At 40.2% G+C, this 123,568-nt stretch overlaps 10 protein-coding genes and 3 pseudogenes across 10 annotated transcripts; 6 read left to right on the top strand and 7 right to left on the bottom strand.

The window, feature by feature from the left end:
- Positions 1-8,006: 8,006 nt before the first annotated feature.
- Positions 8,007-8,939, bottom strand: LOC144368033 (olfactory receptor 7A17-like). The gene has a single exon (XM_078026182.1). The coding sequence runs from the start codon at positions 8,937-8,939 to the stop codon at positions 8,007-8,009; it is 933 nt and encodes a 310-aa protein (XP_077882308.1).
- Positions 8,940-15,557: 6,618 nt separating this feature from the next.
- Positions 15,558-16,487, top strand: LOC144368032 (olfactory receptor 7C1-like; annotated as a pseudogene).
- Positions 16,488-22,916: 6,429 nt separating this feature from the next.
- On the top strand, positions 22,917-23,864 carry LOC144368031 (olfactory receptor 7A17-like). Its single transcript, XM_078026173.1, has one exon. It carries the CDS (start codon positions 22,917-22,919, stop codon positions 23,862-23,864), a length of 948 nt encoding a protein of 315 aa, XP_077882299.1.
- A 9,829-nt stretch (positions 23,865-33,693) lies between these two features.
- LOC101965520 (putative olfactory receptor 7A2) lies at positions 33,694-34,626 on the bottom strand. Its single transcript, XM_078026170.1, has one exon. It carries the CDS (start codon positions 34,624-34,626, stop codon positions 33,694-33,696), a length of 933 nt encoding a protein of 310 aa, XP_077882296.1.
- Positions 34,627-41,206: 6,580 nt separating this feature from the next.
- On the top strand, positions 41,207-42,135 carry LOC144369648 (olfactory receptor 7C1-like; annotated as a pseudogene).
- A 6,433-nt stretch (positions 42,136-48,568) lies between these two features.
- Positions 48,569-49,516, top strand: LOC144368028 (olfactory receptor 7A17-like). The gene has a single exon (XM_078026161.1). The coding sequence runs from the start codon at positions 48,569-48,571 to the stop codon at positions 49,514-49,516; it is 948 nt and encodes a 315-aa protein (XP_077882287.1).
- A 6,352-nt stretch (positions 49,517-55,868) lies between these two features.
- Positions 55,869-56,795, top strand: LOC101977036 (olfactory receptor 7A17). Its single transcript, XM_005336332.2, has one exon. It carries the CDS (start codon positions 55,869-55,871, stop codon positions 56,793-56,795), a length of 927 nt encoding a protein of 308 aa, XP_005336389.2.
- Positions 56,796-67,592: 10,797 nt separating this feature from the next.
- LOC101976482 (olfactory receptor 7A17) lies at positions 67,593-68,549 on the top strand. The gene has a single exon (XM_005336330.2). The coding sequence runs from the start codon at positions 67,593-67,595 to the stop codon at positions 68,547-68,549; it is 957 nt and encodes a 318-aa protein (XP_005336387.2).
- A 12,403-nt stretch (positions 68,550-80,952) lies between these two features.
- LOC101976199 (olfactory receptor 7A17) lies at positions 80,953-81,882 on the bottom strand. The gene has a single exon (XM_005336329.2). It carries the CDS (start codon positions 81,880-81,882, stop codon positions 80,953-80,955), a length of 930 nt encoding a protein of 309 aa, XP_005336386.1.
- Positions 81,883-92,677: 10,795 nt separating this feature from the next.
- On the bottom strand, positions 92,678-93,616 carry LOC106144625 (olfactory receptor 7A17-like). Its single transcript, XM_078026151.1, has one exon. It carries the CDS (start codon positions 93,614-93,616, stop codon positions 92,678-92,680), a length of 939 nt encoding a protein of 312 aa, XP_077882277.1.
- Positions 93,617-101,449: 7,833 nt separating this feature from the next.
- LOC101975912 (olfactory receptor 7A10) lies at positions 101,450-102,367 on the bottom strand. Its single transcript, XM_013363269.2, has one exon. It carries the CDS (start codon positions 102,365-102,367, stop codon positions 101,450-101,452), a length of 918 nt encoding a protein of 305 aa, XP_013218723.2.
- Positions 102,368-112,620: 10,253 nt separating this feature from the next.
- Positions 112,621-113,556, bottom strand: LOC101975631 (olfactory receptor 7A5-like). Its single transcript, XM_078026138.1, has one exon. It carries the CDS (start codon positions 113,554-113,556, stop codon positions 112,621-112,623), a length of 936 nt encoding a protein of 311 aa, XP_077882264.1.
- A 7,520-nt stretch (positions 113,557-121,076) lies between these two features.
- LOC101975353 (olfactory receptor 7A10-like) lies at positions 121,077-121,903 on the bottom strand (annotated as a pseudogene).
- Positions 121,904-123,568: the final 1,665 nt, after the last annotated feature.

Genomic DNA, 123,568 nt, shown 5'->3' with positions numbered 1-123,568 from the left:
ACATAGGATTTTTTTAAATGATATCAATGTGGACTCCTAATTAAAATGGTAAGTATTTAGAAATAAAATAAAATAGTGTTACTAGAATGTTCTAGAACATACAAATGTTATTATTTGTTGAGTGAGTCAGAAATTATGGCTCAGAATATTTGAAAAGATTGTATTTCACTTGACTGGAAAAAGGTTCAGTAGTCCCATTAAAGCTGACATAAATGACCACCTTCACAGAGGAGAATGAGGGTGGTCCCAATGTCATGCCTTCTTTTTAAAAAATCAGAGAAAGATTGAGTAAGAAAATAAATAACATGTTTTCTTGGAACAACAAGAAACCATCATGAAAAGCTTATAGATGGGCAAAATCAATTTGAATAGGCACGAAACTCAGACATGAAAAAACATATTGAAATACAATTTAGAACTTTTTATGGACAAAAAATATTCTTCAAAAATGAATTGAATGAAATAACCTATAAAAACACCTGAAAATGCTGATAAATGTAGAAAAGCAGGCACAGATTAATAACAGGGAAATTGAAATGGTGATTGGGCTTAAGAATATTTGTTCAAACTTACTAGTAATTGAAGGAAGTAGTAGTAGTAAACCTTTTTCAAACCTATCTATGTGGGGAAATTTTAACCTGTCAAATTATGAGGTCCAAGCTTTAAACAGGAGCAGAAATAGAAGTGTTATATTAATTTGGGACAATATCTACAGATGACTATAAGTATGAAAAATTCAGATAATTTTCAACTCAAATTTTCTAAGTTGAGGGAATATGGACATTCTAAGTGAGATCATCAACGGTGGTCATGTCTGTCCTGTGCCCTGTAGGATGTTTAACAGAATATTCTGGTCCACTCATCCTTCCCAGTGTCAGTCAAAATCATCTCCAGCTAGTTCTCAATGTCCCCTGGGGGGGTGAAGTATATCTTATTGAGAGTTTTAAATAAACAATCTCCAAATATCTTTGTATAAATCATTATAGATCGTCTCAATTTAATGAGGAAAAACACCAAAGGTCATCGAAAGAATAAATGTTGCAGTATACCATGACATTGTACACAGTCTATTAAATAAATTGCATTGCACTTGATGGGAGAAACTTCCTTAAGGTACCACTGAACAAGGCAGCAAGACAGATGCACAGTAGAGAAACAGGCTGCCCTAAACACAAGCAGGGTGCATGATGTGTGTAGAGGGCTGATTATTCATTGGTAGGAAAAGTGCAGGAGTTGAGCGAGTGTGTGACAACAAAGAATCTGTAAACTTTCACACATTCCCTCCAAGTACAATTTTACTACATTGTGGAACAAAGTGGCAAACCCTAAGTTGGTGAAAACTCCTATCCTTAAGTTTGAATGAGTGCAATTAAAATAAACAAACAGGAATGAAACCTTTTTGTACATTCCACACCAAACAAAATGTTCCCACAGAAATTTTCAAATACAGAAAAAAAAACTAACAAACTCAAGACATATTTAACATCATGCTTTGGGAAATACTTGCAATCAAAACTAGTGAGTGTGGTCCCTTTCTCCTACAAAATAACTTTAAATGTGAACATGAAAGAAGATACTGCAATATGATTGATACATGACTGTTGTTGCCAGGTAAGGTTCGCAAGTCATCCATTGGTCTAATCTTATCAGTATACTCATATATGAAGTATACTCATATATGCTCCATCTTAGAAATAAAATTGAAATGCCCTCATTTAAATGTTTCTATGCGTAGCAAAGGCCCCATTTCTCTATTCCCCTTAATTGCAAAGATCCTCCGGGGGAAAAAAGTATCTACTTTTACTGAAATGACAGTACCCCTCCCATGCCCTCTTCAAATTGTGCTTTGATTACCTTCATTGCCAGTGATGACCCTGCAATACTGAGTTCAACTGACACTTCCCTCTTAGCATCATAAATATATACATTAATTAACTCAATAAATCAAATGGGCAAACAGCCCTGATGACTGCCCTGTCTCAGTTCAGGGTGAGCCAGGTTTGGCTCAGAGGACCTCAGATGAGCACCCTTGGCATCCATTCTCTGAACCTCTCCTGCCAGACTGGCTGCATCTCTTACTGACCCAGATGAACACTCTGAGCACAAGGGCTCTGTGTGGAAATCCGGATTCCTCTCTGAACACTTGCAGATGAAGATTGGAGACCCAGACAAGACAGGAGGAATGAATCAAGCATTGGTCTCGGAGCCAGACTTTAGACCTCAGAAAGAACAATCACATCCTGCCCTGCCCAAGGTCAAGTATTCTGAGAGAGAACAAGAGAGGAGATATATACAGCTCCTGAGACTTCTCATTAGACCTTTCTATTGCAACTCCAAACCAGGGGCACTCATTCCTCTGTGGGACTTGATTCTACGCAAAAAAAGATTTCTCTCCCCTGCAGATTCTCTGTTCCCTAGAGACCAGGTGAAAATCCAGGGGAATCCATTAGTTTTTACTTCTTCTCCATTAGCTTTTCTGTCTTCCAGATCTCTAACCTCCTAACACCTAATCCCAGCCCTGATTTAAAGTTTTCTTCCAAGCCTGACGCTGAGGAACCTGCTTTAATGAGGCCTCTTGGATCCCCAGAGCCCTGTATGTGTTGGGGACACAGTCCTGATAATGCCAGGAAATTGCTATTTGCTCTTCAAAAAAAGAGTTAACTATGACTCTTTGATTTTAAGCCTACCCCTACACATTCATGACCCTTCCCCCCAAACATTTAGAAAATGCATACTTACAATGTAAAGAACCATTATTTACTCCTTAATTTAGAAAATATTTAGCAATTTTAAGTAATACATTCAGATCTTTTTATGCATGTTGCCCTGAGATTAGTACCTTACATATATTCTCATTTGTTTTTCACATTTTGTGAAAACCTCCACACACATGCACCTGTTGTCTGAGCTACTTAAGAAGCTGAAGCTGGAGGATCCACTTGAGCCCAGGATTCAGGACCAGCCTGGGCAAAATGGCAAGTGCCATCTCTTAAAACAAAAATGGAAATCAAAGGATTAAAGCCCATTCTGAGTGGTCAATATTGTGATGACCTCATTCTTCATTTTGCAGATGTGGATCTCAGAAGGATAATTAATCAAAGTTATACACCAGATAAACTTCAATGGCTTTCCTTGGAGCCCCATCAAGATGTTGCTTATTCTATGCAGGTGACCTCACCCAGAGACAATTTTGTCTCTAATGGACACTAGGCAATAACTGGAGAATTCTGTTTATCCCAAGTGGGTGGTGCTTCTAATGGATTAAGGCCAGAGATTTTGCTGCACCAGCCCTCAGCACAGAGTTATCTACAGAAACATCAGCAGTGTGACATTGTGAAACCCTGCTCTAAACCAGAACATCTTCACCTCAATGGAGTCTATGGATCCCTTGGGAACATTGCACAGATACAGATTATGATTCCATAGGTTCAGAGTTGCCAGAGATTCTGCATTTGTAACTAGCTCCTACTTAATACTGATGTTGTGGGTCATTGTAAATGGTCTCATTTTGGAGTATTACAGCTGTGGTCCAGTGTAAAAATCCAGTGTAGGTGTATTGAGGTTTTCTGAACCCTCCATCCACCTCAGTTCTGACCTTCGGTATCAAATGTTGGATTTGGTACCTGAGTATCTGCATATAGTAGCTTACAAGTACCTGAAGATCCCACCTACTGTATGAAGCGGATATGAGAAGCAAGCTATGTTTTAGAGCTCACAGGAAGTACCTGGTACAATAAGATCATCTCCATATCAAATCCATATCAATTACACATCAGCTATTGAGAATATGTTCCACATTTTATAAGCTCCTTATGATACCAGGGCAGGGGTAAGTCTCTTGGAGCATTAAGTGAGTCCAGAAATGCCCTGCTCCTGGGAGTCAGCAAATTGTGATCATACAGGTTGACACACTTGGGGTGCAGCACTGGGGGCCCCCACCTGCAGGAAACTTTGTACTACAGATTCAAAATTTTCACTCATTGGTGGTCTGTTCAGGTTTTCTATTAATGATGGTTCAATATCTGTAGGTGGCATTTATCTCCAGGTTGTACATGTCCAGGAATTTATCCATTTCTTCCTGGCTTTACAATTTGTGAAGGTTTAGTTATTTTTATAGCCTCTGATGATCCTTTGGGTTTTTGTGGACATAATTGGCAGAGACCACATGGTTGGAAATAGCAGGTGCTCAATTGACATTCAGGTTCCACACATAAAGAAACAACACCTGTTTCAGGAGATGGGAATGCCAATAACCCTGATTTGATTATTGATATATTCCTTTAAAATTACTGTATCCCATAAACATATGCAATTATGGGTCCAACAAAAATGAACTTTAAAACCCTATGTCATCTGCTGATGGGTGATTTGACTTCTTGCTTTTCAACTTAGATACTATTTCTCTTGTGTAAATTGCTCTTGATAGAACTTCCTGCCCCCAAACAAAACATACATTGGGTTTTCTATCTCAACAAAGGGAAGGTAGCAAAATACTGTTCTTTTAATGCTGATTTATGTCAGTTGTTAATAAAGGGAAAGAATCATACACACACAGCAGCCCTTATAATTGAAGTGTTTGACAGAATGTATTGACAGCTCTAACAAAATCCATGTTCTGGTATTGAGGAAAAGGCCAAGATTAGACAGAAATTGGAAAGGCAACTTAGCTCTATTTTCACCGAGAAAAACTGGGCAAGATTATTTTATGTTAGAAGAGGTAAAAGGGCAAATTTTGGCTTGCTTTTTATTATGGACCATGAAACATTATTTTCAAAACATGGTAAAATTAGCCTAAATTTGAATAGACATCTTAACAAAGCAGAATTACTACAAAATCTTTAATCAAATTAAAAAGTATTATATTATGAACATCAAAAATTCATGAAGAAGAGAAGGATTTTGAAATGAATGCTGCTTGGATGGTGATTTGTTGAAATAAAGTTTGATTTGTTAACATGAATAACCATAATCAATTGAATTTGGATTTTTTCGCATTTTATTTATTTTTATTAAAGCATTGTAGTTATACATTGTCATTGGTTCATTTTGACAAAATCAAACATGCATGGGATTTGGTTTCAGTCCCTACCCTCTTTTTCCTCCCCTCCTTTCTTTCCCTAGTCTTCTTATCTACTGATTTTCCTTTGCTCATTTATTTTTTTATTGGTTGTTCAAAACATTATAAAGCTCTTGACATATCATATTTCATACATTAGATTCAAGTGGGTTATGAACTCCCATTTTTACCCCAAATACAGATTGCAGAATCACATCGGTTACACATCCACATTTCTACATAATGCCATATTAGTAACTGTTGTATTCTGCTACTTTTCCTATCCTCTACTATCCCCCCTCCCCTCATTGAATTTGAAATACAGAGCCCAAGAGGATGCACATTTTGTAAGAAGTGGAGGAAATATAGGAGTAGAACTGAGAACATGTTCAATGGTCTCAAATGCACTGAAGTCATGCACATTCCCAGGACATTAATTTCATGAAATAAGGTGCATGCAGACAGACAAATTCCACATCTTGCCTCTCATTTGCAGTTTTTAAAAGGTAATTAGAATATGTACGAGTGATTGCCAGAAGCTGTGAAATGTTTCACTGGGAGGATAGAGAGCCAGCACGCAGACATGTAGAGACAAAGGAATAAGTTCTATTTTTCTACAATCTGAAAGGGTGACTAGAGAATAACCCAATGTAGATGTGAACAATGAGAAAAGAGGAGCTCAAATTTTCCAAACAAGCAGAAGAATGGAAATGGGATCATTTGATTCACATTTATTATTTACATGTATTGAAACATATACTACTTCCCATACTATGTAGAATTATTAAATTAATCAAACAAATTTTTAAACTTGTGTAAATAAATATGAATGTTAACTATCCTGGTTTGATCAATATACAGTATATATTATCAAATCATAATACCATATCCCATACTTTTGTGTGATTAAGATGTTTTTTAAAATATTTTTTAAAAAATGTTCATATTGTGGGGGCTGGGGATGTGGCTCAAGCGGTAATGTGCTCGCCTGGCATGTGCGGGGTGCTGGGTTCGATCCTCCGTATAACATAAAATAAAAAGATGTTGTGTCTACCGAAAACTGAAAAATAAACATTAAAAAATTCTTTCTCTCTCTCTCTCTCTCTCTCTCTCTCTCTCTCTCTCTTTACAAAATGTTCATGTTGAAAATATTGTTAAGATACAAAGCATTAGGGTACAATATGTAATATATTGTATATTAAGGAAAACTGACTTGCTTTGGTAACATTTTATTATCTATGTAAATCCCATAATACCATGTTGTAAACCTCAAATATACACAATGCTACTTAATTCAAATATAATAATATTAAAATAAATTCAAAATAGCAAACAGGTATATGCAAATTGTTTCAATTAGAATTTTAAAAACACAAAATTATCTAATAAGTTTGTGAATCAGTGATTTAAAGAAATAATTCAAGTGGCTCAAAAATGTGAAAGGGGATCAATTTCATGAATGTACAAAAAAATCACCTTAAGCTACCAAGGGGAACTTCAGAAACCTTACTTTGGTGTTTGCTTTATTCCTAAGACTGCAACATCCTGAGACAGAGCACTTCTTTCTTGGGGAGAAATCCAGAAGCAGGAGTTTGTATCCGAAGGCCTCTGTTCATTTGAGCTTTAATGATTATCATCATGAAGTTTGCCTTCAGGCAGCTTCCTATCAGGCTAAGAGAGCAGCCTGGTTGCCACAGCCTTGGGTTTTAGAATCTTCATCTCATCTGTGACCTGGAGCTGGTTGCCTAGTTACCATGAGCTCCTGATTCCTCATAAAGGTGTTAATGGAATCATCCAATGAGATAATACCAAGCTAGTGGTTCAACAGCACTGGAAGGTACAGAGTGTCATTTTATTAATGTGTTAGCATTGTATGTTTTAATGAGCTCCAGCATGATATTTCAAACATGCATTTAGTGTGCACCGACCAGGTCAGGGTAAGTAACATTTTTCTGCCCATATCATTTCTTCATGTCTGTTGTCTTTGAACTCCACCCTCCTAATCTTCATAAAGTATATAACAAGATATTGCACTCTGTGCTCCCCATGCTGGGCATCAGAACTTAATCCTTCTGTGTTTGAGTACCATTGGCTCACATAACTTCATCCCTCCCTCCCTTCCATCCTTCCCAGATTTCAGGAATCACTATTATATATTCACCATAACTTTTCTTTAGCTTCCACGTAGGATAGAGAATGTATAGCATTTGTCTTCTGGTTTATTTCATGTAACAATGTCCAATCCCATCCATGTTCCTGCTAATGACGAGATCTCATTCATCTTTATTTCTGAATAATATTCTATTGTGTATAAATACCTTATTTTCTTTTTTCAATCATCCATTAATGGGAAGCTAGGTTAATCCATATATTGGCTATTGTGAATAATGCCACAGTAAATGTGGGACTTCAGGAATATTTCTGCAGGCTGACTTCATTTCCTTAGTGGTGATACGAATATCAAAATCAAAGTCAATGAGTTTGAAATATTTTCCCACCTCAAAGACCCTTGTTATACTAACCCATTTATACTTTCTGGTTCAGACTCTATACAACAATCCCCTGTCCAAATTTTAACAAACATTCAGTATATAAACACCTTAAAAAGAACTGTACTACAGATCACAGATGCAAACATTCATGCAATCTAGTCTTGAAAATCAAGGAATCCATATTGTGTGTGAGGAGAAAAACGGAAACAAAAATGAATCAAACAAAAAAAAGAATCAGAAAATCATTGAGGACTGGATCTCACTGAGGGAAGAAAGTGCAACAAGTGAAACACATAATTGATTATGTGGAGAAAGAAATCAAAGAAAGTAAAACTCCAGCAGTAAAGTAGAAGGAGCAAGTTCTGCTTCCTCCTTCTGATAGGACCCCGGTTTCTGGCTCGGAGGCTCTGAGTCCTGAGATCATGGGCACTTCTTCAATCTCAGCACAAAAGATGCTTTCACAATTTCTCTTTGTCACAGAGTCTTCTCAGAGCACTCTTGATGTCCTTATTCCTCAGACTGTAGATGAAGGGGTTCAGCATGGGGGTGACCACACTGTACATCACAGAAGCTGTTGCAATAGAGCGTGAGTTTTGGGTCACAGCGGAACTGAGGTACACACCTAGCCCTGTGCCATAAAACAAGGAGACCACAGAGAGGTGGGATGCACAGGTGGAGAAGGCTTTGTACTTGCCCTGAGCTGATGAGATTGCACGGATGGAGGACACTATCTTAGAATAAGAGTAAAGGATACCAGCCAGGGGACAACCAGCCAGTAGCACAGTTGCAAAGTATATCACCACATCATTAAGAAAAGTGTCAGAGCAGGCTCGGTGGACCACCTGGTTAAGTTCACAGAAAAAATGGGGGATTTCCTCATCTGTGCAGAAGGACAGTCGCAACATCATTAAGCTTTGCAACAATGCATGTGACATACTCACAACCCAGGACACCAGAACCAGCCACACACAGAACCAGGGCTTCATAATAACTGTGTAGTGCAGAGGGTGACAGATGGCCACAAAGCGGTCATAAGCCATTATGGTCAGCAGAAAAATGTCTACCACTGAAAAGAGCAGGAAGAAATGCATTTGGGCGATGCAGCTTTTAAACCCGATGACCTTGCTCTGTGTCTGGATGTTCACCAGCATCTTGGGGACGGTGGTGGAAGTGAAGCACATGTCCACAAAGGACAGGTTGGAGAGGAAGAAGTACATGGGCGTGTGCAGGTGGGAGTCTGAGATGGTGGCCAGGATGATGAGCAGGTTCCCCAGCACAGTGACCAGGTACATGGGGAGGAAAAGTCCAAATATCAGGGGCTGCTGTTCTGGGTCCTCTGAAAACCCCAGCAGAATAAATTCTGAAATTCTTGTGTCATTTTCTGTTTCCATTTATTTAATGTAACTGGAGAGAGAGAGAGAGAGAGAGAGAGAGAGAGAGAGAGAGAGAGAGAGAGAGAGAGAAAAGAGACATGACACAACTATGCAAAGCTAACCTGATGGGAATGCAGTCATTTCTATTATGCAGTTAGGACACCAATGTCTCAGTTCTGGTGTGACTCTCCTTCAGGGATCCCTCTGTCAGCTCTGATCTGGAATACCTGTCTTACTCTTAGCCTTTCCCCCAAGTATTGGGGATGTGAATTTTTCCCATGCATTTGAGGCATATCATTTAGTGACCATCATGTTCCAGGCATGGTCTAGGCAGTGACTGGTCAATGCTAAAAGACAAATGTTCCTTTATCTAATGATGGAGGAAGAGTACACACAAATGTCAAGAAATGATCCTGTGGCGTGCCAGAAGTTATCCGTTTCTCTGAAGAACAAAGGGCAGATATGAAGGAGATTGTGGAGAGAAAGTCTTCTTCTCTGCTGCGTGTTCATCAAAGACAGGCAGAGGCTGACACTGGAAAAGAGACCCAGGAAGAGTCAGGAGGATCCACGGAGTCATCTTTAGAAGTGTGTACCTGGAAAGGAGAAAACTAGTGCAAAGGCCCTGAGGGAGGTGCCTGTTTCAGATATCCAGGGTCAGCAAGGACCGTGTGACCAGTGGAATAAGAAAGGGGGAGAGGGATGTGAGCTGATGTTGGAGAATAATGAAAGTCACAGTGACCTCATTGCTGCTGAGTGCTCAGCCCCAAGGAAACTGTAGGCACATATTGCATTTGCATTTTAAGTTGGTTGCCAGGATGCCTTCTGAATGGAAATTCATCCCTTCGTTATTTCCATCTGTTGTTTTATCTTCTGGTATTTGGGTTATGGGTTACGTTTTGCAATATATTGAGCCTAGAAACTAAAGACACACACACACACACACACACACACACACACACACACGCACACACACACACACACACGATATGGTCTTCTAGGGCAATGTTAAGAGTGGCTTCCTGTCATGCCCAGGGCACTCTTAGGAAGGAGTAAACACCAGGAAATCTGTTGATATTAACTTATGTTTATCAGGTTGGACAAATAGTACCCATAAATTCCTGTTACTAAATATTCCATACACATGTCATTCCGGCGTTCTTTTTGGCTTTGGCCATTTTCTGCCCTGAGTACAAGGAAACATCAGACAGGTTGGGCATGTAGCTCTGTGATAGCCCACCTGGCTATCATAGGCAAGGCCCTGGGTTCCAGCCCCAGCACAGGAAAAAGAAAGAAAAAGAAAGAGGAAGAAAAGGAGGATTGACCCTGGGTTTCATCCCCAGCACAGCAGAACAAGAAGAGCAAAACCCAGGAAATATAAAAACTCTTCAAAATAAGCAGAGAGCCAATGAAATGGCTTAAATGGGGGAAAAGCTCTAATAAGCTTGGGTGGACTTGGTGAGAAGTTAAGAAAAAAAGAATATTCCTCATCTATGGCTGCATCCCAAGTCATTGTATCTGCTAAGGATCTGGGGGTAGCGAGGGGGAGCATGGTAGGAATAGATGAATTCTAGATAGGGCAGAGGGGTGGGAGGGAAAGAGAGTGGGCAGGGGGTTAGCAAGGATGGTGGATATGATGCACATCATTATCCAAATTACATGTATGAAGACACAAACTGGTGTCAACATCTTTATATACAACCAGATATATGAAAAAGTGTGCTATATATGTGTAATAAGAATTGTAATACATTCTGCTGTCATTAATTTTTGTAAATAAATTTTAAAAACACAAAATTCTCAAAAACAAATGTAATAATAATATTTTTGGTGCCAATATAGTTGAAGATTGATATACGTGGGGAAAAAGCAAATATTAACTTATTTTTATCAGAGGAAAGAAAAAAGAAAAATTCAAAACAGGAAAACAAATTTGTACATTTTATATAAAATATAAAGAGATGTTTTCCTGTGCCATTTGAAACTGATTTGTCTAATTGGGATTTATGTTTCAATTCATTTTAATTGACACATATAATGATACATATTTAAGGGTGTAATGTGGATTTCAGGACATGTATACATTGTGCAATGATCAAATCAGGGTAATTAACATATCCATTACCCCAAATATTAATCATTGCATTGTGCTGAGGATATTCAAAACTCCTGCTCTTGGTGATTCTGAAATATATGATTCCTATTTGTTAACCACAGACACACTGCTGTGTAAAAGATTACCAAAGTTGATGCAGCTGCCTAACTGGGAATTTGTGCTCATTTATCAACTCTTCTCCATTTCTGTTCCCCTTCCTCTCCCCACTCTCTGGTAGCCACTGTTCTCTCCACTTCTGTGAGATTAACGTTCTTTGGATTCCACAATGAAAACCAATTGGTATTTGTCATTGTATGAAATGAGCCAGATGCTAAAAGACAAATACCAACTGGTGACTGTGGATGGTAGTGGTGAAGATGGCCCCCCTCTCCACAGACTCCTATGGTGTCTTTCTGTGTTATTCCTGGGCTTTCTGTTTGGAACACTGGGGACAAACCCAGTGGGCACCCTCTAGTTCACTGGTTGTAGTCCTCAGTCAACAGGAAAAGGACTCCTAACAGCATATTCTATAAACTCCTGCACACACCATGACAGGACTGTCCTTTCACAATGAATAAAATCCTGCATGTGGCCTATCCCCGAGGCCATCACAGCACACACTTAACACAAGGTACAACTGTCTTTGGCCTCATGAGGCAAGATCCAAAGAGCTGACTTCACCTGTGTGGTTCGCCTTCCTGTTTTCACAATGGCATGTGCACACATTATCCAGAGTCAAATTAAAGTAAAGGAAGGTTGTCTAACCAAAAGAATGGCAGGGAAATAAAACTGGGCTAAACTGAAGGGTTTTAAAACAACTGTTAAATAAAATGGAATGGAGCATCAAGCAGTATGTGCAAGAAGATATATAATAACAATAGTTTGATATGATCAAATGGATTTGTAATTAAATCAGCAGAGACTTAGACATAAAAGATTATTATCAAAGATTTTCCTCAGATTGTGCGGCGGGTTAGTTACTATTTGTTAGATGAATTGGGAATTCAGCCTCGGTATATACAGACACTGAAAATAAGACAGGGTTGTATTTCTGTTTAGTAGAAGGAACGTTGAAAGGTTCTTAAAAGACTGACTTCAAGAAATATTGAAGGAGGCTCCCTTGCTCGATTCTCACAACAAATCTGAAGAACTTAAAGACTCAGTATGAAAATAAACAATACATTCTAGAGGAACATTGGGGAAATGACATATAAAGCTATTGAGTGGGCAGAATCATCTGAAATAAGGCAAGAAACTCAGAAGTAATGAGATACACATATTTTACTAACTAGAATCTAAAATTTTTGGTGGCCAAAATAATAATTCCCAAAGTTAATAAAGAAACAATAAACTGGAAAATTCCACCCATCGTAATATTGATAAGTGTCGAAAATGTGCACGTGATAATAACAAGAAAATTGAGAGTGGAAGCAAGACAAAAATAAGGAAAAAGGGGAGGCATTGTGTGAAAATAGAAGAGCAATCAGGGAGCAGAAGAAGGGATTGAGGGGGAGGGAGGAGGGATGGGGAAATGGAGGAATGGTGGTTGAATCTGACCTCACTTTCCTGTGTACGTATGTGAATGTACCAGGGAGTTTCACCATCATGGAGATCCAGAAAACTCTAATTAAAAATAAATAGCAGAGGAAAGGGAACAGGTGGAGGAAGGAAGGAGCGAAAAGGGAATTCCTGGGGACTGAATTGGAGCTAATTGTATTTCATGCTTGTAACATTACATCCAAATTAATGCTAATGCTATATAGAACTGAAACAACCTCATAAAAATTAAAAATGAGCAGATAAAAATGCTGCTCCATCTCAGAAATAAAAAATGCCTCCTTTCCTTTGTGTCCCTCTACAGATAATGCACATTTCTCTTTTCCATACAATTGTTTGACACAAGCTCTGCTTACACTGAAACCACTCCCTCTTCTGATGGGGCTGCTTTTTCCCTCACCCCATGGTCATCGAGGACCTGCCTGGCATTGCTGAGCTCACTGTTCACTCCTGTTTTTAGCATAGTAAATACATGCATCACTGTATAATCAAATAATTGAGCAAACAACCACAGCCATCTATGGCTCTGGGCGAGGCTGGATTGGCTCCCAAGTGACCTTAGGGCCATGTCCTTGGCTTCCAGCCTGCTCTCTGATGCCTCCCTGCAGCACCTGCTGGGCTCTCAGACTCACCTGGGCAGGTTCTGAATGAAGGGTCTCATGGAACCAAATTCTTCCCTGGATGTGCGATGATGAAGGCTGAAGCAATGTTGTCCAACTAGCCAGCAGGAAGGGGTCACACATGAGTCCCTGAGCCAGATGCCAGGCTCCTAAGTAAAAAAAGCTGTGTCTCATGCAATTCAAGTTTGAGGCAGCAACGGAGAAGGGCAGGGAGCTACCTCCAGCTCTGTGTGTCTGCTCATTAGGCATCATGTTCCTCTGGGACTTTGCTTTGCACTAGAAGCAATTTTTTTTCTTGCTAATTTCTGCTCCCAAGACACCAGATTAAATTCCAGGGGAATCACTCTGTTTCTTCTTCTCCGAGGAATCTTCTGACCTCCAGAGAGCTGAATTCCTAACACCTGACCCAACCCTGACTGAAAGTCTTCTCCAACATCTTGGATGGATGAACCTGTCTTGGCCAGGTCCTCTGGATCCACACAACCTTAGCTTGTGTTAGGGACACAGCCCCTGATATTTTGAGAAAATGGATTATTTTCTATGATCCTTGCATGTGTAACACTTTTCAATACTTAAAAAATACCATGTTTGTAACCCATGTGGAGAGTGGTCATCAAGTCCTGTTTCTATAAATATTTTGATCATTCAAAGAGGTAGTTAGCTATTTTTATGGATGTAGTCCTGAGGTTAGCAACTTATATGAACTCTCTTTGTTAGTTTTTACAAGAAGTTCATTCTTTGTGTTTTGTACCACCATGAACCTCATTCTACATTCATACAAATCACGCTCAGGATGGTTATGGGACCTACATAGTTGTGCCCAGTAGGAGTTAGACTCTCAACATGGAACAGAATGGAAACACCCTGAGGACAGGGTCTGTCTACTCTTTGCCACAGTGCTCAATAGACATTTGGGCTCCACACACAAAGAAAGAAATAATAAATGTTTAAGGAGATGAACATGCTAATAATCCACATTTGATCATTGCATAGGGAATGCACATTTCAAATAAGGCCTGTGCCCCATAATTATTTATGCTTATGTATCAATGAGAAACATATTTAAAAATCATGTCTTTTGCAAATGATTAATTTGATTTCCTCTTTCCCAAATTTAGGTGGCCTCTTTATTTCTCTTACCTACTTGCTGTGGCTGGAACTTCCAGTCCTATAATGAGTACTATTGATGGTGGGCATGCTGCTCTTGTTCTAGGTCCTAGAGGAAAAGTTGAAAGCTTTTCAGTATGATGTAAGCTGTGGGTGTGTCACTGGTAGCCTTTATTGTGCTGAGGACCATTCCTTCTACACCTAATTTGTTGAGAGCTTTCCTGTGAAGTGATGTTGAATTTTACCAAGTAGCTCTTTCTATAACTATTGAGATGATCAGACAGTTTTTGTCCTTCATTCTGTTGCTGTGATGCACCAAGATTGGCCTGTGTCCTTTTATTCTTCAGATAGATGCTACTCGATAAGGGTGTCATCATTTTAATGTGCTGTTGGGTTTGGTTTGTCGGTATTTTGCTGAGGGTTTTTGCATTGATCTTCACCAGGGACACTTCCCTATAATTTTCTGTGTCTTTACTTGGAATTGGTATTAGGGTAGTGTTCTCCTTATAGGAGGAGCTTGGAAGAGTTCCCATCTGTTTAATTATGGAGGGAAGTTTAAGAAGCTTGCTGTTAGATCTTCACATGTCAGGTAGAACTCAGCAGCGATGCCATCAGGTCCCGAGTTTCTTGGTGGAAGACTTCTTACTGCTGATTCATTCTCTCCACTCCTATCAGCATGTTCAGATTTTCCATTTGTTCCTGATTCAGTCATGATATCTTTTCTGTTTCCAGAGATTATTTTTCTCTCAGTGTTCCCATATATTGGCTTATTTTTATGGTAGTTTTTTGATTCTTTGTGTTGCTATGGTGACAGCTGTCATTTTTCCACTTTCATTTGATTTCGCTTAATTTGGTCTTTTAGATTTTTTAGTTGAAAGTGATTTTGTTCAGAGAAAAAAATGAGTTAGTTTTGTTGATCTTTTTTATTGTTTTCCTAGTCTCTATTTCATTGATATCTGCTTCAACTGTACATATTTATATATATATATATATTTTTTTTCCTTTTTTCTTCTGTTAAAATTCATGTTTGGATACCAACTTAGATTTTGTGTCTGGGTTCTCTAGACAGTGGGGCTACAAAGAGGAATTTGGTTGCATTAAGAAGCCACAATTTGGCCATCACTAGAGAAGGAACCAACAAGCTGATGCCTCCTCTCCTCAGAGCACTGAATCCAAGCTGCAGGCAGCCAGATTCTGGAGATGGCTGCAGACTCCTCAGTTCCCCGACTGCCGCTTCTCCCCTGGGGAGCTTTGCTTTACATGGAACCAGAAAACCACACGGGGACTCCAGGATTTCTCCTCCGGGGACTTTCTGAGAAGCCAGGGATTCAGTCTGTTCTCTCTGGGCTGTTCCTGTCCTTGTATCTGATGACCATCTTTGGCCACCTGCTCATCATCCTGGCCATCATCTCAGACCCCCACCTGCACACGCCCATGTACTTCCTCCTCGCCAACCTGTCCTTTGTGGACATCTGCTTCACCTCCACCACTGTCCCCAAGATGCTGGTGAACATCCAGACACAGAGCAAGGCCATTACCTATGCAGGCTGCATCACCCAGATGAGCTTCTTCACTGTTTTTGGACAGCTGGACAACAAACTTCTTACTGTGATGGCCTAGGACCACTTCGTGGCCATCTGCTGGCCCCTGCACTACACGGGCCTCAGGAGCCCCAACCTCTGTGCTCAGTTCTTCTCCTGAGCTGGCTCGTCAGTATGCTGGGAGCCCTTCCTGAGAGTGTGAGTGGACTGAGGCTCTCCTTCTGCACAGACGTGGGTATCCCACACTATTTCTGTGAATTCCCTGAGGTCCTCAAGCTCGCCTGCTCATACCTTCTTCAGTAGCGTCATATTGTACATAGCGACAGGCATCATGGTTTTTCCCCTCTTGATGGGATTTTTTCCCTATTCTAAAATTGTGGCTTCTGTCCTGCGGATCTCCACAGCAGGAGGGAAGTGCAAGGCCTTTTCCACCTGTGGTTCTCACCTCTCAGTTGTCTCCCTGTTCTATGGAACCTGCCTGGGGGTCTACCTCAGCTCCACAGGGACATGTGCCTCCTGGACAGGGGTGTTGACCTCCACCTTGTACACCCTGGTCACCCCCATGGTGAACCCCTTCATATACAGCCTAAGGAACAGGGACATGAAGAGGGCCCTGGGGACATGTCTGTGCAGACTGCTGACCTCATGATGACAGTGATACTGACCCTGTGCCTGGGCAATTATCACCAAGGATGATGGAACAGGTGCTTCATAGTTTGGACACCGAATCACCCTGACTCAACTAAAATAGATGCTTTGCTTAATTGTGCTTATTGATAATTTATAAAGATTCTCTTACAAAGGGTGTCTTTAATCCATTGCCATTTTGTATTTATTTCTTTTCAATTTGTAGGAAAAATTAAATTCTTTGTTGGATGTATATCTGTGGTTCTAACCAATGTCTTCCTTTTACACTGTATTCATTGGGTCTACCAGGAATTAAATCCAGGGGTGCCACATCCACAGCCCTTTTTATTTTCTTTTGTTTTGTAACAAGATTCTGCCCATATTCTGTGTAGGGAAGGAGTAGATATCTGTCACAAGTGTGGGCCAGCTGGAAATAAAAGCTGGAAAAGTAATACCAAAAAACAAAGACAAGAATTACATATTCAAAAGTGGGGGCATTGACGGGGTTGGACAGACCTGTTGGGTTTGATCCTAACAAAGAGAAAAGCCCATGCATGCTTTATTTATAGCAATATATACCAAAGGGATTCAGTGAAAAGCTTCTTTTGGAAAACAGGATAAGAGTGGGGAAAGCAGGTAGTTTGGTGCTTGGCAGGATATGCCCGTCTTTCCGTGGCTGTGTTTGAACCTGGGGCTGTGAGCTAAGGCAGGGTGCCAGCATGATCTGGCCTTTCTCAAACTGGGGAATTTCTCCCAGGAACTCCCAGAAAAGGCCTCCCTGCCTGATTATGGCTCAAACAGACCCATGATTCACACACAGCTTCCGACAGCTAAGTTGCTAGGGCCTCACTAAGTTGCAGGGGCTGGCTTTGAACTTGAGATCACCCTGCCTCAGCCTCCCGTGCCAGCAGGATTACTGGCTCAAGCCACCGTGCCAGCAATCTTACACAGTCTTAATGAAGTTCAATGTGTCTCTTTTCAAAAGTTCCCTTTCCTTTCTGTAGATCACAATTTGGATCATGAAAATTATTAGAGCTCAAAAGTAAGCCATCCCAACCATCCCTAACTTACCAGGTTTGGATTTTAAGATGATGTGAAGGTAATAGACATTCAGTAGAAATCCTACTTTGCATTCTGGTTGTTCATCTTTTCCCAGGCTAGCGATATGTGACATAAAGCAGAGCAGGAAAGAGTAACCCACAGCTCCCAGTCATCCACACCATCAGATGAAAATGTAATGAATAACTTGATGAACCAAGAAACATCATCTTCATAGATATTCTCAAGAGCTGACCATACTAAAACAGATTAAGAGTCCAAAATCCTGATTGTGGCTACTTAAAGCCACCATGAGTGGATCAGAGATAGCATCCATTAGTCCAGCACAGCACAGGGAGGTGGACTCAGGCTCTGAGCTGCCTGTCTGGGTCCTGGCTCCACCACCCTCCCTGTCTCCCAAGAACAGCTCAATATTGGACTCACTTCCTGTGCCAGGAAACCCTTGTGATGTCACAGTGACCTGAGCCAATGAGGAGCAAGGTGGTGGTCACCATGGCAGCTGTCTGTGGAGCATCTGCTCTGAGCAGGTCATTTCCTGTGAGATTTAACCTACAACTTAGTTCACACAGAAACTGAAGAAGGAGGAATCTACCAAGTATATAAGGAGCCAAAGTGTATAAGTTTGATTTCCTGTCATAAAGGATGTAAACAAGGGCAAGTGTCAACTTGTCTAGGCAGAAGATGAGCTACTGAGTCCACATCTGACCACCTAAGATCAGAACTGAGGTGGGTGGAGGCCTTCATGATGGAGAAGGCTTCAGAATGCCTGTGCTCCACTCTGATGCTGGACCACAGCCTCGGTGCTCAATAATGGAATCACCGTAACTACATCTATATATACCCTTTATAATTATCAAGTGTTTCATTAATTGTTTCATTAATTCACATTTCTTGTTTTTTTAAAATTTTTTTCTTAGTTGTAGTTGGACACAATATCTTTATTTTATTTATTTATTCTTATGTGGCACTGAGGATCGAACCTAGCACCTTGCATGTGCTAGGTGAGTGCTCTACTGCTGAGCCACAACCCCAGCCCAGATGTTTCTTAACTTATGTTCCAAGCATGACCATCCTTACATGTTCTGTAAAAAACCTCATGAAGCAAAGGGTAACTTCCCATGGTATTATTAAAAAATGAATGTAGTCCTCTCTTTTGATGGAGGGGAAATAGCCATTTTCTGAAGATAATAATAGATGTGTTCCCTCTACAAGCCAGTGCTTTGGGTTCCCAAAGACTAACAGTCGGGTACCTCAGACTTAATACATCAAAAGTTCTAGGGAGGCTAGACTTCTAGAGGGCAGGAGACTTCATGGAGAAGGAGCATCAGAGACTGGATCCACCTGATTTCTCACCAGATGTCTTGGGACTTAAAAAGAGCAGGAAAAAGTTCCTTTCTGCTCTGACCAGTGTCCCATAGGGACATCAAGTGATCAGGGACTGAGGTAACTAGAGGAAATGTACCTAATGAGCAGACACAGCAGGGAGGTATAATAGACACTCTGATGTCAATCAGAGGATACAACCTTGGATCGAACAAGACATGGTCATTTCTTTTGAATCCTGAGTCAGGCTAGGCTCCAATGCTTCCCTCCTTCATATCATCTCACATGGGCACAGGATTTCACTCTCCGTCATCAACCAGCCAGGGAGGAATCCAGACTTTTACTGGGAGGCTGCTTTTCAGAGACAACATCCAGGTGAGTCTGAGAGCCCAGCAGGTACTGTAAAAAGGTTCAGCAAGAAGAGAAGGAGGCCGAGGCCACCTGAGAACTGAGCCAGCCCAGTCCAGAGCTGAAAGTCACTGTGTGCTTTCATCTCCGACTAACTCATCTGCAATTTACTGGAAGTGTTTTAAAGGGTGTATTTCTGAGACTTGGCAATGTGTAGATCATTGCTGACAGAAATAGAACTGCAGTTGGATGGGTCTGAATGAGGAAGTGGTGCATGGTATTATTAGGAAATATCCAAGGAGGTTCACCATTCAGGAGTAGTAAAATTGTGTACTAGGCATGGCGGGGTATTCATGAAGCTAGGGTCTTTTCCTCTGTAGTTTTATCATGAAGTCTATTTAAGCCTGTTTTTCTCTTCATTATGAAAGACCAGAATAATACTCTGCATAAAAAAACTTCTTTGTAGTAAAAGTTCATGAGACACTTCAGAATACCTTCTCTCATGCATGTTTTTCTCATGAAAAACAAATTTTGTTTGGTAGGTAAAGAGACAACTAAGGGCTACAAAGTGAAATTCTTTCTCTACTGTTGATGCTGAATATATTTTGAAATTTGTTAGTTTTTTCCTTCTCTTCGTGATTCCAAATTTTGTTCATGTAAGCTCTATGTTTTCATGGGGTCTGTTTTTATCTTTTAAATCTCAAAGGAAGTACTGGAAGCTTTTTCCCACTGAATTTTCTGCTTGCCATCTGGTTCTCTTGTACAGGTACAAGATGTGTTTTGGAAGGAAGGTATGTGGGACTTCATGAATCTTGTGTGACCAAATCTGTCAGTCACCTTGAGTCCTTGTCATCCAGTCACCTTTAAGTTCAGAGAGTTCTTTTGCATCCTGATATCTGTAAAGTACCATGTATACCTGTTGCCTTCTGATTTCATATCAGCTTTTCCTTAATATGAAAGTTTTGCCTTTTATGACTGCTTGTCTTTTATAAATAACCACCATCTCCTAACGTCTTGTGGAACATATTATTTTGCACTTAACTAAGGATTGCCTACATCTTTTTAAAATAAGCATGCCTTTATACATACAAATATCAGTGTATTGGGGGATTCCCTTTTTCCAAAAAAAAAAAAGCATAAAAATTGGTTTCTTGAGGTTCTTGTGAGAAATAAGGAAGATCATGCATGGAATGAGTCCAGCTCACCCAGAGGGTAAGAACTCATGAAGGGAGGGAGCAATGGTGATATTTCAATCACTGTGATTAATTTCTTTCCTATTGCCACTGTGTTCTGTGTCACAAGCACATTTCACATCATTTATATGTAAGATGAGATGATAACCTTAGATATTGTTTCTTCCTTGCTCCTAAAAGATCTATTTTTATTATCTTATTTCTACATCTTTATTAATTAAATCTTGACTTAGAGATCCAGGTTGATGTGGTCAAACGATGGCTATTTTAATCGTTTTGATGAGAATTTATTTTAGGTTATTGCTGAATTTTATTTCATGCAGTTGTTTTAAGTGCATTTTACTAGCCCGATCCTTCTGTTTATTGTACAAACTCTTAAATTCTTACATATTTTTCTATATAAATACCCACCTTCATGAAAACACAAAAATGTGAACAAAGCAGGTAAGATCTCTGCTCAATTACATTTTACTGCCAAATGCTGCAGACAACAATGAAATAAATGCACCTATGTTATAACACCCTTGGGGATAAATCCTATGTGGAAGAGGATAGGTTGTTGTGACAGATGCACGATTCTATAGATTGCTACAGAGTAAGCAGTCCTCAGAGCAGCTGCACTTGAACTCTTATGTTCAAAAGTAGGAATAACATTTCTTTTTTTAAAATTTCTTATTGATTCATTTCTGTTACATACAACAGTGGGATACATTTTGACATAAGCACCAAAGCAAGGAATTTAATTTGCTCTAATTCAGTTCCGAGCACTTCCCTCCTCCCTCTCCCAAACTTTCCTGTGTACATACATGAATATACCAGTGAATTCAACACAAGACACATTAAAAAACTATAAATACATCTCACAAAGTTTAGTAAAGGAAGGAAGCAGGGGGAGAGAATCATGCTTCTAACTGCTATTGAATTTGGTATTACTATGAATTTGAGGAGCATTTTGGCATCTATGTTTATCAGGAATATTGACCTGGAAGGATCTTTTCTTACAGAGCCCTTCTCTGTCCAAATTGTGACTCTCACAGTACAGACAACTGATCCTAACCCACAGAGAGAACTCAGGAGGGATTCAATTGGATTAACCAGATGCTTTTGAAATCAAAATAATGGGGGCTGAGGTTATGGCTCAGTTGGTAGAGTGCTTACCTCACATGCACAAGGCCCTGGGTTCAATCCCCAGCACCAACAAAAGAACAGTTGGCTTTGAATAAACTTTAAAAGAAAATCAAAATAATGCAAAATTGCACTTAAATAACTAAAATAGTCAGACTCTTGGATCCCAGAACACGATGGTGGTGATGGGGTAGTGGAGGAGGGACCCATGAGTTATTTTAATGGTTATAAAGTTAGACTTATATATGATGATGGGTTTCTAGATGCTTGCTCTGTGACTTACTGTCAAACACTAACTGTATGATATTGTGCAAGTATGAAATTACTGTTAGGGTAAGTCTTATGTTAAATGCTCTTAGCCCAGGAAAAACGAAATAAAAACCAGAAGCGACACAAGGACACTCTGGGAATCAGTAGTTGTGTCTAAAACATGGGATGCGTGATGAGGTCACTAGGGTTTGCATATATCTAAATACATCCAACCATGCACACTGCACACTTGCAGTTCTTCATATGTCAACTGCACCTCAACAAAGCTGCTTAAAACAAAGCAAAACAGAGAACGTTTGGTCCAAAGACCCTCTGCTTATTGAGAAACTTAATACCTCTGCAGAAGCAGCCAGGAGGCCAGCTCCTTCCTCAACATTCAGTCACAATCTCTCCACCTCCCTCTTGCTATCCTGGGTGCCTCTATGGCTCCTTTTGGAACTGGGGTGTATGCAGCGAGCCCCATCCTCAGGGCTGCGGCTCTGTTCACACCTCCAGCTTGGCTCTTGCAGGCAAGCACAGGTTTCTGCAGACAAACACATGGGTGCCCTCCTCCTTGAAGTCTCTTCAAGTGCCAACTTCTTTACCTGTATTTCATGCACCCCTGTAAAAAGTAACCCTTCCACCTACTCTCCCTATCACCTGTCATGTTTGATCCAGTGCAACTTGCACTGTATGTGTTGAACAATCACTGCTTCTTTTGTTTTTAACTCATACATGTTTATGAGATGCCATGAGCTGTTTCAATGTATGGATACATTCTATAATGTTTAAAAGTCTCTTTCTCTAAACATGTACCCTTTCATTATGGTGTAAACATTAGAAAAATCTCATTCTAGCTCTGTTATTTGAACTAATTAACCTATTAATATTTCTTCTTCAGGATTGGATTGTAAGTGATTTTATACTGAAGGTATCACTACCTAGACAGTTCCAGGAACATCATTTTAACGCAGTTTACATTCCTCAGAAGCATGAAAGAATTGCTCCTGAAAACTGTAGAATATGCAATATATTGAGGACAAGGCAGAGAGGAATAGGAACTCCTAATCAGAGATGGCACAGAAGATGTTCTAAAAAGATCTGATACAAAAAAATAGTTGTATTTTTCTCTTTCTAGTGCTCACCTATAGCACATGGAACCACAAAACGACACACAGATTTTGGAATTCCTTCTTCTGGGATTTTCAGAGGAACCAGAACTGAAGCCCCTCATCTTTGGCCTTTTCCTGTCCATGTACCTGGTCACTGTGCTGGGAAACCTGCTCATCATCCTGGCCACCATCTCAGACTCCCACCTGCACACACCCATGTACTTCTTCCTCTCCAACCTGTCCTTTGTGGACATCTGCTTCACCTCCACCACCATCCCCAAGATGCTGGTGAACATCCAGACACAGAGAAAGGCCATAACGTATGAAGGCTGCATCATACAAATTTATTTTTTCACATTACTTGTAGGGTTGGACGTCTTCCTTTTGACTGTGATGGCCTATGACTGGTATGTGGCCATCTGTCACCCCCTGCACTACATGTTCTTCATGAAGCCCCAGTTCTGTGTGTTGCTGATTCTGGCATCCTGGGTCACAAGTGCCCTGAATTCTTTACTACAGAGCTTAATGGTGTTGCGACTGTCCTTCTACACAGACGTGGAAATCCCCCACTTTTTCTGTGAACCTAATCAGTTGGTTCACCTTGCCTGTTCTGACACTTTCTTAAATAATATGATGCTCTATTTTGTAGCTGGGGTGCTGGGTGGTGGATCTCTTGCTGGTATCCTTTCCTCTTATGCTAAGATAGTGTCCTCCATCCGTGCAATCTCATCAGCTCAAGGCAGGTACAAAGCCTTCTCCACCTGTGCATCTCACCTCTCCGTGGTCTCCTTATTTTTTTGCACACTCCTAGGAGTGTACCTCAGTTCTGCTGTGACCCAGAATGCACACTCTAGTGCAACAGCCTCTGTGATGTACAGTGTGGTCACCCCCATGCTGAACCCCTTCATCTACAGTCTGAGGAATAAAGACATCAAGAGCGCTCTGAAAACACTCTTTGAGAGAGAAACTCTAAAAACTCTTGCATCTTAAAAATTCCTATTGATTGCAGGACTTGAAAGCTCAAAGCCAGAAATTAAATGATTTTGATCCAACTTTGTAGAAGTGCCCTTCTATTTATTTTCTAGAGTTCTTGTTTCCTTGATTTCAACTTCTCTACAAGTTATTTAATTCCCCTTGCTAAGCTTTGTGCTGTCTCTGTCATCTAAACCTCTCTGACATCTCCTCTATCATTTCTGTATTTCCTCAAAGTTATCTTCAAAACTGGATTGGAAATATGGTAATTCCCATTTATCTCAGGAATCAGCATGGATTTCTGGATATTAATTTCTCTTCAAATGATATAAATCACAAGTTATTTTTTTCTTGTTGACATTAGAAGCCATAATGTATCCTTGTACTCCTTCCACAAAGAAATCGCACTGGACAACCAAGGCCTCTTGTGTAATTTTTTAAAAAAAAATATTATGTAGTTCTCAATGGACCTTTATTTTTGTTATTTATATGCGGTGCTGAGAATCAAACCATGCCTCATGCATGCTAGGCCAGCGCTCTACCCCTGGGCTATGACCCCAGCCCTCTAGAAGAAATCCCAAGAAATCCCACAGTTTTGCCCTTGTGGATTGCCTGCCTGCAGACATCACCATCTCAACTGCCCTTTCTGATGATGTGGACTTTAACACTGGAGAGAGGAGAGAGAGAGAGAGAGAGAGAGAGAGAGAGAGAGAGAGAGAGAGAGAGAGAGAGAGAGAGATATTATTAGCTAATACATATCTCCAAGTGAAATCCACATGGAAAGTTTCTAACCGACTAACTCCACATAGGGACATTACCCTGGATTATCTGATGAAGCCAAAGCAAACACAAAATGGCTTAAATATGGAAGAAACTGTAGAAAAGTCATTGTGAAGCTAATGCACTGAAAGCAAGACCCCCCCTGCCCTAGCAGGCCTGCTTTGGTCATTATGAGCCCTACACACGCATCAGCTTGTCACACCACACCACATAAATATTGTTAAGACAAAAAAAATGAAAATCTAGGGGAAATGTATAATATATTGCATATTACAGAAACCAACATTTTAGTAACCATTTTTATAATTAAGTTAAATCCAAAATAGCAAATTAGACATAAACAAATTATTTGAAACAAACTAGAATTTATAGAAAAAAAAACTTTTAAAAAATGGTTGAAATATATGAACCTGTGATTTAGAATGATAAATACAGTTAACTTATAAATGCAAAAAAGGTGCTCATTTTCATGACTATACCAAGAAATTTACATTAAAACATTAAGGGACTCTTAAGAATTCTTACTTTGGAGTTTATTTCTGTGATTACAACCTCTGGTTACAGAGCTTTTCTTTTTTGGGGAGAATAACTGACGGAGTTTATATAGGAAGTTTTCTATTTTATTTGAGCTTCAGCTACTTCTATTATAACACTTCTCTAGAAACCACTTAACATCAGACCTCAGAGAGTGTCCTGATTTACACAGCCTCTTAAAGAACTGTGCTAGACGTTGCAGTGGCAAACACAGGTAAGTTATAGTACTGGATTTCAAGAAAACCCTATTAGGCATGAGAAGAAAAATTCAGGTTACAAATGAGCAGTAGATTTCACCATATTTATTCAGCATTGTATTCTCAGAGAAGTATAAGAACCAGATTGCATTGTGTAAAAATACATTTAAAGGAAAGGAAAGTATTAAAACAAAAAGAAAGGCAAGAAACAGAAACAGGTTAAATAGAACGGTTTTTAAAAAAAACTCTATTAAACAAAACATTGAATGAAGCATTGACCATGAACTGAAACAGACATATCATAGGAATTCTATAATGATATCAGTGTGGACTCCTAATTAAAATAGTTAAATATTTAGAAGTAAAATAAAATAATGTTACTAGAATGTTCTAGAACATACAAATGTTATTATTTGTTAGTGAGTCAGAAATTGTGTCTCAGTATACTTGAAAAGATTGTATTTCACTTGAGCTGGAAAAGCTTCAATAGTCCCATAAAGGCTGACATAAATGACTGCCTACACAGAGGAGAATGAGGGTGGTCCCAATGTCATGCTTTCCTTTTAAAAAATCAGAGAAAGATTGAGTAAGAAAATAAATAATATGTTTCCTTGGAACAACAAGAAACCATCATGAAAAGCTCATAGATGAGCAAAATCAATTTGAATAGGCAAGAAACTCAGACATGAAAAAACATTGAAATGCAATTTAAAACTTTTTATGGACAAAAAGTATTCTTCAAAAATGAATTGAATAAAATAACCTATAAAAATACCTGAAATGCTGAGAAATGTAGAAAAGCAGGCACAGATTGATAACAGGAAAATTGAAATGGTGATTGGCATTAAGAATATTTGTTCAAACTTACTAATAATTGAAGAAAGTAGTAGTAGTAAACCCTTCTCAAACCTATCTATGTGGGGAAATTTTAACCTGTCACATTTTGGGGTCCAAGCTTTAAACAGGAGCAGAAATAGAAGTGTTATATTAATTTGGGACAATATCTACAGACGACTATATGTATGAAAATTTCAGATAATTTTCAACTCAAATTTTCTAAGTTAAGGGAATATGGACATTCTGGGTGAGATCATCAATGGTGGTCATGTCTGTCCTGTGCCCTGTAGGATGTTTAACAGAACATTCAGGTCCACTCACCCTTCCCAGTGTCAGTCAAAATCATCTCCAGCTAGTTCTCAATGTCCCCTGGGGGGCAAAGTATATCTTATTGAGAGCCACAGTTTTAAATAAACAATCTCCAAATATCTTTGTATAAATCATTATATCGTATCAATTTAATGAGGAAAAATACCAAATGTCATCGAAAGAATAAATGTTGCAGTGTACCATGACATTGTACGCAGTCTATTAAATAAATTGCATTGCACTTGATGGGAGAAACTTCCTTAAGGTACCACTGAACAAGGCAGCAAGACAGATGCACAGTAGAGAAGCAGGCTGCCCTAAACACAAGCAGGGTGCATGATGTGTGTAGAGGGCTGATTATTCATTGGTAGGAAAAGTGCAGGAGTTGAGCGAGTGTGTGACAACAAAGAATCTGTAAAGTTTCACACATTCCCTCCAAGTACAATTTTACTACATTGTGGAACAAAGTGGAAAACCCTAAGTTGGTGAAAACTCCTATCCTTAAGTTTGAATGAGTACAATTAAAAAAAAAAACAGGAATGAAACCTTTTTGTACCTTCCACATCAAACAAAGATTTCCCACAGAAATTTTCAAATACAGAAAAAAAAAAACAACTAACAAACTCAAGACATATTTAACATCATGCTTTGGGAAATACTTGCAATCAAAACTAGTGAGTGTGGTCCTTTTCTCCTACAAAATAACTTTTTAAATGTGAACATGAAAGAAGATACTGCAATATGATTGACACATGACTGTTGTTTCCAGGTAAGATTCGCAAGTCATCCATTGGTCTAATCTTATCAGTATACTCATATATGAAGTATACTCATATATGCTCCATCTTAGAAATAAAATCAAAATGCCCTCATTTAAATGTTTCCATCCATAGCAAAGGCCCCATTTCTCTATTCCCCTTAATTGCAAAGATCCTCAGGAAAAAATGTATCTACTTTTACTGAAATGACAGTACCCCTCCCATGCCCTCTTCAGATTGTGCTTTGATTACCTTCATTGCCAGTGATGACCCTGCAATACTGAGTTCAACTGACACTTCCCTCTTAGCATCATAAATATATACATTAATTAACTCAATAAATCAAGTGGGCAAGCAGTCCTGACGACTGCTCTGTCTTGGTTCAGGATGAGGCAGGTTTGGCTCAGAGGACCTCAGATGAGCACCCTTGGCATCCATTCTCTGAACCTCTCCTGCCAGACTGGCTGCATCTCTTACTGACCCAGATGAACACTCTGAGCACAAGGGCTCTGTGTGGAAATCCGGATTCCTCTCTGAACACTTGCAGATGAAGATTGGAGACCCAGACAAGATAGGAGGAATGAATCAAGCATTGGTCTCAGAGCCAGACTTTAGACCTCAGAAAGAACAATCACATCCTGCCCTGCCCAAGGTCAAGTATTCTGAGAGAGAACAACAGAGGAGATATACACAGCTCCTGAGACTTCTCATTAGACTTTTCTATTGCAACTCCAACCCAGGGGCACCTCATTCCTCTGTGGGACTTTGTTCTATGCAAAAAAAGATTTCTCTCCCCTGCAGATTCTCTGATCCCAAGAGACCAGGTGAAAATCCAGGGGAATCTATTATTTACTTCTTCTCCATTAGCTTTTCTGACTTCCAGAGCTCTAACCTCCTAACACCTAATCCCAGCCCTGATTTAAAGTTTTCTTCCAAGCCTGACGCTGAGGAACCTGCTTTAATGAGGCCTCTTGGATCCCCAGAGCCCTGTATGTGTTGGGGACACAGTCCTGATAATGCCAGGAAATTGCTATTTGCTCTTCAAAAAAAGAGTTAACTATGACTCTTTGATTTTAAGACTACCCCTACACATTCATGACCCTTCCCCCCCAAACATTTAGAAAATGCATACTTACAATGTAAAGAACCATTATTTACTCCTTAATTTAGAAAATATTTAGCAATTTTAAGTAATACATTCGGATCTTTTTATGCATGTTGCCCTGAGATTAGTACCTTACATATATTCTCATTTGTTTTTCACATTTTGTGAAAACCTCCACACACATGCACCTGTTGTCTGAGCTACTTAAGAAGCTGAAGCTGGAGGATCCACTTGAGCCCAGGATTCAGGACCAGCCTGGGCAAAATGGCAAGTGCCATCTCTTAAAACAAAAATGGAAATCAAAGGATTAAAGCCCATTCTGAGTGGTCAATACTGTGATGACCTCATTCTTCATTTTGCAGATGTGGATCTCAGAAGGATAATTAATCAAATAAAGTTATACACCAGATAAACTGCAATGGCTTTCCTTGGAACCCCATCAAGATGTTGCTTATTCTATGCAGGTGACCTCACCCAGGGACAATTTTGTCTCTAATAGACACTAGGCAATAACTGGAGAATTCTGTTTATCCCAAGTGGGTGGTGCTTCTAATGGATTAAGGCCAGGGATTTTGCTGCACTAGCCCTCAGCACAGAGTTATCTACAGAAACATCAGCAGTGTGACATTGTGAAACCCTGCTCTAAACCAGAACATCGTCACCTCAATGGAGTCTATGGATCCCTTGGGAACATTGCACAGATACAGATTATGATTCCATAGGTTCAGAGTCTCCAGAGATTCTGCATTTGTAACTAGCTCCTACTTAATACTGATGTTGTGGGTCATTGTAAATGGTCTCATTTTGGAGTATTACAGCTGTAAAAATCCAGTGTAGGTGTATTGAGGTTTTCTGAACCCTCCATCCACCTCAGTTCTAACCTTAGGTATCAAATGTTGGATTTGGTACCTGAGTATCTGCATATAGTAGCTTACAAGTACCTGAAGATCCCACCTACTGTATGAAGCTGATATGAGAAGCAAGCTGTGTTTTAGAGCTCACAGCCAGTTACCTGGTACAACAAGATCATCTCCATATCAAATCCATATCAATTCCACATCAGCTATTGAGAATATGTTCCACATTTTCTAAGCTCCTTATGATACCAGGGCAGGGGTAAGTCTCTTGGAGCATTCAGTGAGTCCAGAAATGCCCTGCTCCTGGGAGTCAGCAAATTGTGATCATACAGGTTGACACTTGGGGTGCAACACTGAAGGCCCCCACCTGCAGGAAACTTTGTACTACAGATTCAAAAATTTCACTCATTAGTGATCTGTACAGGTTTTCTATTAATGATGGTTCAATATCTGTAGGTGGCATATATCTCTAGGTTGTACAAGTCCAGGAATTTATCCATTTCTTCCTGGTTTTACAATTTGTGAAGGTTTAATTATTTTTATAGCCTCTGATGATCATTTGGTTTTTTGTGGACACAATTGGCAGAGACCACATGCCTGGAAATAGCAGGTGCTCAATAGACATTCAGGTTCCACACGTAAAGAAACAACACCTGTTTCAGGAGATGGGAATGCCAATAACCCTGATTTGATTATTGATATATTCCTTTAAAATTACTGTATCCCATAAAGATATACAATTATGGGTCCAACAAAAATGAACTTTAAAACCCTATGTCATCTGCTGATGGGTGATTTGACTTCTTGCTTTTCAACTTAGATACTATTTCTCTTATGTAAATTGCTCTTGATAGAACTTCCTGCCCCCAAACAAAACACACATTGGGTTTTCTATCTCAACAAAGGGAAGGTAGCAAAATACTGTTCTTTTAATGCTGATTTATGTCAGTTGTTAATAAAGGGAAAGAATCATACACACACAGCAGCCCTTATAATTGAAGTGTTTGACAGAATGTATTGACAGCTCTAACAAAATCCATGTTCTGGTATTGAGGAAAAGGCCAAGATTAGACAGAAATTGGAAAGGCAACTTAGCTCTATTTTCACCGAGAAAAACTGGGCAAGATTATTTTATGTTAGAGGAAGTAAAAGGGCAAATTTTGGCTTGATTTTTATTATGGACCACGAAACATTATTTTCAAAACATGGTAAAATTAGCCTAAATTTGAATAGACATCTTAACAAAGCAGAATTACTACAAAATCTTCAATCAAATTAAAAAGTATTATATTATGAACATCAAAAATTCATGAAGAAGAGAAGGATTTTGAAATGAATGGTGCTTGGATGAGGATTTGTTGAAATAAAGTTTGATTTGTTAACATGAATAACCATAATCAATTGAATTTGGATTTTTTTCTCATTTTATTTATTTATTTTTATTAAAGCATTGTAGTTACACATTGTCATTGGTTCATTTTGACAAAATCAAACATGCATGGGATTTGGTTTCAGTCCCTACCCTCTTTTTCCTCCCCTCCTTTCTTTCCCTAGTCTTCTTATCTACTGATTTTCCTTTGGTCATTTATTTTTTATTGGTTGTTCAAAACATTACAAAGCTCTTGACATATCATATTTCATACATTAGATTCAAGTGGGTTATGAACTCCCATTTTTACCCCAAATACAGATTGCAGAATCACATCGGTTACACATCCACATTTCTACGTAATGCCATATTAGTAACTGTTGTATTTTGCTACTTTTCCTATCCTCTACTATCCCCCCTCCCCTCATTGAATTTGGAATACAGAGCCCAAGAGGATGCACATTTTGCAAGAAGTGGAAGAAATATAGGAGTAGAACTGAGAACGTGTTCAATGGTCTCAAATGCTCTGAAGTCATGCACATTCCCAGGACATTATTTTTCATGAAATAAGGTGCATGCAGACAGACAAATTCCACATCTTGCCTCTCATTTGTAGTGTTTTAAAAGGTAATTAGAATATGTACTAGTGATTGCCAGAAGCTGTGAAATGTTTCACTGGGAGGATAGAGAGCCAGCACCCAGACATGTAGAGACAAAGGAATAAGTTCTATTTTTCTACAGTCTGAAAGGGTGATTATCCTAGAGAATTACCCACTGTAGATGTGAACAATGAGAAAAGAGGAGCTCAAATTTTCCAAACAAGCAGAAGAATGGAAATGGGATCATTTGATTCACATTTATTATTTACATGTATTGAAACATATACTACTTCCCATAACTATGTAGAATTAATTTAATCAAACAAATTTTTAAACTTGTTTAAATAAATATGAATGTTAACTATCCTGGTTTGATCAATATACAGTATATATTATCGAATCATAATACCATATCCCATACTTTTGTGTGATTAAGATATTTTTTAAAATATTTTTTAAAAAATGTTCATATTGTGGGGACTGGGGATGTGGCTCAAGCGGTAATGTGCTCGCCTGGCATGTGCGGGGTGCTGGGTTCGATCCTCAGTACCACATAAAATAAAAAGATGTTGTGTCTACCGAAAACTGAAAAATAAACATTAAAGAATTCTCTCTCTCTCTCCCTCTCTCTCTCTCTCTCTCTCTCTCTCTCTCTCTCTCTCTCTCCTCTCTCTCTCTTTAAAAAATGTTCGTGTTGAAAATATTAAGATACAAAGCATTAGGGTACAATATGTAATATATTGTATATTAAGGAAAACTGACTTGCTTTGGTAACATTTTATTATCTATGTAAATCCCATAATACCATGTTGCAAACCTCAAATACACACAATGCTACTTAATTCAAATATAACAATATTAAAATAAATTCAAAATAGCAAACAGGAATATGCAAATTGTTTCAATTAGAATTTTAAAAACACAAAATTATCTAATAAGTTTGTGAATCAGTGATTTAAAGAAATAATTCAAGTGGCTCATAAATGTGAAAGGGGATCAATTTCATGAATGTACAAAAAAAATCACCTTAAGCTATCAAGGGAAACTTCAGAAACCTTACTTTGGTGTTTGCTTTATTCCTAAGACTGCAACATCCTGAGACAGAGCACTTCTTTCTTGGGGAGAAATCCAGAAGCAGGAGTTTGTATCCGAAGGCCTCTGTTTCTTTTGAGCTTTAATGATTATCATCATGAAGTTTGTCTTCAGGCAGCTTCCTATCAGGCTAAGAGAGCAGCCTGGTTGCCACAGCCTTGGGTTTTAGAATCTTCATCTCATCTGTGACCTGGAGCTGGTTGCCAAGTTACCATGAGCTCCTGATTCCTCATAAAGGTGTTAATGGAATCATCCAATGAGATAATACCAAGCTAGTGGTTCAACAGCACTGGAAGATACAGAGTGTCATTTTATTAATGTGTTAGCATTGTATGTTTTAATGAGCTCCAGCATGATATTTCAAACATGCATTTAGTGTGCACTGACCAGGTCAGGGTAAGTAACATTTCCCTGCCCATATCATTTCTTCATGTCTGTTGTCTTTGAACTCCACCCTCCTAATCTTCATAAAGTATATAACAAGATATTGCACTCTGTGCTCCCCCTGCTGGGCATCAGAACTTAATCCTTCTGTCTGTGTTTGAGTACCATTGCCTTACATAACTTCATCCCTCCTTCCCTTCCATCCTTCCCAGATTTCAGGAATCACTATTATATATTCACCATAACTTTTCTTTAGCTTCCACGTAGGATAGAGAATGTATAGCATTTGTCTTCTGGTTTATTTCATGTAACAATGTCCAATCCCATCCATGTTCCTGCTAATGATGAGATTTCATTCATCTTTATATCTGAATAATATTCTATTGTGTATAAATACCATATTTTCTTTTTTCATTCATCCATCAATGGGAAGCTAGGTTAATCCATATATTGGCTATTGTGAATAATGCCACAGTAAATGTGGGACTTCAGGAATATTTCTGCAGGCTGACTTCATTTCCTTAGTGGTGATACAACTATCAAAATCAAAGTCGATGAGTTTGAAATATTTTCCCACCTCAAAGACCCTTCTTAAACTAATCCATTTGTACTTTCTGGTTCAGACTCTATACAACAATCCCCTGTCCAAATTTTAACATTCAGAATATAAACACCTTAAAAAGAACTGTACTACAGATCACAGATGCAAACATTCATGCAATCTAGTCTTGAACATCAAGGAATCCATATTGTATGTGAGGAGAAAAACGGAAACAAAAATGAATCAAACAAAAAAAGAATCAGAAAATCATTGAGGACTGGATCTCACTGAGGGCAGAAAGTACAACTAGTGAAACACATAATTGATTATATGAAGAAACTGAAATCAAAGAAAGTAAAACTCCAGCAGTAAAGTAGAAGGAGCAAGTTCTGCTTCCTCCTTCTGGTAGGACCCCGGTTTCTGGCTCTGAGGCTCTGAGCCCTGCAATCATGGGCACTTCTTCAATCTCAGCACAAAAGATGCTTTCACAATTTCTCTTTGTCACAGAGTCTTCTCAGAGCGTTCTTGATGTCCTTATTCCTCAGACTGTAGATGAAGGGGTTCAGCATGGGGGTGACCACGCTGTACATCACTGAGGCTGTTGCAGTACAGCGTGAGTTTTGGGTCACAGCGGAACTGAGGTACACACCTAGGCTTGTGCCATAGAACAAGGAGACCACAGAGAGGTGCGATGCACAGGTGGAGAAGGCTTTGTACTTGCCCTGAGCTGATGAGATTGCACGAATGGAGGACACTATCTTAGAATAAGAGTAAAGGATACCAGCCAGGGGACAACCAGCCAGTAGCACAGTTGCAAAGTATATCACCACATCATTAAGAAAAGTGTCAGAACAGGCTCGGTGGACCACCTGGTTAAGTTCACAGAAAAAATGGGGGATTTCCGCATCTGTGCAGAAGGACAGTCGCAACATCATTAAGCTTTGCAACAATGCATGTGACATACTCACAACCCAGGACACCAGAACCAGCCACACACAGAACCAGGGCTTCATAATAACTGTGTAGTGCAGAGGGTGACAGATGGCCACAAAGCGGTCATAAGCCATTATGGTCAGCAGAAAAATGTCTACTACTGAAAAGAGCAGGAAGAAATGCATTTGGGCGATGCAGCTTTTAAACCCGATGACCTTGCTCTGTGTCTGGATGTTCACCAGCATCTTGGGGACGGTGGTGGAAGTGAAGCACATGTCCACAAAGGACAGGTTGGAGAGGAAGAAGTACATGGGCATGTGCAGGTGGGAGTCTGAGATGACAGCCACGATGATGAGCAGGTTCCCCAGCACAGTGACCAGGTACATGGACAGAAAAAGCCCAAATATCAGGGGCTGCTGTTCTGGGTCCTCTGAAAACCCCAGCAGAAGGAATTCTGAAATTCTTGTGTCATTTTCTGTCCCCATGTGTTTGATGTAACTGGGGAGAGAGAGAGAGAGAGAAGAGACATGACCCAACTATGCAATGCTAACCTGATGGGAATGCAGTCATTTCTATTATGCAGTTAGGACACCAATGTCTCAGTTCTGGTGTGACTCTCCTTCAGGGATCCCTCTGTCAGCTCTGATCTGGAATACCTGTCTTACTCTTAGCCTTTCCCCCAAGTATTGGGGATTTGAATTTTTCCCATGTATTTGAGGCATATCATTTAGTGACCATCATGTTCCAGGCATGGTCTAGGCAGTGACTGGTCAATGCTAAAAGACAAATGTTCCTTTATCTAATGATGGAAGAAGAGTACACACAAATGTCAAGAAATGATCCTGTGGCGTGCCGGAAGTTAACAGGTTCTCTGAAGAACAAAGGGCAGATATGAAGGAGATTGTGGAGAGAAAGTCTTCTTCTCTGCTGCGTGTTCAGCAAAGACAGGCAGAGGCTGGCACTGGAAAAGAGACCCAGGAAGAGTCAGGAGGATCCACGGAGTCATCTTTAGAAGTGTGTACCTGGAAAGGAGAAAGCTAGTGTAAAGGCCCCGAGGGAGGTGCCTGTTTCAGATGTCCAGGGTCAGCAAGGACCGTGTGACCAGTGGAATAAGAAAGGGGGAGAGGAATGTGAGCTGATGTTGGAGAATAATGAAGCTCACAGTGACCTCATTGCTGCTGAATGCTCAGCCCCAAGGAGACTGTGGGCACATATTGCATTTGCATTTTAAGTTGGTTGCCAGGATGCCTTCTGAATAAAAATTCATCCCTTCGTTATTTCCATCTGTTGTTTTATCTTCTGGTATTTGGGTTATGGGTTACGTTTTGCAATATATTGAGCCTAGAATCTAAACACACACACACACACACACACACACACACACACATACACACACACACATGATATGGTCTTCTAGGGCAATGTTAAGAGTGGATTCCTGTCATGCCCAGGGCACTCTTAGGAAGGAGTAAACACCAGGAAATCTGTTGATATTAACTTATGTTTATCAGGTTGGACAAATAGTACCCATAAATTCCTGTTATTAAATATTCCATACACATGTCATCCCGGAGTTCTTTTTGGCTTTGGCCATTTTCTGCCCTGAGTACAAGGAAACATCAGACAGGTTGGGCATGTAGCTCTGTGATAGCCCACCTGGATATTATATGCAAGGCCCTGGGTTCCAGCCCCAGCACAGGAAAAAGAAAGAAAAAGAAAGAGGAAGAAAAGGAGGATTGACCCTGGGTTTCATCCCCAGCACAGCAGAACAAGAAGAGCAAAACCCAGGAAATATAAAAACTCTTCAAAATAAGCAGAAAACCAAAGAAATGGCTTAAATGGGGGAAAAGCTCTAATAAGCTCGAGTGGACTTGCAGAGAAAGTAAGAAAAAAAGAATATTCCTCATCTATGGCTGCATCCCAAGTCGTTATATCTGCTAAGGATCTTGGGTAGCGAGAGGGAGCATGGGAGGAATAGATGAATTCTAGATAGGGCAGAGGGGTGGGAGGGAAAGAGAGTGGGCAGGGGGTTAGCAAGGATGGTGGATGTGATGGACATCATTATCCAAAGTACATGTATGAAGACACAAATTGGGGTCAACATGCTTTATATACAACCAGATATATGAAAAAGTGTGCCGTATATGTGTAATAAGAATTGTAATATATTCTGCTGTCATTTATTTTTAAAATCAATTTAAGAAACACAAAGTTCTCAAAAACAATGTAATAATAATATTTTTGGTGCCAATATAGTTGAAGATTGATCTACGTGGGGAAAAAGCAAATATAGAGGAAAGGAAAAAGAAAAATTCAAAGCAGGAAAACAAAGTTTGTACATTTTATATAAAATATAAAGAGATGTTTTCCTGTGCCATTTGAAACGGATTTGTCTAATTGGGATTTATATTTCATTTCATTTTAATTGACACATATAATGGTACATATTTAAGGGTATAATGTGGATTTCAGGACATGTATACATTGTGCAATGATCAAATCAGGGTAATTAACATATCCATTACCCCAAATATTAATCATTGCATTGTGCTGAGGATATTCAAAACTCCTGCTCCTGGTGATTCTGAAATATATGATTCCTATTTGTTAAGCACAGACACACTACTGTGAAAATGATTACCAAAGTTGATGCAGCTGCCTAACTGGGAATTTGTGCTCATTTATCAACTCTTCTCAATTTCTGTTCCCCTTCCTCTCCCCACTCTCTGGTTGCCACTCTTCTCTCCACTTCTGTGAGATTAACGTTCTTTGGATTCCACAGTGAAAACCAATTGGTATTTGCCATTGTATGAAATAATCCAGATGCTAAAAGACAAATACCAACTGGTGACTGTGGACGGTAGTGGTGAAGATGGCCCCCCTCTCCACAGACTCCCATGGTGTCTTTCTGTGTTATTCCTGGGCTTTCTGTTTGGAACTCTGGGGACAAACCCAGTGGGCACCCTCTAGTTCACTGGTTGTAGTCCTCAGTCAACAGGAAAAGGACTCCTGACAGCATATTCTATAAACTCCTGCACACACCATGACAGGACTGTCCTTTCACAATGAATAAAATCCTGCATGTGGCCTATCCCCGAGGCCATCACAGCACACACTTAACACAAGGTACAACTGTCTTTGGCCTCATGAGGCAAGATCCAAAGAGCTGACTTCACCTGTGTGGTTCACCTTCCTGTTTTCACAATGGCATGTGCACACATTATCTAGAGTCAAATTAAATAAAGGAAGGTTGTCTAACCAAAAGAATGACAGGGAAATAAAACTGGGCTAAACTGAAGGGTTTTAAAACACTGTTAAATAAAATGCAATGGAGCATCAAGCGGTATGTGCAAGAAGATATATAATAACAATAGTTTGATGTGATCAAATGGATTTGTAATTAAATCAGCAGAGACTTAGACCTAAAAGATTATAATCAAAGATTTTCCTCAGATTGTGCGGCGGGTTAGTACTATTTGTTAGATGAATCGGGAATTCAGCCTCGGTATATACAGACACTGAAAATAAGACAGGGTTGTATTTCTGTTTAGTAGAAGGAACATTGAAAGGTTCTTAAAAGACTGACTTCAAGAAATATTGAAGGAGGCCCCCTTGCTTGATTCTCACAACAAATCTGAAGAACTTAAAGACTCAGTATGAAAATAAACAATACATTCTAGAGGAACATTGGGGAAATGACATATAAAGCTATTGAGTGGGCAGAATCATCTGAAATAAGGCAAGAAACTCAGAAATAATGAGATACACATATTTTACTAACTAGAATCTAAACTTTTTGGTGGCCAAAATAATAATTCCCAAAGTTAATAAAGAAACAATAAACTGGAAAATTCCATCCATCGTAATAAATTGATAAGTGTCGAAAATGGGCACGTGATAATAACAAGAAAATTGAGAGTGGAAGCAAGACAAAAATAAGGAAAAAGGGGGGGCATTGTGTGAAAATAGAAGAGCAATCAGGGAGCAGAAGAAGGGATTGAGGGGGAGGGAGGAGGGATGGGGAAATGGAGGAAAGTTGGTTGAATCTGACCTCACTTTCCTGTATACGTATGTGAATGTACCAGAGGGTTTCACCATCATGGAGATCCACAAAACTCTAATTAAAAATAAATAGCAGAGGAAAGGGAACTGGTGGAGGAAGGAAGGAGGGAAAAGGGAATTCCTGGGGACTGAATTGGAGCTAATTGTATTTCAAGCTTGTAACATTACATCCAAATTAATGCTAATGCTATGTAGAACTGAAACAACCTCATAAAAAATAAAAATGAGCAGATAAAAATGCTGCTCCATCTCAGAAATAAAAAATGCCTCCTTTCTTTTGGGTCCCTCTACAGATAATGCACATTTCTCTTTTCCATACAGTTGTTTCAACACGCTATTCTTACACTGAAACCACTCCCTCTTCTGATGGGGCTGCTTTTTCCCTCACCCCATGGTCATCGAGGACCTGCCTGGCATTGCTGAGCTCACTGTTCACTCCTGTTTTTAGCATAGTAAATACATGCATCACTGTATAATCAAATAATTGAGCAAACAACCACAGCCATCTATGGCTCTGGGCGAGGCTGGATTGGCTCCCAAGTGACCTTAGGGCCATGTTCTTGGCTTCCAGCCTGCTCTCTGATGCCTTCCTGCAGCACCTGCTGGGCTCTCAGACTCACCTGGGCAGGTGCTGAATGAAGGGTCTCATGGAACCAAATTCTTCCCTGGACGTGCGATGATGAAGGCTGAAGCAATGCTGTCCAACTAGCCAGCAGGAAGGGGTCACACATCAGTCCCTGAGCCAGATGCCAGGCTCCTAAGTAAAAAAAGCTGTGTCTCATGCAATTCAAGTTTGAGGCAGCAACGGAGAAGGGCAGGGAGCTACCTCCAGCTCTGTGTGTCTGCTCATTAGGCATCATGTTCCTCTGGGACTTTGCTTTGCACTAGAAGCAATTTTTTTTCTTGCTAATTTCTGCTCCCAAGACACCAGATTAAATTCCAGGGGAATCACTCTGTTTCTTCTTCTCCGAGGAATCTTCTGACCTCCAGAGAGCTGAATTCCTAACACCTGACCCAACCCTGACTGAAAGTCTTCTCCAACATCTTGGATGGATGAACCTGTCTTGGCCAGGTCCTCTGGATCCACACAACCTTAGCTTGTGTTGGGGACACAGCCCCTGATATTTTGAGAAAATGGATTATTTTGTATGATCCTTGCATATGTAACACTTTTCAATACTTAAAAAATACCATGTTTGTAACCCATGTGGAGAGTGGTCTTTGAGTCCTGTTTCTATAAATATTTTGATCATTCAAATTGGTAGTTAGCTATTTTTATGGATGTAGTCCTGAGGTTAGCAACTTATATGAATTCTCTTTGTTAGTTTTTACAAGAAGTTCATTCTTTGTGTTTTGTACCACCATGAACCTCATTCTACATTCATACAAATCACGCTCAGGATGGTTATGGGACCTACACAGTTGTGCCCAGTAGGAGTTAGACTCTCAACATGGAACAGAATGGAAACACCCTGAGGACAGGGTCTGCCTACTCTTTGCCACAGTGCTCAATAGACATTTGGGCTCCACACACAAAGAAAGAAATAATAAATGTTTAAGGAGATGAACATGCTAATAACCCCCATTTGATCATTGCATAGGGAATGCACATTTCAAATAAGGCCTGTGCCCCATAATCATTTATGCTTATGTATCAATGAGAAATATATTTAAAAATCATGTCTTTTGCAAATGATTAATTTGATTTCCTCTTTCCCAAATTTAGGTGGCCTCTTTCTTTCTCTTACCTACTTGCTGTGGCTGGAACTTCCAGTACTGTGATGAGTACTGCTGACGGTGGGCATGCTGCTCTTGTTCTAGGTCCTAGAGGAAAAGTTGAAAGCTTTTCGGTATGATGTAAGCTGTGGGTGTGTCACTGGTAGCCTTTATTGTGCTGAGGACCATTCCTTCTACACCTAATTTGTTGAGAGCTTTCCTGTGATGTGATGTTGAATTTTACCAAGTAGCTCTTTCTATACCTATTGAGATGATCAGATAGTTTTTGTCCTACATTCTGTTGCTGTAATGCACCAAGATTGGCCTGTGACCTTTTATTCTTCAGATAGATGCTACTCGATAAGGGTGTCATCATTTTAATGTGCTGTTGGGTTTGGTTTGTCGGTATTTTGTTGAGGGTTTTGCATTGATCTTCACCAGGGACACTTCCCTATAATTTTCTGTGTCCTTGCCTGGAGTTGGTATTAGGGTAGTGTTCTCCTTATAGAAGGAGCGTGGAAGAGTTCCCATCTGTTTAATTATGGAGGGAAGTTTAAGAAGCTTGCTGTTAGATCTTCACATGTCAGGGAGAACTCAGCAGCGATGCCATCAGGTCCCGAGTTTCTTGGTGGAAGACTTCTTACTGCTGATTCATTCTCTCCACTCCTATCAGCATGTTAGGATTTTCCATTTGTTCCTGATTCAGTCATGATATGTTTTCTGTTTCCAGAGTTTATTTTTCTCTCAGTGTTCCCATATATTGGCTTATTTTTATGGTAGTTTTTTGATCTTTGTGTTGCTATGGTGACAGCTATCATTTTTCCACTTTCATTTGATTTTGCTTAATTTGGTCTTTTAGATTTTTTAGTTGAAAGTGATTTTGTTCAGAGAAAAAAATCGAGTTAGTTTTGTTGATCTTTTTTATTGTTTTCCTAGTCTCTATTTCATTGATTTCTGCTTTAACTGTACATATATATATATATATATATATATATATATATATATATACATATATATATTTTTTTCCCCTTTTTTCCTTCTGTTAACATTCATCTTTGGATACCAAATTAGATTTTGTGTCTGGTTTTCTAGACAGTGGGGCTACAAAGGGGAATTTGGTTGCATTAAGAAGCCACAATTTGGCCATCACTAGAGAAGGAACCAACAAGCCAATGCCTCCTCTCCTCAGAGCACTGAATCCAAGCTGCAGGCAGCCAGATTCTGGAGATGGCTGCAGACTCCTCACTTCCCCAACTGCTGCTTCTCCTCTGGGGAGCTTTGCTTTACATGGAACCAGAAAACCACACGGGGACTCCAGGATTTCTCCTCCAGGGACTTTCTGAGGAGCCAGAGATTTAGTCAGTTCTCTCTGGGCTGTTCCTGTCCTTGTACCTGGTGACCATCTTTGGGAACCTGCTCATCATCCTGGCCACCATCTCAGACCCCCACCTTCACACACCCATGTACTTCCTCCTCTCCAACCTGTCCTTTGTGGACATCTTCTTCACCTCCACCACCATCCCCAAGATGCTGGTGAACATCCAGACACAGAGCAAGGCCATTACCTATGCAGGCTGCATCACCCAGATGTACTTCTTCACCGTTTTTGGACTGCTGGACAACAAACTTCTTACTGTGATGGCCTATGACCGCTTCGTGGCCATCTGCTGGCCCCTGCACAACAGGGGCCTCAGGAGCCCCAAGCTCTGTGCCCAGTTCTTCTCCTGAGCTGGCTCATCAGTGTGCTGGGAGCCCTTCCTGAGAGCGTGAGTGGACTGAGGCTCTCCTTCTGCACAGACGTGGGAATCCCACACTATTTCTGTGAATTCCCTGAGGTCCTCAAGCTCGCCTGCTCATACCTTCTTCAGTAGCGTCATATTGTACATAGTGACAGGCATCATGGTTTTTCCCCTCTTGATGGGATTTTTTCCCTATTCTAAAATTGTGGCTTCTGTCCTGCGGATCTCCTCAGCAGGAGGGAAGTGCAAGGCCTTTTCCACCTGTGGTTCTCACCTCTCAGTTGTCTCCCTGTTCTATGGGACCTGCCTGGGGGTCTATCTCAGCTCCTCAGGGACATGCGCCTCCTGGACAGGGGAGTTGACCTCCACCTGTACACCCTGGTCACCCCCATGGTGAACCCCTTCATATACAGCCTGAGGAACAGGGACATGAAGAGGGCCCTGGGGACATGTCTGTGCAGACTGCTGACCTCATGATGACAGTGATACTGACCCTGTGCTTGGACAATTATCACCAAGGATGATGGAACAGGTGCTTCATAGTTTGGACACCGAATCACCCTGACTCAACTAAAATAGATGCTTTGCTTATTGTGCTTATTGATAATTTATAAAGATTCTCTTACAAAGGGTGTCTTTAATCCATTGCCATTTTGTATTTATTTCTTTTCAATTTGTAGGAAAAATTAAATTCTTTGTTGGATGTATATCTGTGGTTCTAACCAATGTCTTCCTTTTACACTGTATTCATTGGGTCTACCAGGAATTAAACCCAGGGGTGCCACATCCACAGCCCTTTTTATTTATTTTTTTGTTTTGTAACAAGATTCTGCCCATGTTCTGTGTAGGGAAGGAGTAGATATCTGTCACAAGTGTGGGCCAACTGGAAATAAAAGCTGGAAAAGTAATACCAAAAAACAGACAAGAACTATATATTCAAAAGTGGGGGCATTGACGGGGTTGGACAGACCTGTTGGATTTGATCCTAACAAAGAGAAAAGCCCATGCATGCTTTATTTATAGCAATATATACCAAAGGGACTCAGTGAAAAGCTTCTTTTGGAAAACAGGATAAGAGTGGGGAAAGCAGGTAGTTTGGTGCTTGGCAGGATATGCCCGTCTCTTCGTGGCTGTGTTTGAACCTGGGGCTGTGAGCTAAGGCAGCATGCCAGCATGATCTAGCCTTTCTCAAACTGGGGAATTTCTCCCAGGTCCTCCCAGAAAAGGCCTCCCTGCCTGATGATGGCTCAAACAGACCCATGATTCACACACAGCTTCCGACAGCTAAGTTGCTAGGGCCTCACTAAGTTGCAGGGGCTGGCTTTGAACTTGAGATCACCCTGCCTCAGCCTCCCGTGCCAGCAGGATTACTGGCTCAAGCCACCGTGCCAGCAATCTTACACAGTCTTAATGAAGTTCAATGTGTCTCTTTTCAAAAATTCCCTTTCCTTTCTGTAGATCACAATTTGGATCATGAAAATTATTAGAGCTCAAAAGTAAGCCATCCCAACCATCCCTAACTTACCAGGTTTGGATTTTAAGATGATGTGAAGGTAATAGACATTCAGTAGAAATCCTACTTTGCATTCTGGTTGTTCATCTTTTCCCAGGCTAGCGATATGTGACATAAAGCTGAGCAGGAAAGAGTAACCCACAGCTCCCAGTCATTCACACCATCAGATGAAAACGTAATGAATAACTTGATGAACCAAGAAACATCATCTTCATAGATATTCTCAAGAGCTGACCATACTAAAACAGATTAAGAGTCTAAAATCCTGATTGTGGCTACTTAAAGCCACCATGAGTGGATCAGAGATAGCATCCATTAGTCCAGCACAGCACAGGGAGGTGGACTCAGGCTCTGAGCTGCCTGTCTGGGTCCTGGCTCCACCACCCTCCCTGTCTCCCATGAACAGCTCAATTCTGGACTCACTTCCTGTGCCAGGAAACCCTTGTGATGTCACAGTGACCTGAGCCAATGAGGAGCAAGGTGGTGGTCACCATGGCAGCTGTCTGTGGAGCATCTGCTCTGAGCAGGTCATTTCCTGTGAGATTTAACCTACAACTTAGTTCACACAGAAACTGAAGAAGGAGGAATCTGCCAAGTATATAAGGAGCCAAAGTGTATAAGTTTGATTTCCTGTCATAAAGGATGTATACAAGGGCAAGTGTCAACTTGTCTAGGCAGAAGATGAGCTACTGAGTCCACATCTGACCACCTAAGATGAGAACTGAGGTGGGTGGAGGCCTTCATGATGGAGAAGGCTTCAGAATGCCTGCACTCCACTCTGATGCTGGACCACAGCCTCGGTGCTCAATAATGGAATCACCGTAACTACATCTATATATACCCTTTATAATTATCAAGTGTTTCATTAATTGTTTCATTAATTCACATTTCTTGTTTTTTTAAAATTTTTTTCTTAGTTGTAGTTGGGCACAATATCTTTATTTTATTTATTTATTCTTATGTGGCACTGAGGATCGAACCTAGCACCTTGCATGTGCTAGGTGAGTGCTCTACCGCTGAGCCACAACCCCAGCCCAGATGTTTCTTAACTTATGTTCCAAGCATGACCATCCTTACATGTTCTGTAAAAAGCCTCTTGAAGCAAAAGGGTAACTTCCCATGGTATTATTACAAAATGAATGCAGTCCTCTCTTTTGATGGAGGGGAAATAGCCATTTTCTGAAGATAATAATAGATGTGTTCCCTCTACAAGCCAGTACTTTGGGTTCCCAAAGACTAAGAGTCGGGTACCTCAGACTTAATACATCAAAAGTTCTAGGGAGGCTAGACTTCTAGAGGGCAGGAGACTTCATGGAGAAGGAGCATCAGAGACTGGATCCACCCGATTTCTAACCAGATGTCTTGGGACTTAAAAAGAGCAGGAAAAAGTTCCTTTCTGCTCTGACCAGTGTCCCATAGGGACATCGAGTGATCAGGGACTGAGGTAACTAGAGGAAATGTACCTAATGAGCAGACACAGCAGGGAGGTATAATAGCCACTCTGATGTCAATCAGAGGATACAGCCTTGGATCGAACAAGACATGGTCATTTCTTTTGAATCCTGAGTCAGGCTAGGCTCCAATGCTTCCCTCCTTCATATCATCTCACATGGGCACAGGATTTCACTCTCCGTCATCAACCAGCCAGGGAGGAATCCAGACTTTTACTGGGAGGCTGCTTTTCAGAGACAACATCCAGGTGAGTCTGAGAGCCCAGCAGGTATTGTAAAAAGGTTCAGCAAGAAGAGAAGGAGGCCAAGGCCACCTGAGAACTGAGCCAGCCCAGTCCAGAGCTGAAAGTCACTGTGTGCTTTCATCTCCGACTAACTCATCTGCAATTTATTGGAAGTGAATTAAAGGATGTATTTCTGAGACTTGGCAGTGTGTAGATCATTGCTGACAGAAATGGAACTGCAGTTGGATGGGTCTGAATGAGGAAGTGGTGCATGGTATTATTGGGAAATATCCAAGGAGGTTCACCATTCAGGAGTAATAAAATTCTGTACTAGGCATGGCGGCGTATTCATGAAGCTAGGGTCTTTTCCTCTGTAGTTTTATCATGAAGTCTATTTAAGCCTGTTTTTCTCTTCATTACGAAAGACCAGAATAATACTCTGCATAAAAAAAAAAAACTTCTTTGTAGTAAAAGTTCATGAGACACTTCAGAATACCTTCTCTCATGCATGTTTTTCTCATGAAAAACAAATTTTGTTTGGTAGGTAAAGAGACAACTAAGTGCTACAAAGTGAAATTCTTTCTCTACTGTTGATGCTGAATATATTTTGAAATTTGTTAGTTTTTTCCTTCTCTGCGTGATTCCAATTTGTTCATGTAAGCTCTATGTTTTCACGGGGTCTGTTTTCATCTTTTAAATCTCAAAGGAAGTACTGGAAGCTTTTTCCCACTGAATTTTCTGCTTGCCATCTGGTTCTCTTGTACAGGTACAAGACGTGTTTTGGAAAAAGGTTATGTGGGACTTCATGAATCTTGTGTGACCCAATCTGCCAGTCACCTTGAGTCCTTGTCATCCCGTCACCTTTAAGTTCAGAGAGTTCTTTTGCATCCTGATATCTGTAAAGTACCGTGTATACCTGTTGCCTTCTGATTTCATATCAGCTTTTCCTTAATATGAAAGTTTTGCCTTTTATGACTGCTTGTCTTTTATAAATAACCACCATCTCCTAACGTCTTGTGGAACATATTATTTTGCACTTAACTAAGGATTGCCTACATCTTTTTAAAATAAGCATGCCTTTATACATACAAATATCAGTGTATTGGGGGGATTCCCTTTTTCCAAAAAAAAGCATAAAAAAAATGGTTTCTTGAAGTTCTTGTGAGAAATAAGGAAGATCATGCATGAAATGAGTCCAGCTCACCCAGAGGGTAAGAACTCATGAAGGGAGGGAGCAATGGTGATATTTCAATCACTGTGATTAATTTCTTTCCTATTGCCACTGTGTTCTGTGTCACAAGCACATTTCACATCATTTATATGTAAGATGAAATGATAACCTTAGATATTGTTTCTTCCTTGCTCCTAAAAGATCTATTTTATTATCTTATTTCTACATCTTTGCCAATTAAATCTTGACTTAGAGATCCAGGTTGATGTGGTCAAAAGATGGCTATTTTAATCGTTTTGATGAGAATTTATTTTAGGTTATTGCTGAATTTTATTTCATGCAGTTGTTTTAAGTGCATTTTACTAGCCTGATCCTTCTGTTTATTGTACAAACTCTTAAATTCTTACATATTTTTTTATATAAATGCCCACCTTCATGAAAACACAAAAATGTGAACAAAGCAGGTAAGATCTCTGCTCGATTGGATTTTACATTTTACTGCCAAATGCTGCAGACAACAATGAAATAAATGCACCTATGTTATAACACCCTTGGGGATAAATCCTATGTGGAAGAGGATAGGTTGTTGTGACAGATGCAGGATTCTATAGATTGCTACAGAGTAAGCAGTCCTCAGAGCAGCTGCACTTGAATTCTTATGTTCAAAAGTAGGAATAATATTTCTATTTTTATTTCTTATTGATTCATTTCTGTTACATACAACAGTGGGATACATTTTGACATAAGCACCAAAGCAAGGAATTTAATTTGCTCTAATTCAGTTCCGAGCACTTCCCTCCTCCCTCTCCCAAACTTTCCTAGGTACGTACATGAATATACCAGTGAATTCAACACAAGACACATTAAAAAACTAAAAATACATCTCACAAAGTTTAGTAAAGGAAGGAAGCAGGGGGAGAGAATCATGCTTCTAACTGCTATTGAATTTGGTATTACAATGAATTTGAGGAGCATTTTGGCATCTATGTTTATCAGGAATATTGACCTGGAAGGATCTTTTCTTACAGAGCCCTTCTCTGTCCAAATTGTGACTCTCACAGTACAGACAACTGATCCTAACCCACAGAGAGAACTCAGGAGGGATTCAGTTGGATTAACCAGATGCTTTTGAAATCAAAATAATGGGGGCTGAGGTTATGGCTCAGTTGGTAGAGTGCTTACCTCACATGCACAAGGCCCTGGGTTCAATCCCCAGCACCAACAAAAGAACAGTTGGCTTTGAATAAACTTTAAAAGAAAATCAAAATATTGCAAAATTGCACTTAAATAACTAAAATAGTCAAACTCTTGGATGCCAGAATTCGATGGTGGTGATGGGGTAGTGGAGGACGGACACATGAGTTATATTAATGGTTATAAATTTAGACTTATATATGATGATGGGTTTCTAGATGCTTGCTCTGTGACTTACTGTCAAAGACTAACTGTATGATATTGTGCATGTATGAAATTACTGTTAGGGTAAGTCTTATGTTAAATGCTCTTAGCCCAGGAAAAACGAAATAAAAACCAGAATCGACACAAGGACACTCTGGGAATCAGTAGTTGTGTCTAAAACATGGGATGTGTGATGAGGTCACTAGGGTTTGCATATATCTAAACACATCCAACCATGCACACTGCACACGTGCAGTTTTTCATATATCATCTGCACCTCAACAAAGCTGCTTAAAACAAAGCAAAAGAGACAAAGTTTGGTCCAAAGACCCTCTGCTTGGTGAGAAACTTAGTGAGAAACTGCAGAAGCAGCCAGGAGGCCAGCTCCTCCCTCGACATTCAGACACAATCTCTCCACCTCCCTCTTGCTATCCTGGGTGCCTCTATGGCTCCCTTTGGAACTGGGGTGTATGCAGCGAGCCCCATCCTCAGGGCTGAGGCTCTGTTCACACCTCCAGCTGGGCTCCTGCAGGCAAGCACAGGTTTCTGCAAACAAACACATGGGTCCCCTCCTCCTTGAAGTCTCTTCAAGTGCCAACTTCTTACCTGTCTTTCCTGCACCCCTGTAAAAAGTAACCCTTCCACCTCCTCTCCCTATCACCTGTCATGTTTGATCCAAGGAAGTTGCACTGTATATGTTGAACAATCATTGCTTCTTTTGTTTTTAACTCATACATGTTTATGAGATGCCATGAGCTGTTTCAATGTATGGATACATTCTATAATGTTTAAAAGTCTCTTTCTCTAAACATGTACCCTTTCATTATGGTGTAAACATTATAAAAATCTCATTCTAGCTCTGTTATTTGAACTAATTAACCTATTAATATTTATTCTTCAGGATTGGATTGTAAGTGATTTTATATTGAAGGTATCACTGCCTAGACAGTTCCAGGAACATCATTTTAACGCAGTTTACATTCCTCAGAAGCATGAAAGAATTGCTCCTGAAAACTGTAGAATATGCAATATATTGAGGACAAGGCAGAGAGGAACAGGAACTCCTAATCAGAGATGGCACAGAAGATGTTCTAAAAAGTTCTGATACAAAAAATAGTTGTATTTTTCTCTTTCTAGTGTTCACCTATAGCACATGGAACCACAAAACGACACACAGATTTTGGAATTCCTTCTTCTGGGATTTTCAGAGGAACCAGAACTGCAGCCCCTCATCTTTGGCCTTTTCCTGTCCATGTACCTGGTCACTGTGCTGGGAAACCTGCTCATCATCCTGGCCACCATCTCAGACTCCCACCTGCACACACCCATGTACTTCTTCCTCTCCAACCTGTCCTTTGTGGACATCTGCTTCACCTCCACCACCATCCCCAAGATGCTGGTGAACATCCAGACACAGAGAAAGGCCATAACGTATGAAGGCTGCATCATACAAATTTATTTTTTCACATTACTTGTAGGGTTGGACGTCTTCCTTTTGACTGTGATGGCCTATGACCGGTATGTGGCCATCTGTCACCCCCTGCACTACATGATCATCATGAAGCCCCAGTTCTGTGTGTTGCTGATTCTGGCATCCTGGGTCACAAGTGCCCTGAATTCTTTACTACAGAGCTTAATGGTGTTGCGACTGTCCTTCTGCACAGACATGGAAATCCCCCACTTTTTCTGTGAACCTAATCAGTTGGTTCACCTTGCCTGTTCTGACACTTTCTTAAATAATATGATGCTCTATTTTGTAGCTGGGGTGCTGGGTGGTGGATCTCTTGCTGGTATCCTTTCCTCTTATGCTAAGATAGTGTCCTCCATCCGTGCAATCTCATCAGCTCAAGGCAGGTACAAAACCTTCTCCACCTGTACATCTCACCTCTCTGTGGTCTCCTTATTTTTTTGCACACTCCTAGGAGTTTACCTCAGTTCTGCTGTGACTCAGAATGCACACTCTAGTGCAACAGCCTCTGTGATGTACAGTGTGGTCACCCCCATGCTGAACCCCTTCATCTACAGTCTGAGGAATAAAGACATCAAGAGCGCTCTGAAAACACTCTTTGAGAGAGAAACTCTAAAAACTCTTGCATCTTAAAAGTTCCTGTTGATTGTAGGACTTGAAAGCTCAAAGCCAGAAATTAAATGATTTTGATCCAACTTTGTAGAAGTTGGTCTTTCTATTTATTTTCTAGAGTTCTTGTTTCCTTGATTTCAACTTCTCTACAAGTTATTTAATTCCCCTTGCTAAGCTTTGTGCTGTCTCTGGCATCTAAACCTCTCTGACATCTCCTCTATCATTTCTGTATTTCCTCAAAGTTATCTTCAAAACTGGATTGGAAATATGGTAATTCCCATTTATCTCAGGAGTCAACATGGATGTCTGGAGAATAATTTCTCCTCAATTGACATAAATCACAAGTTATTTTTTTCTTGTTGTCATTAGAAGCCATAATGTATCATTGTACTCCTTCCATAAGGAAATCGCACTTGATAACCAAGGCCTCTTGTGTAATTTAAAAAAATATTGTGTAGTTCTCAATGGACCTTTATTTTGTTATTTATACGCGGTGCTGAGAATCAAAACACTGCCTCATGCATGCTAGGCCAGCGCCCTACCCCTGGGCTATGACCCCAGCCCTCTAGAAGAAATCCCAAGACCACAGTTTTGCCCTTGTGGATTGCCTGCCTGCAGACATCACCATCTCAACTGCCCTTCCTGATGATGTGGACTTTAACACTGGAGAGAGAGAGAGAGAGAGAGAGAGAGAGAGAGAGAGAGAGAGAGAGAGAGAGAGAGAGATATTAGCTAATACATATCTCCAAGTGAAGTCCACATGGAAAGTTTCTAACCGACTAACTCCACATAGGGACATTACCCTGGATTATCTGATGAAGCCAAAGCAAACAAATGCCTTAAATACGGAAGAAACTGTAGAAAAGTCATTGTGAAGATAATGCACTGAAAGCAAGACCCCACCTGTCCTAGCTTTGGTCATTATGAGCCCTAAACACACACATCAGCTTGTCACACCACACCACATAAATATTGTTAAGACAAAAAAAATGAAAATCTAGGGGAAATGTATAATATATTGCATATTACAGAAATCAACATTTTAGTAACCATTTTTATAATTAAGTTAAATCCAAAATAGCAAATTAGACATGAACAAATTATTTGAAACAAACTAGAATTTATAGAAAAAAAAACTTTAAAAAAATGGTTGAAATATATGAACCTGTGATTTAGAATGATAAATACAGTTAACTTATAAATGCAAAAAGGTGCTCATTTTCATGACTATACCAAGAAATTTACATTAAAACATTAAGGGACTCTTAAGAATTCTTACTTTGGAGTTTATTTCTGTGATTACAACCTCTGGTTACAGAGCTTTTCACTTTTGGGGAGAATAACTGACGTAGGAGTTTATATAGGAAGTTTTCTATTTTATTTGAGCTTCAGCTACTGCTATTATAACACTTCTCTAGAAACCACTTAACATCAGACCTCAGAGAGTGTCCTGATTTACACAGCCTCTTAAAGAACTGTGCTAGACATTGCAGTGGCAAACAAAGGTAAGTTATAGTACTGGATTTCAAGAAAACCCTATTGGGCATGAGTAGAAAAATTCAGTAACTTGGGTAGGACTGAAAGGAGAGAGAATCAAATAAAATGGAAGGAGATCTTTGATTCTGAATTCATTTATATTTCCTCAGAACAAATATTTGTAAATAAACTTTCAGGGTAACATTTCCAAAGAAGCACAGATAACATTACTTCCAAAGATATAAATTTAAAGATGTAAGATTCAATGGATTAAACAATTAAGAAGAAATCATGACGGTAGATAACTGAAAAATTGGGTGGCTGCCCTAATTAAAAGTTAAAATTACTCTATTGTTTAATTTAGTTGGTGCTTGGTACAAATACATAAAGGTGGGAAATCTGCTGTGGTATGTTCATGTGTGTACATAGCATAATTTGGTCATATTCTTCAAACCTGTAAAAGAAGGGAAAGATGGACAGGGAGACCTGCCACCCTGACCTCCCTGGTCATAATCTGCATTCACACAAATCCCTGAGTGATTCAGATTTGCATTGACCCTGGAAAAAATTCTGGTGTTTCTCAAATTCCCCATGTTGTCCATGAAGGGAAATTCATGGACAAGGAGTAATAAAGACCAGATTCGCCTCATTTCTAACTGGTCACTTGGGAACAGAGAATGAGCAGGAAATGTTTTCTTTCTGCTCAGACCAATATCCCACAGGGACATCAGGTACTACTCAGGGGTTGGAATTAACAAGAGGAACGGCACTTCCTCAGAAGAGACAGGGAGCTATAAGTAGAGCCTGGGATGCTGTCCCTCAGAGAGGCGCTGGATAGAACAATGCGGCTTCTTTTGTTGTCTGAGGTCTGTTTAGGGGACCAGGGCATTAGTCCGTCTGCTGTCTTGTCTGGGGACAGAGCTTCAGTCTCCATCATCATCAACCAGGGAGGAATCCAGACTTCCACACAGAATCCTGCGAACTAGACACCCCGTCCAGGCGATCCTGAGACACAGGTACCGCAGGAAAGGGTCAGCAAGGATGGAACCTGACAATATGGACCAGAGGTCACCTGAGAACCAAGCCAGCTCAGCCCAGAGCTCAGGGACTCTGTGTTTCCTTACTGGGCTAATTTCAACTCATTCACAGTGTTAACAAGAGAAGTGTCTTTTAGACTCTGCGGTGCATAGAGCCTGTGGGCAATGACATGGGGAGCAGGGGTGAGACTCATGAATGACAGAAAGCATTCCCATAAAATCAGATTACAATCAAGGAGATTTTCTATTAGGGAGCGTGAAAAGGGAGTTAGCATTAGGGTTAGGGGATGTAGAGTGAAGAGAGGGTGTTTTTTCTTTATTTTTTTTTAAACAAGGAGTGTATTTGAGCCTATTTTCTTACCCTTTACAAATATCTGACTAGTGTTTTGCTTACAAATACTACTTTACAACAGCAGCTGGAGACTTGCATTTCCTGGATCTTCTCTTCATACTTAACATTCACATAAAAAAGCTTTACTTGATAGGTCAAAAGAACAGAAGGAACTTTACCTTGTATCTTTTTTTTTATTATTATTTTACTGCTTAAATTGAATATATGTTTGAGTTTGTTGGCCTTTCCTTCCTCTGCAATTCTGAATTGTTCATGCAAGATATTTGTTTGTAAGGAAATTAATTTCATCTGTTTTTTAAAAATTATCCTTTCAATGAAAGAATTGGAGATTTTTCTCTAAGTTTGCTGCTTGCCATTTCTTTTACATAAGAATACAAATATTTGGGGGAAAGCGTATGAATGTATATCAACTTTGGAAATCTATCAGCTAAGCATATTGCAGTCTCATTCCCTCTTTAGCTTTCTAAATACAGAAAGTTCCTCTGCATGATTAGTAGTTATTAATTGCTTCTTGTGTCTTTAGCAATTTTCTTGCCTATGTTTTTCCTGATCACTGTCTTTCTGGTTGGTGTGATTGGTTCTATTTGGACGAGCAACAATCATCTTCTGCCACCAGGTGGAACATATGTTATGCATTCAACAAAAGCTTACTTACATCTTTCTCACAGCTTACATTTCACACATAAAAGCTTCATTATATTTATAGTTTCCTTTTATGTATCGTGGGCATAAATATTATTATAGGTGAGGAATAAATGAGATAATACATGTAATGGATGTACCTCACAATAATGGCAAGACTCCTAAAAGAAGATCTGAGAGTATTTTGATCACAGAGATGACATAATTTCTTTATTTTTGCAATTGTGTCTAGTGTCACAAGCGTATCTGAATAAATTTGTGTTTATACAGGATGAGATTATAACTTTAGATTCTATTTCTTCCAATGGTCCTAAAGAAGTAACTATTATTATTATTTTATTTCCAGGTGTTTGTCAATGTAATGTTGACTCATGCTGATGGAATTACATTATTGCTACTTTAGGTCTCTTCCTTGAGAATTTATTTTAAACTTTAATTTCATTTTACTTAATGCAGTTAGTTTTGCATTAAATAAATGTTTTGCAGTCATTTATTCACCTGGCATTCTTTTTATTGTACAAACCATTACTTTTATTTTTTATGCATTCTAATTTTTTTTCCTTTGTGAAAATGCATAAGTGAGGACAGCAGGTAAGATCTATGCTCGTGTGCATCTTATAGTGGCAAAGGAAGAGTGTAGGGGAATAAGTGCATCTATGGTAGAACGTCCACAAGAGTATACCACAGGAAGAGGAGGACGGAGGGCCATGGTGGGTGTGGACTTTTATAGAGATTCATATAGAGTGAGCAGACCTCAGAGCCAGGGCTCTTGAGCTCATCTGTTCCAAACTGGGAATAATCTTTCTACATGTTGATGAGTTCATTTTGCTCGTATTTTGTTGGGGATTTTTACATCTGTGTTCATTAAGGATGTAAGCCTCTAATTTTCTTTTCTTGTACAGTTGTTGTCTGGCCAAACTGTGACTGTTATAACACAGGCATCTGATTCTTAAATAACTGAGAGATTTCAGGAGGGATCCACAGGATGCCTTTTAAATCAAAATACCACATGATTCCAAGTACATGATATATAAAGCTATTGATCTCATGGATGCATGGGCAGTGTGGTGTTAGGGAGACCAGGAAAAAATGTGTGGGCTGATCTTAGAGGGTATCTGGTCAGGCTTTTATAAGATCATTCATTTCCACCTGCTGTGCAACACAGGGCCTGGCAGTAACAAATGACTCTGTACATTTGAAGTCCTGCTATGAGGACAGATCTCAGGCTAATTGTTCTTACCACAGAAAAGAAGAAAGTGAAACTCAAAAGGACACTCTGGGTGGGTGATGGGTGTGTCTGTGGTGTAGATTGCATGAGGGGCACCAAGGTTCCATGTGTTTGAACTCATCAGATTGTGCTTACTGCATACATGCATTTATTCAGATATAACTACCCTTCAGTACAGATGCTTCAAACAGAAGATAAGGAACAATTTGCACAAAGGACCCTCTGCACCTTGAGAATCACAACCTTCAGCAATGTCAGGAGGCCACCTCCTTCCTCCCAGTTCTCAAACTTGGTCCCTCCTCCATCTCCTCTTGTTTGTTCTGATTGCCACCATGGCTTGATTTTGAAATAACAGCACCCTCAGTAGGTCTTTGCACTGCTCAATCCTCCAGCCAGGCACACATCTCTGAGGACAGTCTCATAGATCTGGCTCTCTGCCCTGAGATCTCTACTCAAATGTCTTACCTGTGCCCCTTAAAAAAATAGCACCTCCATTCACCCTTCTTTTTACCTGAACATGTTTTCTTTATAGCAATTATTACTTATTACAGAAGTAATAATTACAGAAGCATTTATATTTTTAAGGCTTTTTATTTTTAATGTTTGTGTTAGTGCCTTACAGCCATACATAACAGTGGGGTTCATTTTGACATAATCACATACTCATTGATATAATTTGTTCCACTTCAGTTTATAATCCCCCCCCCCCGTTTCACTGTGCTTGACTCCACTGGCCTTACCCCCATGTATTTATTGGTTTTTTTTTGGGGGGGTGTACCAGGGATTGAATTCAGGTACACTCAGCCACTGAGCCACACCCCAGTCCTATTTTTGTATTTTATTTAGAGAAGGGGTCTCACTGAGTTGCTTAGCACTTTGCTTTTGTTGGCTTTGAACTAGTGATCCTCCTGTCTCAGCCTCCAGAGCCACTTGGATTATAGGCATGTGTCACTGCACTCACCTTGTATTTTTATAAATTGGTACTTTATATGTATAAATAGGTGTGGAATTCACCATGTCTTTTTAATATTTTAACTGATACATTAAAACTCTATGTATTAATGGGATGCAATGTGATGTTTTAATAATTTTATACATTGTATGAAATTAAAATCTGCTCAAATATATATCATTCTTTTATAGTGAAAACTCTCAAAACCCCCCTTTAGCTCCTGGTTTTGATTCATTTCCTCACACATGATTTTTTCTGCATGAATGGATTGTAGGTACTTTTATTTTAAAGGCTCACTGCCTAGACAGTGCCTGGATCATGGATGGACCTAACTTATATCTCACAGGTTCATAAAAGAATAGTTCATTAAAACTGTAGAGTATCTGATACATTGATAAAAAAGGTGGAGAGGGACAGGAATTCCTAATCTGAGATGTGCAGGGAACGGGTGGCACTTTAAAGAAAATCAGATAGAAAAATTAATGATGCTGATGTGATTCAGCAATCTGTATACGGGGTAACAATGGAAGTTCATAACCATTCTGAATCAAATTGTGAAACATGATATATTAAGAAAGATGTAATGTTTTGAAAGACCAACAATAAAAAAAAAATAAAAAAGAAAAAAAAGAAAAAAGAAAAATTAATGATGTTATTTTTCTCTTTCCTTGTGTCAATCAAAGCACATGGGACTACAAAATGACACACGAATTTCTGAATTTTTTCTTCTGGGATTTTCAGAGGAATCAGAACTACAGCTCCTCATCTTTGGACTTTTCTTCTCCCTGTACCTGGTCACTGTGCTGGGGAATCTGCTAATCATCCTGGCTGTCATCTCAGCCTCCCACCTGCACACACCTATGTACTTCTTCCTCTCCAACCTGTCCTTTGTGGACATCAGCTTCACTTCTACTACTGTCCCAAAGATGTTGGTGAACATTCAGATGCAAAGTAAAGTCATAACCTATGTAGGCTGCATCATACAGATATATTTTTTTGCGTTGTTTGCAGGGTTGGACAACTTCCTCCTGGCCGTGATGGCCTATGACAGGTATGTGGCCATCTGTCACCCCCTGCACTACACACTCATTATGAACCCCAGGCTCTGTGGATTTCTGGTGCTGGCGTCCTGGGTCACAAGTGCCCTCAATTCTTTATTGCACAGCTTAATGGTGTTGCGATTGTCTTTCTGCACAGACTTGGAAATCCAACACTTTTTCTGTGAACCTAATCAGGTGGTCCACCTTGCCTGTTCTGACACTTCCCTTAATGACCTGGTGGTGTATATTACAGCTGTGTTTCTGGCTGGTGGCCCCCTCAGTGGTATCCTTTACTCTTACTCCAGAATAGTGTCCTCCATCCGTGCAATCTCATCAGCTCAGGGCAAGTACAAAGCCTTCTCCACCTGTGCGTCTCACCTCTCTGTGGTCTCCTTATTCTATTGCACACTCCTGGGGGTGTATCTTAGTTCTGCTGTGACCCAAAACTCACCCTCAAGTGCCACAGCCTCAGTGATGTACACTGTGGTCACCCCCATGCTGAACCCCTTCATCTACAGTCTGAGGAATAAGGACATCAAGAGCGCTCTGAAAACACTCTTTGAGAAACTATAAAAGCTCCCATTATCCTGGACCTTCAAAACTACTGCTGATTGCAAGGCTTGAAGCCTCAGAGCAAGAAATTACAATATTTTATTGAGATTGTGGAACTAGAACTGCCTCTTCTTTGTTTTATGGAGTTTCCATTTCTTTGATTTTTAACTTCTCCAAGAAAAATATGTAAGTCATCTCATGAGCTTTCTGCTCTGACATCCACAGAGCATTCCCCTTTATCCGTGACACACTTCCTCAAAATTGTTTTCAATTCATGGATTGGAAAGGGTGGAAATTCCCATTTATTTCATAGGGGACAAGATGAATTTCTGAAGAATAATTTCTTCTCAGGATACAGATTACACAAAATTATTTGTGATTAGTTTGTACTAAAAACATTGCCGTGTGTTGTGTGTACTCTTTTGATGGAAAAATGTCACACTTGACAATGAAGGTCATTTGCATAGTTTTATCCAGGAGGAGAGGCTGGGATCACAGTTTTCTCTTGCAGTTCATCATTGCTTTGTACCTACTGTCCGTGTCTTCTTTATTTAAGAATGTGAGTTTTGAATTCATTGTTTTGTGACTGAGCAGAAGCTTTTCTTCTCTTCATCAGTGTTCAGTTATAGAGCTTGGTGTCTGCAATATCTTCCACTGTCACAGGGGAAGCAAATTATTTAATCTCCATCTGCAAGAGAAGGCTGCGACAGAAAATAAACAAGAAATAATAGGTTGATTTCTTTGGTCTCAGAATCAGAGAGAGCTGTAAACACGATGAGATAGACTTGTACATTGCACATTGCATATTGTATCGCTACGCAAAATATGGCTTTTCATATTGCAAATGGAATCACTGAAGTGTGGAAGACTGCTCTCCCTGTGTAAGGGGGTTTGCTCAATGAAGATTGGTGGACAGTTCTTGTGGTTTATTACTGACTTATCTTTCCATTTCCACTTGAAAATTTCTAGTGCTGCCTAGAAAAAATGAATCTTTCTGTTGTTCCAAGTGAACTATCCACCCTTTTCTGAATTTTGCCATAACCATGAGAGGTCGTGAATGAGCAATATCATTATCATCCATTTATATATGCCATTTTGGCTCAAGTATTGCTTCTACAACTATCATGAGCTCAGTGTAACTTGCAAAAATGCCTGGATTCTTACCCAATTTTGTGATAGTAGGCCATAAGTTCTCCTGCAAAAACATGCATATTCCTTCATGAAACCAAGCTCTAAATAACTCTTTCCACGTGGTCCCATTTGTATAACAACACTACATTAAACCACTGGCATTTAGGAATGGTTGTTATGCAGCAATGCCTAACTATTACAATAAAGAAAGAAAACAAGACAGAGTAGAAGTATAATAATCTGCTACTTCATTTTTTTTGGCATTGGTATAATATTTAAAGACAATATTCACAACTGTATGATAAAGGTAACATAGTCACCGGTTGCAGGGATGAGAACTTGGATACCTGTAGGGGTATCCAAGTTTATGTGGTGCTGCTGAGGATCAAATCCAGTGCCTCTCTTTCATATCCTCTATTCACCAAGAAGCTCTTACTGAAGAAAGTTCACTCACATATACCGGCATTTACAAATAAGGTTCTCACCTTGCCTACTTGCTTGAATGGAGTGGCCAGCAAACTTCTGTGAAGGGGCAGATAGTAAATGTCTGGGGATTTAGAGGCCAGATGGTCTGTCTCTTGACAGTGACTCAGCTCTGCCATGAGGGTGGCAGCAGCCAGAGACAACACACACACACACACACACACACACACACACACACAAACGAAGATGGTGTGACCATCTCCCAGTAAAACTTCACTTACGGAGACCAAAATTTGAACTTGATGCAAATCAAAACCACACCTCTTCAAAGAACACAGAAATGCTAATCAGCACCATTCACTTATAGTTGGAATCTAAGAAAAGCTGATCTCATAGAAGATGAAATTAGAACCAAGGTCTGACCGGAAATTCAAGAGGAGCAATGGGAAGAAGTTGGTCAATGGATATAATGAGAGCTGTGGCATAATTGCAGCCATCTTGCTTCCCCCCACTCTCACTTTATGAATACTGTTCTTATTCTCAAAAAATAGAAACTAGCCTGAGATAAAACCTACCTGTCTGGCGATGGACTGGTCTCTCTCTGTTCTCTCATTGAGAGATAGAAGACAACTTACCGGCACCTGAGATGGGATGTACTGGTTTCTCTGTTCTCTCCTTGAGAACACTTTCCCTGTTCCCCCTCTGAGAGATAGGAGAACTGGGCTTCCACAAGATCATATGTCAGTTCTGACTAAACCCGTCCCTAACCTGCGACCATGATTCTAGCACATTCAAGGGGGAGTTGCTGCTGTTCTCTGTGAAGAACAGTCCGTCAGACTTCTGAAAAATAAATCCACTTCTCATCCCAGGTTTGTATGTTATTAGTCCTGCACCACTTTCAATAGTCAGATAGGAGGAATAATTCTGTTGTTCTACTGTTTACTAGGGGGGACAAAAATTAATAATATATAACATGTATTTTTTAATACTTTGAAAAATTTTTTATGTGGTGCTGCTGAGGATCAAATCCAGTGCCTCAAACATGCTACATAAGTATTTTGCCACTGAGCTACAAACCAAGCCCCTATAACATGTATTTTTAAAAAGCTAGAAAAAAGTATTTTGATCTTATCATGAGGAAATGATATGTGTTTAAGAACATGGAAATGCTAATTAACTGAATCAATCATTGCACAATGTACACCTTTATAAAAGTATCACATTGTACACCTTACATGTATGTGTGATTATGATTCGATAAAAATTAAAAAGTAACAAAATTGCTAAAAGGAAAATAGCAATAGTTAATGAAGATAAGAATTTGGAATCCTCATCCATTACTTCTGGGAATGTAAATGTCGCACCTGCTGCAGAAAACTATTTGGCAGTTCTGCAGAGAGTTGGACATAGAACCTTCATATCACTTAGCAATTCCAACTTGTGTGTATATATACAAAAGAAGGGAAAACAGAGTCTCAAAAGATGCTTGGACACCAAGGTCCATAGCAACATTAGTCACAGTAGCAAAATGGTGAGAAAAAGGTGTCCCTCAACAGACAACTGCATAAACACAACGCTGTGTACTCAGGTCAGTCAGCCAGGAGCAGAAAGGACCTTCTGACACATGCTACAGCTGGGGTGGATTTGGAGGCACCGAAGATCACCTGGCCAGTATGTTGTTGTCACCTGCAGAAAAGAAACCACACTCCAAGTCAGAGTGTTTTCCTGTGGACAACACCTGGGTCTCTTCACTGCTGACCTCAAGGTGTGTGGCTCCGACCCAGCTGTGTTTGCCCCAGGTGCGTCATCATTCTGGGAGGGTGGCTGAGGAAAAGGCCCCCGCGTGAGAGGAGCCCACCCTTCCAACACAGAGGAAGAGGAGGACGTGGCGGAATCCCCTAAGCCTCTTACAGCTTCTTCCCATAGATCAGGTCACGTCTGCCCACATACTATGACCTGATGCAGGTCACTTTGGCATTAGGCTTCTCTAGAGGAAGTGGACAGGTGACAGATGGAAACACAGGTTCAGATATGCGATGGACTCCCGTGAACACAGAGCCTGAGTGTTTCCACATTGGCTGCTGCTGCTGGAAAGTCAGAGAAGCCAATCGTGTGACTCAGTCCAAGAAGCCAGAGGTCTCAGAACCAGGGAGGACATGGTGCAGCAGCCAGACCAGGAGGAGAGACGCCAGGACCCAGAGGGCTGCTGGGGCCAGTGCCAGAGGCTCTAGGAACTGGGGTCAGATGTCCAGCAGCAGCAGCAGGAGAGAACACGCCTGCTCCAGAGGGAAGAACCAGCAGGGAGCTTCCCCTTGTTCTGTCTTCCTCTTCAGGGCAGGGCCAGACTTCTGGATGGAGTTGCTCCTGGGGAGGGAGAGTCATCACTCTGTCCAGTACCAATCTTCTCTGGAAACACTCTTCAAGAGACACAGAAAACTAAAGATTTACCAATTCCCCTGGCATCCTTCAATCTACTCAAGTAGACCCCCAAAATTAACCACTCACTTGTCCATGTCCAAAGTCACACAGGAGGGACATGCACTCATATCAGGCAAGGCCAAGACCCAAAGTCCTGGGTAGAGTTGGCCAGTTGTCCTGCAGAATATGTGGGAGTGATGACTAACTGTAAAATATAAAACAAGTTCTCTGTGGGGCAGAATCAGAGAGGTCAGCATTTCTATTTCTGGTGGCATCAAAAAACGTTTATGAATTATCTTCTATAGATTTACCAGGATGAGAAATAAGGGGCAAATAATTTGATTCACCAAGAAATATCAGGTTTTTTTTTAGATCTTCCCAAGAGGAGAACATAGTAAAACAAACTTAAAGAATCTGAAAACCTTTACTGTGGCTATTTGGACCAATCCCAAGTGAGTTAGAGATGACGCCCAACACAGCACAGGGTGGTGGACCAAGGCTCTGAGCTGCCTGCCTGGGTCCTGGGAGGATGTCTCTGCGCCACCTCTCCTTGTCTCCTAGGAGCCACTCAATGCTGGACTCACTTCCTGTGCCAGGAAACGCTTGTGATGTCACAGTGACCTGAGCCAATGAGGAGCAAGGTAATGGTCACAATGGCTGCTATCTGTGGGACATCTACTCTCCACAGGTCATTTCATGTGATCTTTATCCTACAAATTAGTTCACACAGATACTCCATGAAGAAAGGGGAGTCTACCAAGGTTGTAGATAAGGAGCCAAGGACAACAAGTTTAATTTCCTGTCACAAGGTAAGCCTTCAAGAGGCAAATGTCAACTTATTTAGGCAGAAGCTGAGCTACAGAGTCCAGCACCTGACCACCTAAATTGAGATGATGAAGGCCTTCGTGGTGGAGAAGGCCTTGGAATGCCTGCACTTGACTCTGATGCTGGACAACAGCTTTAGTGCTCAATAATGGGAAAACCAGATGGCGCAGCAATCGCATCATTGGATATGTTCATCCAAAGGAAATGAAGTTAGCCTCAGAGACTTCTGCACTTCCATATTCACTTAGCCTTATTCAGATAAGCAGATATGGAATCCACCTATGTCTGGATACATGGATGGATGAATTTAACACCTTATGTATACTCAGGGGAGTATGGTTCAACCATAAAAATGGATGAAATTCTGTCAGCTGTGACAACACAGATGAAAATGGAAGTCCCCAGAGAAGTGAAAGTGAGACAGGAAGACAAATGCTGCATGATCTCACTCACATGTGGAATCTAAAACGTTAATTTCATGGATATAAAAAAAGTGAAATGGTGGTCACCAGGGACTGATGTGGTTTGTGGGGTTGTGGGGAGAGATGTTGGTCAAAGGATCTGAGGTTCAGCTAGACAGGAGGAAGAGTTCAGGAGACCGACAATCTGGTGACCATAGTTAGCAACAGAATCTTTAACAGTGGTGAGTGGATATTGAGTGTCTCACCACAGAAATAATAACCACAGGAAGTGATGCGCAGGATGATTAGCTGGATGCAATCATTCCACAGTGAATGTGTTCTTGAAAATGTTCTGTTAGAGGCCATTATCATGATTTTTCTGTGCTTAAAAGAAGAGGAAGAGGAAGAGGAAGAAGGAGAAGGAGGAGAAGGAAGAGAAGGAGGAGAAGAAGAAGGAGGAGAAGAAGAAGGAGGAGAAGAAGGAGGAGAAGAAGAAGGAGGAGAAGAAGAAGGAGAAGAAGAAGAAGAAGAAGAAGAAGAAGAAGAAGAAGAAGAAGAAGAAGAAGAAGAAGAAGAAGAAGAAGAAGAAGAAGAAGAAGAAGAGGAGGAGGAGAAAAAGAGAAGAAGGAGGAGGAGGAGGAGGAGGAGAAAGAGAAGGAGAAGAAGGAGAAGGAGGAGGAGGAGGAGGAGAAAGAGAAGGAGAAGGAGAAGGAAGAGGAGGAGGAGGAGGAGGAGGAGGAGGAGAAAGAGAAGGAGAAGGAGGAGGAGGAGGAGGAGGAGGAGGAGAAGAAGAAGAAGAAGAAGAAGAAGAAGAAGAAGAAGAAGAAGAAGAGAAGAAGAGAAGGAGGAGGAGGAGGAGGAGGAGGAGGAGGAGGAGGAGGAGGAGGAGGAGGAGGAAGGAGAAGGAGAAGAAGAAGAGTAGTAATCCACCTACCGGGACCAGGAGCTTGTAGCCTAACTGTCAACTCTTGCAAAAGCACTATCTCTTACCACACTAACCCGTCAAATCACAACCTTTATTTCAACCAGATCCCCAAGTGATTCATATACACACTGAAGTTGGAAAAATTCTGGTCAGAAAAGTGTTTCTCAAACTCCCCACTGTTGACATTTGTGTGAAATAACACTTTGATGCATGGTGTCCTGTGCTTTCTTGGCCACTGAGCAGGATCCCAGGCTTCCACCTCATAGGTTCTGTATAAATCCCAAGTGATTAAAAATCCAAAATTTCCTCAACAATTGCCACCCGTCTCCAGGAGGCCTGATCATGCCTGGTGGACAACTGGTGCCCTGGATCAGGAGAAGAGGGAACAAGCTCATTACAACTCAGTTCATAACTGGAGGCAGATCTTTTTGTCTCTCTGGTCCCCATTTATACAAATATAAAATGAGTCATGACACTATTGACTTTATACAATACGCATCTATAAAAACTAAATGAAACAATCCTTGTAAGATTCTAACTTCAGTCCATGCTGCAGGCACATGCACACACGCATGTGCACAGTCACACACACAAATACCTAAGTATATCACTAAAAATTGCCTAATGTTTTATAAATAAAGGCATGAATGACAATTTTTTCCAAGGCAAACTGTGACACTATATTTTGTGTTTTGAAATGACAGTTTTTAACTTTAGTTCCAAGCATGAAATAACTAAGTGCTTTGTAAAAAGCATCATGATTTCAAGAGTTGTGGTAAATTTCCAAGACTTTATAACAAACACAGTTCTATTCCCTAATGAAGAGACAATAGCAATTCTCTGAAGGGATTGGGGGCTGTGTCCCTCCAAGCCAGTGCTTGGTCAGTCCATGAATCTAGCAAAGTCAAGTAGCTTGGAGGAAATTGTAGCTAAGCAAAATGGGCAAAAAATGCTAAGGAGTGTAGATTTCTGGAAGGTGGAGGATTTTATGGAGAAAGAAAAACAAAGACCAGATTCACCTAATTGCCCTGATCTCGTGGGAATATAGAATAAGCAGGAACATTTCACTTTCTGCTCTGACCAATGTCCCCTAGGAAAGTCAGGAGCTCAGGGGATGGAGTGACGAGAGGACTGTATCTAATGAGAAGAGAGGGAGCTACAAGTAGCTGCCCTGATCTTGCCCCTCAGAGTGTGCAATCACACAGGCTAAGCAGGACGTTTTAGCTTGTTCTGGAGTCCTAAGTCTGGCTCAGGGGCCAGGGATTCACTCCTCCTGCTGTCTTGTCTGGGGACAGAGCTTCAGTCTCCACCATCAACTTCCACAAGGACTTCCACAAGGAGACCTTCTCAGAGGCCCCATCCATGTGAGCCTGAGACCTGGTAGGTCCTGCAGGAAATGTTCAGCAAGAACAGAAGCTGACAACATCCACCCAGCCAGCCCGGAGCTGAGAGAGCTGAGTGCTGACTCACTCATCTGCCACTGGTTAACATGTTAAAAAGAGAAGCGACTCTCAGATCTGCAGTGCTTAGATCATTGCTGACAACATATAATGGGAACAAAGTCCAATTAGACAAGACTTGGAAAGTGTATCAAGTATTTTCCATAAAATGAGAACATATCCAGGGAGCTCCCCAGTACCAGGTTGGGCAAAATGGGTCTCAGGGGTGGCGGGCTGTGCAGTGAGGTGAGGACATTTCTTCTTTAATTTCAGCCTGGAGAGTATTCAAGCCATTTCCATATTCATTACAAAGGGGAGACTAGGGCTGCTTACAAATACTTCCTTCAGGGGACATACATCTCACAGCATCCTCTCTTGTGCTAAGTGGTCACATGAGATAAGTCTTACTTAATATGTTAGTGTAGAAAATTAAAGAGCTTTATTTTGCAATTTTTATTGCAAAGGCTGAGTCTATTTTAGCTTGTTAGCCTTTTCTTTCTCTTTGTAATTGCAAATACTTTGATTTTATGGGAACTGGGTATTTTCTTTTAACTCTGAGAAGAATTGGAAGTTGTTTTCACTAAGATTGCTGTTTTCATTTAGTTCTTTTAAATATTTATTGCCCTTTAGAGGGAGAACATGTGTTAATAAATTTCATGTGGCCAAACTTATGAGTTGGTCACATTGCTGACCCACCCCTCCATTGTTTTTTATACTAAAGTTCTTCTTCATTATCGGCAGTAATTTAGTCCCTTTTATACCATTTTGCATCTCATTTCTTATCTGTTCTTCCTTATTACTCCCTTTTTGCTTTTGAGTTGGTTCTATTTTTATGAGTAGCAATCACCCCCTGCCCTCTTGTGGAAGGTATTTCATTGCAATCAAATGAAGATCACCTGTATCTTTTTCATATGCACGTTTCATACACAGGAGTTTCGTTACATCTACAGAGATCCTCTCTCTGCACAGCTGGAATAGGCACCTGACCCCATGGGCTTCCTGCTGGGATTCGGTGGGAAGATGCAGGTAGCACTCCTGGCCCACGTGCATGGTGGGAACTCATGAAGGGAGCGGTGATGACGCTCTAACCTTGGTTGTTACTCACTCCATCGCTCCTGGCGTTATGTCCAGTGTCCTAAGCACATTTGTACACACTTATGTTTTTACAGGATGAAACTATAACCTTTGGATACCACTTCTTTCACTGCTCCTAAAAAAGTATCTTTTTATTATTTATTTCCTGGTCTTTGTCAATCTTGAATTAGAGACTCATTGTGATAGTTATTTTAGTTCTTTTGATGAAAATTTTATGTTAGATTTTCATTCATTTCATTTAATGAATTTGATTTGCAACCATTTATTCACCTGATTATTCTTTTCTTATAGAAACTCTAAATTTATTATTTTTTTTCAATTAAACTGTCCACATTTGTGAGAACACAAAATGAAGAGAAAAGGTAGAATATCTTCTCATTTGGACCTTAGATTATAACGGCAAGTGCAGACTACACAGAAACAAATGCATGTATGTTATAATTTCCTCAGGGATAAATACTCTGAGGAAATATGGCAGAATATCAGGAGAGGGGCAGGATTTTATGGAGAGTATTATAGATCAGGGGCAATTCAGTTCCTGAATTCCAAGTTGTAATAATACTCTTACCATGCCATTGAAAGTATTTGCTTTAATTTCATTGAAGTTTGTGCCTCTACGTTCATCTAGAACAATGGCCTGTAATTATTTTTAGCACTTATCTGGCTAAACTGAGCTTATTATAATACAGACTCCTGACGCTAACCAAGAGAGAGAAATGAGGAGGGACACACTTTGGTCTACAGGATACCTTTTAAAGTAACATAATGCATGATTCTACAGGCATGAGATTTCTAAAATTGTCACATTCATACACAGAATAGAACATTGGTATCAGGCCAGGGGATCAGGGGAAATGTGGGTCGTGTGTTTTGCGGTTGGAAAATTAGTTATATATGGTGATTAATTTCCAGACACCGGCTACACCACGAAGTACCAGGACTAATGATATATTATTGTGCATATGAAAATGTTCTGGTAGGATAGACCTTAGGATAAATGGTCTTGCCAAAGAAAAAAATCAAGAAAACAAGAAACAATAGGGACCCAGGGACACTCTTGGAGGAGATGCTTACATCTATGTGTTGAAGGGACAGCCAGAGTTCACAGGTGTCTAAACTCATCTCTCGTCCACATAAAGTATGTGCACCTCCTCGGGGGTCAGCCACCTCAGGAAAGCCACCTCTAGCAACTGTCAGGAGACAGCAGGGGAACAAAGGCCCCTCCTGAGAATCTCCACATCTTCACAGAAGCCAGGAGGCAGCTCCTTCCCTGTGGCTTCCTTTGAAATGAGAATGTGCACAGTAGGCACTGTCCTCAGGATTCTGCACCCTCACCTCTCCTGCCAGGCCCAGGTCTCTGCAGACCACCTGAGGGTGCCCTCCTCTCTTGCAGGCCTCTGCCCAAGTGTCACCTTTGACCCATTTACCTGGACCCCCTGAAGAACAGCCTCTCTATCTCCTTCCCTTCAGATCTGTCCTAGTTGGATTCATATTGATTATACCATGTGACATTATGAGGACAAATTATGAAGAGGTTTCTTGTTAATTTTTACCATTACATATCACTGACACATATGCATGTTGTGCCTTGTGATGTGTTTATCTAGGTACACTCTGGTATTTAAATATAGCTCCTCAAAAGGTATCATCATTTTATGGAGAAAGCTTTAGAAACCCTATTATACAGCTGCTTTTTTTTTAAAAAAAAATTATAGTTGCAGTTGGACACATACCTTTATTTATTTATTTTTATGTGGTCCTGAGGATCAAAACCAGGGCCTTATATGTGCTAGGTGAGTGCTCTACCACCGAGCCACAACCCTAGCCCCAAGAGCTGCTGTTTTTAATAATGGTCTACATACATTTGTTCTCCATAATGAAAACTTAGGGTCTTCTATTTTCAGCAGCCTGTGCCCATTGCAGAGCCAGGGCCAGGAACAGGATCGGAACTCAAGGCCCCTTCATCAAGGACATAGAAGGATTGTTCATTGGTAGAATACAAACCATGCTGAGGAAAAGGTAGAGAAGGACTGAAACTTCTAAATAGAAATAAATCAGCTTATCAGGGAACAAGTCTACTAAGTAGGAATGGCACTGGGGTCACCCTAAAAGGGATTAGTTTAAAAAACTACTCATGTTCAATTTTTTCTCTTCACAGCACATGGATTCAAAGAATTTCACACAAATTTCTGAATTTCTTCTTCTGGGACTTTCAAAGGACCCAGAAATTCAACACCTTATCTTTGGCCTTTTTCTGTCCATGTACCTGGCCAACATGCTGGGGAACCTGCTCATCATCCTGGCCACCATCTCAGCCTCCCACCTGCACACGCCCATGTACTTCTTCCTCTCCAACCTGTCCTTTGTGGACATCTGCTTCACCTCCACCACTGTGCCAAAGATGCTGGTGAACATCCAGACACAGAGCAAGGCCACAACATATGCAGGCTGCATCGTGCAGATTTACTTTTTTACATTGTTTGTAGGGTTGGAGAACTTTCTCTTGGCTGTGATGGCCTATGACCGGTATGTAGCCGTCTGTCACCCGCTGCACTACACGGTCATCATGAACCCCAGGCTCTGTGGACTGCTGGTTTGGGTTTCCTGGATCACAAGTGCTCTCAATTCCTTGTTACAAAGTTTAATGACGTTGCGACTGTCCTTCTGCACAGATGTGGAAATACCACACTTTTTTTGTGAACCTAATCAGTTGGTTTATCTTGCCTGTTCTGACACTTTCTTGAATAATATGGTGCTCTATCTTGTGGCAGGGCTGCTGGGAGGTGGCCCCCTCACTGGCATCCTGTACTCCTACTCCAAGATCATTTCCTCCATCCGTGCAATCTCATCAGCTCAGGGCAAGTACAGAGCCTTCTCCACCTGTGCATCTCACTTTTCCGTGGTCTCCTTATTCTATTGCACACTCCTGGGAGTGTACCTTAGTTCTTCTATTGCACAAAATGCACACTCCAGTGCCACAGCCTCTGTGATGTACACAGTGGTCACCCCCATGCTGAACCCCTTCATCTACAGTCTGAGGAATAAAGACATCAAGAGCGCTCTGAGAAGACTCTTTTGTGAAGAAATTATCAAAGAGCCCATGTTGGTGGGTCTTTAAAAATTGCTTTTGATCACAGGGCTCAAAGCCTCATAGTGAAAAATTAGAAATGTTTTTTGTTAGAATTTTGAAATATGACTTGTTACTTCTATCCATTTCCTGGAGTTTCTCTTTCTTCGATTTCAACTTCTCTATGAGAGTCATAAAACACAGCTGCTAAGCTTTCTGCTCCCTCTGAGATTTGAGCAGTTTTCTTATCATCTACATACATTCTCAAAGTGATTTTCAATCCTGAATTAGAGATATTGGAAATTCACACTTATCTCAAGGGACAACATGCATTTCTGAAAAACATTTTTTTTTCTCAAATGATGGGTCATACCAAATGACTTTTCTTTTGTTGATACTAAAACACACTAATCTGCTGTCCTCCGTGTATAAAAAAAATGCATTTGACAGTTAAGATGGCCTGTGTAATAATCTTATACTGGAGGGAATCCCACAGCATGGCTTTGCCCTGTGGGTCCCTCATGCCTCCGCGCGTCCCCATCTCAGCTGCTCTTCCTGATGAGGCCGATTCCAACAGACCAGTGAGCTTCATGGCTGAGCACTGGCTTTTCTTCTCACCATTGGGATTCTTTTCTCTTGCCCAGCTTGGTGTCCACAGTCTCTACTATAATCACTGGCAAAGCTTATTTTCAAATACATGTCTCCACTTGAAGTCTAGATGGAAAGAAAAAATTGAAATGAAAATATGATTACTTTGGCCTCAAAAACAGAGAGGACTTTAAATATGAGATAAACTTCTACATTACACATTGCATTACTTTGCAAATATATCTTTTCATACTGCAATTATAATCACTGAAGTGGGAAAGGTTGGTGTTCATGTGTCAGGGGATTGTTTACTGAGGACTGGTCAGCATTTTTTTTAGGTTGTGTTATTGAGTCATTGACGTGTTTCTGCTTAGAAATTTCCAGTGCTGCCTAGAAATATTAAACCTTCCATTGTTCTAAGTGAAATATCCCTCCCCTTTCTGAATTTGCCACAGCACTATAAAGGTAGCAAATGAGCAATACCCATATCCTTCATTATGTGTGTCCTTCAGGCTCAGGATGACTTCAGTCCTCAAGATCAAAGGATGGCTCACAAGGGAGATGAATTCCTGCACCTCATGTGATTCCAGGCCATGGGCCCTCCTGAAAACATCCATGTGCTTTTCCTGAGCCAGAATTAGAAAACCAGATTGTCCCATTTGTTGAAAAAAAAAATCCTTATTAGAACATTTGCATTGAGGACTGCTTGTTCTGAAGCAATAGCTAGCTATTACAAAAACTAAAGGAAATAGAACTGAGGGCAATTGAAATAATATCCCAGTATGTATTTTTTTATTTGTTCTGATTTTAAAGACAATATTCACAGTTGAATACAAAATGTGGGGTTAAAAATAGTCAGAAGTTTCAGGGATGAGGGCTTATACACCTGTGGTGTCTGTCCTTCTGTCTGTCACATCCTCTACCCACCAAGGAGCTCTGACCTAGGGAAGTGTCCCCCCCACACACACACATTCACTAACATGGTTCTCACTCTGTCTACTTGCTTGGATGGAGTGGCCACCAAATTTCTGTGAAGGGAAAAATAGTAAATGTCTTAGGCTTCACAGACCTGATGGTCCCTCACAGTGACACTGCTCTGCAACAGGAGTGGCAGCCATCACAGGTAACACACAAATGAGCAGGTGTGACTGTCTCCCAATAAAACTTGACTTGTGGAGACCAAAATTTGCATTTGATGCAAAATCACAATGAGATACTATTAACATTCCTACAAATGAACCTAAAATAGCTGATCTCTTGGAAGTGGAGAGTAGAGTAAGGGTTACCAGTGAATGGACAGTGGAATAGAAAAGGGTAATGGAGACAGGTTGGTCAACAGGCACAAAGGTACAGGCAGACAGGAGGAATGCACTCTCTTGTTCCATTGCATATGAAGGTGACTAAACAACAAAATCATGCTCTATATGTGTAATAAGGATCGTAATGCATTCCACTGTTGTCGTGTATTTAAAAAAAATAATAAAATCAACAACAAAAAAATAAATAAAAGATCGCTGGAAGAGAGGATTTTGGATGATCTCAGCACAAAAATATGATACCTGTTTAAGGTGATGGATAGACCAATAACCTTGAATTAATCACTACATAAATATATACACATATCAAAATATCATTTTATAACTCATAATTACATAAAATTATCATCAATCAAAAATAGACTAATAATTCAAAAGTAACATAAACTATTAGGAAGAAAATAATAATGTTGATGAGAAGGGGGAGGACCAGGAATCCTCACACATTACCACCAGGAATGGAGAATGGCTCCACTACTGGGGAAAACACTTGGGCAGTTCCTCAAAACAGAATTATCTTACACCCAACAACTCCACCCATCAAAGAATGGAAAACAGGGACTCAAATAGACACTTGTACATCAGTGTCCACAGGGGCAATGTTTGTAGTAACCAAAAATGGGGGAAAACAGTGTCCACCAGCAGACACCGGCATGAACATGGTGAGTGTTCATCACCGATCATTCAGCCAGGGAAAGAATCTACGTGCTGACACTTGCTGTAAGGGTGAACTCTGCAAGCATTAAACTAAATAATAAACTAAAACAGAAGGACACATCTAGTGGGATTCCAGTCATATGAAATAGCTAAAATATGCAAATTTGTAGAGATCGGGATTAGATGGGAACTGAGCAGGGGCTGGGGGAGGGAAGTGAAGAGCTCTTTCTCAATAGTTACAGAGTGTCTTTGGAGTCACGATAACTTTTGGAAACTGAGTAATTGTGAAATGTATTTCGTTCCACTACAATTAACATGGCAAATTTTATGTTACATGTTTATGTTATATGTCTTAATCACAGTAAAAACAAATAATCATTCAATATGAGTTTCATACAATTTTCAATTGTCACAATTACTGCTCGTGCTTTGATTTTTTTTCAGCAACTTGAAAACATAAAACTCACTCATGCCTCATTTCAAAACAGGGGCGAATGGGTTTGGCCTGTGGACCGTGTCTTTCCAGCTCCTATTCCGAGTTTCTCAGGACTAGAGAGTGCCATCCCAGAGCCATTTCTGATCTGGTGGGCTCCTGGGTGCATGGCCTGGGGGAAGGTGTGGGGGTGTAAGGTTGGGGAGGACGAATGGAGGCAAGGTCCAAATGGAGCTGGGATATGGGGTGACCCAGTCCTTCATGTCCCCAGCTGTGGAGGAGTGCAGCTCTGTGCAATGCCAGGGCCACAAATCCACATGCTGTGTCAATATGAAGGGCAGCCAGAGATGCCACCATTGTCATGGAGAGGTGGCTGCATACAGGCCTCTGATTGGCTAATGTCCATGATTTATGAAGGTGTATGACACTGACACACAAACACGTGTGCATTGATATACACACTCATGTGCTCACAGATACGCATACATACACTCTGCTCATGGCTATACATGGGAGCCCACTTGTTGGTGAGAAAACAGAAGTCTACATGGGCACACACATGCACAAGCAAAGAAAAGGCCAGCACATGCAAGCATGCATGCATGCATGCTCACACTCATGCGCACACACCTACCCACACACACCAGTGTGTGCTTCTGCTGCTTTTCCCCACAGAGGTCCCTACTCAAAGTGGACACCACCTTCTGGAGACAACAGCCAGTGAGTGGAAGCCACAGCAGAAGACCAGGGCAGAGAAGGACTCTCACCAACACCATCTGCTCCACTCTCTGCCCCAAGGTCCCTATCGCTGGCTCTGACCCCCTCTACCCCATGTTTCTCCCACTTCTTTGACAAAGCCCAGAGTTGTTCTGAGACTTCCTGATGCTCAGCCAGTAACTAAACATTGGGTGACAGTGCAAAGGAGGTGAGACTTCAGGAAGGCAGGAAGCTTCATGGACAAGCAGCAATAGAAGCCAGCTCCACCTGAGTTCTAACCTGGTCTCCTGGGAACAGGGAAAGAGCAGGAAATTTTTCCTCTCTGCTCAGACCAATATCCCACTGGGAAATCAATGCTCAGGGATTGAAGGATCCAGAGGAGATTCACCTAATGATCAGGAGAGGGAGCTGTCAGTAGAGCCTCTGATGCTGTCACCCAGAGGGTGCATCTTGGGCTGGATGGGGACACTGTGGTCTGTTTGGGGGTTCTAAATCAAGCTAGGGGTCAAAGGCTTCACTCCTTCTTGTTTGTCTGGGGGCAGAGTTTCAGTATACACCCTCCAGGCTAGAATACAGATTCCCACCCATAGACCTTCTTTTCAGAGACCCCATCCAGTTGAGTATGAGACCCCAGTAGATACTGCAGGAATAGTTAGCAAGAATGAAAGTTGGCAGAATTTACCTAAGGTCACCTGAACCAAGCCAGCCTAGCTGAGACATCCCTGTCATTGTGTACTTGATTACTGAGCAATTTATTTAATGTCTTAAAATTATACTGGTTTTTAGAAGCTACAATGCATGGATCATGGTTGGCAATTATATATTGGGAATAGAAGTCTAATTGAATCAGGCTCGATGAAGAAGTAGTGTAAAGTATTTTCCATAAAATTAGAACATATCCAAAGGAGTTTAACATTATAAAGATCAGACTATTATACTACTGACAAATACCACTTTGCAACACAGCTCCGAGATTCCACAGTAACTACTGTCTTGCTGGGTTTTTCACAGGAGCAAAGTAACTTATTCACTAGGACAAAGGGGAAAATACATTGATTTACATTGCAACACTGCTGAGGCTGGGTGTATTTTGGGTGTGTTAGCCAATCTCTTTCTCTGCAATTCCATATTGTTTGTGCAAGTTCTTTTTTTTCTTTTAGTTTTATTGATTTTATTTTTTAAAAATACATGACAACGGAATTCATTACAGTTCTTATTAAACAAACAAACAAACAAAAACTCTTAGCGATCCATTTCTTTCTTTCTTTTCATCCAGTAGGTGGAGTTGTCTCATCCAGTAGATGTCTCTGCCCTCAGGAGGGTGTAGGTAATCAGGGTGAGAATACTGGACCTGGTGTGGAGCATCTGGAAGTGGGTAGTGCCACCCACCAGTCCCAGCAGGGAAATAGCGCCTCACAGGTCTTTTTTGAGACCACTCCTCGGACTTGAGCCCCCAGTGTGGTCTCCATCTCTTGCCTGGAGCTTTCCCAGATCCTAGTCTCTCTGTTCAGCTCCAGACTTTAGTCCCCTCTCCTCTCTTACTTATCAGGTCCCAACTGCAAGACCTCTCACCCCCAGGCTCACACCAGGTGGGAGATGCCCTGTTTGCAATGCACTCCTGTCCAGCAGAGAGCTGTTTTTGTGGTGGGTGGCCACTGTGCTGAGTTAAGGCTGTTGGGAAGGTGTGGGGGGGATTGGAAATCAGGTACCCGCTCAGAAGGTGATCCAATATGATAGCCACACCCACCACAAGGTGGTGAGGAGGGTTTTCCAAGATGGAGTCCTGTCTGCTTCCAGAGCCAGGGTGTCAAGTGAGGTGGGGGGAGCTGGGCGGTGGCCGTATATTTTGTGTAGGTAGCAGCCGAGTAGTGACCTGCTTGGGAGCAGCGAGCAGTCTGGAGCTCTGCAGAGGTGCTGACAGGTGGTTCTGCTAAACCACTTGTGAGCCATGTGTGAGCTAGAATTTCGGGCTTTGAGTCCAGAATCAGCAGACTTACTCGGGCCCAAAGGCCTGATATCTTGGCAGCGCTGGTGATTTCTGTGAAAACCCGATGTACAGGGGTCCTCTCACACTTTCTGAGATATTGTATTCTGTCTAGGTGAGACTTGTGGAGAATTTGCCTGTCTGCTGTCTTGGTTTCACGCCACGGAGCAGCCAGAGACAGGACTCCTCTATTTGCCATCTTGGATCTCCTGTTTGTGCAAGTTCTTTTTTTCTTTTCTTTTTTTTTGGTGGGAGGGGAACCAAGTGTTCTAACTTTTGATTTTGTTCTTTCACAGGATTAACTGGTTTTCCACTGTTTGCCATTTACAATCTCATTATTTTATATATTATAGATATATTTGGGGAGGGGGCATGTGAGAGCTTATAAACTTTTTGTGGTCAGACATACCTCAGTCATATTGCAGACCCATTCTCTCCATAGCTTTTTAAATCTAGACAGCTCCTCTGCACAGCTTTTGGTAATCAATTGCCTCTTTTGCTTTTTGCTACCTTATTGCACATGCTTTTCCTTATTGCTTTCTGGAATTGACACTATTTATATAAATAGCAAACATATCCTGCCACATGATGGAACCTCTTTTTTTTTTTTTTTGCATTCAACTAAAGATTGCCCACGTCTTTCTCATAAGCATACTTTTATACATAGAAGCTTTACTGTATTTATGGAGATTCCCTGTCTATACAACAGGGGTAAATAATTGGCATCATAGGATTCCTATGAGGAACAATGAAAAGATGTATGCAACGTGTCTAGCTCTCACATGTGGTGAGAACTTGGAAAGGAATTCAAGAGTTTTCATCATGGTTGAGACTTAATTTCATCATTCTTGCCATCATGTCCAAAGTCATAAGCTCTTTTTAATCCATTTGTGTTTATATAGGATGAAATAATTGTGGGTGCTTCTTTCACTGCTCCCAAGTATCTGTTTTTATTATTATATTTCTAGGTCTTTGCCAATTCAATCTTGAATTAGATGCTCATGTTGATTGAATAAAATTATTATTTGGGGCCTTTTGTTGAGAATTTACTTGAAATGTTAATCAGTTTCATTCAATGCAGTTATTTGAGACCCCTTTAAATACTCAATCATTATTTTTTTAAAAAAATACCTTTATTTTATTTATTTTTATGTGGTGCTGAGGATTGAATCCAGCACTTCACATGTGCTAGGCAAGTGCTCTACCATTGAGCCACAACTCCAGCCCCAAATACTCAGTCATCCTTTTCAGTGTATAAACTAGCTTGCTTCAATCTCTTCTGTATTTTCTAACATTTTTTCACCTTTGTAAAAACACACAAAGAAAGCAGGTAAGATCTCCACTCATGTGGATCTTACATTGAAATGGCAAAGGTAGAATATGATGTGTGACGTGTGTCTGTGAGACAACATCCACAAGGATAAATCACATGGGGAAGTGGACAGAGTGTCTTGAGGGGGGCAGGATGCCATGGTTATAGAGAGTGGTCTTCAGAGCTGTGGTTCTTGAGTTCATGTATTCTCAGTTGGGAATGATCCTTTTGAGGTGCTGTTGAATTCTTCTTGTGTATATTTTGCTGAGGGTATTTTTATTTATGTTCATGAAGAACATCATTCTGCAATTTTTCTTTCTTCATAGGGACCTTGTCTGTCCAGATCATCACTTTTAAATACAGATGCCTGAAACAAAGGAATCCACTTGGGTCTAGGGGATGCTTTTGAAATTAAATATCTTGTGATTCCACCTACATGAGAATTCTAAAGTGACCAAGTTCATCAAGCACAGAGCAGAAAGGTGTTGAGGGAGTGTGGGAGGGAATATTTGCTTTTTCATTGGGTATAAAGTTAATTATATAAGACATTTAATTTCTAGACACCTGATTACAACATAGTAATATGTTGCCTGGAACTAGAAAATGATATTGAAAACATTCCATGAGGTCAGAACTGGTGTTAATTGCCCTTACCACAGACAAAAAAAAAGCAAAAACCAAAAAAAAAAAAAAACTCTGGAAGGGATGGATGTGTCTAGGGCATTGATTGCATGGGGGCACCAGGCTCTGTACATGACTGAACTCATCAGATTGTGCACATGACATATGTGCAGTCCTTCAACTATAGCTAGGTCTCAGGGAAGCTGCTTAAAACTAAAGTATATGGGACGACTTGTTTCCTCCATCTGTGAGATCTCATCAGCTCAGGGGAGGTATAAAGCATCCACCTGTATATCTCACCTCTCTGTGGTTCCCCTTATTTTATTGTACTATTCTAAGTGTGCACCTTAGTTCTGCTGTAACCCAAAACTCACACTCAAGTGCAAGAGCCTTGGTGACATACACTGTGGTCACCCCCATGCTGAACCCTTTCATCTACATTCTGAGGATTAAGGACATCAAGAGTGCTCTGAAAGTATTCTCAGATGAACTATATAAGCATCCTCTGTCCTGAGACTAAAAAATTGCTGTTGACTGCAGAGTTTGAAGCCTCAGAGCAAGAAATGGCCAGTTCGTTCAGAAGGTGGAAGTAGATCTTGTTCCTTCTGTTTATTTTCTTGAGTTTCCCTTTCTTTGGTTTCAACTTGTCTACAACAGTTTCATAACTCACTTTGTGAAGTTTTCTGCTCTTTGACATCTAAACAGTATTCACCTTTGTCTCTTTCATACTTTCTCAAAGTTATTTTTAATCGTGGATTGGAAATAGTGGAAATTCCCGTTTATCTCATGGGACAACTTGAATTTTTTTAAAGAATAATCTCTTCTCCAAGGCCAGGAAACACACGAGTAAGTTCTCTTTCATTTTCACTCCAAAGCCCGTACATGTGTTGGACTCCTCCTGTGAAGAAGATGCCAGCCTCTGTATATAGATGGAGGCTCCATTGGCCTCCACATAAAAGTGTTTGCTTCTGGCTGGCATCTTCCATGTAACCCAAGGACCTGTCCCCTTCATTGTGTTTTAAATGACAGGATTTCATTCTTCTTGAAGGCTGAAGAGCACTCAGTTATGGATATACCTCATTTCCCTTTTCCATGCATTTACAGATGGGAAGCTCGGCTGCTTCCATACCCTACTGTGAAGACTGCCCCAGGAAAGGTGGGGAGTGCAGCTACATCTTTGGGTGTTGAGTTCACTCCCTCTCTTGCTTTATTACCAAGATCTACCTCCATGAGTCTGGATTATTTTTCTGCCTCAAAGCCTCTTAGTTCACCTGCCCGTGTATACTTTTGTGGCTCAGACTCTCTCTTCTTTCTCTTCAACCATCTCCTAATTTTTGTTCCTTTCAACTAAAATTCACAGAGGACAAACTCCTTACCAGGAACTGTGCTGGACATCACGGTTTTCAGGCACAGATGACATAGGGTTCTGAATTTCAAGGGATCATACTGTGCATGAGTAGACACATTCAGTAAGCTGAGGATGACAGGAAGCAAAGAGAATCACACAAAAAGTTGAGAAATCTTTGAGTTGGTCTCATTTGCCTCACCTCAGAACACATTTATGCAAGTGAGTTTTCAGAGCAAAAGCACACACAGAGTGTCCATTCTGAGAATGTTTATTAAAGATTTGGTTTCTTAAAAAATAAAAAAAATAAACCACTATTGTAGATAGCTGGGGAAATGCTATGTTATATTCATACAACTTAGATTTTCTGGATGATAAGTAAAACGGGTGATCGACATAGAACTTTATGGACAGTGCCAAGATCAGAGAAGATCCCAAAGGAAGATCTAAGGGATGAGTTTCTTTAAACAGGTAGCAGCAGAAGTAGTCAGAGGGCTAGATGACAAAGGCCAGGCTTTCAGGACCTCGATGTCATGCATGCTGCTGCTCAGGAGAGTCCTGTGATGGCCTTCACCAGGGGGCATGATCCTGCTGGCCCCTTCACATTCCTGTTTCTCAGACTGTGGACAAAGGGGTTCAGCATGTGGGTGAGCTTCTCCAAAGTTACATGAAGGCCATCCTAGACAAGAGAGCTCCTGCAGTGCTGATTGACCTCAAGAGCTGTGTTTTTAATCTTATGTGTCCTCCAAAGACCCTGTGTTGAACCTCGGGCCCCCACTTGGTGTTATTGAAAGGTGGTAGAAATGCTAAGAGAAAGGTCTAGTGGGAGGTCTTAGATCACTGGGAGATTTACCATGAATGGGAAATTGGTACCCAGGTCTCTTCCTCTTTCTTTTTTCATTTCCTGGCCATGAGATGAGCAGCTTTACTCTGCAACGTGTCTGCCACCCCTCATCAAGGGGCAAGCCATGGGGCCAATCCATCACAGATTGGAACCTTAAAAACTGTGAGCCAAAATAAACCTTCTCTCCTTTTAAATCAATTATTTCAAGTGTTGTGTTATAGTAACAGAGTGCTGACTAGCACAGCCAGGGCATCAAGCAAGACATTAGACCCACAGGTGAAAAAGGCTTTGGACTAGCCCCCAGGTAACAAAATTCTCAGGATAGAGGGGAAAACATTCTGAGAAAAAGAGAAGAGGATTTCAATAAGAGAGAAAAAAACCTAGAATGATAGAAACTAAATATACTGCTACTTTATTGATATGGTTGCCTGAATGGAGGAACTCAGGGCTCTGGCAAGATCTCAGAACAGTGTGGGGTTCCCATGTGTGTGCAGAAGGGAGGCAGTAGGAGAGGTTCTTAAGTAGTAAAAGCCACAGTGTAAATCACACATCCATCTGTACCATCTCCCCTCTTCTCTACACAGCAGAGAGTGAGAGCAATGAAACGCCAGATGCCAACATTTCTTATTGTCCCTAATCTGTTTATTTCAATATCCAACACTTTTAACCCAATCAGAAAGCAAACTTCACCACAGGCTTCTGTACATTTTATGTCTGGGTTGACAGAAAGCCACAGCACATTTCAGGGTTCTCTTTCATTTACCAGGTCTCATTAGAACAAAGCACACGAGGGCAATTTCAGCATGGGATGCACCATGACAGCCATGACAGCTTGCAATTACATGGGAGAAAGTGAAAAGCAATCATGACTTCAAAAGGAAAGAGAAACACATCAAAATTTGAACTGTTAACAGATAGCATTCACTTTAATAATTTTTAATTGAAATTTTAATTGGAGAAAATTATAAATTAACATTTTAATTGGAGAAAATTATGAATGACCATTTGAGATCCAAGGACCCTTTTGTGAGCTTCCATCATGGTAACACTGAGCAAAATATCACAGCCAGGGTGTTTACACTGATAACAAAGAAATGAAATCACAGAGCAAAGAGAAGCATCCATGCCCAAGTATATTGCATCATTCAGAATAGTAGGATATGGAGTCAACTTACGTGCCCATCAACAGATGAGAGGAGATAAAAAATGTGTTATATACACAACATGGAACATCACTCAACCACATTTAAGGATGAAACCATGTCATTTGGGGCAATTTGGATGGAGCTGGAGGACATTATGCAAAATGAATAATGCAGATACAGAAAGAGAAGCTCTTCATGGTCTCTCTTGTATGAGGAAGTTAATAAAATGCCAACTAGAATGTAGAAAAGAGATTAGTAGATATAGGGAAGGTGTTGGAGAGGAGTCGATAAATGGAGGTGGATTTGAGGAATATACTCATTGCATTATAGTTAAAGAATGAGTATGTGTGTGTGTGTGTGTGTGTGTGTGTGTATATATGGCTCCAGTTTCAGTAGAATTGACATTGGCATGTGTGGAAATATCAGGCTGAACCTCACTAATGTTTATAATTAATATATGCTCAGCAAGGCAGAGGATGGTTCCCATCAGTCAAGGATCCCAACTTTTGTCCTGTTACAGCCCCATTCAACCCCCACCTCTGCCCAGTGCATAGACCTTAGAACTATTAATATATTTACCATTTACCTATTGCTATCTTTTAAAAAATGTTGTCTAATGTGTAAAAATATGTGCCTGGAAAAAATGGAGTGGATACCTGTTTTCCCCATGCCTAATGCGGTCCCTGTGAACACCATGTTGGAACAGAAATAGGATCCAAAAGATGCAAATAAAACCTAATGAACAGCTAACACCATGGTAGGTGAAAGGCTACCTTATCAAGAATGGAAGTAATATAGGAAAAATATTATGAATACACAATTGAAAAACTATTCTTAGGCAGACAGGGTGGTGCATGCTTGTAATACCAGTGACTCATTAGGCTGAGGCAGGTGTATCACAAGTTCAAGGCCTGTCTCAGCAATTTAGTCAGGCCCTAAGCAATTTAGCAAGACACTGTCTCAAACAAAAACCAGAAATGTCTGTGGATGTAGCTCAGTGGTTAAGCACTAGTGGGTTCAATCAATGCTACCAAAAGAATTTTTTTTTCTCAAATTTTCTTCCACAAGGAAATTATAAAAATAGCCTTAGTTGTCAAATAGTTTTTTCACATAAGAATATGAATTATGACTATTTTGGCAAAATAAACTATTACTTAGTATGATTTATGTCAATTGAGATTCAATTATTTCTAAAAAAGATGTATTTTATGGGATAAGTGAGAATTCTCAAATATTTCTTATCCAAAGATGGGAATAATTTTGAGAAATTTGGACAATGACAAATGGAGGGGATTTGAATTCATAGAGATCAGAAAGTGAAATAAAGTGACCAATTCAGTGGAATTGTATGCAGTAGATGAAATCAAAGAAATGATAACTGAGAAATAAATTAGAAGGAGCAAGTTCTGATAAAGAATCCTAGATTTCAGACCAAAGGCTCTGAGCCCTGAGAATCATGGGCACTGCTCCAGTTTTAGTAGAATTGATGCTTTTATCTTTCTCTCTCATAGAGTCTTCTCAGAGCACTCTTGATGTCCTTGTTCCTCAGACTGTAGATGAAGGGGTTCAGCATGGGGGTGACCACAGTGTACATCACTGAAGCAGTTGCAATGGAGTGTGAGTTTTGGGCCACAGCAGAACTGAGGTACACTCCCAGGAGTGTGCAATAAAATAAGGAGACCATGGAAAGGTGAGACGCACAAGTGGAGAAGGCTTTGTACTTGCCCTGAGCTGATGAGATTGCACGGATGGAGGACACTATCTTGCAGTAAGAGTAAAGGATACCAGCGAGGGGGCCACCTCCCAGAAAGAAAGAAGCAATATATATCACCACCTCATTGAGAAAGGTGTCAGAGCAGGCACGGTGAATTGCCTGATTAAGTTCACAGAAAAAGTGTGGGATTTCCAAGTCTGTGCAGAAGGACAGCCGCAACAACATTAAGCTTTGTAACAATGCATGTAAAAAACTCACAAACCAGGACACCAGAACTAGCAATCCACAGAGTCTGCGGTTCATAATGACCATGTAGTGCAGGGGAAGACAGATGGCCACATATCGATCATAGGCCATCACAGCCAAAAGAAAGTCATCCAACCCAACAAAGAGTACAAAAAACTGAATCTGGGTGATGCAGCCTTCATACGTTATGGCCTTGCTCTGTGTCTGGATGTTCACCAGCATCTTGGGGATGGTGGTGGAGGTGAAGCAGATGTCCACAAAGGACAGGTTGGAGAGGAAAAAGTACATGGGAGTGTGCAGGTGAGAGTCTGAGATGACAGCCAGGATGATGAGCAGGTTCCCCAGCACAGTGACAAGGTACATGGACAGGAAAAGGCCAAAGATGAGGGGCTGCAGTTCTGGGTCCTCTGCAAGTCCCAGAAGAAGAAATTCTAAATGTTGAGTATCATTCCCTGGTTCCATATGTATGTGACTACCAGAAATGAGAAAAAGAGCATAATGAATTTTCCCTAGACAGGTATTACTCACATCATTGAAGTGAAACGATACATATTTTTCTGAAAAGAATTAATTTAGGGAGTAGCTCAGTGGTAGAGTGATTGCCTACCATATGCAAGGTCCTGGGTTCCAACCTTAGCCCACAGAAAAAGAAAAACCAAGGGAAAGGAGAGAAGTTAACTTCCATAGAAGATCTGTGTATCTCGTGCCATCTCTATAATGAATTTCTACTTCACTGTGTGGTTCACTAAAAAGTCATAGATTCAGAATTGTAAAGATTTTCATGCATTTCAGAAATACAAATCAAACACCCCTGATGAACACTTTGTGTCTTGGCGACTGTGAATTATGCATAGTAAACTAGGAAGGTCAGATATCTCCACAACATACTCATTTTATTTCTTTGGCTACATAGCCAGCCGTAGGATATCTGGTTCACATGGTGACTCTGTTTTAGTTTTGTGGAACCTCCCTATCTTTTTCCACAATGACTTCATTAATTTGCATTTCTTCCAACTCTGAATAAGGATTCCCCTTTTCTCCACATTCTCACTGGCCCTCTCACTGATATCTTTGGTCATTTTAATAACAGCCCTCCTAACTGGTGTGAGGTGATATTCTACTGCAGTCTTAATAAGCATTTCCCTGATAATTGGCAATTTTAAGCATTTTTTCATATGGCTATTGGTTGTTTGTATGTGGTAGAGATACACAGTGGAATAATATTCATTATTAATGAAAGATTGAATCCTGTCACGGGGGACAACGTAATGCTGTATTACTCAGTATATAATTATAGTTAACACTAATATATTACATATTTTAAAATAGCTAAGGGAGAGGATTTTGAGTATTCCACCACAGAGAAATGATAAATGTTTCAGGTAATTAAGCTGATTACCCTTATGCAATTATTACACTATTTACACAAGTATGGAAACATATAGTTATACCTATAAAGTTGTACAATTATGTTAATTAATAATAAACAATAACTAATTATTAAGTATCAACTCTATTGCATCAGTAATATGTATAAGGACAAAAATCTCCATTACCCAGTGAGAGGGAGAGAACATAAGAAAAATATTTTAAGATCACTTAATATGTCCCATGATGATGGGTACTGTGAAGAAAAAAAAGAGCAGAGGTAGTTGCAGTTTTACAGCAATGCAGGGAAAACCAGCAGGAAGAGGGGCATCCAAAGAGAGACCACAAGGAAGGCAGGGCAGGAGCCCCAAATGATCCTCAGCAGTGTGGTCTTCACTGGGGGAATAGTAAGTGCAAAGATCCTCAGAAATGTGCTTGTTTCAGGAAACCGAGCTTAAAAGAAAGGCCTTGGAGAGGAGAAGGAATAAGAGGGGGAGAGATGAGAGATGGTGTCAGAGAATGTTGAGGAATGAACTAGCCTCATTGCTCTCTGAGGCTACAAGGTAAAGGGAGACCTTCATCCACACCCTGAATCTCTTTCCCTTCTATTTGCTGCAAAGACATTCTGTGAATTGCAAAGGATTCCCTCCTTGCTACCACCTGAGGGTTAAGTTCTGTTCTGATCTCTAGCTGGTAAGAGTTACCCTGGAATATATAAGATCAGGTACCCCTTCTCTGAGCCCTCTATGAGGCACATGAACACACACACACACACACACACACACACACACAGGAACACACAACCCACCCTGGGCTCATGGTTTTATTTCTGCATGGCCTCTCAGTCCTAATCACCCTGACAAGGCTGTGAGTGTCAACACAACTGAGATGATCTTTTCCCTACAGAATGTGGACAGGGCACCTGCACAGCCCACTCGACACACTTTCCATGAACAAATGAGCAGACCCACTTAAGAATGCTGCTCCTCTTCCCTGTGTTTACAAAGGAGCATGAAAATCTGTGCAGTCAACAGATGGAGGAAGAGAAATAGAGAAGGATGGGGAGTGAGAGAAAAGGAGACAGAAGGCAAAGGGGTGGGAGGAACATGAAGAAGTGAGAGCAGACACAGTGCGAGCTGACGTGGACCCAGGGGAACAGGACCTTGCAAGCCCAGGTGTCTCTTCTCCAGGAGGAAAAGGCTGCCTTGGTTTTAGCAGCATTGCAAACCCAGTGACCCTTACTGGGTGCCCAGGAAAAACCATAAGCAGCAAAAGTAAATTTGCCAAAAGACCAAAGTGGTAATATTTTTTTAACCTACTGTTTAATGTTTTTAGTAGTGCATTGCAGTGAAAGCTAATGTTGGGGTCCTATTGACACAATCACACAAGCCTGGAATATAATTGGGTCCACCTTGGTCCCCAGTAAATTCTCATTCCCTCCTCTCCTCCCACCCACGAACCCTAACCCTTCCTGATTCAAGGCACCTGACAGATTATACACTTCAAATAATAAAATGACCTAAGTTCAAACATCAACAATACACAACAGCAGATGCCAAAGTACGTACAGAAAGTTGTGAACTTTTAATATGAAATGGCACATCTGTCTTCCCTGCTCACCCAACCTATTGGCTTTTCCCTAGATTCATAGCAGATAAGGCAGGCCTCTTCCTTTTGTAAAATTCACACAGAATTATTGTACCTGTTTTTGAGTATACATGTGATAATTCAATATATGTATGTGTTGTGTGCTGATCAAATCAGGGTGATTAGCATTTCATTCTCCTTAGACACCATTTCTTTGATTCCATGAATTGTGGAATCAATTCATGAATGTTCTTGGGCTTGAGTGTATCTTACTTTTTATATTTGTTATTTTGTTAGACATATAATAATGTATAGGTATTTTTATCAGGTATTTTTTAATGTTTTGATACATGAATACACTATTGTCTAATGTCAGATCAGGGTACTAGCAATAAAATGTAAGAATAAATTGCTAGAGACTTGTAAATTAAAGATTAGAAAGTATAACATAAAGTTATGATGGCATCTTATCTAAAGATAAATAAACTCTAATTTATTTGTGGAGGATGGAGGTGATCTTTAGTGAAATGATGAAGGGGAATGCCTTCCAACTGCTGGCCAAGATGATGAGGCTTTTGGAAATGCACCTACATGCAACCGTGCAAAATCAAGACACAGAGACAAAACAGAGATGGGAAAATAAATTGGAAATGTTCTGAAAAGGTGACTTATTAGCACAAAAAGTGCAGAAAAACTTTCATCAGCATTTCCATTTAAACTGAGGATTCCCAAGAGAAGAAATATCACATTGTTGAGTCAGAACTTTCAGAATGAAGAGCCCTGGCAGGAACCCAGTAACAAACACTCATCTATTGGAAGACATTAAAATCTGCAGATTTGCAGACACTCTTCACACACACATCTCCCCCTATGCGCTGTGCTTATGTAAAAGAAACAAGTGGCAACATCAAAATCAGTGAAAAATACTCTGTCTGAAAGAATAAAATGGAAAAAGAAAGATGGGGAAGGAATACACTCCAACCAAAAGCTAAAGGTTTTAACAATTTGAAATAGAGAATTCAACAGCTTTCCAATTTACTTCATCTTGACAGTTTATTTAATAATTGCAAAATAAAATGCTATGGCATGCCCATTTCACTTATTATGTAAATTTATTTTTCATTTGGATAATATTCAGAATGAAACAAGATTCTGTGAAATATCTGTATCAAGAGTTTCTCCTACAGGGATTTATTTGCAAAAAAAATCTTAAATCTGGATCTTTTTTACAAATATGAAAATGTGCTAAAATATGCTCCTTTGATTTTTTTTTAAACGAGCTCCCTCCAGTGCATATCTCTTCATACTTAATTCTGGATTTACCCATTCCCCTTCCTTGCAAAGGTACGCAGACTTACATTTCACTTTAATTTGAGCCACTTCATGCCTCCCATCCCTCTTCTAATTGAGCTTCTGTAACCATAAGTTAATGGTCAACAATGACCCCATGTTGCTGATTTCTGGATCACTTTTCTTTTTAGTATCTTATAAATCCATTAATAAATTATATAAGCTAGCAAAGGACACCACCATGTCTGGGCTGCAGGCCAGGCTAGTTGGGCTCTCAGGGAACCTCAGGTGGAAGCTCCTGCCTTCATTCTCTTCAGTCCTCTCCTGCAGTGTCTGCTGGGTCCTCAGGCTCACCTGGGTGGCATCTCTGAGGGAAGGGTCTTCATGCACAGGCTTCAGTTCTTCCCTGGATGTTGAAGGTGCAGAGTGAGGATCTGACCCCAGACAAGAGAACAGGAATGGATCCAGCTTTGTTCCTCAAGTCAGATTTCAAGATCCTGAAGAATCAATGTGCCCCAGGGTGTGCACTCAGGGAGAGCAGGAGCAATCACAGCCTACAGCTGTCTCTATCTGCTCATTAGGCACATGTCCTTTTTACTCTAACCCCCAAGCACCCGATTTCCCTGCAGGACTCTCGTCTATACAGGAAAGGAAGGGTTTGCATAGATTCCCCTGAGATCAGAGTGGAATCAGGCAAATTCTCCCCTTATTACCACCAATCAATCAATGCCACCTTCCCAAAGTCCCAACCTCCCTTCACCATATCCCTCGTCTGACATATAGTTTACTTCCATGTCTGAAGCTAAGAAATTTGCTTTGGTTAGGAGTTCTATGTCTTCAAAACACTGACTCACATTGGGAAGACAGCCTCTGGTGTCTCCAGAATTTTCCTATTTCCCTCTTATCAGAAAAGCATTCACTGTATTTGTTTGTTTGTTTGTTGGCTGGTTGGTTGATTTTTTAATGTGAAGCCATAAGACAACCCATCCTATATTCATCACACTTTGCCAATCACACCTAGAATGTCATGCTTCTAATAAACTCATGTTTCTAATAAGGGACCAATTATGGCTCTTGATTTCAGATATGAGTTGAGTTTGAAGAAATGAATAAAGATCTCTTCAGGCACCACGACCTGAGCTGTCTTCCTATTTCATGCTCATTCAAAGTTGGCTCTTTTCATATCCCTTCTCTGACATTTCAAGATGAAAAAATGGACATTTGTATGTACATCTGTATCCATTTGGGTTGACAATTCAACTTTTAAGCAAAATGTCTTACAAATCCAGAGGCACACATGGTCTTATTCTCACCCTGCACCAAGACCACTTTCTGTGGTATTTTCCACACATTTCATTTACTCCTCACAACATTGGTCTGAACTTATGCTTATTTCCAAAGATTACCTTCAGAAAAAAAGGAGCATTGGGAAGATTAATTTTCTTGATATTAGAGTTTTAATGGAGCCACATAAGTGTCACATATTTTTAGGGCACCATGTGATGTTTCCATACTGGTATACATTGGGTAATGTCCAGATCAAGGTAAGCATATATACCTCCCCAAGATTTATCATTTCTTTGTGGTGAAAACACTCAAGAGTGGTTTAAAAAAAAAGGAAAGTGAAAAAGGGAAGGGGGAGAGGAGGAAAAGGGGAAGTAATGTGGACTGTTGGAGCAAATTATATTCCATGCTTTATGATCATGTCAAAATGAATCCCAAAATTATGTATAATTATAAAGCACTAATTGCAAAGGATATTGGATTCCATCATTTTTGAAATATGCAGGACCTTATCGTGACTGTACTGTGTGACAGAACAGCAGAAACAATTCCTCCTACCTTACTACAACTTAGTACCCTGGGGTCAACCTTTTTCTGTCCCTCCTGTTCCCTTACCCTTTACAGCCTCTGGGAACCCACATTCTGCTCTGTGTACCTGTGAGAGCAACTTCTGTACCGTCTACATGTGAATGAGGTCCTGCCGTACTTGTCTCTCTATGCCTGGCTTATTCCCCTTCACATGATGACCTCCAGTTCTCTCCATAGGATCAAGGATGGCAATTTTATAACAATTATATATAAAACAGTTAAACCTTATTGAACACATTCTTCAATTGAGCACAAGAGGAAAAATGTTCATAGTAACACTTTATATATTTTATGAATAACTAGGAAAAAGGAGGTCAAAGTCTCCAGAGCAGAGGTAGGTAGGAATAGAGGGAAGCATTAATTATCTTCATTTTTGTCAATACTTACTGTGCACAAGTATTAAAGTATTACACTGTACCCATACCTACATAGAATTATTACATGTTAATTACACATGTTTCTGAAATTGTTTAAGAAAATAGACTTGTTGACTATCCTAACATGATCATTACACACTGTATACATGAATTGAATTAATATGCCACTCTCTAATAATTTGTAGAATTAAGAAAATAATTTGGAATGAAATATCTTAAATTATGCATATAAATAAATTGATAAGATAATAGAATAAATCAGACAATATTACCCTATGTGCATAGCATACATGATTATAAGACCTGTATTACTCTACATGATGTATAACCCCATGAATGAAAAGTTATACTCCATTTATGTATGATGTATCAAAATGCATTCTACTGTCATGTATAACTAATTGAAATAAATAATTTTTTAAAAAAATATATTAAAAGAAACACTGATAAGAAAATAAAAAAACTAGGGAAAACATATGATATATTGTGTACTGTGGAAATTTTCCTCATTACTACTAATTATTTACCTACCTATGATGTCACCCCTATAACATCAAGTTTTAAACCTCAAATGTGGACAATAAAATGTACCCTAAAAATAAAGTAAATTAAATTCAAAGTAGCAAAATAGACATGAACAGATTATTTCAAAACAATCAGAATCTTAAAAACTCAAGAAGAAATGTTCAATGTGCCTGAGCCAGTGACCAAAAGAATAAATACAAACGGTTTAGGAACATGAACCCATGCTCAACTTCATGAGTACACAGAGAAAGTCACATTAAAATCATCAAGGGAACTTTAAATACCTTACCTTAGTGTTCACTTTAGTCCTAAAACTCAACACCCAGAGATAGAGCGCTTCTTTGTTGGGGAGAATCCCGGCAGAAGGAGTTTGTATCAGAAGCTTCTCTTTTCTTTGACCTTGAGCTTTAACATTGGAAGAGCTTCTCTAGAGCCAGCTGGACATCAGGTCTGGGAGCCGGGCCTGGTCCACACAGCTTGTGGGGGGCGGGGCTCTTCATCCACTCTGTGACCTCAAGCTGGTTGCCTGGTGACCATAAGGTCCTGCTAACTCATGAAGGAGTGACCAGGAACCTCCAGAGACAGTGTGGAGGTCCAACCAACTGGCAAATGCTGAGAGGAGTTTTAAAATCTTTAATTTAATGTTTACTGACATGTGATTGTACATATCAATAGGGGTGAGTGTGGCATTTTAGCACATACTATGGAGTGTGCTGAACGAAACAGCTTAAGGAAAATTTCCCTCCCCATATCACTACCTTATGATTCCAGGTTTCTGCTCCTCACTTCAGATCTTCATAAAACACATGTCAAGATCTGGGCACTGCATCCCCCACCCACCGGCAGTCTCTGAGAAACACCAGGACTGGGTCTTCCTATTCACTTGTGTTCCTGTACCTGTTATCCAGCCTCCCCTGCTCCTCCTCCTCCTGCCTCCTTCCCAGCCTCCAGTGTCACTATTCTGTATATAGATTGAGGCTCCTTTGACCTCCACATAGGAGCACCTGCAGTATGGCTTCTTTCATGGGATACAATGGCCTGTCCCATTCCTTGTGTTAAAATGACAGAATTTTAATCTTCTTGAAGACTGAAGAGCTCAGTTATGGATATACCTCATTTCTTTACATCCACAGATGGGAAGCTCGGCTGGTTCCATACCTTGACTACTGTGAAGAAGGTGGGGAGTGCAGATACGTCTTTGGGTGCTGAGTTCACCCCTTCTCTTGCTTTATTATCAAGATCTACCTCCATGAGTCTGGATTATTTTTCTGCCTCAAAGCCTCTTAGATCATCTGCCCATGTATTGTTTTGTGGCTCAGACTCTCTCTTCTTTCTCTTCAATCATCTCCTAATTTTCATTCTATTCAACTAAAATTCACACAGGACAAACTCCTTACCAGGAACTGTAGGAGACATCATGGTTGCAGGCACAGATGAGATAGGGTTCAGGAATTCATAGTGAGTGGAAAACTTCAATAAGAGGCTCAACATATGGGTGACACCAAGGCCACATCAAGGTCATCTCGACAACAAAGTGCCTGAAGAACTTAGGAAGACCTCAAGGCCAGTGCTATAGTTTCAATCTTAAGTGTCACCCAAAGGCCCTGTGTTAAAGCTTCATCCCCAGCTTGGTGCTATTGGAAGATGGTAGAAATAGTAACAGGAAGGTCTAGTGCGAAATCTTAGTTCATTTGGGAATTGCCCTTGAAAGGGCTTGTAGGACCCCTACCTGTTCCTCAATTTCTTCAACTTCCAGGCCATGAGGTCAGCGGCTTTCTTTTGCCACATTCTTGCCACCCCTAGTCATGTGCTCATTCCAATAGGGCCAAGCCATGGGGCCAATCCAAAACACATTGTAATCTTGAAAACTGTGAGCCAAAATAAATGTTCTCTCCTTATAAATCCATTATCTCAGGTGTTGTGTTAGAGTAACAGAATGCTGACTCGCATAGAAAGTGCATAATGCAAGGACATTACCAATAGTTTAGACCCACTTGCAGAAAAGGCTTTGAATTTGTTCCTGACTGTCAAAATTCTAGAATAGAAGCTAAGGACACTGCTATGTTATTGATGAGGTTGCGTGAATAGGGGAACTCAGGATTCTGGCAAGTCCAGAACACTGTGGGGTTCCTATATTTGTGCAGAAGGGGGGCAGTAGAAGAGGTTTACTTAAGTAAAAGCCATATTCTAAATGAAATATTCATCAGTACTGTCTTCTCTCATCTCTATGTAGTAGAGACCAAGATCAATGAATTGTCATATGCCAACATTTCTTTTTGTCCCAAATCTGTTTATTTCAATATCCATCAGTTTTACACCAACCCAAAAAGCAGAATTCACCACAGTTTTTGTACATTTTGTGTGTGGGTTGACATTGTCGTCAAGATGGTGTTGTCTTTCATTTACCAGCTCTCATTAGAAGAAAGCACATGAGGGTAATTTGAAGCCTAGGATGCACCAGGACAGCAATGACATCTTTCAATTCCATGGGAGAAAGTGAACAGCAATTATGAGTTCAGGAAGAAAGGAGAAACACATCAACATTTAAACTATTTACAAATGGCTTGATCTGCTTTCCCTTTTGATTTATAATTCTTAATGGAACTTTCCATTTGGAGAAAGTTGTGGATTAACATGCAGTAGTAAAAAAAAAAGACAGAGAGAAATCCAAAGACCCTTTAGTCAGTTTCCACCATGGTAACACTGAGCAAAATATCACAGGCAACTTATCAGTGCTGATAACAAGGAAATGAACACACAGAGCAAGGAGAAGCTCACTGCTCATGTCTTACCATATCATTCACACAGGCTCAGATAAAAAGTCAAGCTAAGGGCCCATCACCAGAGGAGTGAAGGGAAAAAACGAGGGATATATACAACATGGAACACCATTTATCCTCATGTAGGATGAAATCCTATCATTTAGGCCAATGTGGATGGTACCGGAGCACATTGTGCTAAGTGAATAAGGCAGATACCAAAAGAAAAGTAATTCATGGTGTCTATCAAACGAAGAAGATAAAAATAAAATAAAATAAATTCTAACTTGAATATAGAATACAGATTAGTATACATCAGGTTGGAGAGGGTGGATAATGGATGGCTATATTTGATGAATGTTCACCATGGGCACGTGTGGAAATATCACACTGAACCTCCTTAATATTTACAGTTATATACACTCATCAAATAACAAACAGAACAGTTCCCAGGAGTCAAGGATCCCAAGTTTTGCCCTGTTGCAGTCCCATCCACCTTTCTCCCTGCCCAGTACCTGGACCCCCAGAGCCATCAATCTGCTCACCATTTATATATTGTTAGCATTTCAAAAGTGTTGTCTATCACATAAGAATATGCACCTGGGAAAATGGTGGAGTAGATACCTCTGGGGTCATGACCTGTTTTGCCCATGACTATGTTAGGCACTGTGGACAGCACGCTGAAATAGAAGCACTATCTAAATGTGAGAATGAAACCTAATGACCAGCTAATACCTTGGGAAGTTAAAGGTTACCTTATTAAAAATGGAGGTTTTGGAAATAATATATGAAAAAAAATTAAAAATACAAAATTGAATATCTATTCTCTTCCATGCATGGTGCACACTTGCAATCCCAGTGACTCAGGAGTCTGAGGCAGGGGGATCACATATCAAAGCCATCCTCAGCAATGTAGTAAGGCCCTAAGCAACATAGCAAGACACTGTCTCAAACAAAAAACAGAAAGGAATGTGTCTATGGCTAAGTGGTTAAACAGCCTTGGGTTCAATCCATAGTACCAAATTTTATTTTCTCAGATTGACTTCCACAATAAAATTATTAAAATTAACTTTAGTTGTTATATACTTTTTTCACATGTGAATAGTAATTTTGCATATTTTAAGCAAAATGAACAATTCCTTAACATGACATAAGTCATTTGAGATTATTTCTAAAAATATACCTTTTGGGATAAATGAGAATTTTCAAGTATTTCTCATTCAAAGTGGGAATAATTTGGGGCAAGTTGGAAATGACAGGGGAAAGGGTTGAATTTCATAGTGATCACAGTGTGCAATAAAGTGAAAGGTGTAGTGGGATTGTATGTCGAAGTTGAAATCAAAGAAATGGAAACTCTGAGTTAACATAGAAGGATCCAGTCCTACTTCCACATTCCAGTGAAGAATTGCGGATTCTGCTACTGAGGCTCTGAGCCCTGCAGTCATGGGCACTTATTCAGTCTCAGCACAATTAACACTTTTATCTTCCTGTGTCACAGAGTCTTCTCAGAGCGCTCTTGATGTCCTTGTTTCTCAGACTGTAGATGAAGGGGTTCAGCATGGGGGTGACCACAGTGTACATCACTGAGGCTGTTGCAGTAGAGTGTGAGTTTTGGGTCACAGCAGAACTGAGGTACACACCTAGGCTTGTGCCATAAAATAAGGAGACCACAGAGAGGTGAGATGCACAGGTGGAGAAGGCTTTGTACTTGCCCTGAGCTGATGAGATTGCACGGATGGAGGACACTATTTTGAAGTAAGAGGAAAGGATGCCAATGAGGGGGCCAAGAGCCAGCAGGAAAGAAGCAATATATATCAACAACTCATTGAGAAAGGTGTCAGAGCAGGCACGCTGAATCACCTGGTTAAGTTCACAGAAAAAGTGTGGGATTATTTCCAAGTCTGTGCAGAAGGACAGCCGCAATATCATTGAGCTATGTAACAATCCATGTAAAACACTCACAAACCAGGACACCAGAACTAGCAATCCACAGCGCCTGTGGTTCATGATGACCATGTAGTGCAGGGGGTGACAGATGGCCACATACCGGTCATAGGCCATCACAGTCAAAAGGAAGCCATCCAACCCAGCAAAGAGTACAAAAAAGTGAATCTGGGTGATGCAGCCTGCATAGGTAATGGCCTTGCTCTGTGTCTGGATGTTCGCCAGCATCTTTGGGACAGTGTTGGACGTGAAGCAGATGTCTACAAAGGACAAGTTGGAGAGGAAGAAGTACATGGGTGTGTGCAGGTGGGAGTCTGAGATGGTTGCCAGGATGATGAGCAGGTTCCCCAGCAGAGTGACCAGGTACATGGACAGGAAAAGGCCAAAGAGGAGGGGCAGGAGTTCTGGATCCTCTGTAAGTCCCAGAAGAAGGAATTCTAAATGTTGAGTACCATTCCCTGGTTCCAAATGCATTTGACTACCAGAAATAAGAAAAAGAGCATGACTAATTTTTACAGACAGGTATTACTTACATCATTGAAATAAAACAATACATATTTTACTATAAAAATAATTTTAGTGAGGTGTGTGTAGGTCATGTTGGAGTGGTTGCCTAACCTATGCAAGGCCCTGGTTACCACCCACGTACCTCAAAAAAAAAAATAGGGCTGGGGATGTGGCTCAAGCGGTAGCGCGCTCGCCTGGCATGCGTGCGGCCTGGGTTCGATCCTCAGCACCACATACCAACAAAGATGTTGTGCCCGCCGAGAACTAAAAAATAAATATTAAAACTCTCTCTCTCTCTCTCTCTCTCTCTCTCTCTCTCTCTCTCTCTCTCTCCTCTCTCACTCTCTCTTTAAAAAAATAGAGAAATGCCAAGAGAATGGGGAAAAATAACTCCTATAGCATATGTGTGGCTCTTGTCCCCTAAGGGATCTTGTGTCACCTCTGAAGAGGAATTCCTGTTTCATTCTGAAGGTTTCACTAGGAAGTCATGCATTTCAGAATTCTAATAAGAAAGTTATTCAGGCCTTTGAGAAGTGTAAATTGAGCACCCCTCCTGAGCACTTTTGTTGTTTCTGTGATTTGGCTACAGTGAATTGTTCATCAGTCAATGTGGAAGGGTAGATCTCTTCAAAATATCCATTTCATTTTTTTTGGCCACATACCCAGTAATAGGATTGCTACATCAAGTGATAACAGTATTTTAATTTTGTGGATTCTCCATAATATTTTCCATAATGGCTTCAATAACTGTATTCCTACCAACTTCAGGTCAGGATTCCTTTTCTCCCCCCATACACATTGGCCCTTGATATCCTTGTCTTTTTGATAATAGCCCTTCCAACTGAAGTTAGTCCATAGTCTACCATAGTTTTGATTAGCATTTCCCAGATAATTAGCAATTTTGAGCACATTTCACAAGCTATTGCCCATTTGTAAGTGGTACAGATACACAGTGTAATAATAACAGCTATTAATGAAATTATGAGTCTTATCATTGGAGACAACATAGATAAACCTGGGGGACACTTATGAAGTGAAATCAGCCAGGTACAGGAACACTACAGCTGCATGATATCATTCCTGTGTGGATTCTGAGAAATCTGATCTCAAAGAATGTCACCATAGCATAATGGTCACCAGAAGCTGAGGTGCATTCTGGGCCCAAAGGGATGAAGAGAAGCGCCTCAAGGGGAAACAATTACAGTAAGAGAAGAGGAATAGCTTCTGGTGATGTATTGCACAGTAGGGTAATTATAGTTAAAAATAACATGTTCCCTATTTTAAAATAGATAGAGGGGAGGACTTTGAATGTTTGTCACAGAGAAATGATACATGATTCAGAAAATTAAGCCAATCATACCTGTTCAATTAATATACAATTTATACATGTATGTAGATATAAAGTTATTTTTGTGAACTTGTATAATTATATGTCAATTAAAAATAAAGCAATAACTAATTACTGATTACCAAGTATGTTCCACGCCTTGGATCAGTAATCTGTATGAGTTAAAACACAGAAGTCCACATTACCCAGAGAGAGGGAAAGCACATAAGCAAAAATGGGTAAAATCACTTAATATGTCTCATGGTGATGGGTACTAAGAGGAAAAAGAAAGAGCAGAGGTACTTGTAATTTTTACAGCAATGCAGGGAAAACTAGCAGAAAGAGGGGCATCCAAAGAAAGACCACAAGGAAGGCAGGGCAGGAGCCACAAGTCATCCTCAGTGGAGTGGTCTTCATTGGGGGACAGTCAGTGCACAGGTCCTAAGGAACATGCTTGTTTCAAAAAAATGACGCATGAAAGAAAGCTGTTGCCAAGGAGAAGGAAAAAGGCTGAGAGTGATGAGAAATGGTGTCAGAGAATATTAAAGAGTGAGCTGGCCTCACTGCTATCTGAGGCTACACGGTACATCCACACCCTGAACCTCTTGCCCTTAGATTTGCTGCAAACACATTCTGTGGATTGCAAAAGGATTCCCTCCTTGCTACCACCTGAGGGTAAGTTCTGGCCTCTAGTTCCTAAGAATCACCCTGGAATATATAACATCAGGTCACCTTTTCTGAGCCCTCCATGAGGCACACACACACACTCATACACTCTCATAGCCTGATTTCTGCCATGGCCTCTCTGCCCTAGTCACCCTGACAAGGTGGTGAGCTTCCACAAAACAAGCTGAGTTTGTCTTTTCTCTGAAGAATGTGGACAGGGTACCTGGAGAGTCCACATGACACCCTTTCCATGAACAAATGAATGAACCCACCTAATATGCAAACACAGATATGACAAATTGTGATATAAAGGTGTATTAAGAACTGTAATGCAAAAAATATCAATAAGAGAGCTCATGTATAATGGCATAATTTGCTGTGAACATACTTTATATACAGAGTTATGAAAAATTGTGCTGTGAATTGGTAATTATGATTGTAATGCATTCCACTATTGTCATGTATGAAAGAAAGAAAAAAAACAATGCTTCTCTTCTTCTTTCTGTTTAAAAAGGAGCATGAAAAGCTGTCCAGTTAACAGAGGGAGAAAGAGAAATAGAATATAATAGGGGGAGTGATAGAAAAGGAGAGAGAAGGCAAAGTGGTGGACAGAACCTGAAGAGGTGAGGGCAGAGACCGAGTGAGCTGACGTGGACAAAGTGGAACAGGACCTTGCAAGCCCAGGTGTCTCTTCTCCAGGAGAAAAGGCTGCTTTTGTCCTGGCAGTGTTCCAAACCCAGTGACCCTCACTGAGTGCCCAGCAAAAACCTTAAGCAGCAAAATACATTTGTCCAAAACACCAAAGTAGTGACATCATTTTCTCAATCTACATTTAAAATGTTTTCATTATTGCATTGCAGTGATATATAATGTGGTCATTAAATATTTTTAGTTGTAGATGGTCACAATACCTGTATTTTATTTACTTATTTTTTTTTCTGTGAATTGAACCCAGTGCCCACACCTGCTAAGCAAGTACTCTGTCCCTGAGCCCTAGTCCCAGCCCTGTCGGGTTCATTTTGACACAGACTCTCATGCAGGGAATCTACTTTGCTCCATATTTGTCCAAAGTACCTCACTTTTCCCTCCTCTCCTCCCTCCCACTGTTCCTCTTCCTTGTGTCAAGGCACCCAACAGACCATACACTTCAAAAGAAAAAAAAATGACCAAATGTCAAATATCAGCAATTCATAAGAGGAGATTTCCAAGATACCTACAGCAAAGTGGGGAACATTGAATATGAAATACCAGATTTGTTTTCCATAGTTCTGCCCCTTCACCTGACCTATTGGCTTGTCTCTAGTTATGTTGCAGATAAGGCATGCCTTTTCTCATCATTTTAAAATTCATACAGAATCATTGTGCCGGTTCACTGAGTATATATGTGATCATTCCATACATGTATGTGCTGTGTGAGGATCACATCAGGGTAATTAGCCTTTCAATCTCCTTAAGTCCTTACACTACTTCCTTATCTTTTTACTTTGCTTGTTTTGTGTGTGTCATTTCATGATTGTTCTTGGGTTTGGGGCTTTTAAAAATTTTTTGTGCATGTTAGACATAATAATTATATGATTATGGGGCATATTGTGATGTTTTGATCCATGAAAATGTTTCATAATGATCAAAAAGGGTACTAGCAAGAAAATGTAAAAATAAATTGCTAAAGTCTTGGAAATAAAAGATAAGGAAGTAGCGTAAAAAGTTATGATTGAATATTCCTTATCTATAGAGAAACAAACTCCAATATACTTGTGGATGGTGGATGTAATCTCCAGTAAAATGATGAGGAGAAATGCCTACATTGAAACATGGAAAATCAAGAGGCACAGAGACCTAAGAGAGACATGAAAATAAGTTGGAAATATGTTGAAAAGTTGACTTATTAGTGCAAGGAGTGCAGAATTTTCTTTTAAAGCAAGGATTCACAAGTCAAGAAATATGTGTTGAGTCACATCTTTCAGAATGAAAAACACTGCCAGGAGCACAATAACAAACACTGTTCTATTGGAAAACATTAGAATCTCTAGACTTTCAGAAACTCCCCACAGATACATCTCCACTTAGGTGCTGTGCTAATGTAAATGAAACTAGAGACAGCATGCAAAACCAGTAAAATAAAAAACACTAAAGAATAAAAAAAAATAGAATGAGAAGGAATAGACTCAAACCCTAAGCAAAGGGTCTTAACAAATTGAAATAGGTTGTTAGCCATCCTGTTTACTTCATCTTGACAGGTTGTGAAATACTTGCAATGTAAAACTCTTTGGCATACTCATCTTCACTTATTAAGTGAGTTCATTTTCCACGTGGATACCCAGAGAGGAAGAGGATTCAATGAAATATCTATATCATGAGTTTCTCCTGCAGGAATTTATTTATAGAATCTCCTAAATCTAGATCTTTCTCACCAATATGAAAATGGGCTGAAATATGTTTCATTATAATTTTTTTTTAAATGAGCTCCCTCCAGTGCATGTATCTCCATACTTAATACTGTATTTACCCATTCCCCTTCATTGCAAAGTACGTAGACTTACATTTTACTTTATTTGAGCCACTTCATGCCTCTCATCCCTCTTCTAATTGAGATTCTGTCACCATAAGTTAATGGTCAAGAGTGACCCCGTGTTGCTGATTTCTTGGTCACTTATGCTTTTTAGTACCTTATAAATCCATTAATAAATTAATTAATCTAGCAACAGACACCACCATCTCTGGGCTGCAGGCCAGGCTAGTTGGGCTCTCAGGGAACCTCAGGTGGAAGCTCCTGCCTTCATTCTCTTCAGTCCTCTCCTGCAGTGTCTGCTGGGTCCTCAGGCTCACCTGGGTGGCATCTCTGATGGGAGGGTCTTCATGCACAGGCTTCAATTCTTCCCTGGATGTTGATGGTGCAGAGTGAGGCTCTGACCCCAGACAAGAGAACAGAAATGGGTCCAGCTTTGTTCCTCAAGTCAGATTTCAAGATCCTGAAGAATCAAGTGTGCCCCAGGGTGTTCACTCAGGGAGAGCAGGAGCAATCACAGCCTACAGCTTTCTCTATCTGCTCATTAGGCACATGACCTTCTTTTTATGCCAACCTCTAAGTACCTGATTTCCCTGCAGGACTCTGGTCTATAATCATGAAAGGAAGAGTTTTCATAGATTCCCCCCTGAGATCAGAGTGGAGTGCTATTAATCTGTCCCTTTTTACCACCAAACTATGAGCCTCACCTTCCCGATGTCCCACCATCCATCACCACATCCACCCTTTGTGTTCCACTTTTCTTCCCATGCCTAAAACTAAGAAACCTGCCCTGGTTAGGTATCCTGTGCCCTCCCAACACTGGCTCACATTGGGGACACAGACTCTGGCATCTCCAGAAATTTTCCATTCCATCTTTAACCAGAGGAGTGAGTGTTTTTGTTTGTTTGTTTGTTTGTGAAATGTGAAAACATAAGACAGCACCTCCTGCTCTCATCACACTTTGCTGGTGATACCAGAAATTTCATGCTGGTAATGAACTTATATTTGTATAATGAGGGAGCAAATAATGGTTCTTGATTTCAGATGTGAGAATGAGTTTGAAGAGATAAAAACCTAGAATGATAGAAACTAAATACCCTGCTGTGTTATTAATGAGGTTGCCTGAACGGAGGAACTCAGGACGCTGGCAAGATTGCAGAAGAGTGTGGGCTTCCCATGTGTGTGCAGAAGGGAGGCAGCAGGAGAGGTTATTAAGTAGTAAAAGCCACAGTGTAAATCACATGTCCATCTGTACCGTCTCCCTAGTATCTACACAGCAGAGAGTGAGAACAATGAAATGTCAGATGTCAACATTTCTTATTGTTCCAAATGTGTTCAGTTCAATATCCAACACTTTTACCCCAATCAAAAAGCAAACTTCACCACAGTCTTCTGTACATTTTATGTCTGGATTAACAGGAAGACACAGCACATTATCAACAAGTCGGTGTTCTCTTTCATTTACCTGCTCTTGTTTGAAGAAATTACACAGGGTAATTTTAAGCACAGGATGCACCATGACAGCAATGACAGCTTACAGTCACATGGGAGAAAGTGAACAGCAATCACAGGTTCAAGAGGAAAGGGAAACACATCAAAATGTAAACAGTTTATAAACGGCTTCCTCAGATGTCCATCACTTTTTTAAATTTATATTTTTAATTGAACTTTTCATTGGAGAAAATTGTAGATTAATTTGCAGTAGTAATAACTGACAGGGAAAGATCCAAGGCCCCTTTTGTGAGCTTCCACCATGGTAAAATGCGCAAAATATCACAGCCAGGTGTTTACACTGTTAACAAGGAAATGAATTTACAGCAAAGAGAATCGTCCATAGCCATGTTCACTGTAGCATCATTCACAATAGCTACGCTATGAAGTAACCTACGTGCCCATCACCTGATGAGAGGAGGAAAGAAACGTGGCATATACACAACTTGAACATACTCAGCCACATGTAAGGATGAAATCCTGTTACTTGGGGCCATGTGGATGGACCTGGAGGATATTGTGCTAAGTGAAGAAGGCAGATACCTAAATACAAGTACTTCATGGTGTTTCAAGAGGAGGTTAAAAAAAAAGTAAAATGTCACCCTGAACAAAGGATAGAGATTACTAGATGTTGGGGAGGGGTTGGAGAGGGTGGATAAGGGAGGCTGGATTTGATCAGTGCACACTGTGGGCAGGTGTGGAAATGTCATGCTGAACCTCACATTTACAATAATTTATGATCATCAAAAAAATACAGAATAGCTCCCATCTGTCAAGGGTCCCGTGATTTGCCCTGTTATAACCCATCTACTCCCCTCCCTTCTCAGAGCCTGGACCTTCAAACCATTAATCTATTGACTACTTTATATTGCTAGCATTTCAAAATTGTTGTCTAGCACATAGAAATATGTGCCTGGGAAATGGTGAAATAGTTACCTCTGGGGACCAGTTTGCCCATGACTATGTTAGGCACTGTGCACACCATGCTGAAAAAGAAACAGGGTTCAAAGAGTAGAGAATAAGACCTAATGACCAGTAACATCATGGTATGTTAAAGGCACCTTATGAAGATTGGAAATTCTGGAAGTCTTACAGGAAATAAATCATGAACACACATTTGAAGATCTATTCTCTGTTGGGCATGGTGGTGCATGCTTGTAATCCCAGTGACTCATGAGGCTGAGGCAGGAGGATTAAAGATGAAGGTCAGCCTCAGCAATTTAGTGAGGACCTAAGTACTTAGCAAGACACTATATTAAACAAAACCCAAAAATGTCCATGGATATAGCTCAGTAGTTAAGCAACCTTTGGTCCAAACCATAGTACTACAAATATTTTTTTCTCATACTTGCTTCCACACACAGTCATGAAAATAGCTTCAGTTGATAAATATTATTTTCACATGTGAATACAAATTAGTACTCTTTTTAGCAAAATATACAATTAAGTAACATGGCATATGTCATTTGAGATAAAAATTATTTCTAAAATTATATCTTATGGAACTAATGAGAATTTTCAAGTGTTTCTCATCCAAGATGGGAATGATTTTGGGAAAGTTCAGAAATGACAAATGAAAAGGATTGAATTTCATAGCGATCACAATGCACAATATAAATAATGACTCAGTGGAATTGTATGAGGAACTGGAAATCAAAGAAATGGAAATGCAGGAATAAAGGAGAAGGAGAAAATTCTGTTTCCAGGTTCTGATACAGAAAATCACTTCTGAGCTCAGAGGCTCTGCCGCTCTGAGCCCTGCAATCACAGGCACTCATTCAGTTTTAGTAGAATTGACACTTTAATCTTTTTAACAGAGTCTTCTCAGAGCACTCTTGATGTCCTTGTTCCTCAGACTGTAGATGAAGGGGTTCAGCATGGGTGTGACCACAGTGTACATCACAGAAGCAGTTGCAATGGAGTGTGAGTTTTGGGTCACAGCGGAACTGAGGTACACACCTAGGCTTGTGCCATAAAATAAGGAGACCACAGAGAGGTGAGATGCACAGGTGGAGAAGGCTTTGTACTTGCCCTGAGCTGAAGATATTGCACGTATGGAGGACACTATCTTGCAGTAAGAGTAAAGGATGCCAGTGAGAGGGCCACCTCCCAGGAAAACAGCCGTAATATATATCACCAGGTCATTAAGAAAGGTGTCAGAGCAGGCACGGTGAACCACTTGGTTAAGTTCACAGAAAAAGTGTGGGATTTCCAAGTCTGTGCAGAAGGACAGCTGCAACACCATTAAGCTTTGCAAAATTGCATGTAAAAAACTCCCAACCCAGGACACCAGAACTAGCATTACACAGAGCTGGTGATTCATGATGACCATGTAGTGCAGGGGTTGGCAGATGGCCACATACCGGTCATAGGCCATCACAGTCAACAGAAAAATGTCTAACTCAGCAAAGATAACAAAAAAGTGAATCTGGGTGATGCAGCCTGCATAGGAAATGGCCTTGCTCTGTGTCTGGATGTTCACCAGCATCTTGGGGATGGTGGTGGAGGTGAAGCAGATGTCCACAAAGGACAGGTTGGAGAGGAAGAAGTACATGGGCGTGTGCAGGTGAGAGTCTGAGATGACAGCCAAGATGATGAGCAGGTTCCCTAGCACAGTGACCAGGTACATGGAGAGGAAAAATCCGAAGATGAGGGGTTGCAGTTCTGGGTCCTCTGCCAGTCCCAGAAGAAGGAATTCTAAATGTAGAGTATCATTCCCTGGTTCCATGTGCATGTGACTACCAGAAATGAGAAAAAGAGCATAACTAATTTTCCCTTAGACAGGTATTACATCATTGAGGTGAGACAATACATATTTTGCTGAAAAGAAACTAAATTTTACTAATGGGTATGTAGCTCAGTGGAGGAGTGCTTGTCTTACATGATCAAGGTCCAGGATTCCATCATTAGCCCCACAATAAACAAAACAAAACAAAACAATGGAATGGAAAGTAATTAACTTCTATAGAACATGCATGTGTCTGTCATGTCCCCCTAAAGGATGCTGTGCCATCTCTGTTGATGAATTCCTCTTTCACTCCCAAGGTTTCACTGGGAAGTCATGTATTTCAGAAATCTAAACAGAAAATTAATAGAGCACCCCTAATGTGCACTTTGGTTATTCCTGTAACTTGGAAACAGTGAATAGTGCATCAGTAAACATGGAAGGACAGATATCTCCTACTACACACATTTCATGTCCTTTGACTCTATTCCCAATATTGTGATTGCTGCATCATGCAAAATAACTGAATTTTAATTATTATAGAACCTATGTTCAGAATGGTTTTATTAATTTACATTCCAAACAACTCTGGATAAGGAGATTTTTTTCCCTTTACATAATCACTGGCCCTTATTATCTTTGAACATTTTATAATAGACCTTCTAACTGGAATAACTTGTCTTATTTCTGCCATGGCTCTCAGCACCAATCACCCTGACAAGGCTGTGAGTGTTGACACCACAGCTGAGATGACCCTTTCCCTACAGAATGTGGACAGGGCACCTAGAGAGTCCACTCAACACACTCTCCATGAACAAATGAGCAGACTCACGAATGCTGCTCCTCTTCCCTGTGTTTAAAAAGGAGCATGAAAATCTGTGCAGTCAACAGAGGGAGGAAGAGAAATAGAGAAGATGGGGAGAGAGAGAAAAGGAGAGAGAAGGCAAAGGGGTGGAAGGAACATGAAGAGGTGAGGGCAGAGAGAGAGCTGACGTGGACCCAGGGGAACAGGACCTTGCAAGCCCAGGTGTCTCTTCTCCAGGAGGGAAAGGCTGCCTTGGTCCTGGCAGGATTCTAAACCCAGTGACCCTTGCTGAGTGCCCAGCACAAAACATAACAATAAATGTATGTTTTCTAAAAGACCAAAGTCGTGACTCTTTTTTGACCTTGTTTTTAAATGTTTTATTATTACTTTGCAGTGATACATAAGTTTGGGGCTATTTTTTAAGTATTTTTATCTGTAGGTGTTCACAATACCTGTATTCTATTTACTTATTTTTTTTTGTGGTGCTGAGGATCCAATACCTTTCCCCACACCTGCTAGGCAAGCACTATGCCCCTGAGCACCAGCTCAAGCCCTGTTGGGGTCATTTGGACACAATCTCACATGCAGGGAATCTGTTTTGCTCCCCTTCACTCCTCAGTATTTTCCCTCCTTCCCCTTCTCCCTCCAACTCTTCCTCTTCCTCATGTCAAGGCGTCTGACAGTCCATACACATTAGAAAAAATGACCAAAGGTCAAAAATCAACAACTGACAACAGGAGATATCCAAAGTACCTACAGCAAAGTGGGGAACTTTTAATAGGAAACAGCAGATCTGTCTTCCCTGTGGCTGTTCCTTTCACTTGAACTATTGACTTTTTCCTAGATTCTTAGCAGATACAGCAGGGCTCCTAGGTTCTCAGCAGATACAGCAGGCCTCTTTCTCCCTGTTTTAAACTTCTCATAGCATCATTGTGCCTGTTCACTGAGTCTATAGGTGATAATCCAATGTATGTGAGTGCTGTGCCATGATCAAATCAGGATAAGGAACTTTCAATCTCCTTTCCTTTATCAATGACCAGTGCATTGATTCCATTTTTTTTTTTTTGGTATGTGACATCAATTCCTGATTGATCTTGTTTTTTTTAATTTTCTTTAAGTGTTATTTTATTAGACACCTAATAACTGTATAGGTTCATTGGGTATATTGTGATGTTCTGATACATGAATATAGTATATAGTGATCAGATCAGGGTACTAGGAATAAAATGTAAAAATAAATTGCTAGATTCTTAGAAATAAAAGATCGGGAAATCAGATATAATGTTATGATTCATCTAAAGAAAAATAAATTCAAATTTACTTGTGGACAATGGACATGATGTTTAGTGAAATGACGAAGTGGAGCACCTTCCAACAGCTGGCCAAAGGTGATAAGGCTTCTGGAGTTACACCTGTGTCAAAGTGAGGAAAATCAAGAGGCACAGAGACATAAGAGAGATATGAAAATAATTTGGAAATATGCAGAAAAGTTGACTTATCAGCGCAGAAGAACTTTCACTGGCATTTTCAATAAAGTGGGGATTCACAAGAGAAGAAATATCACATTGTTGAGGCAGATCCTTCAGAATGAAAAGCCCTGGTAGGAGCCCAATAACAAACACTCATCTGTTGGAAGATATTAAAGCCTCTAGACTTTCAGACACTCTCCACAGATACGTCTCCACATCGGTGCTGTTTTCATGGAAAAGGAACAAGTACAACATCAAAATCAGTGAAAAACATTCTGATTGAAAAAATAAAATGCCAAAATAAAAGAGAAAGAAAAAATGGGAAGGCATACCCTCCAACTGAAAGCAAAGAGTTTTAAAAATCTGAAATAGAGAAGTCTAAATCACTCCAATGCACTTACTTGAAGGCTATGAAATAATTACAATATAAAACTCTTTACCATACCTATTTTTCACCTATTAAGTCAATTTATTTTTTATGTGGATAATACCAAGAGAAGAAAAAGATTCTGTGATATATCTATATTAAGAATTTCTGATGCAGAGTTTTTTTTTACAAAAAAAAATCTTAAAACTCGATCTTTCTCACAAATATTAAAGATGTGCTGAAATATGCTCCATTGTAATTTTTTAACAGGATCTTCCACCACTGTACATCCCTCTGCTGTTCATTCTGGATTGATCCTTTCTCCTTCCTTGCAAAGGATCTCAGGCTTACATGTACTTTGATTTGAACCTTCACAACACTCATCCAGCTTCTAAATGAGATTCTGTAACCATAAGTTCATGGTCAACAATGACCCAGTGTTGCTGATTTCTGGACACTTTTAGTATGTTATAAATCCATCAAAAATTAATTAATCTAGCAAAGGACACCACCATCTCTGGGCTGCAGGCCAGGCTAGTTGGGCTCTCAGTGAACCTCAGGTGAAAGCTCTGGCTTCCATTCTCTTCAGTCCTCTCTTGCAGTGTTTGCTGTGTTCTCAGACTCACCTGGGTGGCATCTCTTGTGGGAAGGTCGTCATTAAAATGCACCAGTTCTTCCCTGGATGTTGAAGGTGCAGAGCGAGGCTCTGACCCCTGACAAGAGAACAGAAATGGGTCCAACATTGGTCCTCAAGTCAGATTTGAAGACCTTGAAGAATGAAGTAAGTCCCAGGGGCATGCACTCAGAGCAGGAGCAATCACAGCCTACAGCTTTCTCTATCTTCTAACTAGGCACATGTCCTTCTTTATTCTGCAACCACTAAGCACCTGATTTCCCTGCAGGACTCTGGTCTATAATCAGGAAAGGGAGACTTTGCATAGATTCCCCTGAGAGAAGAGTGGAGTCAGGTGCATATTACCACCAATCTACAGGCCCCATCTTACCAAAGTGCAGACCTCCTACCACCATATCCCTCCTGTGAGTTATAGTTTTCTTCCACATGTGAAACTAAGAAACCTGCCCTGGTGAGTTATCTTGTGTCCTCAAAACACTGACTCATGATGGGGTCACAGTCTCTGGTGTCTCCAGAAATTTTTTCTATCCATCTTAAACAGAAGAGTGAGCTCTTTTTGTATAAAATGTGAATCCATAAGACAATACCACATGCTTTGCCAATAATACCTGCAATGTCATGCACCTGATAAACTCACATATTCCTAAAGAGGGATCTAATGATGGCTCTTAATTTAGGATGTGAGTATGATTTTGAAGAGATAAGAATCTCTTCAGGCTCCAAGACTTGAGCTCCCTTCTCATTTCATGCTCATTCACATATCTTTTCATCTCTTCTCTCGTATTTCAAAATGAAATGTGATTTTGTATGAACTTGCAGATATGTGTGGGTGGATTACTCAACTCTTAAGAAAATTATAGATCCACTGGCACACATATTGTATTCACACCTGGTAGCCTGACCACTTTCTGTGGACCCACAAAGTATTTCCACAAACTTGTTTTATTCCTCACAACATTGTTCTAACATCATGCTTGTTTCGCCAGTTTAATTTCAGGATAAAGGACATTGGGGGATGTTAACTTTCTTGATATTAAATTAATGGTGCCATTTTGATGTCACATATTTTAGGGCATTATATGATGTTTCTATACTTTTATACACTGGATAATGACCATATCAAGGTGAGCATATTTACCTCCTCAAGATTTATCATTTCTTTGTGGTGAACACACTCCAGACTGGAAGAAAAAAAGGAAAGTGAAATAGGAAAAGGAGTAGGAAGGGAAAAGAGAGGTACTGGGGTTAAGTTGGAGCCAATTGTATTCCATGCTTTATTATTATGGCAAAATGAATCCCAAATTTTGTATAATTATAAAGCACTAATTGCAAAGGATATTGGATTCCATCATTTTTGAAATATACAAGACCTTATGAACGTACTTTGCGACAGAACAGCAGAACCAATTCCACATAATTGACTACAACTTTGTATCCTGGGGCCAACCTTCTTCTGTCCCTCCTGCTCCCTTACCCTTTCCAGCCTCTGGGAGCCAGAATTCTGCTCTGCGCTCCTGTGAGAGCAACTTCTGTGCCTTCTACATGTGAGTGAGGTCCTGCCATACTTTTCTCTCTGTGCCTGGCTTGCTGCCCGGCACACAGTAACCTACAGTTCTCTCCATAGGATCAAGGATGCCAATTTTATAACAATTATATTTAAAAACAGTCAACCATTAATGAACACTTCTTCAATTGAGCACATGAGGGGAACTGGTCATAGTAATGTTTTATATATTTTATGAATAATTAGGAAAGAGGAGGTCAAAGTCTCTAGAGCAGTGGTCATTAGGAGGAGATGGAAGCAATATTATCTTCATTTTATCATTATTGAAGGCACACGATTATTAAAGTATTACACTTTACCCATTCCTACATGTTTCTGAAATTATTTAAGAAAATAGAAATGTTGACTGTCCTGTCCTGATCATTACACACTATATACATGAATTGAATTAATATGCCATCCTCTATTTGTACAATAAAGAAAATAATTATTGAATAAATTATTTTAAATTATGCTTGTCAAAAATGATAAGGTAATAGAATAAATCAGACATTATCAACTTATATGCATATATGATTATATGACCTATATTACTACTCTACATCATTTAAACCCGATGAATGTGAAGTCATACTCCATTTATGTATAATGTGTCAACATGAAGTCTAATGTCTTGTATAATGAATTGAAACAATTTTTTTGAAATAAATTTAAAGAATTGATAAGAAATTTTTAAAAATTAGGGGAAAATATTTTTATGCTGTGGATATTTGTCTCATTATTGTAAAGATTTACTACCTATATTTAATGTATAACAAACCTCAAATATGAATAATATGATTTACTCTAAATAAATTTAAATTTAAATGAAATCCCAAATGTCAAAATAGACATATACAAATTATTTCAAAACAATTATAATTTTTGAAATGCAATAAAAAACAGTCAAGGTGCCTAAGTCAGTGACCTAAAAGAATAGATACAAATGGCTTAGGAACATGAATATGTGCTCAATTTCACGAGTACACAGAGAAAATCGTATTAAAATCATCAAGGGAACTTTGAATACCTTGCCTTGGTGTTTGCTGTAGTCCTAAATCTGCAACACCCAGAGACAGAGCAATTCTTTGTTGGGGAGAATCCCAGAGCAGGAGTCTGTATCTGAAGCTCTTGTTTCCTCTGAGCTTAATTTGCTCTTTAGTAAAACTTCTCTAGAGCCATCCTAACATGAGGTCTGGGACCATGGCCTGCCCTAGGTGACCTCAAGCTCATTGCCTGGTGACCATAAGATCCTGCTACCTGGTGAAGGAGTGACCAGGAACCTCCAGAGACCATGTGTATCAGATGGTCCAACAAAGTGGCAAACTCTGAGTGGAGTTTTAAAATCTTAATTTAATATTTATGGACTAGTGATTGTACATATCCATAGGGTGAATGTGATACTTTTAGCCCATGCACACAATGTGTGCTGAACAAAATAACTTAAGGGAACTTTCCGTCCCCACATCATTACGTTATGATTCCAGGTCTGCGCTCCTCACTTCAGATCTTCATTAAACTCATGACAACATCTGGGCACTGCAGCCCCCACCCACCACACTCACTGTGGAACATCAGGACTGGGTCTTCCTATTCACCTGTGATCCTGTACCTGTTATCCAGGCTCCCCTCCTCCTCCTCCTCCTCCTGCCTCCTCCCCAGCCTCCAGGACCACTATTCTGTAAGTAGAATGATGCTTCTTTGGCCTCCACATAGGAGCACATACAGTGTTTGCTTATGTCTGGCTTCTTTCATGGGAAACAATGGCCTATCCCCTTCATTCTGTTGTGCATGACAGGATTTCCTTCTTCTTGAAGGCTGAAGAGCCCTCAGTTATAAATATACCACATTTGACTACTGTGAAGACTGCCCCAGGAATTTTGGGAAGTACAGGTATGTCTTTGGATGATAATTTCAATCCCTCTATTTTGTTATAATCAAGATCTACCTTCACGGGTCTGGATTTTTATTTTTTTCTACCTCAAAGATTCTTAGTTAATTTGCCCATGTGTAGTTTTGAGGCTCAGACTCTCTCTTCTTTCTCTTCAATCATCTCCTAATTTTAATTCTATTCAACTAAAATTCACAGAGGAAAAAATCCTTACCAGAAATTGTACTAGACATCACGGTTGCAGGCACAAATGAGATAGGGTTCAGAATTTCTAGGAATTCATAGTGTGTGAGTTGAAAACTTTGGTGAGCTGACGATGATGGGAAGGAAAGAGGATCTAACATAAAGTCAGGAAATCTTCAGAGTTGGTCTCATTTGCATCATCTCAGAACACAGCTCTGTTTTTTTCCAGGGAAAAAGGCATGCTGAGCATCACTTGTAAGGTTATGTGTTAAAAGTACAAGATTTGGTTTGTTAAAATTAAAGACAATCCCTTATTGTAGATAACTGGGAAAGTGCCCTGTTATGTTCACACAACTGAGATTTCCTGGTGAATGTTAAAAGGCTGATCCAATGTGGAACCTCAGGAACAGTCCTGAGGACAGGGAGCTCCTGAAGGGAGACCCCAGGGAGGAGTGGCTTTAAAACCTGTGAAAGCTGAAGTCGTCAAAGGGCTGGATGCAGGAGGCCAGGCTCTCAGGCCCTTGATGTAGTGCCCACTGCTGCTCAGGAGAGACCTGCCATGGCCTGCACTGGGACACCATCCACCTGACCCCTCCAACTCCCTGCTCCTCAGACTGTAGACAAAGGGGCTCAACATGTGGGTGACACCAAGGCCACATCAAGGACATCTAGACAACAAAGTGCCTGCAGAACTGAGGAGGACCTCAAGGCCAGTGCTAGAGTTTCAATCTTAAGTGTCACCCAAAGGCCCTGTGTTAAAGCTTGGTCCCCAGCTTGGTGCTATTGGAAAGTGGTAGAAATAGTAAGAGGAAGGTCTAGTGGAGGTCTTAGTTCACTTGGCAATCACTCTTATAAGAGATTGGAGGACCCCCATGTGTTCCTCTATCTCTTCCACTTCCAGGTCATGAGGTTAGCAGGTTTCCTCTGCTACATTCTTGCCATCCCTCATCATGTGCTCATTGCAATAGGGCCAAGCCATGGGGCCAATGAAAAACAGATTGGAATATTGAAAAATGTGAGCCAAAATAAATGTTCTCCCCTTATAAATCAATGATCTTAGTTATTGTGTTATAGTAACACAATGCTGACTTGCATAACCAGTGCATAATGCAAAGACATTACAAATAGATTCGACCCACATACAGAAACGACTTTGAACTGGTTCCTGACTGTCAAAATTCTAGAATGATAGAAGCTAAGGACACTGCTATGTTATTGATGAGGTTGCCTGAATAGGGGAACTCAGGATTCTGGCAAGTAAAGAACAGTGTGGGGTGTCTATGTTTGTGCAGAAGTGGGGATTAGAAGAGGTTTACTTAAGTAAAAACCATATTCTAAACAAAATATTCATCAGTACTGTCTTCTCTCATCTCTATGTAGCAGAGATCAAGATCAATGAAATGTCATATACCAACGTTTCTTTTTGCCCAAATCTGTTTATTTCAATATCCAGCATTTCTACACCAACCTAAAAAGCAGACTTCACCACAGTCTTTGTACAATTTGTGTGTGGGTTGACATTGTCATCAAGATGGTGTTGTCTTCCATTTACCATCTCTCATTAGAAGAAAGCACATGAGGGTAATTTGAAGCCTAGGATGCACCAGGACAGCAATGACAGCTTGTGATTCCATGGGAGAAAGTGAACTGCAATCATGAGTTCAGGAGTAAAGGAGAATGCATCAACATTTAAAATATTTACAAATGGCTTGCTCTGCTTTCACTTTGATTTATAATTCTTAATGGAAATTTCCATTTGGAAAAAGTTGTGGATTAACATGTTGAAGTAAAAAAAAAGACAGAGAAAAATCCAAAGTACCTTTAGTAAGATTGCACCATGGTAACACTGAGCAAAATATCACAGGCAACTTATCAGTGTTGATAACAAGGAAATGAACACATGGAGCAAGGAGAAGCTCCCTGCTCATGTCTTACCACATCATTCACACAGGCTCAGATAAAAAGTCAAACTAATTGCCCATCACTAGAGGAGAGAAGTGAAAAAAATGTGGGATATATACAACATGGAACACCATTTATTTTTATGTAGGGATGAAATCCTGTCATTCAGGCCATTGTGGATGGAACCGGAGCACATTGTGCTAAGTGAATAAGGCAGGAACCAAAAGTACTTCATGGTCTCTCTCAAATGAGGAAGATAAAAATAAAATAAAATAAATGCTAACTTGAATATACAATAGAGATTACTATACATCAGGTTGTCGATGGTGGATAATGGATGGCTATATTTGATGAGTGTTCACCATGGGCACGTGTGGAAATATCACACTGAACCTGCTTAACAGTTACAATTATTTATGCTCATCAAAATAACATACAGAACAGTTCCCAGTAGTCAAGTAATCCAGGTTTTTCTCTGGTACAGACCCATCCACCTTTCTCCCTGCCCAGTCCCTGGCCCCCCAGAATCATCCATCTGCTCAACATTTATATATTGTTAGCATTTCAAAAGTGTTGTCTAGCACATAAAAATATGCACCTGGGAAAATGGTGGAGTAGATAACTCTGGGGACATGACCTGTTTTGCCCATGACTATGTTAGGCACTGTGGACACCATGCTGAAATAGAAACACAATCCAAGAGTGAGATTGGATTGACCAGCTAATATCTTGGTAATTTAAAGCCTACCTTATCAGAAATGGAAGTTTTGGAATTATTATAGGAAAAAAACAAAAATATGAAACTGAATATCAATTCTCATCCATGCATGGTGCACAGTTCAATCCCAGTGACTCAGGAGTCTGAGGACGGAGGATCACATATAAAAGCCATCCTCAGCAATGTAGTAAGCCCCTAAGCAACATACCAAGACACTGTCTCAAACAAAAAAAAAGAAAGGAATGGCTCAGTGGTTAAACAGCCTTGGGTTCAATCCACAGTATCAAATTTTATTTTCTCAGATTTACTTCCACAATAAATTATTAAAATTAACTTTAGTTGTTATATATACATTTTTTCACAAGTGAATACTAATTTTGCATATTTTAAGCAAAATGAACAATTATTTATCATGACATTTGTCATTGGAGATTATTTCTAAAAATATACCTTTTGGGATAAATGAGAATTTTCAAGTATTTCTCATCCAAAATGGGAATAATTTGGGGCAAGTGTGGAAATGACAAGGGAAAGGGTTGGATTTCATAGTGACCACAGTGTGCAATAATGTGAACGGTGTAGTGGGATTTTATGTTGAAGTTGAAATCAAAAAATGGAAATTTTGTGTTAGTAGAAGAACCCATTACTGCTTCCACATTCTGGTGAAGAATCCCAGATCCTGATTATGAGGCTCTGAGCCCTGCAATCATGGGCACTTATTCAGTCTCAGCACAATTAACACTTTTATCTTCCTGTGATACAGAGTCTTCTCAGAACTCTCTGGATGTCCTTGTTCCTCAGACTGTAGATGAAGGGGTTCAGCATGGGGGTGACCACAGTGTACATCACTGAAGCTGTTGCAATTGAGCGTGAATTTTGGGTCACAGCAGAACTGAGGTACACACCTAGGATTGTGCCATAAAATAAGGAGACCACAGAGAGGTGAGATGCACAGGTGGGGAAGGCTTTGTACTTGCCCTGAGCTGATGAGATTGCATGGATGGAGGACACAATCTTGCAGTAAGTGTAAAGGATGCCAGTGAGGGGGACACCTCCCATCAAGAGAGCACCCAAATATATCACCACCTCATTGAGAAAGGTGTCAGAGCAGGCACGGTGAACCACCTGGTTAAGTTCACAGAAAAAATGGGGGATTTCCAAGTCTGTGCAGAAGGACAGCCGCAATATCATTAAGCTTTGTAACGATGCATGTGAGACACTCACAACCCAGGACCCCAGAAGTAGCAATCCACAGACCCTGCAGTTCATGATGACCATGTAGTGCAGGGGGTGACAGATGGCCACAAACCGGTCATAGGCCATCACAGTCAAAAGTAAGTCATCCAACCCAGCAAAGAGTAAAAAAAAGTAAATCTGGGAGGTGCAACTTCTGTAGGTAATGGCCTTGCTCTGTGTCTGGATGTTTACCAGCATCTTGGGGATGGTGGTGGAGATTAAGCAGGCATCCACAAAGGACAGGTTGGAGAGGAAGAAGTACATGGGTCTGTGCAGGTGGGAGTCTGAGATGGTGGCCAGGATGATGAGCAGGTTCCCCAGCACAGTGACAAGGTACATGGACAGGAAAAGGCCAAAGAGGAGGGGCAGGAGTTCTGGATCCTCTGCAAGTCCCAGAAGAAGGAATTCTAAATGTTGAGTGTCATTCCCTGGTTCCATATGCATGTGACTACCAGAAATGAGAAAAAGAGCATAACTAATTTTCCCATAGACAGATATTACTTACATCATTGAAATGAAACAATACATATTTTGGTGTAAATAATAATTTTCGTGATGGGTGTGTAGCTCATGTTGCAGTGGTTGCAAGGCCCTGGTTACCATCCATATACCTCAAAAAAGAAAGATAAAAGCCAAAAGAAAGGGAAATAAACCACTTCTATAGAACATGTGTGGGCTCTAGTCCCCTAAGTAATCCTGTGCCACCTCTGAAGAAGTATTCCTGTTTCATACTGAAAGTTTTACTAGGAAGTCATGCATTTCAGAATTCTAATGAGAAAGTTATTCAGGCCTTTGGGAAGAGTAATTTGAGCACCCCTCATGAACACTTTGGTTGTTTCTGTGTCTTGCCAACAGTGAATTGTGGGTCAGTCAACGTGGAAGTGCAGATCTCTTCAAAATACACATTTTATTTTTTTGATCACATACCCAGTTATAGTATTGCTGCATCTTGTGATAACTGTATTTTAAATTTTGTGGATTCTCCATAATGTTTTCCATAATGGCTTCAATAACTTGCATCTCTGCCAACTCTAGGTGAGTATTCCTTTTTTTCTCCATATACTCACTGGCCCTTGATATTCTTGGTCTTTTTGATAATAGCCCTTCCAATTGGAATTAGGCTTTCATTAGCATTTCCCAGAGAGTTAGCAATTTTGAGCATATTTCTTAAGGTTATTTGCCATACAGATACACAGTGGAATATTATTAGTTCAGATACACAGAGGAATAATATTCAACTATTAATAAAATAATGAACCTTATCATTGGGCCAACATAGATAAACTTGGGGGACACTTATGAAGTGAAATAAGCCAGGTACAGGAACACTACAGCTGCATGATATAATTCCTGTGTGGATTCTGAGAAATTTCATCTCACAGAATGTCAGCATATCATGATGGTCACCAGAAGCTGAGGTGCATTCTGGGCCCAAAGGAATGAGGAGAAGCTCCTCAAGAGGAAAATAATTACAAGAGAAGAGGAATAGCTTATGGTGATGTATTGCACAGTAGGCTAATTATAGTTAAAAATAACATGTTACTGATTTTAAAATAGAGGGGAGGACTTTGAATGTTTCTCACAGAGAAATGATAAATGTTTCAGAAAATTAAGCCAATCATACTTCTTCAATTATTATGCAATTTATACATGTTTGTAATTATAAGGTAAATTTTGTGAACTTGTATAATCATATGTCAATTAAACATAAAGCAATAACTAATTACTGAGTACCAGCTATGTTCCACACATTGGATGAGTTAAAACAAAGAAGTCCCCATTATCCAAAGAGAGGGAAAGAATATAAGAAAAAATGGTTAAAATCACCTGATATGTCCTATGGTGATGGGTACTAGAAGGAAAAAGGAAGAGTGAGAGGTTGTTGTACTTTTATAGCAATGCAGGGAAAACCAGCAGGAAGAGGGTCATCCAAGCAGAGACCACAAGGAAGGCAGGGAAGGAGCCACAAGTCATCCTCAGTGGAGTGGTTCTCACTGGGAGGACAGTCAGTGCACAGGTCCCAGGGAACATTCTTGTTTCAAAAAAACTGAGACATGAAAGAAAGCTGTTGCCAAGGAGGAGGAAAAAGATGGAGAGTGATGAGAGATGGTGTCAGAGAATATTAAAGAATGAGCTGGCCTCACTGCTTTCTGAGGCTACAAGGTACAGGGAGTCGTTCATCCACACCCTGAACCTCTTGCCCTTGGATTTGCTGCAAACACATTCTGTGGATTGCAAAAGGATTCCCTCCTTGCTACCACCTGAGGGTTAAGTTCTGGCCTCTAGCTGCTAAGAATCACCCTGGAATATATAAGATCAGGTTGCCCTTTCTGAGCCCTCCATGAGGCAAACACACACACTCACACACTCTCATAGCCTGATTTCTGCCATGGCCTCTCTGCACTAGTCACCCTGACAAGGTTGTGAGCTTCAACAAAACAAGCTGAGTTTGTCTTTTCTCTGAAGAATGTGGACAGGGTACCAGGAGATTGCACTCGACACTCTTTCCATGAACACATGAGTGAACCCACCTTATATACAAACAGAGATATGATAAATTGCGGTATAAAGATGTATTAAGAATTGTAATTAAAAATCAATGAGATTTCATGCATAATGTCATAATTAGGCATAAACAAACTTTGTAAACCGAGTTATGAAAAATTGTGCTGTGAATGGATAATTATGAATTTAATGCATTTAACTATTGTCATGTATGAAAGAAATAAAAACAAGAATGCTGCTCCTCTTCTTCCCTGTGTCTGAAAAGGAGCATGAAAATCTGTGCAGTCAACAGAGGGAAAAAGAGAAATAGAGAAGGATGAGGAGTGAGAGAAAAGGAGAGAGAAAGCAAAAGAGTGGACAGAACAAGAACAGGTGAGGGCAGAGAGAGAGCGGATGTGGACCCAGGGGAACAGGACCTTGCAAACCCAGGTTTCTCTTCTCCAGGAGGGAAAGGCTGCCTTGGTCCTGGCAGCATTCCAAACCCAGTGACCCTTTCTGAGTGCCCAGCACAAAAGATAAGCAGCAAAATAAATTTGCCCAAAACATCAAAGTAGTGACACCATTTTCTCAATCTATATTTTCAATGTTTTCATTATTGCATTACATTGATGCATAGTGTTGGGGTCATTAAATATTTTTAGTTGTAGATGGTCACAATACCTGTATTTTACTTACTTATTTTTTCTGAGAATTGAACCCAGTGCCCACTCCTGCTAGGCAAGCGCTCTTTCCCTCAGCCCCAGCCCAGTGTTTTTAGGGTCATTTTGACACAATCTCACATACAGGGAATCTGTTTTGCTCCTCTTTAGTCCCCAGTACCTCCCTTGTCCCTCCTCTCCTCCCTCCCACTGTTCCTCTTCCTTGTGTCAAGGCACCTCACAGACAATACACTTCAAGAGAAAAAAATGACCATAGTTCAAAAATCAGAAAATCACAAGAGGAGATATCCAAGATACCTACAGCAAAGTGGGGATTTTTTAATATAAAATAGCAGATCTGTCTTCCCTATTTCTGCCCCTTTCACCTGACCTATTGGCTTGTCCCTAGTTATGTCGCAGATAAGGCAGGCCTTTTCTCACTATTTTAAAATTCATACAGAATCTTTGTGCCTGTTCACTGAGTATATATGTGATCATTCCACATATGTATATGCTGTGTGACGATCACATCAGGGTAATTAGTGTTTCAATCTCCTTAAGTTCTTACCATTACTTTGCTTGTTTTTTGTGTGTGGCATTATTTCATGAATGTTCTTGGGTTTTGGGCTTTTTAAAATTTTTTGTACATGTTATTTTTTTAGACATAATAATTATATATATTTATGGGGCATATTGTGATGTTTTGGTACACGAGAATATTGCATAATGATCAAAAAAAGGTACCAATAAGAAAATGTAAAAATAAATTGCTAGAGTCTTGGAAATAAAAGATAAGGAAGTAGAGTAAAAACTTATGATTGAATCTTTCTTATCTATAGATAAACAAACTGCAATATACTTGTGCATGGTGGATATGTTCTCCAGTAAAATGATGAGGAGCAATGCCTACATTGTATTGTGGAAAATCAAGAGGAACAGAGACCTATGATAGACATGAAAATAAGTTGGAAATTTGTTGAAAAGTTGACTTATTAGTGCAAGGAGTGCAGAAGAACTTTCACCAGCATTTTGGCTTAAAGCAAGGATTCACAAGTCAAGAAATGTGCGACTGTGGAGTCACATCTTTTAGAATGAAAAACCTTCCAGGAACCCAATAACAAACTCTGGTCTATTGGAAAATATTAGAATCTGTAGACTTTCAGAGACTCCCCACAGATACATCTCCACTTATGTGCTGTTCATATGTAAATGAAACTAGGGACACCATGCAAAATCAGTGAAAAAAACTCTAAAGAATTAAAAAATATATAGAATGAGAGGGAATACACTCCAACTCTAAGCAAAGGATCTTAACAATTTGAAATAGAGAGGTCGACGGCCATCCTGTTGACTTCATCTTGACAGGTTGTGAAATACTTGCAACGTAAAACTCTTTGGCATAATTGTCTTCACTTATTAAGTTAGTTCATTTTCCATGTGGATACCCAGAGAGGAAGAGGATTCCATAAAATATCTATATCATGATTTTCTCCTGCAGGAATTTATTTATAGAAATTACTAAATCTGGATATTTCTCACCAATATGAAAATGGGCTGAAATATGTTCCATTATAACTTTTTTTTAAATGAGCTCCCTCCAGTGCATATCTCTCCATACTTAATACTGGACTTACCCATTCCCCTTCATTGCAAAGGTAAGCAGACTTACATTTTACTTTATTTGAATCACTTGGTGCTCCCATCCCTCTTCTAATTGAGATTCTGTCACCATAAGTTAATGGTCAACAGTGACCTCTTGTTGCTGATTTCTTAGTGACTTCTCCTTTTTAGTACCTTATAAATCCATTAATAAATTAATTAATCTAGCAAAGGACACCACCATGTCTGGGCTGCAGGCCAGGCTAGTTGGGCTCTCAGGGAACCTCAGGTGGAAGCTCCAGCCTTCATTCTCTTCAGTCCTCTCCTGCAGTGTCTGCTGGGTCCTCAGGCTCACCTGGGTGGCATCTCTGATGGGAGGGTCTTCATGCACAGGCTTCAGTTCTTCCCTGGATGTTGAAGGCTCAGAGTGAGGCTCTGACATCAGACAAGAGAAGAGAAATGGGTGCAGCTTTGGTCCTCAAGTCAGATTTCATGACCCTGAAGAATCAAGTGTGCCCCAGGGTGTGCACTCAGGGAGAGCAGGAGCAATCACAGCCTACAGCTTTCTCTATCTGCTCATTAGGCACATGTCCTTCTTTTTACTCCAACTTCTAAGCACCTGATTTCCCTGCAGGACTCTGGTGTATAATCAGGAAAGGAAGAGTTTGCATACATTCCCCTGAGATCAGAGTGGAGTGCTATTAATCTGTCCCTTTTTTACCACTAATCCATGACCTCACCTTCCCGATGTCCCACCACCCATCACCACATCCACCCTTTGTGTTCTGCTTTTCTTCCCATGCCTAAAATTAAGAATCCTGCCCTGGTTAGGTATCTTGTGCCCTCAAAATACTGACTCACATTCGGGACACAGACTCTGGCATCTCCAAAAATATTCCATTGCATCTTTAATCAGATGAGTGAGTTGTGTTTTTTGTTGTTGTTTGTTTGTTTGTGAAATGTGAAAACATAAGACAGCACCTCCTGCACTCATCACACTTTGTTGATGATACCAGAAATTTCTTGCTGGTAATAAACTTGCATTTCTATAATGAGGGAGCAAATGTTCGTTCTTGATTCCAAATGTGAATATGATTTGGAAGAGATAAAGACCTAGAATGATAAAAACTAAATACCCTGCTATGATATTAATGAGGTTGCCTGAACGGAGGAACTCAGGACTCTGGCAAGATTGCAGAAGAGTGTGGGCTTCCTATGTGTGTGCAGAAGGGAGGCAGCAGGAGAGGTTCTTAAGTAGTTAAAGCCACAGTGTAAAACACATGTCCATCTGTACCATCTTCCCTAGTCTCTACAGAGCAGAGTGTGAGGGCAATGAAACGTCAATGTCAACATTTCTTTATAGTCTCAAATCTGGTTATTTCAATATCCAAAATTTGTACCCCAATCAAAAAGCAAACTTCACCACAGTCTTCTGTACATTTTGTCTGGACTAACAGGAAGCCACAGCCCATTATCAACAAGTCGGTGTTCTCTTTCATTTACCTGCTCTTGTTTGAAGAAAGTACACAGGGTAATTTTAATCACAGGATGCACCATGACAGCAATGACAACTGACAGGTACATGGGAGAAAGTGAACAGCAATCACAGGTTCAAGAGGAAAGGGAACACATCAAAAGGTGAACAGTTTATAAACGGCTTCCTCAGATGTCCATCACTTTTTATTCATAATTTTTAATTGAACTTTTTAATTGTAGAAAATTGTACATTAATGGGCAGTAGTAATAACTGACAGGGAGAGATCCAAGGCCCTTCTGTGAGTTTCCATCATGGTAACACTTAGCAAAATATAAAGCCAGGTATTTACACTGATAACAAGGAAATGAAATAACAGCAAAGAGAAAGAAACGTGGCATATATACAACCTAAACATATTCTGCCATATGTAAGGATGAAATCCTGTTATTTGGGGCAATGTGGATGGAACTGGAGGATATTGTGTGAAGAATAGAAGGCAGATACCAAAGACAAGTACTTCATGGTGTCTCAACAGGAAGTTAAAAAAAAGTAAAATATCACCCTAAAAAAAGGATAGAGATTATTAGACGTTGGGAAGTTGTTTGAGAGGGTGGATAAGGGAGGCTGGATTTGATCAGTGCACTGTGTGGGCAGGTGTGGAAATATCATGCTGAACCTCACATTCACAATAATTTATTATCATCAAAAAAATACAGAATAGCTCCCATCAGTCAAGGGTCTGAAGATTTGCCCTGTTATAGCCCCATCTACTCCTCTCCCTGCCCAGAGCCTGGAACTTCAAACCATTAATCTATCCACCATTTATATATTGCTAGCACTTCAAAAGTGTTGTCTAGAACATAGAAATATGTGCCTGGGAAAAATGGCAGAGTAGATACCTCTGGAGACCTGTTTTGCCCATGACTATATTAGACACTATGGATACCATGCTGAGAAAGAAACAGGATCCAAAATGTTGAGAATAAAACCTAATGACTAGCTAATGCCATGGTATGTTAAAAGCTACCTTATGAAGATTGGAAGTTCTGGTAGTAATACAGGAAATGAATCATGAACACACAATTAAAATGTATTCTCTGTCGGGCATGGTGGTGCATGCTTGTAATCCCAGTGACTCAGGAGGCTGAGGCAGGAGGATCAAAGATGAAGGTCAGCCTCAGCAATTTAGTGAGGCCCTAAGTACTTAGCAAGACACTATATCAAATAAAAACCAGAAATGTCCATGGATATGGCTCAGAGGAACCCATCCATAGAATTGATAATATTTTTTTTCTGAGATTTGCTTCCACAATAAATTTATGAATATAGCCTAATTTGATAATTATTATTTACACACGTGAATAAAAATTATGGCTCTTTTTAGTAAAACAAATAATTAAATAGCATGATGTATGTCATTTGAGATTAAATTATTTCTAAAATTATATCTTATGTGGCTAATGAGAATTTTCAAGTATTTCTCATCCTAAGATGGGAATGATTTGGGGAAAATTTGAATTGACAAATTAAAAGGATTGAATTTCATATAGATCAGAATGTGCAATAAAAATAATGACTTAGTGGAATTGGATGCAGAAGTCAAAATCAAAGAAATGGAAAACCAGGAATAAAGGAGAAGGAGCAAGTTCTGCTTCTAGAATCTAAGAAAGAAACCCAGATTCTGACTTTCAGTATCTGAGCCCTGTAATCATGGGCATTCATTTGGTTTCACTAGAATTGACATTTTAATCTTTCTCTCTGAGTCTTCTCAGAGCACTCTTGATGTCCTTGTTCCTCAGACTGTAGATGAAGGGGTTCAGCATGGGGGTGACCACAGTGTACATCACCAAAGCAGTTGCAATGGAGTGTGAGTTTTGGGTCACAGCAGAACTGAGGTACACAATAAGGCCTGTGCCTTAAAATAAGGAGACCACAGAGAGGTGAGATGCACAGGTGGAGAAGGCTTTGTACTTGCCCTGAGATGATGAGATTGCACAGATGGAGGACACTATTTGCAGTAAGAGTAAAGGATACCAACAAGGGGGCCAACAGCCAGCAAGACAGTAGCAAAATATATCACCACCTCATTAAGAAAGGTGTCAGAGCAGGCACGCTGAAGCACCTGGTTAAGTTCACAGAAAAAGTGTGGGATTTCCAAGTCTGTGCAGAAGGACAGCTGCAACATCATTAAGCCTTGTAACAATGCATGTAGGACACTCACAACCCAGGACACCAGAACTAGCATTTCACAGAGCCGGAGGTTCATGATGACCATGTAGTGCAGCAGGTGACAGATGGCCACATGCAAGTCATAGGCCATCACAGTCAACAGAAAAATGTCCAATCCTGCAAAGAGTACGAAAAAGTTCATCTGAGTGATGCAGCCTGCATTAGAAATGGCCTTGCTATGTGTCTGGATGTTCACCAGCATTTTGGGGATGGTGGTGGAGGTGAAGCAGGTGTCCACAAAGGACAAGTTGGAGAGGAAAATGTACATGGGTGTGTGCAGATGGGAGTCTGAGATGGTGGCCAGGATGATGAGCAGGTTCCCCAGCACAGTGACTAGGTACATGGAGAGGAAAAATCAAAAGATGAGATGCTGCAGTTCTGAGTCCTCTGCAAGTCCCACAAGTAGGAATTCTAAACATTGAGTATCATTCCCTGGTTCCACACGCATGTGACTACCAGAAATGAGAAAAAGAGCATAACTAATTTTCCCATAGACAGGTATTTCTCACATAATTGAAAGGAAACAATACATATTTTGCTGAAAAGAAATTAATTTTAGGATTGGATGTGTAGCTCAGTCGAGGACTGTTTGTCTAACATCTATAAGGCCCAGGATTCAATCATTATCCCCATAATAGACAAAAAAAAAACACAATAGAATGGAAAGTAATTAACTTCTATAGAACGTGTATGTATTGTGATCCCCTAAGGGATGCTGTGCCATCTCTGATGATGAATTCTTCTTCTTAGGATTTTACTAGGAAGTCCTGTATTTCATAATTCTACAGGGAAAATTAATAGTGGCATTGAGAAGTATAAAGGAGCACCCCTGATGTGCACTCTGGTTGTTTCTGTAACTTGGCTACAGTGAACTTGGCATCAGTAAACATGGAAGGGCAGACATCTCCTACTACACCCATTTATTTCTTCCTTACTATATTCCCAATTCTGTGATTGCTGTATCATGCGATAACTGCATTTTAATTTTTATGGAACCTCTGTATTATTTTCAATAATGGCTTCGCGAATTTGCATTCCAAACAGCTTTGGGTAAGGAGGGTTTTTTTTTATCCACATAATCACTAGCCCTGTTATTTTTGGTCTTTTTATAATAGCTGTTCCAAATGGAATGAGAAAATATTCTCCGGCAGTCTTGATTAGCCTTTTCCTGAAAACTGACAATTGAGCATTTTTCATATGGCTACTGGCCATATGTATGTGTATAGTACACAGTGGAATAATACTCAGCTGTTGACATAAGATTGAATCCTGTCACTGGGGACAACCTGGATGAACCTGGGGTACATTATGTGAACTGAAATAAGCCAGGTAGAAAAACACTAAAGGTGCAGGACATCATCCATAGGCCGATTCTTTAAAAGCTGATGTCACAGAAGTGCAGCACAGCAAGATGGTCACCAGAAGCTGAGGAGAGTGGTGGGGACAAAGGGATTGAGAGAAGCTTCTCAAGGTGAGCAAACACACAATTAGAGAAAAGGAATGACTTCTGGAGTTGTACTGCAGTGTAGGGAATTATAATTAACAATAATATTTTACATATTTTAAAATAGAGTGGGGGATTCAGAATGTTCCACCACAGAGAAATGATAAAAGTTTCAGGTGATTAACTAATTACCCTTGTGCAATTATTACACAATTTATACATGCCTGAAAACAAAGTTATACTAATAAAGTTGTGTAATTATATGTTGATTAAATATAAAGCAATAACTAATTATTGAGTACCAACTACATTTCAGGCTTTGTATCAGTAATCTGTATAAGTTATCCATTATGCAAAGAGAGGGAAAGAACATAATAAATAATGGTTAAAATCACTTAATATGCCACATCGTGATGGGTACTGAGATAAAAAAGAAAGAGTAGAGAGGTAGTTGTACTTTTATAGCAATGCAGGGAAAACCAGCAGGAAGAGGGGCTTCCAAACAGAGACCACAAGGAAGGCAGGGCAGAACCACAAGTCATCCTCAGTGGTGTGGTCTTCACT

Source organism: Ictidomys tridecemlineatus, chromosome 2 (genome assembly GCF_052094955.1).
Source record: "Ictidomys tridecemlineatus isolate mIctTri1 chromosome 2, mIctTri1.hap1, whole genome shotgun sequence".
NCBI lineage: Eukaryota > Metazoa > Chordata > Mammalia > Rodentia > Sciuridae > Ictidomys > Ictidomys tridecemlineatus.
This window is presented reverse-complemented; position numbering and strand designations above follow the sequence as displayed.

Excerpts from the sequence above, each read along its gene's own strand:
- LOC101975631 (XM_078026138.1), bottom strand. The coding sequence starts at position 113,556 with ATGCATATGGAACCAGGGAATGACACTCAACATTTAGAATTCCTTCTT.
- LOC144368033 (XM_078026182.1), bottom strand. The coding sequence starts at position 8,939 with ATGGAAACAGAAAATGACACAAGAATTTCAGAATTTATTCTGCTGGGG.
- LOC144368028 (XM_078026161.1), top strand. The coding sequence starts at position 48,569 with ATGGAACCACAAAACGACACACAGATTTTGGAATTCCTTCTTCTGGGA.
- LOC101975912 (XM_013363269.2), bottom strand. The coding sequence starts at position 102,367 with ATGGAACCAGGGAATGATACTCTACATTTAGAATTCCTTCTTCTGGGA.
- LOC144368031 (XM_078026173.1), top strand. The coding sequence starts at position 22,917 with ATGGAACCACAAAACGACACACAGATTTTGGAATTCCTTCTTCTGGGA.
- LOC101977036 (XM_005336332.2), top strand. The coding sequence starts at position 55,869 with ATGGGACTACAAAATGACACACGAATTTCTGAATTTTTTCTTCTGGGA.
- LOC106144625 (XM_078026151.1), bottom strand. The coding sequence starts at position 93,616 with ATGCATTTGGAACCAGGGAATGGTACTCAACATTTAGAATTCCTTCTT.
- LOC101976482 (XM_005336330.2), top strand. The coding sequence starts at position 67,593 with ATGGATTCAAAGAATTTCACACAAATTTCTGAATTTCTTCTTCTGGGA.
- LOC101965520 (XM_078026170.1), bottom strand. The coding sequence starts at position 34,626 with ATGGGGACAGAAAATGACACAAGAATTTCAGAATTCCTTCTGCTGGGG.
- LOC101976199 (XM_005336329.2), bottom strand. The coding sequence starts at position 81,882 with ATGGAACCAGGGAATGATACTCAACATTTAGAATTTCTTCTTCTGGGA.